The sequence below is a fragment of the Pleurodeles waltl genome, chromosome 9 (assembly GCF_031143425.1).
Source record: "Pleurodeles waltl isolate 20211129_DDA chromosome 9, aPleWal1.hap1.20221129, whole genome shotgun sequence".
NCBI lineage: Eukaryota > Metazoa > Chordata > Amphibia > Caudata > Salamandridae > Pleurodeles > Pleurodeles waltl.
In genome coordinates, this window is record NC_090448.1 from 226648706 (window position 1) to 226786386 (window position 137681).

General features: G+C 42.9%; 1 protein-coding gene across 1 annotated transcript; it reads left to right on the forward strand.

The window, feature by feature from the left end:
* Nucleotides 1-58251: 58251 nt before the first annotated feature.
* On the forward strand, nt 58252-104589 carry ARL6IP5 (ARF like GTPase 6 interacting protein 5). Its single transcript, XM_069206587.1, has 3 exons — nt 58252-58656; nt 90493-90710; nt 101381-104589. Exons 1-3 carry the CDS (start codon nt 58481-58483, stop codon nt 101551-101553), a joined length of 567 nt encoding a protein of 188 aa, XP_069062688.1. The 5' UTR covers nt 58252-58480; the 3' UTR covers nt 101554-104589.
* Nucleotides 104590-137681: the final 33092 nt, after the last annotated feature.

The window sequence follows — 137681 nt, forward strand, 5'->3', positions numbered from 1 at the left end:
AAAGTAAACCTGTATAATACTTTGCCATGGTGTCTGTTAAAGTTATTAAACAATAATTCACCATACCAGAGCGACTTCCCCCTTTATAGATAGGCAGAATTATCGACCACCTCCACAAGTTTGGGATGGTTTTGAACTCTAGAGCAGTATTAAAAACAATCAGCAGCTTTTCTGCCCAAAATCCCAGGTGCAGCTTTTGGTACACCACTGGGAAGCAGGTGCCCTTGCATGCCTGTTTTTCCTAATCTGATTGATAACCTGATCTACTGAAAACAGAGGTTCTATAGCTCCGTTATATCCACCAAGAACAATTTTTCCACCTCACCTGCGCATAAGACTCCCCCTGCAGCTCCTGATATGAAAAGTTCCTCCTTAATTTCTTTAGTATGGTTAAAGTGTTGTGTTAAAAAATCAAACCAGGCCAATTCTGAGATATTAGAGCTTGTTATAGTCATTGGAGCCTTATTCACACCATTCACCATTTTCCAAAACCCCTGTGAATTACTCTTTTTACTTAAATATAATGCCTTAGCCCAGGAGTCATGCCTTCTCAAAGCCTTGTGTTTCCAGATTTGCTTCCGATAGGTATTATTAATGATTTTTTAGTCTTTTGGAGTTTTACAATTCCCTGGTTGTTTTTTAGCTAATGTTAGGGTTCTATTTTGTTTCCTCCTTATTAATCTAGTGGAGGCCGAGATTTTAATTCTATTCATGTCCCTAACCCCTTCAAAGCACTGACAGGTTTTTCAATGACGTTTAGTAAAACACATAGCCAAAAGCTTCATTAAGAAATCGGACCATGTAGTCATTGGATCAACTGATTTATTATTCAAACATTGCTTAAACAAAACGATTGCATTAGCTCCAACAGCATCAATCGACCCTTCGCACCAGCGAAGTTTCTTATAGTTCGTAGTGGCTTTTTCTGGTGGGAGTGTGACTGCATGTTTATATGTTGGATAATAATAATTAATCTACACTCTTTGCTGACTGTGATTGCCCTTGTCTTTCTCTACAATCTGATATTTTGTTATTAAACTACTTAATTGCAACGTTACCACTGTGTAATCAATTGTTGAATGTACCCCTGACACATAGCAAGAGGTCGAAGGCTGGGTGTCTTGCTGTTAATTCCCGTTCAGGAATCTAAGACCCAAGTCCTTCAGGGCTCTTTTTAAGGTCACTGACCGGAAATCCAGTCCATTTCAAGTCCATAGCAGGAGGCCGAAGGCTGGGTGTCTTGCTGATAACTCCCGTTCCGGAACTGAAGACGCAAGGCCTCCAAAGTTTCCATAAAAGAAACTGCTTTGGCATCCGTAGGTCTAGAGCCCAGAGCCCCCACTGATTGTGGTGGAATTTCTCACAAAAGATCCTTTTGCAAAATGTGCTCTTCTCTATCAAGAGGCCACAACAATTTCATATTGAAGTCACCGACCACTAAAAGCTCTGGAGCAACAGGGTCTTGTAAACGTGCTAGTATTCTTTCTACCGATTTGAAAGCCATTAGCTTCTTTGAGCAAGCATCAGGATGCATATATAGATTAATTACCAGTAGTGGCCTCGCAATCTCTTTGTGCCAGTTCAGCAGTTTAACAACCAAGATGTTTACATTGTCCACTTCTACCTGCTTACAGTACATTTTTACCCCAACTGCTATAAAAGTTGCCAAACCCCCTCTTGGGCGCCCAAACCTTTTCACTTTTTGTGCAGTGGAAAACCTATGGGGACGAACCTCATGTGTTACATCCAAATTTGTATCTAAAACTGGTCTACTTTTATCATTAATTGGGGCCAAAGGACAGGGCCCCAGGTCTAACCCCCTAGTGCCAGCTTGGATCCTGCCGATCATTTAATATATTTACGAATTTTGCTTCGTGCGTGAACCTTAAATGAGCATTCTCTCCCTGTACCCTTTGTCCAACAGTATTTCCTTCTTCGGTAGCAGGGCCACCTGGTTTGCTTTCAGTCCTCTCAGGTTTGTTTACACGTTGTTCAAAATAACCTTCAGTACTCGTAGTGTTTGCTGCCCCCCCTTCACGAGTTCGAGTAAAACCTTTTGGCTTCCGCTTTCGGGCCCTCGTTTACTACTCACTCTTTCTCCCTCAGTCCATTGTTGTAATTGGGGGAGCCCCCACAGAGAGGGTTAATTCCTTGTTTGTTTCAGAGTGACCTTGCCCACCCTGGTGAGTACCAAAGAGCGGAAACAGCTTTTTGCTCAGAGAGCTGCCTTTTTAGGGTCTAGCCTGCGTTGCATGCGCTCGTGCACGCGTATCGCAGCAAGATGCTTTAGTTATTCGAAAAGGGCTCGGAGCCCTGTCGACGTCACGTCAGTGTGTTTCATTGGTTCGTGGGCTTGCCTAGTAAAATCTGCTTGCTTTCATTAGTGGAAGGCATGCACACGTCATGCCTTTTCTGGTGGTTAGCCCTCCTCAAGTGCAGCGACCAAATACAGAAAACATGCGAGGCTCGCTGTTTTCTGCCGGATCGTGGACTACTTTTTCTCTATTTTCCTAGCGCGATTTCGCTTGGCAGAAGTCGAGCGCTTTACACAGTTAATTTCACTTTTTCGGGTTGCGTACATAAAAGCACTTTTGCCATAGATGAAAAGTCGGGTTAGGAGTTTACAACGCGATCAGCTCTAACATGAGCAAACGCGAGACCCGTTGCATTGCGAATGCTTGTTTATTTTGGTTTAGCCCAGAGCTCTTCTTGTTCTCATTCCCAAGTCCGGAGGTATTTTTTGTATTTACACAGATGTCAGTAATGTCAGCTGAAACCCCCTTTATTTTGTGTCTGGCTTTAAGTTGTCATCTGACTTTTAACAGTTGGGTCATTCAGTTGTTCAGGTAATTGATGGGGTTGGGCTTGGGTTGGATTTGAAAGCTTCTTTTTGGTTTAAATTCCAATTTTAAAATCATGTACCTCTTCTACTAGCACTGTACAACAGTCATCAACACTTGCTCATCCATTACAGGTGTCACCACTAGTGCAAATAACAACCTTTGACTGTTGATTTAAGGGGCTTGATTTTTGTCACTACTAACAATGGTAAAGTTAGCTTAAAAATTATCCATTAAAGTTGAAAGGGCCTCCAATAGTGTTACAAGTTTGTTAATTATTTCAGCACCTGTACAATCGAAGTTCGTTATTTCTGCAAACTTCTGCACTCGTTTGATCAAAGTATTTAAGTCGGACAACTTTTCGTCAATCCCCAACATGGATTTAGCCATAACATTCAGCGGATCCACCTGCACATCCATTTTTGTCGACTGATAAGATATAGCGTCAAGAGTTAGTTGGGAAGTTTTAAAGGAAATATCCCACACTGCCCAATAGTCTAACTTGCCCAGTGGACTTGGTGCTAAGTGGCTTTTCTTGTTTCTGTCTCCCCGGCTAGGACTCCCAGGGATTTGATCTTGCAATGATCCAATAACCAAGTTTTCTGTTACTCTCCTATGATCGTAGTGGCCACTCGGCATACTCCAACCGTGAAGCATTGCCTTCTTCCGTAAATCTGAATTAGTAGCTTGTACTCCTTGCATTCCATTCTCTGTATCTATTAAGTCAATATTTACGGTCACACCCTGAGCCTTACACGTACCGGGGGACTCATATTGAGAGGACCTCGGTTTGGCAAGCCTTTAATATTGAGGGTAGTTTTGACCCGATAACATTGTTGAGGCTTCAATACTGTTCTTAACAACAACTTGCACATCTTAAGAGCACCATTTTCCAAAATCCTACTCGAGATAGTTTCCAGTGGAATTGAGGGGGCTAATGGAGAAGGAGAGGACGATCTTAAAGTGAGTAACTGTAAATCACTTACTGAACCCCAGGCAGTCATTTTTTTCTCAAAGATTTTCTCCAGACTACCCTCCAACTCACTACCTGGTATATTGGTATATTGTTCTCTGTCCCCCCTTAAACTCCAGACATAGATTTTTTTCCCCTTCTCATATACAAGGCTATTTTCACTCTTAATTGGGGAAATTGGGTGTGGAAAATCTGCTGTACTTTCAGGGATGGTAAAAATAGCCCCAACATGGCCCTTCATAAAGTCAACTTTCTAGGGAACTTTCACTGAGTTCCCAAACATTTGTGAGATAGGTGAGATTAATGTCTGGTGCCCTTGTTTCTTTTTTTACTTCTGGCTCTTTGCTTCCTGCAGAGGTAGTGACTTTTGTTTTCTTCTGGTCAGCGGCTGGTTTACACTTTCCTTACCTGACCGCATTTGTGTTGGCTTCCTTAATCTTACAGTGAAAAACTGTGTCAGCAAATTATTTAACGTGGACCCTTTGAAATACTACAGCTAAAAACACCAACTCCTGAGCGCTCCACTTTTTCTACCTCTCTCAAATGTATGGCACAGATAATTTTCCAAATTATATAATTTTACTTTTTACTTTACTAGCCCTGGCTCCACACTCTTGATATTAGGCTGTAATTGCTCCACCATTCCCCTTTGCCACTCCATGACCTTTCCGATATTCTGTAGACTGGCAGATGAGGATTTTAGTTCCTTTAATTGCTATTACCGGGAGGGTCTTAAAGGAGGGCTGTATTACTATAGCAGACAGGGTTTGTTTAGTTCACCTAACCACACTGCCACACCTCCTTTGTATAGAGGGGCACAGGCATGCAATAGGGAAGACTGTTCTGCTTTCTTCAGCCGGACAGTGGTGTTATATGGTTTTCATCTTTACTATCTTGACTGTCACCTTGTTGTAACTGCTAATACGGACCCTGATTTATTCTAAAACGTGGGGGAGTACGCCAGGTCCGCAAGCCGCATCCGTGTAGACAAGCCCTAAAATCTGAAAACCGAAACTCTGAAATCAATATTAAATTGGAGATAGTAAAATATATTATTAATCATAAATTTAAGTTACACAAAAAATGAAATCCTAGTAAATGTTAAAATCGTTATTATAGTAATTTTACGTACATTAAATTAAAAGAAAATAGGGATCGCTAATCTAAATGGTAACCTAATCTTCTACCTGAAGCTGAAACACATGATATAGTAAATTAAACTAATTTTAATGAAATTGAATAACTAATTTTGATCTCATTGGGTAATTCCGACCCTAAATTAATGTAAGTAGCTACCTTTCAACTACTTATTTACTTATCTTAAAAGTTGATGTAAAGGAACCTTCTAGAAACATCAATCAAAAGTAATAGCATGAAAGTTATGACAACTTTAAGTAATGGTGTTGAGTAATGGTAGGCACCCTCATAAGGATCCTTTTCCAGTCATAGTCACTCATAGGCGCACACTTTGCATTACCTGCTCTTCCAAACCTCACAACCACTCAGGAGTTACGTACACTCTACAAACATGGAAAAACAAACAAAAAAGCAGATTTACTTATAGATTGAAATGGTTACAGCATTGCTGTTTAAAAGATTGGTACTTTTTGTGTGACCAGCATCCCTGCAATGTTGCCCTCCTGTTCGAATTTTAAGTTACAACATCAATCACTGGGATCCTATGTGTGTCATCAAAAAAGGCTAAATTTAGGGGTCAAAAATGTAAGGTGCACAGGAAGGGAAGCATGAACTTTCAAAACAAGGGATCATGGAGACCGGTGTTGGATATTGGGCAAATGATCTTACGATAGTAGGAGGAGCACATTGCGGTTTTTGGCTTTTGGGCAATGTGTCTGGTGTGCTCAGGAATGAATGAACCTGGATTCAGATTAAACATGGTGTAATAGATTCTGCTACAAGTTGGCCCATTTTTCAGATATGATTTTAACACGTCTTAATCAAGTCCAGACTTTTTACCTATTAGTACATAGAAGCATTAAGAAATCAGGTGCAACAGGAAACTTGTATGGGACCAGAGTTGAACAACCACAAGCCAGAAGAAGCAGTGAACCCCTTCTTAGGATCAGTGGTATCTCACAATCCTGAAGCAAGGTAACATGAGCCCTGTCCACAGTAGGTGCAGTTGGAACTGAGGCTACATCTCAGGACCAACATCACCAGCATCCACCCTCCACCACACACTGAAACTAGGAAAGCAAGGGGGGGGGTGGCAGCAGGGAAATTAAGAAGGAACAGGTGGCCAGTCGAGGAGACAAGACAGCCGAGATCGAATTATAACTTATTTTCCAATCCCAAATGAGTTTAATAAGCATCTTCAATGTACAACCACTCTTTATCACTTTTCTTAATTTTAGTCCCACTACAGATTGTGTTTTTGGCACCCCTTTTCTTTTTACACCCTTCTTTAAATTGCATTGCATACTATATAATGCTGATACCAGGGTTTTCACCACTTATATTCAACCTAACCTCTGTCTCTGTTAAATTATGTTGTGGTTTATTTCTTTACTACTGTCTGCACTTACTTTACATATGCATCTGGTGGTGGTTTATAAGCAGAAGGTACAACACAGCAATATATTTTCCTGCAGTTTTGTCATGTTAGAGAATAGATGTGCTGATCAGCATCTTAGAGAGCCCGATCCACCATTTTTATGTTGCAGCTTACCAGACAGCACAGCTGTCTGATTTGCTAAAGACATCTTGGGGACTTTCGGAAAGTGGACCCAAGGATGTATTCCTCTCATTGATTACCATTGGTTTTGTGGTTTGCAACTCACACTTTCTTGCTTTCCATTTGCTGGCTTCGTTGCAGGCTCTCCAGGTTCAGTTTGTCCCTTCTGTTGCCTAAATTGTGGTTTCTGTATCCTTCCACAAACTCATTTTCTGTTAACTGGCTTTTAAATAGTGTTCTTATCTCATCACATTTGCTGTGCTTTTAAACACCAAGGTCAAATGTCAGGCTCTGTCTTCCAAGGGCGCTTGTTTACTTTACTTTTCTTTCTCTGACTTCAAAGTGAGAGGATTGATGTGACAACCTTGCTGGATACTAGGGGTAGGGAAGAGTTTTTTTCTAGCACATGACAATGTTTAAATGAACTGTGTAAGTATTTCAGAATATATCAGAATTTTGAACGCACAAATGAAGCACATTTTTTGTTATTTCTGAAGTGTTTTCGAAACAAATACTTTAATATGATCCAAACGAATCATTAAACTAGGTGGTGCAATTTCCACACATTTCGTCTCTGTACTGTATAGTTTTATTAGTAAAACTGTATGTCTCTGCAAATGTAATCGTCATTTCAAACGAAAATGTGTTGTCTGTAATGGCATTGTGCTACCACACAATGAATGCTCCACTCTTTGCCACTCCACTTTACCCTGCACCACTCCACGCCACTGCACTCTACTCTACACCACTCCACGTTATACAACCCCAAGTCACTGCACTCTACATCATTCCACTCAATGCCACTGCACTCTACTCCACTTCACGGTATGCCTCTCTACTCTACCCTGTACCACTCTACTCTGTGCCAGTGTACTCTTCTCCACTCTACTCTACACCACTGCACTCTATGCCACTGCACTCTACACCACTCCAGTCTGGGCCACACCAATCTACTCTGCACAGCTCCACTCTACGAGAATGTACTCCATGCCACTCTGAAACACTGTACTCTGTGCTACCGCACTCTGTGCCAATACACTCTACGCCAATGCACGCTACTCTCTGACACTAAACTCAGTGCCCTTGTGCTCTACGCCAATCGACTGTACATCACTCTGCACTCTATACGCCTGCACTCGACACCACTTCACTCCGCACCATTAATCTCTATGCCACTCTACGCAGCTGCAGTCTACCCTGCACCATTTTACTCTATGCCACTCTACTCCATTCTGTGCCACTCCACTCTATGCCACTGCAATCTACACCCCTCTACTCTTAACCACTGCACTCGACCTCAGTGCACTCTGCACTACTGCACTCTGTCACTGCACTCTATGCCACTGCACTCTACATCACTGTACTGCACGCCACAACTCTCAATGCCACTCTACTCCACTGTAAACCACTGCTCTCTGACACTACTCTGCAACACTGAACCACTCCACTCTGCACTACTCCACACTATGCCACTGCACTCTATGCCACTTCAACCTATGGCAATATACTCTACTCTGTAACACTCTGTGCTACTCTACTCCGCTCTACACCACTGCCCTCTGTGCCACTCAACTGTGCTGTGCACTCTATGCCAGTACACTCTATGCCACTCAACTCTACTCTGTGCCACTTTCCTCTGCATCACTCAACTCTATCCCACTCCACTCTGCACCACTTTACACCACTCTACTTTGCGCCACTGCTCTCTACACCACTCTACTCTACTTTGCACCACTCCACTACGTGCCACTCCACTCTACTATACACCACTCTAATCTACGCCTCTCCACCCTATGGCGCTGCATTGCACGCTGCTGAATTCAATGCCCATGCACTCAATGCCACTGCATTCTATGCCTCTACACTCTGTAACACTCTATGCCAGTGCACGCTACACTAATCCACTCTACTCTATGCAAATTCAGTGTATGCCACTCTTTGTGACTCCACACTATACCACTCCAATACACAACACTCTCTGCATCTCCACTCTACAACACTCTACTCCGCACTTCGCCATTCCCCTCAACGACACTCCACGTCACTCTCCTCTAAGCCACTAACTTTTAGCCATGCTGAACAGCAGCAGCTCTGTTGAACAACATGGCTAAAACACATTGGTTTTGCCAATAGCTCTTCCATAGGCAAGACCTATTGGCTTTGCCAATGCTTGTTGGCCTTGGAGGTTATTTTCGGTTTGGCGGATGTGGAACGTTGTCCACAAACCGGTGGGGGTCCAATCTTCTCTATTTAGAGTGTATACCTGGGTATATAATTTTGGCGCTGACCTCTAAATATTCGTCTTTGCCTTTAAGGTCACTTTTTGTCTGTAAAAGGGTTAAATGTCCCGGTTTATAATCATGTTAGACATGTTCTGGGGACTCTGAGGTTTTGTTTACAGTGTTACAGTGTTATTGACACTTATTAAAGATATCAATGCACAAAGTCACAGGTGCCCAGAGGAGCACCTATTCTCCTGAACCCATGCAGGGTACAATAAGGACAGCACGTTGACGCCTCACTCGAAATCGTCACGATCCCAGCATACAGCTTCTTTTCTGTCTTGGGACTAACTTCTGATGCCAAGTTTGAGGCACTTTGGTAATTTATTATGCCCTAGCAGTACACGTGCATGGATTTACCAATGAAACTGGCTAGTATAAGTCTCTCTAAACTCTTGAATTGCATTACTGCAGCATGGTTGCAACCTTCTTTGCCATATAAGTACGACACAAGTATACTGGCTTGCTCTTACATACAAAAATAAACATGTGTTCTGCCAGGGAAATAATTCAGTGAACGCTATTCATATGATTATGGGATTCACAAAAAATGTTTTTGGGGAAACAACATTGCAGTATTGTCAAGCATTGCAAATAGACACACAACTTTCGATGCTTCAACATAATATATATTTTTTTAAACATAGAAGAGTAGTACATTGTATATTGATATATTTCTATCCATAGACTGATCTGTCAAAACACAACAGTGCTCCAAATAACGGCGCAGTGAATAGTGAAAAATGTGCCAAAACAAATTAAATGTAATAAAAGTGAGAAAATAAAAATATATACAATATGTACAAAAGGAAAACAAAAATATATACAATATGTAAAAAAGGAGGGTCAAGCTCATGAGTGGAACTTCATGAAAATCATCACAGAAATTTCCAAACAATGTTAATGTTCAGTTTTGAATAATCAGTGATTGACCAGATATTAGTCAACGTTTTGACCCCTGTTGGAATTAATTTCCCAGGGTCTTCATCAGGAGAAAGGAATGACAGACAGTCACCTACGAGCGAAAATGTGAACAATAGTCAGTCTCAAAAGGGCATTTATAGCTGACTTTAGTGCAAGAACAACAATAAATGTCTTACCAGTTCAGAAGGAATCTGGATCACCAAAGTACAGATCCTCAAGGTCTTGATACATGTATGTTGTATCTATTAGACAAGAAGTATTTGAAGCCCATACCAATAATCAACATGGGGGTATATCCTTCTAGGAAAAAAAGAAAGATAATGGGAAGAAATAGCAGAGAGTACCTCTAATGAGATTCCCTGATGGAGAACCTGACAATAGATGACAAGCTCATGTGGAGGAAAAGATAGGCAACACCGGGTAAACAGCTCAAAACACCACAAAGTTAAATATCAAGCTTATGACATACCTACCAAGAGTACCTGTGAGCCTATGGTGCAAAACATGCACATATACTGAACAGCACAAAATGTGGTAGTGCATACAAGAGAGTGGCCCCCATGGCACTAGAATACATCAAGAGAGAATTTCTCTCTGTAGGTTTTCTATAAAAGGAGGTAGAGAGTAACCCATTCTCGGTTTGTACAATCAGGTTAAGAAAGGATATGTGAGATGTGTTCTCCTGAAATTCACTTCACCACAGCACATACCTCGTTATATAGAAAACGAACGAAGAGGAATTCTCTCCTGATGTATTATGGTCACCACCCTAGGGGCCTCCAGGATAATTTTCCATATGGGCAATTTATTAGGGTGCGAAGAAAACTGTTATAAAAAAAGAAAATTATTTCAGGGAATCAGATTTACTCATTTGTCGGTTGGAAGAGAGGGGCTATCCTACCAGGCTACTCAGAAGATCTAGAAAAGGGCTTGTTATGCTTACAGAGAACACTTCTTAACCCTCAGAGTTCAGAACACCACTGGTGGTCGCACCTTTCCAGTCCTTGCATTGACAACTAAAATATCTCTGGGAAAGAGCACCCTCTTGGGGCCAGTTAGGCATTGCAGCGCCATCCCAACGTGAAGCAAGTCCGATAGTGAAGCATGACACCCTCGGTGGGTGGGTTAGGGCATTTGTTCCTAAGAGCACACGCTCCCAGTGACTCTACATGAACTCCAGTGTGAGCCTCATATAGGGCCAGATGTAGCAAGGAGTTTTGCCCATTCTGTGTCTATGGGAAAATGTGTTCGTACATATGGCCCATAGTCATTTACAGAACAGTATACTTATGTTCTAACTACTATATTTAAGGAGAGTGTATACTGTTGATGTCGTTACAACCACTTTGCATATATTATCATATGTGTCACTCTACCTGCCACATTGCTGTTTCAGCCTACACTTGCACCAGTCTTCATCACAAATATTTTTTTGAGAGCAAGAATTTATTGGCCGTGTCACTTACGCTGCATTCCGATACATAGCTCTCTAAAGGGTGCACAAGTTTATGCACTGAAATTGAATACACCTGGGCCACAGTTTGCTCTCAGACCACTCTATTATTGACTTGCCTCTCTGCCAAGATTACATAGAGCTAAACAAGCAGAGGAATGCAACAAACCAGAAAAGGTTTGGTCATACCTGGACACTCTAGCAGTATTTGTTGGAAAAACAGCACATTCACTTCCCTGGAGACACGTTGGTTGTGTCAGCAAGTTAACACTTAAATTGCAGGTTTCTGAAGTTAGTTATCTTGCCTTTGCACATTGCTTGCACGCAATTGATCAATGGATGAGTCCATCAATGGATGACTGGCATCATTTTAAACTTAACTTTCAAACAATGTGGTGCTCCTCTTAAGCTCCAATGCCCGTCTCCTTGTCTTTCAGTTTTTTGGCTTGCGGACAAGAGCTATAATGTGCCATTCCAGACTCCCTAGCAAAATAACTTTGGATCTTCCTGTATTAGACCTATTGTTTTTCACGCAGATTACTTTGGTCGTTTAGTCATATTGATTGGATCTGAAGCCCCTTAAAAAAGATATTCAAATGTATGTCTGGATCCCTCTTGTTTTAAGCATGCTGGTCTAGCCGTTGCAGTCTCTCTGCTGGATCACGCCAGTGCCACTTATTCTGGGAATTTTAATGAGCCACTGTGTCTTCATCAAGAAATCCATGGACTCATCCTTCTGTTGTGACTTAAAACAAAAACCCATAAATGCATCCCTTCTCAAGTGTTGCACCCTTTGCATTAGCCTCTTGTTCATGATCCCTAGACTCAAGACACAATGTACTGGGGGCCGTTCCCTATCCTTTTGCACCCTCCTTTAAAAATCTTGCTTCTGGATCGCAAGCAAATTTTAGGCCAATTCTTCTTTAGGAAAAGGTTGAAGACGCACTTTCCCCTGGACGCTATTGAGTCGGGTATTTCCTTATTAGCCCTTATATGAATCCTCAGTGCTAAAATACCCTTTGTGGAGAATGATGTAGTTTATGAAATTAATTTAACTAATCAACACAACACTTCCAAATTTACATCCTGTCCTGTCCATTGCTAGTCAAGCAGTTACCTCAGAAACTGTCATTTTGGGGCAAATTTGTCTGTAGTTACTTTACCAAAAACGTAATAAAGACATGATTCTCTTTGTGGGTGAACGTAATAGGCTTGATGCAAAATGACCTTCAAAAGTGTAATTAGCCATTCCTAAACATTTTAATCAGTAATCTATCCAGGAATTATGTCAATTTTTTTTTTTTTTTCTTATATAACATTTTGCGTTTATGAGAGGAAAGGTGTTTTAAGTTTTTAAACATCTGTGATTAGATTACGCTGGTGTCGGGTGATCATCCATCACACAGGTGCTGCAGCAGTTTTACACTGTAATTCAAGCAACATACCGGAGCAAAAGCATCAAGTGACTAGTCCGTAAAGGACATTCTGCACCAGATGGTATGAGCAAACGCTGGTTGAACATTTCCCAACACTGGGGCTGTCTCTGTAGTCCACCCCATGGTTAAGCATCCTAAATTCACTAGTCAGCGTACTTACAGTCTTTTTTTAGAGAACTGCTTTCAGTAGACTGGCACCTCTCATATGTTAAAGCAGCTGCAACCATTTCCAAATCACAAGTTCAGTTATATTTGCTCCAATAGCTAATTAGTCTGACAGGATATAATGCCTGTTTGAGTATACACTCACAGTAAGGATTTAAGCCTCCGCAAAGTAGATCACGAGACGAAGCCCGTTTCTTCTGCAGGCGTAAAAGAATATGAACATATCTAATATCCCTATGTTAGTGTTTTTTTCAATGAACTGTTGATTTATCCATGTGTGGATCTATGGGCCTACCCTTTTTAGGGTTGAGCCTGCGTTTCGCTTGCGAGACGCTTTAGTAGATAGGGCTCGGAGCCCCTTCCATGTCACATCAGTGTCTTTCGTTGGTTCGTGGACTTGCCTTTCAAAATCTGCTTGCTTTCATTAGTGGAAGGCACGCATATGTCATGCCTTTTCCAGTGGTTAGGCCTTCTCGAGCACAGCGACCAAGTACTGAAAGCATGCGAGGCTCGCTTTTTTCCATCCGGTTTGTGGACTACTTTTTATCTTTTTTCGCAGCGCGATCTCGCGTGGCAGAAGTCAAGCGCTTTGCATGACATCGACCCTGTTACATAGTTCATTGCACTTTTGCCGATAGGTTTCACTAGGAGTGAACTGTAGCAGCGCGATCGCGCAGTTTTTTCCATTTAATATGACAATAAAAATCCGGTTGGGAGTTTACAACTGCTAATAGCTGTAACTCGGAGAAATGCGAGACCCTATTGAATTGCTAATGCTTGTTTGTTGTTGTTGTTAAGGGATTGTAAATGTTTGTGGGTCTAGAAAACGAAGTCTTCAAATAAGGCTACAAAGTATCCTAAATTAGAATGTTAAACAAGTGAGTCTTCTTGAAAGAAATTACCTGTGCCCAATGTGTCGAGTCATTTCATTTGAAAACTTCAGACTATAACGTCGGCCATTTTTGGAGGTAGATGTTGAGGCTATTTAGCTGAAATAACAAGTGAGAAAGATTTTGATCGCAAATGTAATTTTTAGCTGCAGTAAACCTATGAATTGCAATATTATTTCTTTTTGCTGAGGTAAACCTACGATTTGCTGTAAGCATTTAGTTAGTATCCTTTGTAACAGTGGTGCTTTTTTATGTAATTAAACATTTTTTTCCTTTTATGTGTAAAGTGTTAACTGCTAGGATGTGGTTTTTAATGTATTAACATTGAACATTTAGTAATGCTAAATGATACGCTTTTTGGCTGCAAGCCCTTGTTCGACATCACTACGTAATCATCCTAAAGTCAATCTGCCACTCTCAGATTAGATATCCATCCATTCCGACAGTCTCCCAATTGTGCCCCAGCCCACACACCATGTAAGAACTAGTGTTTCAAGCTAACACTTGCCTCCTATACTATGGGGTACAACACACTGCAGCCCCTTGCACATTTACCTATAATACACAGAGAACTCTAGTACACAGATACCCATTAAAAATCCGTTCTTCTATATCTCACTGCCACATCACATATTGCATGCTGTCCTCCTGTTTCTGGCCTCTTTCTCATTCAGGCATTTCTGATCTGATTAACTCACCATGCTCCTGTTTCTCTGCCTCTCACTTCTGTGACTGGCCTCTAAAGACAATCATAGTTGTTTCATCCCATTGTGCACATACCCTAATATCCCCATCAGGGCCGCTCACCATTTTCCATATGTGTTTCCATGGACCCTGCCAATTTCTTCCACTGTCTCTCCACCAGCAGCCTCACTCTGTCATTTCTTCATCATTTAAGTAATTCGTCTTCAATAAGCTCTCCTTTATACTGTTAACTCTTTCAACCTCCTCAGCCTCTTTACAAATGCTCAGTCCTAGATCACTCCTGTCTATTTTGCTCTGAGGTTCAAGATGAAAACTCACTGCCGCAACTGCCAAGGTACCCTTATCCCAAACATCTAGCAATATGTTTTTTCTCTTTCACCACCCACACTTTGATTCTGGACCAGGAAAATTCTTCCTTGATGTTTTTCAGACTGATCCCCACCGTCTGTCCAATCTCAATCTTCATATCCCTGGCTGCCCTTCTGTTGCTTCCCTCCAGTTCAGCTTATCTCCAATTCATCACCCCGCTGTCTCTCCACCAGCATGTACTCTCTCTCCCACCTATGGCATCCTAACTATTATCCCATCTTCTACTCTCCTATTCTTTCCTGCACCACACTTTACCCCGTTTCTCCCAAGTCAATAAATTATTCTTCACGCCCTACATCATGCCACCCTTCAGGGCTCTCCAAAAATTAGCTACCCATCAGCAACAACGCCACTTGCTTAAAAACATATGTTACCAGCCCACCACTCTTCCTACTCCTCTACTGCTATAAATCCCTCTCTCCAGGTAACATCTACCACCCTTATCAGTAAGGGGTTTGCATGCTACACTTGACCGAGACTGCACTTGCCCATAACTGTAATCCAGTCACATCACATCAGCCCACCACACTTACCTTATCTTCATGAGTCATCATAGACACAGGAATCTCCTGGTTAGTGCTCTTTCTGCTCGACTGCTTCCACTCCATGGCCAGTTGCTATTTCTTCTACAAACCTATGCCGCACAAGGGAATGCCATCTAAGGTGTGTCTTGGTCACTTCCACCTCCTAGTATTCCAACTGGCTTGGATGTTTTTTTGGTTTCCCATACGATTTTGTTACAAATGAAACCTGTGCTTTCCTTTACTCCTCACCTCTGTGCCAAAGCAGCTCACTGCCTCACTCTTCTTCATTACAGATTGGCTATATGCTGCCTAATGCTTAACTTTTCCAAAACTGAAATGAACTATCTTCCATCATCGACTGTTCTGATGATGGTCTCATTTTACATCTCTTTCACTAATGACATCTGTAACGAGGTGAACTTCTATAAATAAGTCAAAGAGCAAAAGATGTTAACAGGAGGATACGTTTATTATACACAAAGTCCCATCCACTCATCAACCGTCTCTCAGCCTTTTTCCATCTCCTCTCTACATTCTCCTCTCCCTGTTACATTCTAGATCAGAACACATTGGCTACAGTCTACCTATACTTGACAATACCATTACTGCTTACATAAACTTAGGATACCACACACCCCCTTTATATAAAAACATTGATTGTTAAAAGAATTACAACTAACATATTATACATCAATGTATTATACATCAAACATTACAAATGTTATACATCAGACTTTTTTTTTTTTTTTTACCAAACATAAATGACTTTCACAATGCCACAATACTTATGTAACATATTCGTGCAAATATTTCAGAGTTATAATTCTCCTTTCAGATTTCCTGACCCCAATTATTGAATCCTTTTTGACAGTTCTTTCCCAATAACGTCCTCCTTGATTACAATTACTCTATTAAGATTCCAAATCCGAGAGTCCTCTGTCTTAACAGCATTGGTGAATAACTTTACTACTCTCACAGGTTTAGGCCTACCTGCATATCCTCTTTTCCGTGCATGTTTTCTAATTAATACCCAATCTCCCACTCAAACCTTTGTTTCTTGTGCTGATTTTCTTGCATCAAAAGTGTCTTTGCGAGCCTTTATTTTCCTTTCTCTCACTCTCCAACTAGTGTCTGACACCACCTTCCCTGTTCTAAGTTCCATATCATTCACCCAATTAGGTGCTACCAGGGTGTTGGGTGTCTCCCTTTAAACAGCTCAAAAGGAGGTTTTCCAGTCACAGAATGAGGGGAAACTCTGTACGCCTCAATTCTTTTTACCACCTCCTCCTTCCAATTTAGTCCACTTTCTTTGGCCATAGCTATGGTTTCTTTAAGCACCCTATTAAAGCGTTCCACCATACCATTGGTTTCCGGATGATATAGTGAACACTTCTTGTGTTGAATAGCAAGATTTTCCCAAAACATTTCCATCTCTTTGGAGACTAATTGCATCCCATTGTCAGTGAGAATTGTTTTGGGAACACCCTCTCTCTCAAATATCTGTTTTAGAAAATATATCACATGTTTTGTTTCAACTCCCTTGGTAAACGCTACCTCTGGCCACCTTGAATATAGATCAACCAGGACTATGAGCTAAGTATCACATCCATCCCCATGAACTGGGTCTAAAATATCAAGTGCAATCTCTTCCCAAAGATGAGTAGGACAATCCCTAATCTTCATGGGTTGAACTTTGGGTTTGAAAGATTTCTCACTGAATATACATTGCATACATTCCCTCAGAGCTCTTTCCACTTGACAATCCATACCTGGCCACCAGTATGTCAACCGTAGCCTTTCTTTGTTTTTTTAAATGCCCTGATGACCACAATGTGCAAGTGTAATTAGATTGTCTCTAAGTCCAAAAGGCAGAGCCATCCTGGTCCCACGGAACAACAATCCTTTTCTCTCAGACAATTCATCTTCAACATGCCAGTATTTTTGAGATTCCAAACTCCCCTCATTTCTATTCTTCCAACCTCCTTTATTAATGATAATACCTCTGACATTACTTTGTCAGATTCACATTCATCTCGCCACTTTACTTCAGTTATGGTACCATAATCAACCTCACAATCCATCACATCATCTTGACTTTCACTATCATACTCCCCTTCCTAGTTTTCATCACTTATCTGCACCAACCTTGATAGTGTTTCAGCAACCGTGCTCTGTGCTCCAGGTATGTACTTCACTTCAAAGTCATAATCCTGCAGGGCTATAACCCAGTTCGTGATTCTGCTAAAAATGGCATCAATGCCCTTTGTTGAAAAAATTCACAGAGGGGTTTATGATCAGTCCTCACTTCAAATTTACTTCCCCACAGTAATTTCCTCAATTTCTTAATGGCCCACTGAACAGCAAGGGCCTCCCTATCAGTCGCTGAATAATTTACTTCTGCACTTTTTAAAGCCTGTGACAAAAACAGTACTACCCTTTTAGAATTGCCTTCCTCTTGCTGTAAAACAGCATCTAAACCCTTCATACTGACATCAGTAATTAACACAGATTTGCAGTTAGGATCAAAGTTTTTCAACTTAGGGGCCTTCCCCTCTTAGGCTTGAAAAGGCCCGGCTCTTCTCTAATCTTTTGAGCAGCATTTGTGAAGTATGGGTACGCAACTAACCAGAAGGGATTTTATTTGATAAATGCAACAGCTGGAACAGGCATGGCCCTTTATAGTCATGCATAGAAATCCAGATATTTTTCAGTTATTCATTTGATCTATACAATGAATTTTAAGCCTCTGGCTCTGCTCACAGATGGTTGGGCAGTTAGGCTCCATCTCACTCTCTGTCTGCCCAAGTCAACATTGATCAGCCTTTGCTGAATCTAGCACCTTGCTGAGATTGAAAGGGGTGCATGTATGGCTTTCAAAGCTTGGGCTCATTGAATGTTCCTCCATCTTCCCCTGTTCATGGATGATTGCAGAAGTGGGGTATTCACCTGATGTCTGATGTGATAGTCCTTTACATATCTTATGTTTAGGAAACTATACTTGGCTGTGTTGCGTAGAATGTAAAGCCTTTTTCAACATCTATCTCTGTGGCGAATGCATCATAGCATTTCTGTGTTTTCTTACATTAAGAAATGTTTGTATGTGTTTGTGTGTTTGTTTACATATATATATGTGTGTGTGTGTGTGTGAATGTATATATATATCTTATCTACTGATGGTCCCCAGTAGGTAGTTATAGTTAGGACCTAGTTTCCATAGGAAAAGCTTTTTTTGCCTTGGCTGTATCTTTGGCGATGTTTGACGAACCTTCAGTGAATTTTCATAAAGTGTCAAGTCGGGTCTTGTGCATGGAAATTTTCGGGGGGATCCATCAAGGGGAGCCCGAGAAAAAGTGGGGGTCAAAAAAGTGGGACTAATATACATGATTGCACCCCATTGAAATGCATTGTAGTAAATAGCAGGTTTTGAGGGTCACAAAAAAGAGAATATATAAAGGGTGATAACAGATTTTAGTTAAAATATAAATCATTTGTTGATTGTACTATACTAATTTTAGGAATTGTGGTGTGTTCTAAGGTGATTTGCCCTGTGAAAAATCCTTCTGATGGGATTTCATGAATCATGTTTGAGAGAAAACTGTTTTCACATGATTTTCCCACAGAGGTTATGGAAGGTGCTCCAGAAGCTAACATTAAGGCATATTTTCTGTAAATTCACAATTCCGTTCTCAGCTATATGAGACTGAAGTCTTACCTTCTCAGTAAAACATGTACTTCCAACAGGAGCAACCTGTCAATTGATTCCCATGTGTTCTACTGCAGTCTCCCATAATGTTCTAAAGAACAACTAGAGTGCTCACGATCTTACTTATGACAAACATGTGGCACATCTGAAGCCATCTTGATTGACTCAAACTGATAAAACTTAAAACATTTAATTTAGAAAGGGCAACATTAGGGAGTTAATTTTGTCACAGAAATTATGGTTAGTGTTGTAGAAAGCAAAATTAGGGCATTTTTTAATTGAGTTCTCAAATATCTTTCTCTTCTATTTCATGAGCACATTCTGACATGTGGACTGAAACATGCCCTAGCAGCAGACTGCCAGTTAATTTCCTGGTGATCAGCAGCTTTCAGTGTTCTAACGAGAAACTAGAGTACTAACATTCTGAATTTATGCCAAAAATGTGGCACATCTAAATGCCATCTTGATGGAATTGAAGTGGAAAACTGAAAACATTTTCTACTGAGGATACTGCAGTAAATAAGGAGATTAGGGAGCTTCATAAGAAAGAGATTAGGGAGCCAATATGGCCACCAGAGAAAAAGAGCCCAGAGAAAAAGAGCCCAAACATAGCGCACATATCACTCAAATATAGCCCAGGTATAACCCAGTGACAGAAGTGTGCGAAACACTTAGGCCATCATTATGACCCTGGCGGTCAGGATTGATATGGCGTTAGTACTGCCAACAGGCTGGTGGTACAAACTGCCATATTATGAGATTGGCGGGTTGGCCACGGCCAACCCGCCACTCATACCACTATGGCGGTATGAGCCGCCGGGCCAGAGATGTCTATCTCCAGTCCGGCGGCTGACATAATACCACCTATGGCATTTAGAGCCGGCCTACTACCATGGTTTTCGTGGTGTTAACAATGCCACGAAAACCATGGCGGTAGGCCCTACCAGTGACAGGGGATTCCTACCCTGTCACTGGTAGGTGACTCCCTCAACCCCCCAACACTCACCTGACGCCCCCCATCTCCCTTCATCCAAACTCACCACCCACTCCCCCATGCACACACTAACCCACCACCCCTGATACACAAACACACAACCCCACCGCCTCCGATCAACTCACTCACCCCCGCCCCCTCTAATCCACTAACACACCCATCCACATCGCCAATACACAAAACACACACCCCCATACACGCACACACCCGCAGACGCACACACCACACAACTGACCTCACCCCCCACAGCCACACATGCACACATCACCCCCTCCCCCCACCCGTCACAGCGCCCCTCACCACCTCCCGGTATACATGCAAACAGACACCCACATGCACCACACATACACCCATTCACTAACACTGCCATACACGCATTCATACAAACACTGCATACACGCATTCATACAAACACTACATACACAAAATCATACACACATACTTACAGACCTACTCACACTCATTCTTACTCAATCACAATGGCACGCAGTCGCACACTCACTTCACCATTCTTACATGGATTTACTCACACGCATACAACCATGCAAACAACACAACACACTCAGACAAACACACACAACAACCCCCGCCTCCCCTGTCGAACACCTGACTTACCTTGTCCGGAGAGGAGGTCGTCTGGCAGAGAACGGGCAAAGGCGCTGCTACCACCAGCAGCACCCCACCAGCAGAACACTGCCAGACCGTATTTCTGGTCAAAATACAGCTGGCAGTGTTCTACTGGCAGGGCAGTGCAGGTGGTAGCAGCGTCAGCATACCACCATCCGCCAGCATGAGCACTGCCGGATTTCTGCCCTTATTGTAGCAAAAGTCATGCAGTGTTCGTAATCTGGCGAACGGATGGTATCCTCCGTGGCGGTATGTTGGCGGCCGTCACGGTGGCGGTAGGCGGTATTTACAGCCAATTTCATAATAACCCACTATCATTTTGCAGTTTTATATAGCGCCAACTTGACTCAATGGTATTACACAAGGACACATTCATTTTGGTTTCAGGCATGGGAAGATTAAGTGAATTGCCCAGAATCACAGGATGTTTGGTTGAACCCAAAACTCAAATCTGGGACCCTAGTTGCAAAGTCTCCTGCACTGGCCATAACACTATATCCTCTACCCTATGTGTAACAAATAGTTAAGTGATCAACTGGATAAAAACCCATAAAGATAGCAAATAATTTAAAAGTGCTTTGTCGCTATTTGAGAACTCAGAAAATGTGTCCTTATTTTAGTATTTTAGAGCACTTACCATAATTTCTATGGGAATAAGACCCTCTCATATTTTTAATTTCTAAAGAATATGCTGTAGGTATTACAGTTTTGATTACATCAAGATGACGTCAGGTGTGCCACACTTTTGTAATAAATTTAGAATGTTAGCAATCTAGGTGTTCATTAGAATAGTGTGGGGAGGCAACTTTCAGGGGCATGGACTCAGATAATTGAGGGCAGGTAGGAGGGTGCAGAGGCAACAAGTTGACCACGCTGGGCAGGCGAGGGGTGGCGGTGGCAGTACAATGAATGGGGTGCAGGGGAGAGGGAGGCAACAAACCAACCATGCAGGACAGGCAAGAGAGGCTGTGACAATATAACAGAGCATTGAGGGGAAAAGGACAAGGCAGTGGCAGTACAACCATACATGCCAGCAGGCCCGATTCAGGCAGGAGACTCCCAATGTTTTTAAGCCCAAAAGGGCTTTATTTTATCTGCCTCCTGCCTAAAATCTGCTCTTTTTCAGTGTAAGTCAATGGGGAAAATCAGTTATCCAGGTTTTGTGCAAAATCTCCCTCTTACCAAGTTCAAAATGTTGGCAGATATGGTACATTAGATCACTGAGGGCAGGAGGAATGGGGTAGGGTCATGGACTCGGGCAACAGAGGGCAGGAGGGAGATGGACAGGGACACCAAACTGACCTTACAGGGCAAGCGTTAGGGGTTGCAGCCGCACAATACACCATGCAGGGCAAGCGGGACGGCAGTGCAGCACATGGGACCATAGAAAGGTATAAGGAGAAGACAGGGCCATGCGCATGGACAACAGAGCGCAGAGGGGAAGAGGCAAGGGCAGCAAGCTGACCATACCGGACACACAGGAGGGACAGTTGCAGCTTAGCAGACCATGCAGGGTAGTAGGGAGGGGCAGTGGCAGCACATCGGACCATCCAGGGAAGGAGGGAGGGGGCTGGTGCATGGACTCGGATGACAGGTGGTAGGGAGGAGGTGGATGGGGCAGCAAGCCATCTGTTCAGGCAGGTGGGAGGGGCTGTGGCAGAACAACGGCCATACAGGGCTGTAATGAGAGAGCAGTAGACTGGACTTGGACAATGGATAGCAAGGAGGAGGGGGGCAGAAGCAGCAAGCTTGAGTGGGGGTGGCACAGTCCAAGTACAGACCCTGCGTCCAACCTCCTCTCCAGGACAGTGCATTGCCATGGGCATCTTACTTAATGTTAAAAAGCCCTAAAAATTCAGTGAAAAAACAAAGGTTACAGGGACTTTATTGTTAGGAAATAGAATTAAAAAAACTTGAAAATTCACACAAAAAAAGGTTACAGGGATGTCAAAGTTAGGTTCAGAGTTTACACACTCAATACCATAGAAATTCAGCCGGTATAGTTAGAGTTATTTCAAGTAACTATAACTTGTGCCTTAATGAACTATAACTTGCGCACTGAATTGTGTATTGAGTCCGAAATTAACATTCTCACATTGGTGATAACTAATAATAGATTTGGGTTGTTCAACATGGAATTGTATGATTTGTGCTTATCATGAGAGGGTGGTGAACATTTTAATATGGGTGATTTTGGAGCCTTGTGGACCATTGAGAAACAAATATTATTTGATTGTCATGTCTTAAATTGGAATATTTATTTTGTTGTGAAAAAAATAGAGAAACGGGGCAGGCACTATCCAAGCATCGCATTTTCTGGTATTTCACACCTCCCCTCATGATCGTGCAATAAGTCCAATGACTGCTGGTTGCCAAAATAATGAAGACCTTACGTATAATACCATTGGCCGGTTGTGGATCCTCAAAATTAAAGCTCAACACACGCATGCGACTGGGCAATATACTGAATGGAGTAAGTGACAATCACTGCGTGCATGCTCCTCTTTCTCCGTCCCCCATAATTTGAGAAAAAATGGGGGAGTGTAATTCATTTAGCTAAAAAAGGTCACTTTCCATGACAGCACTTGGTACAGTTCACCTCTGTACACCACTCTTGTTTTTTTGTAATGCTAATAGTTTTGGCCCTATTTGACGAAGTTCCATGAAACTTTCCAAAAGGTGCTGTATTTTGACTAGTTTGTTCCTGGAAACTTTCGGGGTGATCCGTGGAGCAGGGGCCTAGAAAATAGGGGGGTCCCAAAATGCAAAATCCCCATGCATTTTCCATAGACGTCTTTAAAAAGGGCTACAACAGAAACTGCTGAACCTAATTACACCAAATTTGGCAGGAAGCTAGTGCTTAGTTTGCAGATAGTACTTTTTGTGATTTAATGTCAATTCATTCAGTAGTTCTTTAGAAATTAAGGATCACACCTATTTGTATATCTGGAAGGCTTGGTCCGCAAGAGGCTTGGGAGACTCTTGCAGGAGCACCAATTCAAAAATAGATCGTCCTGATTGGCCCAGGGAGCTAGGGGGGACCCAGAGGGAATCCCCTGGTGCAAAAAATGAAAAAACCTTCAGTTTTATGTGTGTTCCCGCAGGACTTCCATGGGATCCGGGAAAAAAACAAAATGGCAGCCCGGGACGCATTGTTTAATTATGGGAAGGATCCCCTTGAACCATTATAGGCCCCCAGAGAGCCCACTCCCGGGAGACATAATACATAAGGGGAGGGTGCACTCGCCCCCCCTCCCTGAGCCAATATAGACCCCAGCTAGCCGAAATATGCATAAAAGGGGAGCCGGGCCATGCGTCCCCCCTCTCTGAGCCATGGGGAGCCCATTTCCCCAGGGCTGCAATAAATAGGAGGATGGAGGCTAGGTCTGATGATATCATTGATGCTGTAATTCGTGATGTCATCAGTAACGACATAAACGATCTCATAGAACATGTTATAAGTAATGTAACTTGTGAGGTCAGCAGTGTATGGTGGCGGTGGAAGTTATAGTTAGCTCTGCTAACTGTAACTTGTAATTTTCTGTGTTTTTTTTAGTTTAAAACGTTAATTTGGACACTGACATATTCACCTAACTATAACGTTACTTTAACCTTTGTTTTTTTTCAGTATCACTGAAAAAACCAAAGGTTACTAGGACGCTATCATTAGGGTCATGTTTTACACACACAAAACCATAGAAATTCAGTAGTTATAGTTATAATTATGTTAAGAAACTATAACTCATGGCCTTAAGTTACTTAACGGCACAAGATACAGGCCCTCATTACAACCCTGGTGGATGGCAGTATTTTGGAGAAAGGTACTGCCAACAGGCTGGTGGTACCTTTCCCCAAAATATGACATTGGCCTTTTGGCTCAAGCCAAACCGCCAATGTACCACTCCGTCCACCAGGGTGGTAACAGCCAGACGGCTGTCACTGTCCCACCCGCGGGATTTTGATCCCGGCTACCGCCATGGTTTTCGTTGTTTCCTGACCGCCACGAAAACCATGGCGGTAGGCACTATCAGTGCCAGGAAATTCCTTCCCTGACACTGATAGGGATCTTCCCCTCCCAAGAGTCTTTCCCTACTCTCCCCTCACCCTCCCAACCCCCCACGACATACATGAACATTCACACACCAACATACACACGCATACACACACTCATACCCACATTCACCCACGCATGCATACATACATTCACACACACATCCACACACACTGACATACATACAAGCACACACGCATTCACACACACAACATACACGCACACTCGCACCCATTCATGCACACACGCATTCCACACGCCACACACCCACATGCACGCACACAGACACATACACCCACACCCCACACACACAACACCCCCCACCCCTCTCCCCTGTCAGAGCACCCGACTTACCTGCTTACAGGGGGTCCTCTGGCAGGAGACGGGACGTGGCGCTGCTGCCAGCATCAGCGTCCGCCAGCAGAACACAGCCAGGCAGTATCATGGATTATGAATCGGTCTGCGGCGGTCTACTGGCGTGGCGCTGCTGCTGGCAGCAGCGCCACCTTACCGTCATACGCCGCCATGGCCCTAACCGGAATTCCGCCAGCCTTCTGGCAGAATTCCAGCTAAGGTCATAATATGGTGGATGGTAGGTAGCCGCGACGACGGTGTTTTGGCGGCCATCGCCACGGTGGTAGGCGGTCATTACCGCCATTTACATTATGAGGGCCATAGTTTTTTCAGATAAGTATAACTATAACAGCTGAATTTTGTTTGGTTTTGTGTGTGTAAAACATGGCCCTAACTATAACATCCCTGTAACCTTTGTTTTTTCAGTGAATTTCTATGTTTTTTTAATGTAAAGTAATGTATACGTCAATACAACCACCGCAGCGCAGCCTTTGGCTGTACACTGTAGAGTTTGCTATGTGAGAGGGTGTATGTTTTCTTTCAATTGGCTTACAGATCTATGGATCCTTTCCAATTTTACACGCGGGGTCGGGCTGAGCCAGCAGTAGATCTGCAGATTGGCCCAATACAATTATTTGGGCAATTTTTTGCCCACAAGGGGACCCTCAGAGACCCCTGCATGACTCCTATGGGGTCAGGATACCTCTAGCCTGACCTCTAATGTGATTTATTTATTTATTTATTATTTCTCCCCGGAGCCCAGCTGAGAAACAAAATGGCGGCTGCAACTTTCCTTTCAGGTTTCAGCCAGTCAATCAGGGCCTTGCTTTTGGGTATGGATCCTTGGGTATCTGCAGATTCATGAATGATCCCCGTCCATATATATCTCTTGTTGTTTTTCTTTAATAATTCCGAAATTACTGAACAGATATACACCAGATTACAAAAAAAGCTCTTTCTGGACCAAGATGTAGGTTTCTGCCACATTTATTGTCATTACGTCCAGTGGTTCGGGTTGTAGCCATGTCTAAAAATTGCAAATCCCCATAGACATTGCATGGGGGAAAAGTGTTTTTGGAAGACCCCTTTGTCTTGGCCCCCACTTGACGAATCACCCAAAACTTTCCACACAACACCTAAAGTAAGTGGCAAACCAGTTTGGGAAATTTGTGAATATTCGTCAAAAGGCACCAAAGTTATTAGCAAATCAAAAAACACTTGTTGTGGGGAAAAGTTGATCCTATCTAGTTGCCTAATAGCTACCTATATGTTATTCTGCCATCCACAGGTATTGCAAATCCTTGCATGTCTGGCATTTACACACAATTAATCCAAAAGTAACAGAAAGGTAAAGTGTTCCTAATCTGTTAGTACTACAAATGCGAAGTTAAAATGTTTAGACTGTTGTGCAGATCATGGTTAAATTCGATTGCCAAAGCTGTTCAAGCAGATTTAATTTACTGTTTAATACTCTCCTGTATTTTACACTGTGGTAACTGTCTTGTCAAACGTTTTTTCATCAAGCTGTACATTACACTGTTGAGTATACAGTTTTTTTAAATTGCTGTTTTTGGGAAGTTGTTTATTGACTTCCAGAATTCTGTTTCATTATAAGAAACTGCTAATATACAATTAATGTGTCTCTCACATTCAAGTAGTGACGTCATCATTAGGAGTTGTTGTTAATCTGATGTGCACATTTTGCACACAGTCAACACTGATATTGTTGGTTGTGTTTTTTACTGACCATGCAATTTGTGCCCCAATGCAAATTTCTGACCCCAAAATGTGGAATAACATTTTATTAAAACATTGAAATGTTGAGAGCTCCATTGAAAACAGTAAGCATTCCATGTCAAATAATGGCTAGTATGGACCTTCTACACCAAATCCGTACGTTTGTCTTTCTGTTTCTCCCTTTTAATTTCAAGTGTTTTACCCTCAGTGGGTGGAATGTTCTAATAGCATTATAGCCCTTCTAAATTGATCTTTTCCTTTTGTTAAAGGTCCTCTACTTCTTTAAGGGCTCTTGCCTGCAGTTGGGACTGAGGGATTCATGGCTGTTAGCAACAGGTGTAGCCCTCCGCAATGGGCTGTAATACTATAATAGTGTTTCTTACCCACATTCAGAGATGCATCAACTCTAAATTTGCTCAGTTTGCTTGGACAATTTGCACCAGGTTTTGCCTATCGCAAATCGTATAGGAAAATGTATGTGGGGCGCTTAATCAATTATTGTCGAAGTTATTACCAAGATTTTGCCCCAAATAGCAGTTTGCCTGAATGGGGGTTTGTGCTGACTCTAGACTAGGGGCCCTTAGTGTGTTAAGAGTTTTACACTCCTATGTGTGTGGAATACTAAAACTCTGAGTAGAAAAGTGCATGAACAGATATATATATATCTGTTCATGCACTTTTATATATATATTTATATATATATCCCAACATGAAAGCACCTATTCAATTATTGAAATTATGACATATGTAATATCCTGGAGTAAAAGCACAAAAGAGGGTTCTAATATACTTTCTTATGAAAGTAAGAGGCTTTGGGTAACTTAGAATGAAAAGCAACACAGTGATAGCTCTGTAGGGGTATTATCAACAGCTTTTCTATAGATTCATAATACCTGAGAAAATGTATTATAGCAATGAAAATCAACAATTGCAATCTGTCACCATGAATGCATTTAGCCTGACTCTAACAAAGATAATACTGACAAGCATACATCTCAGCAATGGCTCTGTAAAATTATTGTAATTACTTTTCCTGTAGATCGCTAATGCCGACAAATGTATTACAACAATGTAAATCAACAACTGGAGTCTGTCACAATGAAGGACAAACCCACTGGGTCTTCAGCCTGTCCCTGTGAACAAGGTAATACTGACTATCTGAAGCTAGGGAAAACAAAGCTTCAGGTGAAACCTACCAGTTAGGTGGGGATGGAATTCCCGCCTATTGAAATATTGGATCCCACACATGATGATACAAGTCTTCACCACAAGTAATATTTAGGTTGGTTGCCGTCCTTGCCAGCTAGGAAAATAGGAAAATCTTTATTGATGAATTAGTAGGGCACACTATCAGTGGAAAATAGTATAGATTATTCTCATGAGCTTATTGATGGCTCACTGACTTCTTGGCTAATTTGTGGTGCATTTAAGGTGTATATTAATGATTTCTGTGAGAAACATAAAATTACTGATTCCTCACCCTTAACTCAGGACATGAGGTGCATTTAAGTGATCTTGTAGCGCTTCTAGCCATGATCTTGCTGACCTCTTCTCTGCTTCTGACATCTGAATAGGGGGAGAAGACAAGAATAGGTGCCTGTGGAGCTGAGTTTAGCTCTGAACTGGCGTGGGCTGCAGCAAAGTTGTGGAGGTATGGTCCATGAGGCCAGGCAAAGGCTGAGCAGGATCTGTCAGCAGTGGCGGAGGACCCGCTGACAGCTATCTGGATCGATGGGGCCTCAAGCCCTACCAGTGGGACTTGGAACTGTCCAAACAGCTGTGGGCTTGGTACTTTATTGGCTTCGATCCGCTGCAGAGTCGACAATTCCCTAAGGAATTTGGGGTGCATGAGCTCTAACCTCTGAATAGGTTTAGAGTTGATACTAACAAAGTGGGAGCTCTGTGTGACTACTTCCTGAATGGAAGCGGCGGGAAGAAGTTGAATCCTGATTGGACATCTTGTGCTTACGCCACAAATTGTCTTTCAACTTCATCTGGGACTTACCTGAGGGAAGTGACTGGGACCAGTACCATGAACAACCACTGGACTTTGACTGTCCCTCTTTCATGGGAACAGTGACGTACAAGCTCCAATGAATGAATAACTGGATTTCTAGAGTGCGCGGCTACTCCACGGATTGTCCAGGCTCTACACCAGAGAGTAAGAAAGCAGAGGCTGATGGAACCGGAGGGTGAAAAGCCACCTCTTAAGTTATTTTCTGAAAGGCCTCTCACTTTCAATTTGGTGTAATCCAATCGGAAGTCTATTCCAGGCAGGAGAAAGAAGGATCTGCCCCGCGTTTTTGTCAGTCTGACTCTAGGAACTCTGGACATGAGGCCATGAGTAGAATGAAGAGTTCTGAAAGGAGAGTAGAAATGGACCCTGGAGGACAAGTACTTGGGCCAGAGTGGTTCAAGGCTCTATATATAAGAACCAGTGACGGCTCCGCTGCAGTGGTGGAGGAGAATCGCCTCACTTGCTCAGAGCCAGCAGCTGAAAAATAAAACAGTTTATTATCGTTTTATTTTTCAGCTGCTGACTGTGCCAGCTTCTGCAGGGGGGGGCCAGACCAGGCCATTTGTCGGGGGAGGAGTGGAGTAGTAGTGTGCACTTAAGTGTGCAAGTCGGTTTGGTTGGCCTTTCTAGGCCAGCCAAACAGATATGTGCTGCTAGGGTTCCCCAACCGTGCTGTATTGCACAGCTGGGTTGGAGAAACAGTACAGACTCCTTGTGCCTGAGTGAGTGGTAAACCAGCCCACTCAGGCCAATCCCTGCGCTGCTCTCATACTTGGTAATAACACAAGAGTAGTGCAGGAATTGCACAGGAAGTCTCTGATGCTGTAACAGGGACTGGTGTGACCTGGAAGCAGAGGAACACGAGGGGGCCGGCAGCACCAGGTAAATGTTTTATTTTATTTTTATTATTAAACTCCCCGCGCTCTCCCTTTGCCCCCTCCACCTACCCCACCACTTCTAATTTGTGTCTGCCTCCACTGAAAAAACATGAGTATTAAACAGGATCCTTTTTCCACAGGGAGTCAGTGCAGGATCTGCAGCAGTGCCGAGACCAAATGGGCCACCGCATTCTGGACCGTTTGCAGTTTCCTCCACAAATATTGTGGAAAACCCGCATACAGGGCAGTAGTGTAATCCAGCCTGGATACAATCAATGGCAGGATCACTGTTGTTTTCACTGGCAAGGGTAGAATCTGTGGAAATTGTTTGACAGTGCACAAAAGGCCAAAACAGGTAGCAACTACTGAATTAATTTGGTTTTGTAGTGTGAGCTATTTGTCATACTTGACACCCAGGTTTTCACTACATCAGCTTCTGGGTTAAGTGTGAGAGCCCGATCTGCGAATGAGTTTGCAGGTTAAGAGTAAAATTGAAGCCAAAACTGAGAACCCCTTTCTTGTCAATATTGCATTTGTGTTGGTTAGTACTCGTTCAGTGAAATACAGCTGATATACAGGGAGTGCAGAATTATTAGGCAAATGAGTATTTTGACCACATCATCCTCTTTATGCATGTTGTCTTACTCCAAGCTGTATAGGCTCGAAAGCCTACTACCAATTAAGCATATTAGGTGATGTGCATCTCTGTAATGAGAAGGGGTGTGGTCTAATGACATCAACACCCTATATCAGGTGTGCATAATTATTAGGCAACTTCCTTTCCTTTGGCAAAATGGGTCAAAAGAAGGACTTGACAGGCTCAGAAAAGTCAAAAATAGTGAGATATCTTGCAGAGGGATGCAGCACTCTTACAATTGCAAAGCTTCTGAAGCGTGATCATCGAACAATCAAGAGTTTCATTCAAAATAGTCAACAGGGTCGCAAGAAGCGTGTGGAAAAACCAAGGCGCAAAATAACTGCCCATGAACTGAGAAAAGTCAAGCGTGCAGCTGCCACGATGCCACTTGCCACCAGTTTGGCCATATTTCAGAGCTGCAACATCACTGGAGTGCCCAAAAGCACAAGGTGTGCAATACTCAGAGACATGGCCAAGGTAAGAAAGGCTGAAAGACGACCACCACTGAACAAGACACACAAGCTGAAACGTCAAGACTGGGCCAAGAAATATCTCAAGACTGATTTTTCTAAGGTTTTATGGACTGATGAAATGAGAGTGAGTCTTGATGGGCCAGATGGATGGGCCCGTGGCTGGATTGGTAAAGGGCAGAGAGCTCCAGTCCGACTCAGACGCCAGCAAGGTGGAGGTGGAGTACTGGTTTGGGCTGGTATCATCAAAGATGAGCTTGTGGGGCCTTTTCGGGTTGAGGATGGAGTCAAGCTCAACTCCCAGTCCTACTGCCAGTTCCTGGAAGACACCTTCTTCAAGCAGTGGTACAGGAAGAAGTCTGCATCCTTCAAGAAAAACATGATTTTCATGCAGGACAATGCTCCATCACACGCGTCCAAGTACTCCACAGCGTGGCTGGCAAGAAAGGGTATAAAAGAAGGAAATCTAATGACATGGCCTCCTTGTTCACCTGATCTGAACCCCATTGAGAACCTGTGGTCCATCATCAAATGTGAGATTTACAAGGAGGGAAAACAGTACACCTCTCTGAACAGTGTCTGGGAGGCTGTGGTTTCTGCTGCACGCAATGTTGATGGTGAACAGATCAAAACACTGACAGAATCCATGGATGGCAGGCTTTTGAGTGTCCTTGCAAAGAAAGGTGGCTATATTGGTCACTGATTTGTTTTTGTTTTGTTTTTGAATGTCAGAAATGTATATTTGTGAATGTTGAGATGTTATATTGGTTTCACTGGTAATAATAAATAATTGAAATGGGTATATATTTTTTTTTGTTAAGTTGCCTAATAATTATGCACAGTAATAGTCACCTGCACACACAGATATCCCCCTAACATAGCTAAAACTAAAAACAAACTAAAAACTACTTCCAAAATATTCAGCTTTGATATTAATGAGTTGTTTGGGTTCATTGAGAACATGGTTGTTGTTCAATAATAAAATTAATCCTCAAAAATACAACTTGCCTAATAATTCTGCACTCCCTGTAAAGGCGTTTATTGGAGTCATGAGTAATATGCTCACCCTTCTTAAAGGAAAAGAGCATCTGGGTATCATGGTAGTTTGAAATTATCTTGGCCCCAAAAGACTCAACCAATCCAGAGGGGTCATATAAGTGTTACAAAAAGTTTGGGCTAAGGGCCGAGCCCTGGGGGACTCCAACCAAGACACTGCTCTTGCAAGACGAGAAAGGTGGCATCCAAACCTCTTGGCACCTGTCTTTGAGGAAGGATTTCAGCCACGTAAGTGCTGTGCCCTGTTGCACCTGCCCCTTTTTTCAGGATCATCCCTAATCTTTTTGCTTCCTTCCTCCTAATCTTTCTGACCAGTTTTTGTTGGTGTTAAGACTCGGGGCACTTTACCACTGCTAATCAGTGCTAAAGCACATATGCTCTGTGTAAATTGTATTGTTGATAGGTTTATTCCTGATTGGCATATTTGATTTACTAGTAAGTCCCTAGTAAAGTGCACTATAGGTGCCTAGGGCCTGTAAATCAAATGCTACTAGTGGGGCGACAGCACTAGTTGTGCCACCCACATAAGTAGCCCTGTAAACATGGCTCAGACCTGCCACTGCAGTGTCTGTGTGCGCAGTTTTAAACTGCCAGTTCGACAGGCCCAAACCTTACCTTTTGGTACATGTAAGGCACCTCTAAGGTAGGCCCTAGGTAGCCTCATGGGCAGGGTGCATTGTATTTAAAAGGTAGGACATCTGTGTTTTACATGTCCTAACAGTGAAATACTGCCAAATGTGTTTTTCCCTGTTGCAAATCCTGTCTTCCTCAGAGGTTAACATGGGGGCTGCCTTTAAATAACTTTAAAGCGCAGATTCCCTTTGAGGACAGATAGACATATGGAGTTAAGGGTCTCTGAACTCACAATTTAAAAATACATCTTTTAGTGAAGTTGGTTTTTGGATTGTGAGTTTGAAAATGCCACTTTTAGAAAGTAGGCATTTTCTTCCTTAGACCATTCTGTGACTCTGCCTGTTTGTGGATTACCCCTCTGGGTCAGTTTGACAGTTGGGCTGTTCACACCTCTCCTCTAGACAGTGACACAGAACAGAGCTGGGGTGTAGCCTTCATATGCTGATGAGCCATCTCAGCTAGAGTGGAGGGAGGAGTGGTCGCTTGCATCTGAAGGGACTGTGCCTGCCCTCAGACAGTGCAGTCTCGAACCCCCTGGTGTGTGTCTGAGACCTGGCCTGGACAAGGAAGAATCTTGCTAACACTTGAGGCTTTGCTTTGAAGTTTGCCAACTTTAAAGGCAGAATGGGGTATATGAAGAAGAACCAGAACCCCAGACTTTTAGAATCTTTCTGGAATCAAGAGGAAACTCTGCCAAGGAGAAGAGCAGAAGACCTGGGGGAGGAGTACTGTCCCTTTTCTGTGTTGCTTTGCTGGACTGGCCTGCAGTTGCTGCTTCTGTCTGAAGAGTGAAAAAGGTGAACTTTGCTGTGTGTCCTGCTTGAGCAAGTTCTCCAAGGGCTTGGAGAAGAATTTGCCGGTTTCCTCGACCTGCAGCACTGGGAACTGTGTGTTTTGTGCTGTTCAAGAGGAGAAACCACTGCAGTGCTGCCAACAAAATCGCTGGCCTGCACCATGACCTGCTGATGCCACACGGAGTCGCATTGCCCCTCTTCGCACCGCGACCCTGGTCTCACCGACGCCATCATCGGACAACTTCACTGAGCCTCTGCTTGCACAGTGACCTGTAGGCCCCGCACTCCTGCATTGCCTGCTCACACCACAGCTTGGGCATCCCTGATGCCGCCGCTACTGTTAACACCAGCGCCGCTGCCTGCACCGTGGCATGTGGACACTGCTCGTGAGGTACACAAAGCACCGTCCCGTCCTGCAACGCAGCCCTGGTCCACCGACGCAGGCCCCATCGACTCCAGTGTCGTAACCAGGCATCCCGGCCTGTGGACACCGCTCGTGAAGGTCACGAAGCACCGTCCCCTCCCTCACCACTGGAGTAGGCCTATCGATAATAGCGCTTCAGCAACAACGCTGCCGCTGCCTGCACTGTGACCTGGTGACACCGCACGTCGCACCGCCCAGCTTCACACCGCAGCCCTGGTCTCACAGACGCCGCTGGATGCCTTCACCGAGCCTTTGCCTGCACCGTGATCTGTGAGCATTGCATGTCGCATCGTCCCGTGTCGCACACCAGCCCGAAGCCATCCACGTCAGCGCTCCTGGCTTCATCAGCCTGGAGTTTGATCCGGAAAGCTTATGACTTCAAGGGCCTGAAGACTCCCGCACCGACTCCGGAACTGACACCGCGATGCCGCTCTCCAGAGCTCACCGCGAGGATCACGATGTCCCGGCAATTCCAAAGGTACTGTTTGCAGGTCTTCCCAACACTGTAGCTGGCCCCCGATGCTGCGCCTAGCCCGAACTCTTGGTTTTGTTGATCACAACGCCAATGATAGCCCCAGGTGGAGCTATCGACTTCAAGGAACTGTAATTTTGAGTAAATCTTGCAGAATTCATATATTTATTACTGTATGGTGATTTTTTATCATACTTGGTCTAGTTTTATATTGATAATTATTGGCCATTTTTCAAAAACTGGTGTGGTGTCCTTTTGTAGTGTCTTCAGTAATTACTGTGTGTCATGTACAAATGCTTTACACATTGCTTCTGAGATAAGCCTGACTGCTCCTGCCAAGCTACCAAGGGGGGGGAGCAGGGGTTATCTGAGTCGGTATCTCCCTTATCCTGACTAGAGTGAGGGTCCCTACTTGGACAGGGTGCAAACCGACTGCCAACTAGAGACCCCATTTCTAACATGCCCCGAATGCCTATTTCAAATAAAAAAGCAAGTAGCCTGGAGTGCGGGACCGTGTCAAATGCAGCAGACAGGTCAAGCATTACCAAGACTGCCTATACTGCTGCATCTAATGTGCATTTTAACATTTCGGACACTTACAGAAGAGCTGTCTCTGTACTGAATTTAGGCCTAAACCCTGATTAGCTGGGGTGGAGAAGCGAGTTGGATTCAATATAGTTCGAAATCTGCGAGTCACAAACCTCTCCACCAATTTCGATAGGGCAGGCAGCAAGGAAATAGGCATATAGTTACTTAGAATGTTGGGCTCTGCATTAGGGTTTTTTCAAAGGAGGCAGGATTTTGGCCTGTTTCCAGTCAGAAGAAACAATGCCGGATGACAGAGACTTGTTTAGAAGGGAGTTTAGGAATGGATTAATGATGACTACTCCCTGTGCTAAGACAAACAGGGCACAGAGGGGCTGACGGTTAAAATCACAGCACTTAAATCAGCCATCAAGATTGGGTCAAAGGAGGAGAGTACCCAAGTAACGGTGACTGCTGGTGGAGAACTGTTAGTTCCCTCCAATTTGAGGACTTGACAGCTTCCACATGATTCCATCTTCCTTTTACTGTATGATCCTTGGTTGGCACCCACCCTTTCTTATTCGCATCTGTTGTCATAGCCCTTGGTTGAGGTGGATGCATCGGGACTCCACAGATCAGATTCCTTATTTTAGAAATGGGGCCTCTAGTTGGCAGTGGTATACACCCTTGTCCAAGTGGGGGCCACAATCCTATTCAGGGTAAGTCACACACAATCCAAATTATCCTTTGCCCACCCTCTGGTAGATTGGCACTGAGCAGTCAGGCTTAACTTAGAAGACAATGTGTAAAGTATTTGTGGATTAAATCATGCAATAACAGAGCGAAAACACCACAAAAATACACCATGCAGGTTTAGAAAAATATAAGATATTTATCTGAGTAAATTAGGGTCAAAACGATCAAGATTTGATAAGTACAAGTTGAAATATCACTTTTGTAATGATAACAAGAGTCCTAAGTCTTTAAAAAGCAACAAGTGTCTCTTGCAAGAACAATGTACCTCGTATGCGTCTTACATGCACGGAGACCGCAGAGGAGGACATGTGGGGAAAATGAAGGGTGTGCGTCAGATTTCCGGGTGCACACAGACGATGTGTCGAATTCCAGCACGTAGGCTTGAATCCTCGATGCGGGGTCTTTTGACACCCAGGGATGATGTGTGGAAATCCTGGGCGGGCAGGATGAAGTCACAGGGACTGCAACGATCCGGTGGGCGATGCGTCAGAGTTTCTGTTGCATGGCAGGTGGTGCGTCAATTCCTCCTGCAGGAAGTGGGGCCGCAGCATTCCGGCTCGGCGGTGCATCGATCCAGGGGGCTATACGTTGAAGTTTCAGTCGCAATGCTGGCGCTGCTTCGACCTCCACTCAGGGAGCCGGGCTGCATCATTCGGGTTCGGCAATACGGTGATTCTTTCACTGCTAGGCAGGCTGTGTGTCGATTCCGGCAGGCTGTACATTTATTTTCGCGCACAAGGAGTTTCCTTGCAGAAAGAAGTCTTTTTGGCCCTGAGACTTCAGGAACAGGAGGCAAGCTCAATCCAAGCCCTTGGAGAGCACTTCTCAACAGAGCCTGAGGCCAGCAAGGCAGCAGGGCAACAGCAAGACAGCAGTCCTTTATAGCAAAGCAGTCCAGGTGACTCCTTTGGGCAGCCAGGCAGCTCCTTTTGGCTGGTTGCAGGGTCTGGTTCAGAGTATCTGTCCCAGGAAGTGTCTGAGTTTTTAGGGTAAGGGACCCAGTTTATATTCTCAAAAGTGCCTTTGGAGTGGGGGAGACTTCAAAGAGTGGTTTTGAAGTGCACAAGGTCCCCTTTCAGTACATCCCTGTCTGCCAGGGTCCCAGTAGGGGGTTTGGTAGTCCATTGTGTGAGGACAGGCCACTGTCCTTTGAAATGTAAGTGTCAGGCCCTGCACCCTTCCAGCTCAGGAAGACCCTTTCAGTATGCAGATGTGTGACGGTGTGACTGAGCATCCTGTGTTTGTGGTTGTCTGGGTGAAATGCACAAGGGAGCTGTCAACCAGACCTGCCCAGACGTGGATTGGAGACAGGCTGGAAGGCACAGAAGGATTTTAAGTGCAGAGAAATGCTCACTTTCTAAAAGTGGCATTTTCTAAAAGAGTAAAATAAAATCCAACCTCACAGGTCAGCAGGATTCTACATTATCATTCTGGTCATACTAAATATGACCTGTCTACCCCTTTCTGAACCTACCACTCAAACAGTATAGGAGGGTAGCCCTAATGTTAGCCTTTGAAAGGAGCAGGTCTAACAGCGGTGGAAAACGAATTTAGGAGTTTTCCACTACCAGGACATGTAAAACACACAGGTTTATGTCCTGCCTTTTACCTACATAGCACCCTGCCCTGTTGGGTATCCGGGGCCTACCTTAGAGGTGACTTATACGTAGGAAAAGGGGAGTTTAAGGCTTGGCAAGTACGTTTAAATGCCAAGTCGAAGTGGCAGTGAAACTGCACACAGGCCTTGCAATGGCAGGCCTGAGACACGGTTATGGGGCTACTTATGTGGGTGGCAAAATCAGTGCTACAGGCCCACTAATTGCATTTAATTTACAGGCCCTGGGCACATGTAGTGCACCTTACTAGGGCCTTAAAAGTAAATTAAATATGCCAATTGGGTTTCAGCCAATGTTACCATGTTTTTAAGGGAGAGAGCATATGCACTTTAACACTGGTTAGCAGTGGTAAAGTGCGTAGAGTCTTAAACCAGCACAAACAGTGTCAAAAAGTGGAGGGAGGCAGGCAAAAAGTTGGGGGTGACCACCCTAAGTCTGTCAGGTCTAACACCTTAGTTGCAACCACCATTGCAGTCTCTCCTTGATTTCTGAAGTAAGAGGAATAATAGTTTTCACATCCTGACACTTTTGCAGCCAGTACCTATTCAGGTGCCATAACAGAGGCAGAGATGCATTCTTGCCCATGGGACCGTGAATACACAGGAAGCTAAATGTCCTTAAATCTGCATCCAATTCCTCATCTGAATTTCCTTCTGATGAAAAGGAGCATTCAACAAGTGATGGAGTTGCAGCATTCTTTCCTGTGGAAGGAATACTTTTCCTAAGTCTGTTCCGAACCATGCCCCTATAAATCTCAGATCTTTTTCTGGAGACAAATGATATTTTGGAAGATTAAAGGAAAATCCATAGTGAATTAGCTTAAGACTGGTCTCTTGCAATGCTTGTAACACCAAAACGTGTGCCTGGGAATCAATCAGTCAGTTGTTTAAGTACGGGTAGACTGAAATGTCTTTGCTGTGCAGACATGCCACCAACGACACCACTACCTTTGTAACACTCTTGAGGCTGAGCAAAGATCAAAGGGCAGTACTCAGTACTGCTAGTGGCTGCTCTGGAAGAGAAACCAGAGTTATTTCGTTTGAACGACTGCCAGAGGCACATGAAGACAGGGATCCGTCAAATCGATAGTGTTCATATGAGGATCTTTTTGAATCAAGGGGATGCTTCTCTGTAATGCTTCATCATGGACGGAATTCTCCTTATAAATGTGTTCAAGAGCTTCAAATGTATCACTAAGCAGAACCCTCTGGAAACCTTGGGGATCTGAAAAACAATTGTGTTACACCCCTTCCCTTTCTGGAATGGTGGTACTGGAAGAAGTGCCCCCTCTTTTCATGCAGTGCTGTATCCCTTCCAATAAGGCAAGCTTCTCTGGTGATCGGGGCAGGGGTAGGAACTGTCCTTGTTTCTTTGAGCGGAGAGAGGAATTTGATTTGCTACCTGTGCCAACCCAGGCAACTGTTGTAGTCAATACCCATGGATCCAGGAAATGGTGGATCCTTCCCCCGACTCGCCAGTCCTGCCCAACCATCTCCTGGGCCCTGGCATAGTCAGGAATGCTGATCCTTGATACTCCCACTCTGAGCCTGCTTCTTTGGACTCTTCTGGAATGGTTTTGATTGCTTCCTCTTGAAATTCTGCCTTCTTGGTGGTTGCCAAAAGGAATTTCTGCCCTTGAAGAAAGATGAAGCAGAAGAACCAGCTACTTTAGAGTGTTTCCTAAATTAATAAGACTGCTTCCTTTCTTTAAAAATCGTGTGCAGTTTCTCCTCTAAGGAAGAACCAAACAACATTTTCCCTCTAAAGGCATCCTCAGTGCTGTGGCTTTTCGTGCTGCATCTGTATTCCAGTCCTTTAAAATGAAATTATTATGCACCGGCACTGAGGCTCGACAGACCAAAGCAGAAGCCCTGGCAGTATGAAATAAAATATCCGACAACAGGTTTCTTTGCTTCTCAGCTACCTCTTATAAATCTGACATATCCTGGTTCTCCTGGATTGCCTTGAAAATTGCCTTAAGGTCAGTTAGGAAGAGGCATTATAGACACCAGCTGTTAAGGCCAAATGAGCTCCCAAATATGCTTTCTTGAGAGCCCCATCAACTTTCTTCTCTGCTTGTTCCTTTATGATATTATCTTCCACCATTTAGAATCTCCCTACCAAAATTGCTACAACTGAGGTCACATGAATGAAATCTGGATGAACCTCCTCCATTTTCCCGAAGGGGTAAAGCTTTGCCATAAACCTGGGTAAAGATTTTGTTGTTGGGATCTTTCTACTCATTCAAAATTACATTCATCATGTAATCATGAATTGGCATTCCTACACAGATTGGTTTCCTGAATTGCCTATAAACAGTATCTTTATAGGAACTAGGAGGCTCTTCCAGTGCATATCCCATATTTTATTTAATATGATTTAAAAATACAGGAAGTACTTTTCTAGAAATGTACTTCTCTTTTAAATCAGGTGCTGGAGCAGAAGAGTCATCTGAGTTCTCAGTGTAAGAAACATCAGAATACATGCCAGCCTCAATAGTGTCCTTTACTTCACCTTTCTTCACTTTCAAAGAAGCCAACGTTTCCAAAATACTCCTTTTAATTCTGTTCTCCTTCATATCCCTTTTACTAGATCTCTTTGGGGATGGAGAACAAGATCCGGAGATCCGGAACTTCCAGATGAAAGAGATGAAGAGGACAGAGAGGGAATGTTCCTGCTTTTTTCAGAATGTTTCCCCTTTTCTTAATGTTAATGTGGGCACAGTAGCAGGCTCCCCAGTTGCCTGCCAAAACAAACAACCCTTTAAAATGCTGCTTTTGAGAGAAAAAGATACCCCTGTCCCACATGCCGTGAAAAAATCAAACAACTAGAGCTCTGTTCACACTGTATAAATGTGAGTCGTAGGCTTCCCCCACTAGCGTTGAGTTGCGTGAGGAAACAGATGAGTGTCCTGCTTCCAGGTGCCTCACCTGAAATGCCTGCATCAACAAAAGAAATGCTGCTTTACCAGAGAATGTGGACCCCTCATGCAGCTCTGCCAAGCACACAGGCAAATCTTTTTTGCAGCCTAGGGAATCCATCCCCCCTTCTCTTCTCAATTTGCAATGAGCCAGGCATCCCAAAGCCCCACAAGGGAACGCCTTGGCTCCAACAACTGAGGTACCAACCACAATGAAACATCAGCCTTCCTCGACCTTGTCCCAGTCCTGACCGGGAACCAAACACAGGAAGTAATGAGGGCATGCTAGCCCTTAAATAGCTTCCAGCTGGGGTGGGTGTGGTTATGGGCTAACTTTTCCCGTTTTGTTTCCTGTCCTGAGGTGGAACAAACATCATTAAGTGATGACTGGGAAGAAGACGAGGGACGTGGAGGTAATGTGTCATAATATAAATAGTAGAGGTGGGCAAGCCACTGAAGGCTCAAACCAGACTTGAGACTGGAGCATGCCCCTCACTCAGCTCGGGGTCCTGTTGGAACCTCAAGCCTATAACGAGCCCAGCTATCATGCACCTTCTACATGCTTGCCTCCCTTGCCTCTACCCGGGAGGTGGCATTACTGTCAGAGCTGCTAACTGAGGAACTGGGGAAGCAGGTTTGAGTTTTGTTGTCCGCTCAACTTTCCGGGATTCTGAGCACATCACTGAATTTCCCAGCACCTATAAACAATGCATGTGACCTTGTATAATGTAACTGGTGCTCATGTAATGTGCTCAGCCTTCGAGTCCAGTTTGTTCTGTATTTGAAAACCACAGCAAATGAACTAAGAGGAAACAAGGCCTTAATATAAGGAACGACAAATAGAGACCCATTTCTTGGCTGTTTTTTAGGTTGCTGCTCTGTCTGGTTTGCAAAAGACATCTTGGGGTGTTTCAGAAAGTTGACCTGGGAATGCATTCTGGCAGTTGCTTGTCATTGGCTTTGTGGTTTGTAACTCATGTTTTCTAAGATTCCATTTGCTGGCTTTATTTGCATAACTCTCCCAGCCTGAGTTCTTACCTGCTCATGCTAAAGCCATGTTTACATTATACTTCAACAAACTCCTTTTCTGTAATAAACAGGCCTGTAAATCTTACCTCATCACATTTGCTTAGCATTCAAAGAATGAGGTCAAATGTCAAGCTGTGTCTTCCAGAGAGCCTGGTGTGTATTATGCATTTGGCTGCCTTTAAGGTGAGAGTGTTTACAGGAAAAAGGAATGCAGTGTACTTTCTCCATTGTACCTTTTTTTGTTTTAGATATAGCAATCTCAAAAGGTATCTTCCTCTTCAGCTGCACAAAACATTTGCCTTTTATTAGTGGGGCATGAGGTTCACTATTTGCATTGTGAAGGTGGGTGGAAGCATAAACGTTTCTAAGATCATGTTTGAAAACTTTTAGGCAGTTTACGCTTTTACTGCCATTTTACTGTCAAGCACAGGATAAGATATTTTTACAAGAAAGAGCTAGCCACATTTTGACACAGTTTAAAAATGCATGTTTTTCACTTTGATGTGTAAAGCATATGCTTTATTTATGACATCTGTGGCAACTGGTTTTAGAGAGTTGGATAAGTTTAAAGGCAATTTTTATGAAAGCATTTGTGTTTATTTTTAGCTACACAATAATGATGTATTCCATCTACAACTGTGCCTATATTTTACTACTAAACAAGCAGTCACAAATGCAGTTGCCTTACAAGCACTAAGGCCATGATTTGAATGGTGCAGCAGATGCAGGGGCAGAGGGGCCAGAAGCTCTAGGAAACCCACTGAACACTCATTATTGCTATATTTTACTAGTAAGCAAGCAGCCACATATGTAGTTACCTTGCAGGCAGTATGGCCATGATTTGAATGTTGCAGCAGTGGCACAGCGGCCAAAAGTGCTAGGAAACCCACTGTACACCGAATATTGCTATATTTACTAGTAAACAAGCAGTCACAAGTGCATTTACCTTGCAGGCACTAGGGCCATGATTTGAATAGTGCAGCAGATGCAGTGCACAGGGGCCAGAAACTCTTGGAAACCACCTGAACACTGATTACGACTATATTTTTCTACTAAATAAGCAGTTACCTTGCAGGCTCTAGGGCCTTTATTCTAATAGTGCTGCAGTAGCACAGGGGGCAAAAGCTTTAGAAAACCCACTGACCACCGAATATTACTATATTTTATTAGTAGACAAGCAGTCACAAATGCAGTTACCTTGGATACACTAGGGCCATGATTTGAATAGAGCAGCAGGTGCAGTGGCACAGGGGCCAAAAGCTCTAGGAAACCTAAGGAACACTGATTATTGCTATATTTTACTAGTAAACAAGCATTCACAACTGCAGTTACCTTACAGGCAATAGGACCATGATTTAAATGGTGCAGCAGGTATAGTGGCACATGGGCCAAAAGCTGTAGTAAACCCACTGAACACTGATTATTGTTATATTGTATTGCTAAAAAACCTGTCACAAGTGCAGTTACCTTGCAGGCACTAGGACATTGATTTGAATGGTGCAGCAGGTCCAGTGGCACAAGGCCCAAAAGCTCTAGGAAACCCACTGAACACCGAATATTGTTATATTTTATTAGTAAACAAGCAGTGACGGATGCATTTACCTTGCAGGCACTAGGGACATTATTTGAAAGGTGAAGCAGGTGCAGTGGCCAAAAGCTCTAGGAAACCCACTGAACACTGATTACTGCTATATTTTACTAGTAAGCAAGCAGTCACAAGTGCAGTTCCCTTGTAGGTACTAGAGCCATGATTTGAATGGTGCAGCAGGTGCAGCGGCACAGGGACCAAAAGCTGTAGGAAACCCACTGAACACCGATTATTGCTATATTTTACTAGTAAACAAGCAGTCACAAGTGCAGTTACCGTGCAGGCACTAGGGCCATGATTTGAATGGTGCAGCAGGTGCAGTGGCACACGGCCAAAAGCTCTAGGAAACCCACTGACAGCCGATTATTGCTATATTTTACTACTAAACAAGCAGTCACAAGTGCAGTTACCTTGCAGGCACTAGGGCCATAATTTGAATGCTGCAGAAGGTGCAGTGGCACAGGGGCCAAAAGGTCTAGGTAATCCACTGAACACTGATTCTTGCTATATTTTACCACTACCCAAAACTTGGAACTAGCAATGGCCGATAGCTCCCTGCTCCCTTGTGACCGTATGCCGTACCAGTGCTCCGTGTGGCGCAGTGCGAGTGCCACCTCCTCCACTGCTGCGCTTCCTCGCCATTCCTCTGCGCCCTCACATGCTTCCTTTCCCGCAGGCTTTCTCTTGTCACCTAGGACACAGGCACACCTGAAAAGTGTAAGGATCCCCTTTTTTCACAGTATGAGCAGCTTTTATAAAAAGTATAGTTCTATAAAGTATTTCAGCGCTTTGTAAGAGCACCAGTTATACTGCACAAAGACACCTTTTTTATGGCACTGGGGAGATTACATGATTTGGTCAGGGTGACAGGATGTTGAGCCGACGCCAAGACTCAATCCTGATTCCCCAAGTTGGCAGCTCTTTCCATTACTTAGCATCTTTATTACAGTCATATTCAGCATGTACGAAAAATGTTGACAAAGACAATAGATTTCGCATAGGCGAAACCTATAGGCTTTGACAATGCTTGTTGTTTATCATTACATATGATACAATCTTGAAATACATACCTTCGATGAAAACTTTTCCAACATTTGAATTTAGTAAAATGTTCTCTATGTAGAATGGCTAACTATGGGGTGAAATAACTAGGATTAGCAAGGCGCTCAGGATTCAAAAGGACCAAAGATCTCAAAGTAAGAGGGAACCTGCACGAGGGTAATCACCCGACCCTCCAAAAGGTTCCAAAGAGAACCTACAACCTAAACACATCAAAGTGCGGTACCCCTCATGTAACAATTAAATGGATTGTAATCTGAATAAAAATCACTTCCCCACAGAAAAAAACAATTCGGAAAGTTGAGATTTAGCCAAAAAAGTCAAAAAACATTAATTGTTGCTCTTGAAAATTACACTTCGGTATGATTACAATTTCCAAAATCACTTTGGACACACAGTGTAACTTGTCCAACAAATTTTATAATTCAAGTCAATTTATAACAATTCATTCATTGTAATACACAATATTTATAACAATTCATTCATTGTAATACAAATTTTTCATGCAATTCACGCCACAATTCATTTAAGAATTCGAGCCCGCCAACACGTGTTTCGTCTCAGGACAGTGTTGTCTCTTGTCCCAAACGACTTCTTCAGGGCTGAAAAGACGTATTAGATAAATTAAACCTGTGCACTTAAACAGATTTATTAAAAAGCTACAAACACTCGTATGAACCAAAATGCTCCAATTTGAAAAATAAAAAGATCCTCAAACTCCCCTAAGGAAATATGAACATGAAATGGCTCTGGTAGACGTGCGAAAACGTGATAAAGGGTGAAGGAAAACAGCGATGGGGAACCCCCATCCCCAAATAACCTAAGTATACCTTGTGCTGACATCATGCAATACTCAAGCAACGTGAAATAAACCAACCAGTGTAAACCTTTAGGTACTACGCAAGAAACCTTCCCGTGTCATTCGCTGCACCAATGTATATGTGCCCTAAAAAAACTTTTTTTACATTTATTTTTATATATACTGCACTAAAGTAATCCAAATTCCTATAAGAATATTGGTGGCATAGATTAAGGTCCAAGAAATACTATAACTGAACTTATCTTTTTTTACGAATACTCACCACTTGACTCTGATAATTCATTCCCACTAATCGAAACAACAAAAACAAATCTCAATATGCTGACTGCATGTAATTCATCAAAACATGTTATTATCCAATGGAAGTAATTAATCATATGATACCTTATTTACAAGTCCTACTACTTCCAATTTTCCATCACAACTTTGTATGTGACCTAATCCAATGCGAATCTAAATGCAAAATAATACATCATGAAAATTATTCCTCAAGTTATACATAAATTAATATGCTAAAAATCATTGCCCTCGCTAAATTGCTCACCTGGCTCAAACAGGCGATTGTTTGTCAGTAATCGGCACTGAAACAAGCAATGTAGTGAATATATACAATGCGTGAGTTCAATAACTCCAGGGCATATCTAGGTGAACAATTGTCGTAACGTTAGTGCTCATGTCAAGCGACAAAAAAAACATAAATAATGGTGCTGCCCTGTCTTCATAGATATTGTACCTGAGTGCCTCCGACGGGAATCAAAAGCCGACGTTCAGAACAGTAAGACCGCCGTGTTGCGAGTACGCACAGCGTGTCAAACTAACCTGGAAGTTAAAAACGTTTCCGAGGTGAGTTACGAGTCTACAAACATGGAAAAAGAAAGCGGACTAACGGAACAATCGTTACGCTTAAACCACCCATATTCCATGCCACCATAGTTACGAGTCTACAAATATGCAAACAAACAACGAACTACCGGACATATTCGTTACCATATTTAATCCAACGAAAGTCAATACGACCGTAATCCACACAAACCTCCAATCTGGCAAATTCATTCTACTACAATCATGTGTGAACACAATCAATGTAGCAAATACACGGATACTACTCCTCACTATTGTGTCATCTATAACTGCAACTGAATTCTATCATATCAGACCTAAAAAAGAGCCAAAACATGCCTGCCATATAACAGTATCATGTCTTATTCCATCTATTATTAGAGATCCCATAGTTATATCAATCTATATCCATATTTGTCAACTAATAAATGTGTCCCCATAAACTGAACTCATGATTAGTCAGTTCAAAAGCGAAATGAACTCGCCAACCTTGTGAACTACAGAAATAATTTTATGTTCATGTTCCACTACTAAAAATAGTTAAAAACTGTTGGAGAATTTTGGTTGCTATGAAGTTCACGATAAATAATATACCATCACAATACAAAAAAAATATCATTTCAGTCCTTTCTTCATTTTCCAAGGAAAATTATAATTCTAGTTTGTCTAAAAATTGTTGGAGAAATTTTTAGTTGTTACAGACAGTATAATATGCAGTGTACCAATATAATACAACAAGGTCATTTCAGTCTCCTCTTCATTTTCTCAAGAAAAATTCTAATTGTTACAGACATCACAATATACAGTGTACCAATGTGATACAAACGGGTCATTTCAGTCCTCTCTTCATTTTCCCAAGAAAAACTCTAGTTCCCTATCCGTGTTAAGACCACACTCAACAGTCCTAAGTCTCATAATCCATAATGCCTCTTTTTGCCGAAGGGCCAATTCTCTATTACCACCTCTTGGGTCTCTATGAACGTGTTCAAGTCCAAAAAACTCAAAGCTTTTATGGGTCATCTGTGACTCACATTCCATAATATGTGAAACAATTGGGTATCTAATATCCAAATTCTTCAGAGCCCGAGCATGTTCGCCTATTCTCACTTTGAGTGCACGTATTGTACTTCCCACATACATTTTAGAACATTTACATCGTATTATGTATATCACAAAGGTAGTGTTACAATTTATCAATGATTTTATTATGTAGTGTTTGCCACCGTGTGCCAGATCTTTAATATTATGGCATGCCCAACGACACACCCCACAGTTACCGCACTTATAAAAACCTACTATTCCAGTGGATAACCATGATTTGTCCACTGCATTGGTGGTAAAACTAGGACTCAAAAGATTCTTCAAGCTTCTGCCTTTCCTATATGTCGTTAGGATTCTTTCAGATATGAAGTCTTTCAGTGAAGGTTCCTGTGATAAAATACCCCAATGTTTGGACATAGATTTCACCATTAACAAAGAAGCGTCATTATAATCTGTAATAAATCGTACTTTGGAATCATGATCCATCCTTTTAATGGGGCCCTTGTTTTTCAAAGTATCCCCTCTGTCAAGGTTTTTAGCTCTGATCTGAGCTTTCCTTACCACCTTCTTAGAGTACCCTCGTGTTAAAAATCTCGTACTCATATCTTCCACCTGATTTAAGAATTCCTCTTTCACACTACAATTACGTCGGGCCCTTACCAATTCGGCATAAGGGATTGATGCTATTTGGTGTCTGGGGTGAGCACTCTCAGCATGTAATAAAGAGTTACAGGAGGTCGCTTTGCGGAAAAGTCTACTCTGGATTTTACCCTCAGCAATGTAAACTTCTACGTCCAGAAATTCAATACTATCTGCGCTAAAGCGGTACGTGAATTGTACATTCATAGTATTTGAGTTTAAAAAGGTACAAAATTCAATTAACTTCTGTTCACCGCCAGTCCATATTAAAAAAACAATCATCAATATATCGTCCCCAAAATAATATATATGTTTGCCATTGAGTGGACAAAGGGCCCCAAATCCATTTCTGCTCGAACCACCCCATGAATAAGTTCGCATATGAGGGGGAAAATTTGGAACCCATTGCCACACCCTGTTTTTGTCTATACCAATCCTTGTTGAACACAAAAACATTGTTAGTTAGGATCACATTAATCATGTCCACTACCATCATAGTGTGTTCCCACAAACTTGCAGATCTCTTGTTCAAGAAGAACTGAACAGCTTCTTGTCCCAATTCATGATTAATACAAGTATACAGGGCCACTACGTCCAGAGTGACCAGTAACATGTTACTGTCCCACTCCAAATCGTTTAAAATGCTCAAAATATGAGTGGTGTCCTTGATAAAAGACGGAAGGTTGCACACCAATGGTTTTAAAAAACAGTCCACAAATTCAGAGAGCTTCTCAGTAGGTCCTGATAAACCTGACACTATAGGTCTACCCGGGGGAAAGGGTAGACCCTTGTGTATTTTAGGTAAGGTATAAATACATGGATATCTAGGATGATCCACTTTCAAGTAAAGAAATTCATCTTTACTAAGTAACCCTTGATCTCTCCATCCAGATAACTTCCCATTGATAGTACGCACTAAACTCGGAATTGGATTGCCAGTAATCTTCTCATAGCACATAGTATCATTTAGTTGAGACAAAATCTCATTGTCGTAATCAGTCTTGTCCATGAGAACCACGTTGCCTCCCTTATCAGCCTGTCTAATGATGATGTCCTTCTTTTGTTTCAGTAAATTAAGTGCTGCTGTTTCTTCCAAGCTCAAGTTATGTTTGATAGATTGTCTGTATTTGTTCTTCAACAAATGTTTTTCAAAATCATGGCAGACCAAATCGAAAAATGTATCAAAGGGGTTAAAGCCCACAGACCTCGGAGTCCAGCAAGATTTGTTTTTTAAACCACTTGATACACTCCTATTTGGATCAATTCCCAATTCCTGTAGGATTTTTGGAAACATACCTGGGTCATGGTCTCTTTCCGCAATAGATAAAATAAGTGCGGTGTCACGTATTTCCTGGAATAGTAGGTTTTTATAAGTGCGGTAACTGTGGGGTGTGTCGTTGGGCATGCCATAATATTAAAGATCTGGCACACGGTGGCAAACACTACATAATAAAATCATTGATAAATTGTAACACTACCTTTGTGATATACATAATACGATGTAAATGATCTAAAATGTATGTGGGAAGTGCAATACGTGCACTCAAAGTGAGAATAGGCGAACATGCTCGGGCTCTGAAGAATTTGGATATTAGATACCCAATTGTTTCACATATTATGGATTGTGAGTCACAGATGACCCATAAAAGCTTTGAGTTTTTTGGACTTGAACACGTTCATAGAGACCCAAGAGGTGGTAATAGAGAATTGGCCCTTCGGCAAAAAGAGGCATTATGGATTATGAGACTTAGGACTGTTGAGTGTGGTCTTAACACGGATAGGGAACTAGAGTTTTTCTTGGGAAAATGAAGAGAGGACTGAAATGACCTGTTTGTATCACATTGGTACACTGTATATTGTGATGTCTGTAACAATTAGAATTTTTCTTGAGAAAATGAAGAGGAGACTGAAATGACCTTGTTGTATTATATTGGTACACTGCATATTATACTGTCTGTAACAACTAAAAATTTCTCCAACAATTTTTAGACAAACTAGAATTATAATTTTCCTTGGAAAATGAAGAAAGGACTGAAATGATATTTTTTTTGTATTGTGATGGTATATTATTTATCGTGAACTTCATAGCAACCAAAATTCTCCAACAGTTTGTAACTATTTTTAGTAGTGGAACATGAACATAAAATTATTTCTGTAGTTCACAAGGTTGGCGAGTTCATTTCGCTTTTGAACTGACTAATCATGAGTTCAGTTTATGGGGACACATTTATTAGTTGACAAATTTGGATATAGATTGATATAACTATGGGATCTCTAATAATAGATGGAATAAGACATGATACTGGTATATGGCAGGCATGTTTTGGCTCTTTTTTAGGTCTGATAAGATAGAATTCAGTTGCAGTTATAGATGACACAATAGTGAGGAGTAGTATCCGTGTATTTGCTACATTGATTGTGTTCACACATGATTGTAGTAGAATGAATTTGCCAGATTGGAGGTTTGTGTGGATTACGGTCGTATTGACTTTCGTTGGATTAAATATGGTAACGAATATGTCCGGTAGTTCGTTGTTTGTTTGCATATTTGTAGACTCGTAACTATGGTGGCATGGAATATGGGTGGTTTAAGCGTAACGATTGTTCCGTTAGTCCGCTTTCTTTTTCCATGTTTGTAGACTCGTAACTCACCTCGGAAGCGTTTTTAACTTCCGGGTTAGTTTGACACGCTGTGCGTACTCGCAACACGGCGGTCTTACTGTTCTGAACGTCGGCTTTTGATTCCCGTCGGAGGCACTCAGGTACAATATCTATGAAGACAGGGCAGCACCATTATTTATGTTTTGTCGCTTGACATGAGCACTAACGTTACGACAATTGTTCACCTAGATATGCCCTGGAGTTATGGAACTCACGCATTGTATATATTCACTACATTGCGTGTTTCAGTGCCGATTACTGACAAACAATCGCCTGTTTGAGCCAGGTGAGCAATTTAGCGAGGGCAATGATTTTTAGCATATTAATTTATGTATAACTTGAGGAATAATTTTCATGATGTATTATTTTGCATTTAGATTCGCATTGGATTAGGTCACATACAAAGTTGTGATGGAAAATTGGAAGTAGTAGGACTTGTAAATAAGGTATCATATGATTAATTACTTCCATTGGATAATAACATGTTTTGATGAATTACATGCAGTCAGCATATTGAGATTTGCTTTTGTTGTTTCGATTAGTGGGAACGAATTATCAGAGTCAAGTGGTGAGTATTCGTAAAAAAAGATAAGTTCAGTTATAGTATTTCTTGGACCTTAATCTATGCCACCAATATTCTTATAGGAATTTGGATTACTTTAGTGCAGTATATATAAAAATAAATTTAAAAAAAGTTTTTTTAGGGCACATATACATTGGTGCAGCGAATGACACGGGAAGGTTTCTTGCGTAGTACTTAAAGGTTTACACTGGTTGGTTTATTTCACGTTGCTTGAGTATTGCATGATGTCAGCACAAGGTATACTTAGGTTATTTGGGGATGGGGGTTCCCCATCGCTGTTTTCCTTCACCCTTTATCACATTTTCGCACGTCTACCAGAGCCATTTCATGTTCATATTTCCTTAGGGGAGTTTGAGGATCTTTTGATTTTTCAAATTGGAGCATTTTGGTTCATACGAGTGTTTGTAGCTTTTTAATAAATCTGTTTAAGTGCACAGGTTTAATTTATCTAATACGTCTTTTCAGCCCTGAAGAAGTCGTTTGGGACAAGAGACAACACTGTCCTGAGACGAAACACGTGTTGGCGGGCTCGAATTCTTAAATGAATTGTGGCGTGAATTGCATGAAAAATTTGTATTACAATGAATTAATTGTTATAAATATTGTGTATTACAATGAATGAATTGTTATAAATTGACTTGAATTATAAAATTTGTTGGACAAGTTACACTGTGTGTCCAAAGTGATTTTGGAAATTGTAATCATACCGAAGTGTAATTTTCAAGAGCAACAATTAATGTTTTTTGACTTTTTTGGCTAAATCTCAACTTTCCGAATTGTTTTTTTCTGTGGGGAAGTGATTTTTATTCAGATTACAATCCATTTAATTGTTACATGAGGGGTACCGCACTTTGATGTGTTTAGGTTGTAGGTTCTCTTTGGAACCTTTTGGAGGGTCGGGTGATTACCCTCGTGCAGGTTCCCTCTTACTTTGAGATCTTTGGTCCTTTTGAATCCTGAGCGCCTTGGTAATCCTAGTTATTTCACCCCATAGTTAGTATTTTTGAGTATAGGGAGGCTGCTCGGATTGTGACCATAACTTATAGTTACTGCAGCATGGATAGAACTAAAGTAGCTGAAGAACTGTTTGATAGCCTCGCTAGAGGAGTTTTTTCCCCTGGAACCTCTCGTAATAATTCACTTGTACGTAATGAAGGCTTGAAAAGTAAATTTATGAGATTAGAAAAATTTAAGAAAAGTGTACTATCCAAATGGTGGGATGGGACCACACTCAAACAATATAAAAAACTTAATCGTATTCCCCGTGGGTTAAGGTCACAGATTTTTCCAACATATGATGACTTAGATTCTGACCTACTAGCTCTATGGTATGAAGAACTCACGACTGGTTCAATGAAACTTATGGACATTTTAATTACGAATGCAGAAAGGAAAGTGAGTAAGCTACAAGCTGAGATTAAGGATCTAGAAAAGGAGATTGAAGATTTGAATTTAAAGGAAGCGACTGATAAGAACTACAAGATTTTAGAAGAGGTTTTACTCAGATTCCAAGAAGATATCACACAAAGGAAAGCTCGATAACTTAAAAGGGATGAAAGGGATTACATGACAGGAAGAATTTTTACTTTTGCTAGCAAATATGACCATCTGATACACAGTAATCTGGTGTCCAGTAAGTCTAGTATCTCTAATATTTCTGACGTGACATCAAACAGCACTTCTATAACCAGTGACAGTGAAACAGAAGGGGCAGCAAGTACAACAACCCAGGGTCAAGATATTAGGGATGGGAATACTTTTTTACAAGAACTTATGAGGATGAAACGGGGCAAATTTATGCAAAACAGAGAAATAAGAAAACAAGGAGAGGTAGCAGAGGAACAGGGAGTAAGGACAAAAGAAATGGACGGAGTCCAAACGAGATCAAGGTACAAGAAAACTTAGATTGTGAAACATCCTCATCTATAGGTGTCATCAATCTTTCTAAAATGGAGTTAAACACAGGAACCATTACTCTTTTAACTAAGGGACTTAATTTTTGTCCCAGGAATTTTGGTGATCCATGTAGATCAAAGATAGACCTATTTAAATTTGTTTGAAAGTTAAAATTAAAAAGGTATTTTCAATTACATCCGATGGAGAATCCTTTACTTGACATACCCACTGTTTCATTAAGCACCCTTTCAATTGAGGAAATACGTGACACCGCACTTATTTTATCTATTGCGGAAAGAGACCATGACCCAGGTATGTTTCCAAAAATCCTACAGGAATTGGAAATTGATCCAAATAGGAGTGTCTCAAGTGGTTTAAAAAACAAATCTTGCTGGACTCCGAGGTCTGTGGGCTTTAACCCCTTTGATAAATGTTTCGATTTGGTCTGCCATGATTTTGAAAAACATTTGTTGAAGAACAAATACAGACAATCTATCAAACATAACTTGAGCTTGGAAGAAACAGCAGCACTTAATTTACTGAAACAAAAGAAGGACATCATCATTAGACAGGCTGATAAGGGAGGCAACGTGGTTCTCATGGACAAGACTGATTACGACAATGAGATTTTGTCTCAACTAAATGATACTATGTGCTATGAGAAGATTACTGGCAATCCAATTCCGAGTTTAGTGCGTACTATCAATGGGAAGTTATCTGGATGGAGAGATCAAGGGTTACTTAGTAAAGATGAATTTCTTTACTTGAAGGTGGATCATCCTAGATATCCATGTATTTATACCTTACCTAAAATACACAAGGGTCTACCCTTTCCCCCGGGTAGACCTATAGTGTCAGGTTTATCAGGACCTACTGAGAAGCTCTCTGAATTTGTGGACTGTTTTTTAAAACCATTGGTGTGCAACCTTCCGTCTTTTATCAAGGACACCACTCATATTTTGAGCATTTTAAACGATTTGGAGTGGGACAGTAACATGTTACTGGTCACTCTGGACGTAGTAGCCCTGTATACTTGTATTAATCATGAATTGGGACAAGAAGCTGTTCAGTTCTTCTTGAACAAGAGATCTGCAAGTTTGTGGGAACACACTATGATGGTAGTGGACATGATTAATGTGATCCTAACTAACAATGTTTTTGTGTTCAACAAGGATTGGTATAGACAAAAACAGGGTGTGGCAATGGGTTCCAAATTTTCCCCCTCATATGCGAACTTATTCATGGGGTGGTTCGAGCAGAAATGGATTTGGGGCCCATTGTCCACTCAATGGCAAACATATATATTATTTTGGGGACGATATATTGATGATTGTTTTTTTAATATGGACTGGCGGTGAACAGAAGTTAATTGAATTTTGTACCTTTTTAAACTCAAATACTATGAATGTACAATTCACGTACCGCTTTAGCGCAGATAGTATTGAATTTCTGGACGTAGAAGTTTACATTGCTGAGGGTAAAATCCAGAGTAGACTTTTCCGCAAAGCGACCTCCTGTAACTCTTTATTACATGCTGAGAGTGCTCACCCCAGACACCAAATAGCATCAATCCCTTATGCCGAATTGGTAAGGGCCCGACGTAATTGTAGTGTGAAAGAGGAATTCTTAAATCAGGTGGAAGATATGAGTACGAGATTTTTAACACGAGGGTACTCTAAGAAGGTGGTAAGGAAAGCTCAGATCAGAGCTAAAAACCTTGACAGAGGGGATACTTTGAAAAACAAGGGCCCCATTAAAAGGATGGATCATGATTCCAAAGTACGATTTATTACAGATTATAATGACGCTTCTTTGTTAATGGTGAAATCTATGTCCAAACATTGGGGTATTTTATCACAGGAACCTTCACTGAAAGACTTCATATCTGAAAGAATCCTAACGACATATAGGAAAGGCAGAAGCTTGAAGAATCTTTTGAGTCCTAGTTTTACCACCAATGCAGTGGACAAATCATGGTTATCCACTGGAATAGTAGGTTTTTATAAGTGCGGTAACTGTGGGGTGTGTCGTTGGGCATGCCATAATATTAAAGATCTGGCACACGGTGGCAAACACTACATAATAAAATCATTGATAAATTGTAACACTACCTTCGTGATATACATAATACGATGTAAATGTTCTAAAATGTATGTGGGAAGTACAATACGTGCACTCAAAGTGAGAATAGACGAACATGCTCGGGCTCTGAAGAATTTGGATATTAGATACCCAATTGTTTCACATATTATGGAATGTGAGTCACAGATGACCCATAAAAGCTTTGAGTTTTTTGGACTTGAACACATTCATAGAGACCCAAGAGGTGGTAATAGAGAATTGGCCCTTCGGCAAAAAGAGGCATTATGGATTATGAGACTTAGGACTGTTGAGTGTGGTCTTAACACGGATAGGGAACTAGAGTTTTTCTTGGGAAAATGAAGAGAGGACTGAAATGACCCGTTTGTATCACATTGGTACACTGTATATTGTGATGTCTGTAACAATTAGAATTTTTCTTGAGAAAATGAAGAGGAGACTGAAATGACCTTGTTGTATTATATTGGTACACTGCATATTATACTGTCTGTAACAACTAAAAATTTCTCCAACAATTTTTAGACAAACTAGAATTATAATTTTCCTTGGAAAATGAAGAAAGGACTGAAATGATATTTTTTTTGTATTGTGATGGTATATTATTTATCGTGAACTTCATAGCAACCAAAATTCTCCAACAGTTTTTAACTATTTTTAGTAGTGGAACATGAACATAAAATTATTTCTGTAGTTCACAAGGTTGGCGAGTTCATTTCGCTTTTGAACTGACTAATCATGAGTTCAGTTTATGGGGACACATTTATTAGTTGACAAATTTGGATATAGATTGATATAACTATGGGATCTCTAATAATAGATGGAATAAGACATGATACTGGTATATGGCAGGCATGTTTTGGCTCTTTTTTAGGTCTGATATGATAGAATTCAGTTGCAGTTATAGATGACACAATAGTGAGGAGTAGTATCCGTGTATTTGCTACATTGATTGTGTTCACACATGATTGTAGTAGAATGAATTTGCCAGATTGGAGGTTTGTGTGGATTACGGTCGTATTGACTTTCGTTGGATTAAATATGGTAACGAATATGTCCGGTAGTTCGTTGTTTGTTTGCATATTTGTAGACTCGTAACTATGGTGGCATGGAATATGGGTGGTTTAAGCGTAATGATTGTTCCGTTAGTCCGCTTTCTTTTTCCATGTTTGTAGACTCGTAACTCACCTCGGAAGCGTTTTTAACTTCCAGGTTAGTTTGACACGCTGTGCGTACTCGCAACACGGCGGTCTTACTGTTCTGAACGTCGGCTTTTGATTCCCGTCGGAGGCACTCAGGTACAATATCTATGAAGACAGGGCAGCACCATTATTTATGGGTTTTTTTGTCGCTTGACATGAGCACTAACGTTACGACAATTGTTCACCTAGATATGCCCTGGAGTTATTGAACTCACGCATTGTATATATTCACTACATTGCGTGTTTCAGTGCCGATTACTGACAAACAATCGCCTGTTTGAGCCAGGTGAGCAATTTAGCGAGGGCAATGATTTTTAGCATATTAATTTATGTATAACTTGAGGAATAATTTTCATGATGTATTATTTTGCATTTAGATTCGCATTGGATTAGGTCACATACAAAGTTGTGATGGAAAATTGGAAGTAGTAGGACTTGTAAATAAGGTATCATATGATTAATTACTTCCATTGGATAATAACATGTTTTGATGAATTACATGCAGTCAGTATATTGAGATTTGTTTTTGTTGTTTCGATTAGTGGGAACGAATTATCAGAGTCAAGTGGTGAGTATTCGTAAAAAAAGATAAGTTCAGTTATAGTATTTCTTGGACCTTAATCTATGCCACCAATATTCTTATAGGAATTTGGATTACTTTAGTGCAGTATATATAAAAATAAATGTAAAAAAAGTTTTTTTAGGGCACATATACATTGGTGCAGCGAATGACACGGGAAGGTTTCTTGCGTAGTACCTAAAGGTTTACACTGGTTGGTTTATTTCATGTTGCTTGAGTATTGCATGATGTCAGCACAAGGTATACTTAGGTTATTTGGGGATGGGGGTTCCCCATCGCTGTTTTCCTTCACCCTTTATCACGTTTTCGCACGTCTACCAGAGCCATTTCATGTTCATATTTCCTTAGGGGAGTTTGAGGATCTTTTGATTTTTCAAATTGGAGCATTTTGGTTCATACGAGTGTTTGTAGCTTTTTAATAAATCTGTTTAAGTGCACAGGTTTAATTTATCCAATACGTCTTTTCAGCCCTGAAGAAGTCGTTTGGGACAAGAGACAACACTGTCCTGAGACGAAACACGTGTTGGCGGGCTCGAATTCTTAAATGAATTGTGGCGTGAATTGCATGAAAAATTTGTATTACAATGAATGAATTGTTATAAATATTGTGTATTACAATGAATGAATTGTTATAAATTGACTTGAATTATAAAATTTGTTGGACAAGTTACACTGTGTGTCCAAAGTGATTTTGGAAATTGTAATCATACCGAAGTGTAATTTTCAAGAGCAACAATTAATGTTTTTTGACTTTTTTGGCTAAATCTCAACTTTCCGAATTGTTTTTTTCTGTGGGGAAGTGATTTTTATTCAGATTACAATCCATTTAATTGTTACATGAGGGGTACCGCACTTTGATGTGTCTATGTAGAATGGCAACCTAGGTCATCCTAAGGGTTCCCATAACTGACTTGCCTCTTAGTTAACTAATGGCATTGTCAGGGTGGGTGGAAGCATGAACGTTTCAAAATTGATTTTTGAAAACTATTTCTTAAAAAATAATACCAGCACTGATTTAGTCTGATCTACTGCTACTACCAAGATAAAACAGTTTTTCATGCGAATAAAATACTTTTTTGGCATTTTTCAAGAAACATTTTCATATTTTTCACGTTTGTTGCAGAATGTCTTTAAAAATTAAGTTGGCACAAAAATTAACTGGGCAGGACACCCTAGTTGCTTGCTTTCTTTCACATTGATTAACTTGTAAATAAACGAATACCCATTTTGAACAGGAGGCCGCATGCAAAGTTCACGAGTATGCTTGCGGCCCCTAGACTATAGATCTATAATACAGATTATACAGCAGCGCTGGCTTCAGTGCAGCATAGCTGCACGTAAAACAAACAAAACATTATAACGCAGCCAACGCTGGCTGTGTCATAAAGCTTTTTATATTTACTCTCAACCATTTGCAACATGGCTAAAAACATTGGCAATAGGTCCTGCATAGGCAAGACCTATTGCCTTTGCCAATGCTTGTTACAAAGTGAAACCAAAAAACCTGGATAAATTGTGACTTCTCAGCTTAAATTGTGTGATCTTTATCATATACTTTATTCCAGCAAAACTCATTTTTTCTTCATTATCGCGTATGAAACACGTTCAAATATGTGAGTTCAGTCTACTAGTTGTACAAAACTATCACACTTAACAAGTACTTCTCAGTAGAGTTTTATAATGTGCTTTATTAATGTTAAAGCAACCTCCTGTTAATGAAATACACTCTTTTGAAATTTGAAGAGACTTTACCATATTTTATGTGATGTTTATTGTATGTATACATAAGCAAATATGCTCAAAGCTTGGCTCTTGCATGGGCTCTAAATCCGAGCCAGACCCTTGGCTCGGCTCTGGCCCGGATCTTCCTGTTAATTTGTTGGCTCCCCCACCTCGAATAAAAAGAAGGCACACTTCACAGGACGCTTTTCATCTAAGCATAGAAAACATTCTGTCAGAGGCAGAGACCCCACACTAAGTAACTTCTGGAACAAGGAAGACTAGATGAGGGGCTAATGTACATTTTTTAAACTGTATGAGGAGTGTTGTTTATAGCGTATTCAAGTTGTTAAATGAATGACACCGAGTGCTTGTTTTCTTTTACATGGAATTGTATTCATGTGCTGTTTTCACACAGTGATTGATTAGCTAGTGGCTACGTGATGAGGAATGCGCATTTTTTCCACCCTGCCCACATAAGGTCAACAGGGAGGCTCCTGCCGCATTCTCTCCATATGAGTGTTAGGCATCCTAGACCCTTTCACTTAGAAAGCCGGTAATAAAAGAATCGTTTAATCGCGTTTTAGATTTTGTGACAGAATCCTGGCTAGAGAAGATATCTTAATGCAATATATAGTTAGCCATGTGCTAACATCCAGATGATAAAGAGCCCATGTGCAGTTCGTGAAAGGCGACCTCCCGCTTTTGCTTTTAGTTGCACCACTGACGCGAACCGCAGAAGCAATCTTAGTGGGCAGCCCCAGCTGAGCTGAGTCTCAGTCTGTCAGCACTGGCCCGGGGGAAACATGGACGTGCAGGTGGCTCCGCTCCGCGCTTGGGATGACTTCTTCCCTGGATCAGACCGCTTCGCCCAGCCCGATTTCAGGGATATCTCGAAATGGAACAACCGAGTGGTCAGCAACTTGCTTTACTACCAGACCAACTACTTGGCGGTGGCTGCCGGGGTTTTCGTGGTGGTGGGGTGAGTATGTTTTTCGGGCCCGCACGCAGCATCTTGCAGCGCTCCGAAACATGGCGGCAGCAGTACTTGCTGGGCTAGCACTATCCGGTGGGAGAGCCCGTCCTTAAAAAGTTAGTCGGAAGGATATGCATTTATATGGCACTTCAAACTGTAGACGTCTTTATAAATGCATTTACAAGCGGTATACGTGCTGTATTTAACTCTTTATGAAAACAGGACTTTATTACGAATACACGACACGTTTCAAAACACCGTAGACGTGGTGTGCAGACAAGTAGATAATTCTCCATCAAGAAAGTTTAGGACTCATTAATTTGGATAGGGTGACCAGGCGTCCCGAATTTGCCAGGACAGTCCCGGTTTTTCACCAGCTGTCCCGGCAGATTTCGGGAAATTTAGCTCATGTCCCGGTTTTTAAAGAGAATCGCCTGAAAACTGGAAGAAGTGATTTTTTTGTTTTCTAAAGCAGAAATACAAAGCACGTGTTATTAGAAAGCTATTCAATCTACAGGCATTATACTGGCTTTAAAAATGGCATTTGATTTGTGTTGTTAGTGCCTCTTCTGTAATTCTGTGGTGATGAGCGCTGTCATCCTCGGCGCTCGGTTGAAAAAAACTTGATGTCCTTCTTCTATTTTTGTGAAATGTCCCGGTTTTTGGCTTTAAAATTCTGGTCATCCTAAATTTGGAAGAGATCTGTCGAACAAGCTATTTATTTTGATCCCAAACATTCGGAGATTCGGTCCAGTTACACCCAACACTCAGAAAGTTTACCAACACTACATTTTCCTCCTCTAATTAAACCCATGCCAGACAACCCTGAAACTGACACACTAAAATGTTAAAATTTTGGTCAAGTGACGATACAAAAAGGAAGCTTCACTGCTATTTTCTCCCTGGTTTTGTGTAAATTTGAATGCTCAGACGAATCTTAAGTACAATAGTTAGGTTTTCATTGGAGAAAAATATTCCTGGCATAGAAGGGGCGCAGACAAAGCACAGGCCCAGGATAGGTGGTCTTGCTGGGTACAGGGGTTCTGTGGATTCACTCATATATTTACACAGCAATGACCACAGCCATTGAGCTAGCGGAATGTCACAGAATATATGACACTCGCGAGAGGGATCAGAACAGCCTCAGTGCACCCACACCTGGCCCTAGTGATCTCTTATCTTGCTAAACATACGTTCAGCAATAGGTATTCTAATATGCCCTTCCCCAGATTACAGAATGGTTGGTCATGCCACTATCTCTGCGATAAAACTGTGTTTTAATACCTTTGAGGATGCAAAGTACGAGGTTATCAATTTTATTAGATATACCTACCACAGTTTGCTGATGATGCAGTGTGCTTCACCTACTTAACTGTCACACATTTGTCTGGTGGACATTTGTACATTTGTACATAGGACCTCTCTTTCTCTCTAGACATGCTCGGAGCTGCAAGGAGGATCTTGCTATGTGGAAAACCAAGCAGACATGCCTGCGGTTGCACCGTTCAGCCCTGCGGTCACCTAAGAGCCCGGTCTTGTCTCCCTGGAATGCTCGTCCCAGGCTTAGTCATCAGAGGGAATCAAAACTTTCTCCCATACTTTCTCTGGGCATAGCATAAACCTAAGCCACATGGTGATGGCTTCCCGCTATCACACGTTCGTTTCTTCCCTGTGAATGAATTTATTGAGAACATATGCGTATCACGCTCAGCCCAGTGACTCGCTTACAAGCATTCTACCAGAAAGGCTCCCATAGTTATTGTCAGACACACCGGACTCCGCTTGTTCACACTACTAACACCCATATTACTTGAAGAGGCAACGCTGCCCTTCTCTCCTTCTGGGGGCACTGTGTCACCTTCTGAATGATTTAAAGCAGCACTACATTACAGCAGATGTGCACAAAAAACACAACCAGGGCTCGATAATCACTCCCATACTCTGTTGTAGAGATGGCGTTACATACACTCATTGAACCATGACATGTCATTAGAACAGAACCCAGAATCAGTACTCGCACAGACACCTGTTACGACTTACGCAAGCCTCAACAGATCCCTTCTTTCCATAAACATGTATTCATTTCTGTTTTGTGCCCTGGCAATTAGCGTCCTGCAACTAAAAACTAACAGACCATTACATAGCTGTTCATAGAAATGAGCACACCTTCGGCATCTCCTCTTACCATACTGCTGTCTTTCTTCATGCATGCCCTTAAGCTTGATATCATGGAAACGTTTTGGCCGAAATGCACGTTTATGGGATCTGCCATGTCAACCACATGTCTGTAATCTTATTGGTCCCTCCTAGCAACTAGAGCGCTGCTTACACAGGACCTAAGAAACGATCCCTCTAACTTCGCAAACGAACCCCCCTTAACTTCTTGATGGGTGATGTGAAGTTGGCTCCCAATTTAATTGCACTCGTGACCATAACATTCACTCAACTTGATTTTGTCTGAAGTCAGGCATGACAATGCATAATTGTATTGTGTGCCTAGAAGTTAACACATTCAGTGTTGTGTGTGTGATGGCTAGAGAGGGGCTTCTGTGTTTTAACCCCGTCAGTGAAGCATAAGAGTGTAATACTGATAGAGAAGCACAGGAGATATACTTTCATCCTCTAGTGCACTTTGAATTGTAGACTGGTTATGACAGATTTAGGACCTCATGGCTGCTGTTCTGGCTCTAGTCGATAGTGTGAACAATGTGTTCATGATTAGGCTTCTCACTGAACCTTTAGAAAGAATACAGGATTTATTCAAGAGGAGAAAACTGTCATGTCTCTAAAGCAAATCCAGATGATTTTGGAGAGTTCTTCCTAATAGAGCTTTGCTGGCTGTTCTGAAAGGAGGCTGCTATGAGGCAGGAGTTTCTGAATTTGCAATGATTAGGAGAGGTGCAGCTCTTGGCCTGAGTTACTTTCTTGGAAGATAGGTGGGAAGTTTGTTATAGAAACAATACAACCGTCTACGGTCATCCATTGAAGGTGAAGAGGAATGAGAGCGGAGCTATGGATACAATACAGTATGCATTGGAGGAAGGCTGAGGCCCCAAGATACATTCCAGTGGCATATTTGTTTTGGGGAAGGACAGGGCACCCATCACATTGACCCATCCCTAACCCCAACAAATAATACCTTTTACTTTGACACTACTGCTTCTTAGCCAAATATCTGCTGTCAACGTAACAGGGCCACTGGGGATCAGCAGGGGTTGCTGGATGCAATTCAAAAGGATATGTTATAACTCAAGTTGGACTCCAAGGCATTATTCAAGTAGTTGTGCGACTGGCCTTAGATTTGAACCTAGCATTGTAAGTAGATTTCCCAGGGTAATATTCACGTATGAACACCTAATTGTGCATCACATTTTAAGGTGATGAGGGCCTACTAGGAACAGGGGAATCCGTTAGACCTATTAGGTCCCACTAGTAAAAGGGGAACTAGGATGTATCCTAGTCCAAGTCCTTAAAACTAAATTGGCTTTTATATTGGATGTGAAGATAGATAGCTACCAGAACTGCTGAAAAATATTTCACAAGATTTGTTAAGATGAAGGAATTGATACTGAAACTTGAAATTGTGCTAACGTTTGTAGTAACTGATTTATTGTCTAACAGGTGCGGAAAGTTGATCGAAATTATAGTATAAAGAGACATGGGAGGTCTATCTGGCTGGTGTGAGTGTGTGTGCGTGCTGAAGGACTTTTCTGTCTTTTGCTTAATTGTGGGGATTTATTATCCAACGCTGTACTAAAGTGTGATATTGTATATATAGACATGTCATACAAGGCGATATTTGTGTTTAGACTTCAATCTGAAGTCTCTTGCTATGATGTCCTTCTTTGTAACTGGCGTGGCAGATCCAGCCTGTCCAGTAATAATCCTCCCCGCCATGAACTAGACCATTTTGCTCCTTTGTAACATACATAGTAAAAGCAGAAAGTGACCTAAAAATCATATGATTGCCAGTTCTTTTATGAAGTCCAAATGGAACATCATATTAACTTCATTTTTCATACGTTTCATTAATGGTTATATTGCTAAAATCAGATACATCTTTTTTTATACTCAAGTGAAACGTAGCCAAGCTTTGAAAATATTTCCTTGGAGATCGTTCAAGGATTTTTATCTAGGTCGGTGCACTTTTGCACTTTTTTCACTGTACGACCCCCTTGTTTAGTTTTGCTTAAGAGCATCCTATCGAAGCTTGATTTATTGTTACAGTATTGGAACGTGAATGTGTACGTACACTTTCAAAACAAACATTGAACCATGTGTTTATCGTTAATGAAAATTGGTGTGTGTGTCAGGGAACCCGTATTTATATACAATGATGGTCTTGTTGTCACACGTTAAAGAAATCTCAGCTGTCTTTTCTGTGCTCTTTACGCTTCCAGCCACCTCAACCACTTAACCAGTGCCAAAACCCGATTCACTCCTCCCTTTTTTTTTTTTGTCCTGAGATTTTGCATGTACACTTGTTGCCGTGACTGGGGAATGTCCCATATTCCTAGTATCTAGCCATTTGTATGATTCCTGTCATCACCTTTTACTTTACTTCTAGACCAGGCAAATGCCAAATGCTTTCTTCGTTCTCTTCAGACTGGTTCCCGCCATCTGCGACTCTTCAACCTGCAACTTTCCCATCCCTCAGCCACCCTTAGTCTCCTTCTCACCGATTACCTGTGCACTATTTCCCCCAGCTTCCACTTTCCATATCCTTCCTGCGCTATTCCCTACCCCTTTTCACCCCAGTCATTAAATTCCTCTTCACGCCTTCATCAGGACACCTTTCTCAGCTCTCCAACAAGAAGCTACACATCAGCAACAAAACCACACGCTTAAAAGCAAATGATCTGATAGACATTTCGAGCCGCAGATTCCTTACCTGCGGCTTGTACCAAAGGTACGTACCATTTGGTTTCTGCTATGATTTTTCTACAAATGACACCCTTGCTTTCCTTTACCACTCACCTCTATGCCAGAGTAGATGACTGCCTCCCTGCTCTTCATCACAAAGTGGCTATGCACTGCCTAATGCTTAACTTTTTTTGAAACAGAAATAAATCATGTCCCATCATCCACATCTCTGATGATGGTCTCATTTCTCATATCTTTCACTACCGACATCATGAGCACCTCAGCGTCGGCCTGGAATTTTGGGTATCCATTCCACAGCTGCATGCATCTGTGCAACATCAGTTCAAGTGCTTTGTCCACTGGCCTGGTTAGTACACTAGTAGTTCTGAGTCAATTGTAGTATTACAGTAGTACCACCACGAGAAGGCTCTACAACTTGTCACAAATGCTGTGTGCATTCTCCCTTGTTCCACAGTCACCTCTGTTGTTTCCTAGGTTTTATGCACATTAGTGGACCCTGTACTCTCCCACCTCCAAGTTGCTCGGCCAAACTACATTTTCAGCCATATCTTCCAATTAACACCACAACACCACCCTAAAAATCTGAACCACCCTCTGCCGTCTGAAGATTAAAATCTCTTACGCTCCTAGCTATGTTTTTCTGAAAACATATGCTTGCTGCAAGATCGATTGACTCCCTGATAGCTTCCAGAAAGTCTGACATATCTCTCTGGGAGTAGGTATGACCATTCATTTGTTGGTTGATTAATCCAACATAGTTTATTTTGGTCCTCAAGGGGTTCCCATCCAATGAGGGTAGTAGACCCAGAACACTGTGTCTTGTTGCTGGCCTAAAAAATAGAGATCATATCTCAAAGCTAGAAGGAATCTCTATTTTCATAGAGTTGTTTGTTAGATTCCAAAATTATATTTCATTAAAAGGAAATAATAATATTCAATTTTTGGTGTCTTTCACATTCAGTCAATTAGGACCTCATTAAGAGTTGCTTGTAATTTGAAGTGCAAATTGTGCAAGCAGTGAACCCCCTATGTTGCTGGTTGTGGTATGTACTGGGTGCTCAATTTTTTCACAAATCGAGATTTCACCCTGTTAATGCAGGATAACGTTTTTTTGGAATGTTGAGAGCTCAGTTGTAGGCAGCAAACTTCTCATGGCAAATAATGGCTGGTATGGATCTCCTACTCCAGCATTCCAATATTTGTCTTTCTGTTTCTCAATTTTTTAAATTAAAACGTTGTACCCTTAGTGGGTGGAAATTTCAAATCACATTATAGCCCTTTTACCGCAGTCTATAACTGTTGTTAAAGTCACTCTCCCTCATTGTAGGCCCTTGCCTGCAGCTCAGGTGTATAAATTGGGTTGAGGGTCTTTAACACCTTAGCTGCCCTGAGCTTCCCCCCCTCTCCCCAGGCAGAGCCCTTTTTTTGGCTATTTGGGGTAGTTTGTGCTTAGGCCTTCATAACTTTTTGTTGTCCACATAACCTATCCACGCCAAATTTGCATCCTTTTTTTCCCAACATTCTAGGGATTCTAAAGGTACCCAGAGTTTGTGGGTTCTACTGGAGCTGGAGGAGACCAAGAAATTATCCAAAATACAACTAAAATGTTGTTTTGTTTTTTCAGAAAAATTGGAAAAAAGGGCTGCAGAAGAAAGCATGTGTTTTTTCCCTGAACATGGCATCAACAAACAGTTTTGCGGTGCTAAAATCACCATCTTCCTAACTTTCAGGAACAGGCAGACTGGAAAACCACATTTTTCAACACAATTTTGGAATTTTACTGGGACATACCTGATTTTTACTATGTTTTTGTGCTTTTAGCCTCCTTCCAGTTAGTGACAGAAATGGGTGTGAAACCAATGCTGGATCCCGGAAAGCTAAACATTTCTGAAAAGTAGACAAAATTCTGAACTCAAGGGGTAATTTGTGTAGATCCTACAAGGTTTTCCTACAGAAAATAACAGCTGAAATAAAGAAATATTGCAATTGAGGTGAAAAAAAACAAAAAAAATTCACTACGTTTTACTCTGTAACTTTTTCCTGCAATGTCATATTTCAAAAGTAATATACTGTTATGTCTGCTGGACTCTTCTGGTTGCGGGGATATATAGTGCTTGTAGGTTCATCAAGATCAAGAACCCTAGGGACCCAGAGCCAGCAAATGAGCTGCACCTTGCAATGGTGTTTCATTGTATACTGGGTGTACAGCAATTCATTTGGTGAAATAGAAAGAGTGAAAAATGGGTATCAAGGAAACCTTTGTATTTCCAAAATGGGCACAAGATAAGGTGTTGAGAAGCAGTGGTTATTGGCACATCTCTGAATTCCGGGGTTCCCATACTAGCATGTGAATTACAGGGCATTTCTCAAATAGAAGTCTTTTTCACACAGTCTTACATTTGGAAGGAAAAAACGTAGAGAAAGACAAGGGGCAATAACCCTTTGTTCTGCTATTCTGTGTTCCCCCAAGTCTCCTGATAAAAATGGTACCTCACTTGCGTGGGTAGGCCTGATGCCCACGACAGGATACGCAACATGGACACATCACATTTTTACATTGAAATCTGATGTGTTTTTTGCAAAGTGCCTAGCTGTAGATTTTGGCCTCTAGCTCAGCCAGCACTGAGGGACACCTACCAAACCTTTGCCTGTTTCAAAACTAGACTTCAGGGGGAATCCAGGATGGGGTGACTTGTGGGGCTCTCACCAGGTTCTGCTACCCAGAATCCTTTGCAAACCTCAAAATTGGTAAAAAAAAAAAAAAAACTTTTCCCTCACATTTTGGTGCTGCAAAGTTCTGGAATCTGAGAGGAGCCACAAACGTCCTTCCACCCAGCATTCCCCCAAGTCTCCAGATAAAATGGTACCTCACTTGTGTGGGTAGGCCTAGTGCCCGCAACAGAAAATGCCCTAAAACACAACATGGACACATCACATTTTCCCAAAGAAAACTAACCTGTTTTTGCAAAGTGCCTAGCTGTGGTCTTTGGCCTCTAGCTCAGCCGGCACCTAAGGAAACCTAGCAAACCTATACATTTTTGAAAACTAGACATCTAGGGGAATTCAGAATGGGGTGACTTGTGGGGCTCTTACCAGGTTCTTTTACCCAGAATCCTTCGCAAACCTCAATATTTGGCAAAAAAACTAACTTTTCTCACATTTCGGTGATAGAAAGATCTGGAATCTGAGAGGAGAAACACATTTCCTTCCACCCAGCACTCCCCCAAGTCTCACGATAAAAATGGTACCTCACTTGTGTTGGTAGGCCTAGTGCCTGCGAGAGGAAACTGCCCAAAATGCAACATGGACACATCAAAATTTTACATTGAAAACTGCTGTGTTTTTTGGAAAGTGCCCAGCTGTGGATTTTGGTCTCCAGCTCAGCTGGTACCTAGGAAAACTTACCAAACCTGTGCATTTTGGAAAAGTAGACACCTAGGGGAATCCAGGATGGGGTAACTTGTGGCTCTCTTACCAGGTTCTGTTACCCAGAATCCTTTGCATACCTCAATATTTGGCAAAAAAACCAAACACTTTATCCTCACATTTCGGTGATAGAAAGTTCTGGAATCTGAGAGGGCCACACATTTCCTTCCAACCAGCATTCCCCCAAGTCTCCCGATAAAAATGGCACCTCACTTGTGTGGGTAGGCCTAGTGCCTGTGTCAGTAATAGATCACACAACGGTCAATGTTGGTCCCTACATGAGGGCAACTGTTGTCCCTGGGGTCATCCATTCCTGACGCAGGCACTAGGTACAGGGAATCAAGTGGGGTAGCGTTTTTATCAGGACAGGTGGGGAAACACTGGGTGGTAGGAATTTTGTGGATACCAGCATAATCCTGTCGTTTGTGTGACAGAAATGCAAAAAAAAATTGAGTTTTTAATTCAACATTTTACCTTTGCAGGGTATTTGGGTAAGAAAAGTTTGGGGAATCCACACAAGTCACACCTCTGTGGACTCCCCCTTGATGTCTAGTTTCCAGAAATGTCTGGATTTGGTAGGTTTCCCTTTATGGCCGCCGAGCCCAGGACCAAACATGCAGGTGCCTGCCTTACACAACCAGGTTGTTTTGTGATAGATCATTTTGATGTCTCCACAATACGATTTTGGCAGTGGAATTTGGGGCTAAAATAAATTGGGGAGCTCCCAAGAGAGCACTCTCTGTGCTTGCCGCTGCATGCACCTGCTCTCTGGGTTGGGCTAACCCGCTGTTGTCTCGCTGCACAGACTGTACTTGTGAAGTGACAGCAGGACTGTCCTCATCACCTCCCTCATAATCACTGGAAGAAGAGTTATTGAATGGGACTCCTCCGACTGAAAAATCACTCCCAGAGTCTGCGCCATTGTCCTATGCCTCAGATGCTGTCTCAGTCTCTGATCCTACATCATCGGTGACCTCTATAACCAGAGTGAGGACTTGAGCAGCAGTCATCCAATGAGATGCCATCACTGCTACTGGCTAAACTGTTGCTCTAAAACATTAGCCTACGTAGACAGTCACAAAATTTCTGGTGTGTGGGTGTGTGATACGTGCAACAGTAGAGGTCAAGTTACCTTCGCCCCTTCCCTCAATCAGCACGTTCTCTCAAGACACTCAGAAAAAGATACACTATTACTTCACCTTGTCACATACTAATCATCACAGTCTTTACCGCCTCTAGCGCCCATTCCAACAATCATTATTGGTGCTCCCACTCCCATTACCTCCTCCTCGGATTCCCTCACTACCACCCAGCAAAAGTTCTCTTAATCTCTCCATTACCCCCCGCACATACATTTCATTTGTATTATAGCGCAGGTAATGGCTGGATTTACTAATCTACTGAGCTATTTAAATATAATACAGATTTGATCTTTGCAGTAGGCATATAAACCTTCTGCGTTACTTTATGGCATCAAAACTGCCACTAGACAAAAGTCAGATCCCTTTGTAGCAGAAACATAATCACAAGACTTGCTTGACTTTTTTATTGCTGGCTAAAAGCTACAGTTGAAAAGCGTCCGTTGACGCATTTGCATTGCTTTGAAGACCTAAGCTGCAACTGCAAGAGAACTGGTGGCTTATATATATATATATATATATATATATATATATATATAATCATTTTTATATGTAGGTGTGGTTTTCCTGGGGGCCATTTGCAGCCCCCAGGGAAACCACACGTGTTGACAAAAGTGATCGCTCTCTCTCTCTCTCTCTCTCTCTCTCTCTCTCTCTCTCTCTCTCTCATATATATTTATCTCTCTCTTATATATATATATTTAGCCCTGTGTGTGTATATAAATATATATACACATATCTATATATAGATATATCTACATATAGATCTATATATTTTTAAATAGCTTTATGGTTTCCTTTGGGGCCATAGTGGCGTCCGGGGAAACCATAGAACTATTTAAAAAAATGATTTCCCCCACAGGGGTCCCCCGGCGCCACGGGTGACCCCCTGTCAATTTCACTTTTTTAATGTTATTTAAAAAAATAATTAAATCCCTGGGGGGCGCGATCGCGCCCTCCATGGGTAAACCTACTATCAACATTTATGATTAACAACATCCTTTCATCCGGTAGAGTATAGTAACAATAACAAAGTTAAATAATAGTGAAAGAAATTATCGAACTAAAAGTGAAGCAGATGATGTGGTGACTATTACTTTGGTTCTCTTTACATTGCATTGCATGGTGGTAACTGTGATCACCCACTTCTTAAATAAATGTTTCATGGAAAAGATAACCTTGATTAGAGCATTGTGGGACAAGTGAAAATAATGAAACACGCATTCGCAATGCATTGGGTCACGCATTTGCTTGAGTTAGAGCTATTGGCATTGTAAATGCATAACTGGACTTTTCTTGCCAAAAAGTAGAAATAAACTAGAAGAGTCATCCAAACATATCAAGAGTGTTCAAAGAGTCATAGTGTAATAAGGGTGTTAAGTTGGCCTGAATTATGGTCATAATTGTACGAAGGAAATATTATTAAAACATGTACAATTATCATTTACACTTTTATCAAAAATACACGTTTGGCATTAGACTGTAATTCTCAAGAGCCCCTAGAGGGCACCATAACAAAATCTCATTTGTAAGAAACTTGGTCATGTAACCATATTGTGAGCCCCTAGAGGGCATAACTCCATGAAAAAAAACAGGAGAGAGTGATGCAGTGTAACCATATACCTGCCCCCTAGAGGGCGTTTTTAGGGCTAGCAGGCCTACTGCAACGGGCCTTGAAAAATCTTTAAAATTTTACTAGACCTGCAGGTGGAGTAGCTTGAACAATCTTCTTGACCTAACTGTAATGTACTTGCTCCGGAAACGGGTCACAAATTGTGTGATCCTATGCAAATATTGTATTTTACAGTCGCCTTTTTCTTCATTCTCACATATAAGTGCACGTTCAAATATGCGAGTTCAGCATTTCTGCTGTAAAAACGTCCTCTTTTGTTTGATTAAATACACTAAATGTTTGCTTCATGTATAATAAAGCTAGCCCACATATAGGGTACACATGATCCATGCATGACTTGCCCCTTAATATACTAATAGCTTTGCCATCAGTGCAGAAGTGTTTCTCAGTTGATGTTTAAACGCTCACTTTTAATAAGTATATTACTGAAGCATGATGTGGTAGCACACTGTTATTTGCAGACAGTACATTTCCAAGAAATGCCCCAAAACTTTCCTACTAACTTGCAGCTTTGCTGATAGAACTATACAGTGTATTAACAATAATCTGTGAAAATTAGGTTTCAGAAAAAATATTTATCATTTGCACATCACCAAGTAAAGTGTTGTCTTTTTTTTCATTCTATTAAAATATTTTTTAACACACAAGTACAAAAAATGATTTTTTCACATCTATTGAAATATAGTTATATAAATGCAGGGATGTGGAATTCCTATCGCCCGGGACATCTTGTTTGGGGTCAAGGGCAAAAACAAGTTTTTATGTTTACTTTGTCCTTGGGACAAGTAAGCCCAACCCCCTGCAGCACAAACCATTTGGCTGCCTGATTACAGAGAGTGGAACTCTCTGCAGTTGAGGTAATGTGTTTCCTAAAGATAATGCTGTTCGAACTTGTATTTATGGTTCATTATTTGAAAGCCTTCATTATTAGGGTGAGTGCTGTAAATAAATGTTTTAAGGACACACTTCACTACTGACGTTGGTTCCAGTACCAAAAAAAAAAACATGTATACACATGTTTGAAAAGTTTAGGCTATAAGGCTAAGTATAATGCTCCCAGAATGCTCTCTGAATATATGCAAATGAAGTGTCATTTAGTAAAATGTGTTGATGCATGCTAGTATTTCCCAAAAATATTTCTAATGGAAAATCAGTGTAACCATTTTCAACACGATTATGGGAAGCATGAAAATAAACAAACACTGACAAAGCCAACTGATCTGACATATTTTTATAAGTATTTTAGTTTCATCAATGCGTGTCTTGTTTTGACATGGCTTTTGTAACACTTTATTGTTGTGGGAGCTACCAGGCCCTCAACATTGTAACAAACACTGGCAAACCCCCCCCAAAAAAGTTTTTTTGAACTCTCTAAAAGCACACCAGCGGCATAACAAAGGCCCCGCAGCCGCCCTCCAGGGGGGCCCTTCAGCACAGCACCTGCCCTGAGTGAGTCTGGAGAGGGGGCTCCTCCATGTTCTTTACAAAGGGGCACCCTCCAGTTTAGTTACATCACTGATTGCCACTTTAGTTCCTGACACTGAACAAAACTACTTTGTGTGGCAATATGCTCCTTGTGGAAGAGCAGAATGTGATCACTCACAGTAAAGCCGGCTGAAAGAGAGAGAAATAGAAGTTTAATAAAAACAAAATGTCTTTGTTAACACCAGACCTAATTAGGGACCAAGACCCACATGTAGGTAGCTTTTTGCATGTCGCAAACGGCGACTTTCGCTGTTTGCGACATGCAAAAAGCACACTGCGATGCACAAACCCAGTTTTGCGATTCGGTAACCTGGTTACCGAATCGCAAAACGGGTTTGCGACTCGCAGTTAGTAAGGGGTGTTCCCTTCCTAAATGCGACTCGCAGTGCAATGTAGGATTGTTTTGTGACTGCGAACGCGGGCGCAAACCAATCGAAGTTTGCACCCATTTCAAATGGGTGCTAACACTTTCGCAAAAGGGAAGGGATCCCCATGGGACCCCTTCCTCATTGTGAATGTCACTGTAAAAAAAATTCGGAGCAGGCAGTGCTCCTGTGGACCACTGCCTGCTCTGAAAAAAATGAAACGAAAATGTTTCATTTTTCATTTTTGTTATGCATCTCGTTTTCCTTTAAGGAAACGGGCTGCATTACAAAAAAAAAACTGCTTTATTGAAAAGCAGTCACAGACATGGTGGTCGGTCTGAAGTCTCCAGCAGGCCACCATCCCTGTGAGGGCCGCCATTCGCGAGGGGGTCGCAAATTGCGACCCACCTCATGATTATTCATGAGGTGGGCATTTGCGAAGCCCTTGCGAATCACAGATGGTGTCAGGGACACCATCCTACAAATCTGAACCTACCTACATGTGGCCCCAAATTCCTAAAGAAAGTCACAAAAGTGCACCCATGGTATATGTCTTACCCTATAAAATATTTGTGAACTGTATTTTAGCATGGGTAAATACGATGTGTAGATTTGCTCATGTAAAAATCTATTGAGCATTTGCAAGTTCATTTTCCCTCCAGCCACTTTCTTCCCAACCCTGGAAGAAGTTCTAATTCTGCCATTGTCAGGAGTAAATGTCCAATCTTTCTTATTATGGGAAAATATTAGAGAGAAGCTGGTAAAAATCTTTAAAACATGCAGGTTAGTAGGTTTGCAGACTCAAAGGCATTCCAGCCCTAGAACTATTGCTTACTGCTTCCTCCAGCCCCAGTATGCAGATCTGCAGAAAGGTGGCAAAATAAGGAAATTGCTACAGTAGGGATTGAAACTGCAAGTATTCAAGCCCTACTATGGTAGTAGCCCTGGCATAATCAGAGAGGCTATTATCAGAGCACTTACATAATGAGATTGCTGCCATAATTTGTCGCCACACTACATGGCACCAAAGGGACAAGTAGATCTTTTTACAGGACAAGTAGATTTGAGAATCAACCTGTCCACTGGACAAGTAGATATTTTAATAAATTCCACACCCCTGAAATGTGTGTTAGGAAAGACCTGATACCCACAGCCTTTCATTTCACACAGGCCAGACAGTTCACCTTACAAATCCTGGAACTCTGCAGCCACAAGGAAAAGTATTTGCATTGCAAGAACACCAAATGACTTTTGACCTCTGTCTCTGAACACTGAGCAGATGTGACATGAATAAGATTTAAAGGCCCCTTAATTGCTAATTCAGTTTCTGTCTAGACAGAACACCTGTTCTTTGTCCACTGCCAGAAGGGTTGAGTAATTTCTACAAATAGCTCCTCATAAACAATTACTTGCCATAACAAGTGGTCAAGTAGATTTTTCTAGCCCTGTGCAATGATATTACAAACAAGGATTTTAAGATAAAACTTCTATTAACTGTAAAACAAAAGTTCCAACCATGAGAAATCGTAAGACATTGAATGGTGGGAGGCATTAGTATTTTGGAGTCCCTACTAACATAGTGTAGCTATGTAGACAGAAAGAGCACACAGTGGTCAATGTTTTGAAGGTGGTCCCATTATCCTAGAGCCACCACAGGCTGAGTTCTGAGCAAAAATGTTTTGTAAAAGTAATGCCCTGCAAAGCATTATGGGGCAAGTTTACGTGCCACGATTATTTTAATATGTTGATATGACTGTAATGCTCAGACCAGCCCCTAGAGGACACCACAATGAAAATATTTGTAAGAAACATGGTCACATAACTATATAGTTAGCCCCTAGAATGCGTTACCACACAAAAAGAAAATGACAATAAGTAATACAATAAATAATGCAGAGTAACCATATATGCAGCCCCTAGAGAGCATAGTGCATTACATATTTTCAGGGGTAACAGGCCTATAGCAATGATGTTACAAATAGGGCCCTTATAACACAAGCTATTCCCAGCTAAAAATCAAAAGTTCAAGCCATGAGAATGCTTAAAAGGCACTGAATGGTGGGAGGAGTTATTATTTTGGGGTCCCCACTAAACTAGTGTGAGAACCCAGAAATGACCTAGACAGAGTGCGTTGTGCTGAACGTTTTGGTGGTGGTCCCATTGTCCTAGGACCACCACAGGCTGAGTTATGGGCAAAAATGTTGTGAAAAACAATGCTTGCAAAGCATTAGTGGTTGAGTTTTCTCGAGTGCAGTGAATATTGTAGTATCGGCTCCCCCGCTGTCCAGGAGAGCTGCTTTGCGGATTTCTGTTTTAAGTAAAGCGTTTACCAATTTCAAGTATTTTTGAGGTAAATGACTCTGATTAGGTAACTGTGAACAATATGGCCAGTGCTTAAGTACCGCTGATCGAGTTCACGCTGTTGTGCCCGTTCACGCTTTGAGCGGCATAGCTGCCATGCAGCACAAAGGAGAGGGACAAAATAAATAGTTCACCATGCTGAAGTATATTGACAATCGTGCAATAATCCATTTAACAGGGTCAGTCTGCAAGTCGTGACTAAAACAGCCCCAATGTGGTACAAACATAAAGCACTTACCAGTGACATTGTGATTTTTGAAAGGTAAGCCCACGAACAAGTGAAAGTGATAGGCGTGATATGAACGTGGTTAAAAGGCCACAATACTTGCAGTAGGTGATAGTGCTTGGGCGCTCAACCTGAAAAGGATATTTCTATACTTGAAGTATTAGAGGTGATCAGAAGTTTGTTCACAGATAAGGGTCATGGCCGGTGTTTCAGATCAATGTCATATAATGTTTACGAATGAAGAAGCTCATGTATTCTCTCATGTTTGCAATGCCAAAATTCATGATTGCTGCCCCATTTAATACTGGCGTCAGCATCCTTCCTGTCGCCAATCTGTAACCATTTTTGAAAATGGGTAGGGATCTTGGCAGGGTTGGAAGGGAAAATCTAGTATACAAAAGGTTTTGACAGCTGTGATGTGAGACTTTAAACAAGTGGATAGCTAGAGGCAACAACACCTCTTCAAAGTGGAGTACACATACATACCAAGTATTGACAAAGCCAATAGGTTTAGCCTGTACAAGAATTATTGGCTTGGCAATGTGTTATTGCCATGTTGTACACCAGTGTGGCTGCTGTTCAGGATGGCTAACATGGTGGAATAGGGTGGGGTGGGTTGGAGTAGATTGAGGTAGTGGGTTGATTGGAGTAGAGTGGGTTGGATTGAATTGCAGTAGAGTGGGGAGGAATGACTGGACTGGACTGGAGTGTATTGAAATGAGTGAGGTGGATTGGATTGTGGCAGGTTGGAATGGGGTAGATTAGATTGATTGGGTTGAATTGGAGTGATAGGATTGGGGTGTTCCGGATTGAATTGGGGTGAGGCAGATTGTTTTGAATTGCCGCAGGGCAGATTGGAGTGGGCCAGATTGTTCTGGATTGGAGTGGGGCAGAGTGTTTTGGATTGGCATGGGGCAGATTGGAGTGGGGTAGATTGTTTTAGATTGGAGTGGGGAAGATTGTTTTGGATTTGTGTGGGCAGATTGTTTTGGATTGAGTGGGTCATATTGAAGTGGGGCTGATTGTTTCGGTTTGGAGTGTGGCAGATTGTTTTGGATTGGAGTGGGGCAGATTGTTTTGGATTGGAGTGGGGCAGATTGTTTTGGATTGGAGTGGGGCAAATTGTTTTGGAGTGGAATGGGGAAGATTGGAGTGGGGTTAATTGGGTGGATTTGAGTGGGGAATATGGGCGAGACTTGAGTGGGGAGAGTTGGAGTGTGGTGGATTGGAGTGAGTGCTTTGGATTGGATTGGAGTGGAGTGAGTTGGATTGCTCTAGGGTTGATTGGATTGGTTGGGGTGGATTGGTTTGAGTGGGGTGGATTGATGTGGATGAGGTGGATTGGAGTGGGGCGGATTGGAGTGACGTGGATTGGAGTGGGGTGGATTGGGGTGTACTGCACAAATATATGTTAAAGCATAATTATGGAAATTACACATAAAGAAGCAATAACGCTTTACAGTATTTAGAACAACATAGTCGTCATTTTTTGATAACAGTGCCCACGAACAAAAACAAAACATGAGTGCAAAGTGAGAAAAGAATACTTGGCAAAATAAGAGAAACAATATAGAAAGTAAAACTTTGCAATTTGGTTTGTCTTGCTGGGTGAGTTTTTGCCAGTCACACACCTCCTATTTGCAGGGCCCTAGATGTTAAAAAGAAGTACCTCAATCATGTTGGGAGCAGCGGATGGGTACTGATTAAGTTGAAATAATCAGTTTTTGGTCCCTGCTCCACAGACTGGAACTGAAATTATGCTAGACCTGCAGTGACCAATTAAGAGGCTGTGAAAATGAATGTCACGCAAGCCAGCAAATGGTAAGCAACGGTCTTGAAGAATCAGTGCATGCGCTGTCTAGTAGAGACCTTAAATGGATTAAGACTCAGTTATTTGTAGTTTCATACAAGTTCACAGATGTGGGGATGGAATTCCTGACCATGGAATGTTGCACTGCGCACTTTTGATGATAAAAGTTTTCATCACAAGTAAAAGTGAGGTCTGTTGTTCTTGTCAGTTAGAGAATTATTCATTTATCATTGAGTTGGGCAGACTATCATTGGGAAATAATATAAAGTATTTTGTGAGCCTTGAGCTTCCTGATAGCTCAGTCACTTCTTGGACGGTCTGGGGTGCCTTTAAGGTGTATATTAGCAAGATCTAATAGATGCATCCAACTGCAGATTGCTCACCTTTTTCCAGGACACAGGCTGCATTTAGCTGATCTTCTGTTACTACATTGGCTGACAGCTAGCTAAACTCTGTGCTTGATCTGACACAAGACTTGGGGTGGAGTTCAAAATGAATGCTTCTGGAGCTAGTGTCTGCCCGAGTCGGCGTGACATGCAGCAAAGGTGTGAAGGCATGGCTTGCTGTTAGCAAGGGGCTTGTCATAGAACAAGTGGGATCAGTCAACTGTGGCAGCAGACCTACTGACAAGTGTCTGAATGGAGGCTCCTGTAGATCTTTGGAGTCTGAGAGCATCACAGAGGGACTTGCAATTATCAGAAAGAGCTGCAGCCTTGCCTCCATGAAGCCTCGATTTGCTGTGAAGCTGATGATAACCCAGGGAATATAGACTGCATCAGCTCTAACCTCTTAATAGGTCCGCAGTTGGATGTTGCTGGCAATGTCTACTGTCTAGAGTACCAACTGTGCGACTTCTGCCTGGAATGGAAGTGGCAGGAAAGACCTCAAATCTTACTTGAACTTCTTGTGCTGGTGCAGTAACTTGTCCTTCAACTTCATCTAAGACTTACCTGAACAAGGACCATGAACAACCCTTGAAATTCGACCAGGATGGACCCTGCTTAATGTGTTCAGTGACGTGCAGCTTTGCTTTATACAACGTAATTGTTTTTGGATGTATGAAGGAGTTACATTAGTTTTCTTTAACTGTATTCATTTAGTTTTCAAAAAGTATCAACATACAACAGTAGACATTGCTCGTTTGGATCAGGGGCATTGACATCAGATAAGACATTGCACTCATAGTAGAAAACGAGAATAACTTTGTCAGAGAACAATAAAACATAGTAATGGGTCCTTACAAGTAGCGGTTTGTGTATGGAAAGGTGGGGTAGGTCAGGTGTGGGAGTACCATTATCATGTGATGTACCCACAGATCAATGTTCCAGTGTAGAGTGGTGGGAGGGGGCAGAAGTAGGGCATAAGGAAGGGGGGGGATAAAAGGGAGGAGGCACCTTCAATCCAATGCATCCTCTTCTAAGTTGTGTAAGTAGTCTCGTAGTGGGAGCGAAATATCTTAGACTTCCAGGATTTTTAGTAATGTTTGCAACCTATCAAAGAGAATTCTGTTGTGGATCCGTCACCAACATCTGCTTTCTGCATGTACACCCCGGTTTAAAACCTTTCATCTTTGAGTGGAACCTATTTCTGGCACATTGCCAAAGTTCACTTTTGGAAGTCAGTAAACACTGAGAAAAGTAGGTGCATTTCTCAGAATCCGCATTGATGAGTGCAGAAAAAGTTCAACTGATGTCTTGGTGCAGGGCTGGTTCCTAGATGTGTCTCTGTACTGCCATTCCCCGATGCAGGATGGAGCCACCGCTGAGCCCAGTAACACCACACATGGGAGTTGTTGCCTAAAGGAATCTCAGTTTCAGTCTGGTGCATGAGGGATTCCAATGATGAGGAATTAGTGGTTTCATGGCATATCCTGCAGAGCATTACCAAAGGTAAGTTACTTGTTCATTGCTCTGTCCTTTATTTCATATTACAGGCATCATTATTTAAATAACCTTTACTTCATTCTGGGTGAATTCCAAGCAGCTCAAAGTTGGGTCTGCTTCACTCAAGTCCCAGTATAAGTGGAATTGTGAAGATTAGCAAAAAGGTTAGATAACTGTTATCTAGATAAGGACATTTTGAGTTCCAGGGCCTACTGACAGGAAGTTCATGAAGAGTCTGTGTAAGACCAGTGAATTCTAATTCTTTTATGATAAAAAGATAGAAACCAGAACCCTTAATATGTATAATCATATTCAAGATACTTAGACAGGTTTCCCTTGTGTATATCTCCTAGAAAATGATCATGTCTTGTTAAAATGTGCTCATGACACATCATCCAAAGAAGATTTACAATCAGATATCAGTAAAATGAAGAATCTTTTTGACAGTAATCGCCCTTCAGGTTGCAAGGGTGGCTGCTTCCCCCTTGAATTAGGATATTGTAGACATTGATCATGGATCTTTCAAAGAGCAAACCCCTACTAGAAAACGTTTAGGCGTCAATGTGTATGAGGACTTCTAAAAAGTATTAACCCTGAAACTAGTTAGACTGAAAAAGTCAGGATCGGCTGGAGGAAAATAAATGGGATAGATTTTGTTTCCTGGCTCATTCACTTCCGCTTGCTGTGCAGTAGTTAGTATTTTCAAGTGATTTTTTTTGTATATTTGAGCCCATCTAGGCTTAGTTAAACAACCTCAGATTTAGGTGGGTAGTTATCAGTGCTGTAAACAAATTCCTGATTCTTGGAGGCATATATTTGGAAATTGCAAGGACTTCAGGAGTGTTTTTATTTTTTTTATTTTTTTTAAAGAGATAGCCTTTTACTTGAAAGGCTCTAAGAATATCCTGTACACCAGATGTCAACGTAGCTTTTCTGGGTGCTTGTAGAGTGACATATGACTCTATTTTTCAAATAATGGCCCCAATCCAAGTCATTGGTAATTGGTGGTACTTCTGCCATTTGTAATTGCTATAAATATGAAGTGTTCATATTACCCAATTTTAAGGTAAAAAAGTTGCAAAACTTGGAATATTCAGAGGATGTCTGCTGTGCTGTCCCATCATTGAGCCGTCTTGCTTTAAATGTATTCAACATCATTGACTTTGGGTAGATCCACCACCCAAAAACCTCCCTGTAATCCCTCGAGCTCTAATATAGGAACCGGGGACTCGTTATAGGTCACATAACATTTTGCTAGTAATTTATCAGCCAGTATTTTATTCCCACTGTTGCCTAAAATCTAGGAATACCTGCCTCCTCCAAAAGTCCATGTATTTGTACCCTATACAATTTCTCATGTCACCTATAGAGATCTTTACAAAAAAGTGTCAGTCACCTTCTTAACACCTACTTGAAAAATCATTGAGGTTATCTAATTCATCTGCTATACTGGTTATGGTCAGCAATTGTTTTTCCAGTTACCAACAATGTCAGCATGTCCTTATGTAGTCCTAATCACACATACCTTATCATATGCTGTTGCAATCGTGTGTGTCTTATCAGTCTTTATCCACTAGCAGATCATTGACTGCAGATCATCTGCCTAACATCCTAATCCTCCAGTTGATTAAGATCCCTGACTAGTGTTTTCACATCTCCTAAATATCCAATAATCATACCTTGCTAATGTTACCTAAAAAGCCTCACCTACCTTTGCTTGTAGCATCTATTTAATTTTCAACTTTAAAAAGTACTTAATTTACCTGTATTCTTACCTTGCTTGTCATCAAAATCTATGCACAATTTGATACCAAGTCATGAAAGCTATTTTTGAGTGTGTGAAGAAGTGCTGGAGTAGTACTACTTCACATACTTTTAAATGCCTTTTTGCCAGTGTGGCTTTGTTTTCAATAATGGTGTTGCATCCACTGATGTATGTGCTCCAGAGTTTCCCCCTGCTTATCCCCCAAACTTGGTTTTAGGATTTGTTTGTTAAGGTTCGGTCCTATCTATTGCTAAATAAATCCTTCTGTTTTAGTCTTTGGCAGATGTGTGCCTATACTACAGGGAAGTTCAGATACTCGTGGTAAATGACCACTCAGTAGCCCTTGAAGACTTTGAAGGATGGTGATCTTATTTATCGACAGTATGTGATCTTTGGAAGGGCGCATAATTGAAATTCTTTCAGGATCTCCAAACTGAATTTGATTACATAAATCTCTATTTTAGCGATATCCGCAACTATGAAATGCACTTATGTCCCACCGAGAATCTCGCAAACTCAAATATACCCCCATGAAGCAAAGATTCTTATTGGGCCCCTGATGAAAAGGGGGAGGTTATACAAGACCATGGTGATCAGCTCCCCGGACCTCCTCTGGAAACTGAGGGCTTAAGTGGAAGAATGGCTGTGAACACTAGGTGGCAACTGCTGGAGAGATGCTTGTATGTTACTATGGGTGCTGGTTATTTCTTTGCTGTTCCAACTCATTTAGTTCATATACCTACCCATTTCCTATTTCACAGGAGATTCTTGTAAGCAAACACAATACCAGAACCCGTATGTTCCTGCTGCTCAGAGACTCAGGATAATTTAGTTCCCACATGGTATGGTGAATTTTGCTGCCCTTTTGAGGTCTTTGGGTGGGTATTGGAACCCTCCTCCGTGTCGCATTATTGGGTATTCTAGAGGATCTTGGGGGAAACTGGGGGCAGTACACTCTTGTTGGGATCAGAACCATGCTCACCACAAGAGACATTGTCAGATACTGGATTTCAAGGTTCCCCACCCACTCCTGTCCATTGCTGAACGGCGGGTGTCAATGGACTGGTGCATGAAAGAAGAAGAAACGATATATTTATCTATTGGTTGCCCTCAGAAATACGAAAAAGTTTGTAGGAAGTGGTTAATAATGGTTTGGAATAATGTATAATTGGACTTATGTGTGTTGCTCATTGTAGACACTTATGATGGCAGTGGGTATACTGTTTTCTTTGACTTAAAAACACTAAAATCTGGTTATTAAAAAAAAAAATGCCTTTGTGAACAAACCCCCTCAAAGTCTCCACATGTGTTTGTGTTCTGCACTTTCAGTGTGGCCACTGTTGACAGCCAGGCATGTTTGCAAAGTGATCTGTCCTCACTAAAAAGCAAGGTAGGAGCACTTCTCTAGGTAACACTTCATAACACCCAAGATAGCAGATATTGTAAACATGCTCAAACATCATCATTCAGTATGGTGAAATTAGCCACATTAGGAGTATAGCTGTGCAACAATAACAATCCCCGTTCTGTGCCCAAACGTTTTAAGCCCACTTAAGCACAACTTCACAGGTAAACCACAGAACTATTAGACTGCTTATGCTACATTACATTTCTTTGTAAAAAGACCTAATGAATTTGCATCTTTGCTCAAAATACTGCTAAGGCAGTGAGCGCAGTATTGCAAACAAGTTTCCTGTAAAACTAGTCAGGGTCTTTCATGACTGAACTATGCTCTGTTTGTTTGGTTTCTGTTGCCAAAGCGACCAGCACTCCGACCCGCAAGCGGACCTGGCCTTCCAGTGTTTCTCTTGCCTATAATTATGTATTGTCATAACCCGTATAAGTAGCATGACTGTGCACGACAGAAGGCACTACTGTTTTTTTAATGGTCTACGATTTTAAATTTGTAACAGCTGCACGTATGTCCACCCTTTACAATACATAATAATACTTAATGCATTTTCGAATAATTTAAAATTACACATTACCACTAAACCTTCCCTAGAAGAGGATGGAAGCCCTGCCCTGCTACCGCCAGCTCTACAGCAGCCCACCTGCAAAATCTAGAGCTCCTTGCTTCTCTGCTGCATAATTTTTCACAGAAAGTGCTCCTGCTTCTATACAGCTTTCAGATTCAAGAATACTGTCCCTTTTAGTCACTCCGATAAAAGCATTTTTCTCTGCTGACGGAGCCCTAAGTTGGAGTTAGCAAAGGGAGGAGCATTGATTTTGCACTAAATATGCAGTAAGCTTGGAAGAACCCCCCTTCTTCCAGGCAGTTGTCTTGTTGTATTAATGGATAGTCTGCCCCAGCCTATTTAAAGAAGTCCTACGTATTTCCCTATAATTAGGGAGGCTTCACAGTACCGGATTTGTGTATTGATGTGTGTGTGAATATATATATATATATATATATATATAATGAAGATTACAGAGACGTTAAAGTTAGGAAATAGATTTTTTTTTAAAAACTTAGAAATTCACTAAGAAAATTCAAAGGTTACAGGGACGTTTTAGTTAGGTCCTGAATTTTCTTCCACAAAACCAGAGAAGTTCAGAAGTTATAGTTACCTGAGCTAACTATAACTTGCGCCCCTGTAATGCACTGCTTATTACTCACTCAGTTAAACAACCATTTACCCACCAATACAAAGACTTACACACCCAATCAATCACTGATCAACAACTCCTACTCCAGTCAGCAATACGTACTCTCATTCACCCACATACTCACCCATACAGCCATTCATACTCCCAGTTTTTTTTTTACAAATACATTTACTTACACATCGACTCACTCTCACATCGACTCACTCTCACATCGACTCACTGATACAGCACTCATTTATGGGAACAGCAATTCAAAGACAAAATGAGTCACTGATACACTCAATAAATCACTACCTAACTGACTAATAAAGAAGCTATTATGGCTGCTCAGTCGCCATTTAAACCTCTCACACACATACATAATTACCCATACAGCTATTGACAGATCTTCTTTCTTACATGTATACCTTCTCACAGATACACTAACTGTTCCACACAAGAAGTAACAGAAACACATGTAGATACAGCCACTTATAAAGGCAATAACTCAATAACGGTGAGAGTTACCCACTAACACAGTTGCTGAAACATACAGACAGTACTCTATAGAAACACTCACTCACCCATTTTTTCAGCTGTACAGCTACTCAGACATCCACTCACTGTATCAATACAGACTATCACACAGCCACGTCCTTGTATATACACCTAGTAACACATCTATTTACGGATTCATACAGAAACTAACTCAACCACAAACTCACCAGTACAAGCACTCACACCTTGAGTCATACATAATTAGAACCACTTACAGATACTGAATGATGTCATCAGTGATGTAATTTGAGATGTTATCAGTGATGTCACTATGTCATGAGTGATGTAATATGTGATGTCATAAGCAGTGCATTACAGGGGTGCTCAGGTAACTATAACTGCTGAATTTCTCTAGTTTTGTGGAAGTAAATTTAGGACCCAAGTAGAACATCCCTGCAACCTTTGAATTTTTTTCAGTGAATTTTTAAGATTTTGTAATTCTATTTCCTAACTTCAGGAAATTAATATATATAATGTGTGAGTGTGTGTGTGTAAAGATTTTATTTTAATCATGGTATTCTACAACTATTGGGCCTTTTCCTTATGTGACGTTGAGATTGGTCTGATTATTTTCCAGTGCATCCTATCACATGGGACCTGAGCTTCCTATTGGACAATTTCTGAAGGAGTGCTTGTGGCCCCTCCTGAGATTTTTCTCTTAGAAAAATAAATATATGCAGGATAATCTCAAACCCACGATGTGAAACCCTCACTCTGCTCTATAGAGTGATGCAGATCAATGGGCCACGCAGCGAATGATGTCACAATAGATCTCAAAGTACTCACTGTTATTATCAAACAAAGCAGCCTTCTAGAATGCCTGTTGTTGGCTATGCCAGTGTTGCAGGTTAGAGTAAGAGAACTAGTTTTTCTTGAATTTTATAAAAATGTGTATATAAATAACTGTAAGAATCGAGATCTTAACAAAAATTAAAGAACCTTATTTATTGTGAACTGCCCCAATTTACCACATCAACTGTTTATTAAAATTGTCTTGAATGATTATCATAACCAGCCAATAACTTTTTTTACACTACTTTTTTTAGTAGTAACCTACACTTTACAGTTGGGCTCTGCTCCTTTTTCCAGGTGGGGGAGAGATGTGTAAATCTACACTTTTTAGTAACTTTATGCTCTGATTTTGTGAAAAGCCAAAAGTAGTAGTTACTCGAAAGTGTAGGAGTAACGTTGCATGTGTAAATGACTCACAAGTGTAACTTACCTTTGTGAATAGCCCCACACGTACATTTCTCCAGCCCACATAATAGGATTAATGTGAGGGGCGAGATGAATTTGATACCCTTTTATAAAACTAATATTAATTTATTTTGTGAACATATCATTTAAGAGAAAAGGACTCCAAAGTGACAGGCTTGGAACTACCATAAACTACCATAAAAAAACAAGCATTTTTTGTTACTACCCAGCTGTATATCAGGCTGCAGGTTTTCCTCCCAGTGTCAAAGCTACACTACATCAGCGTGCAGTTACAATCCTCTAACCTTCATTTTTTCTTTTACTAGGAGAGTTAGATTTATATTTGCCAGAGAAGCCATAGGTTTATTAGTGCTGTTGTACAAAAAGCGCTTTAAACTTACTTCCATAACAAATTACTACATAACGTTCTCTCCCGTACGTACTGTTTCTGATCACTCTCCTTCAAACAGTTATAGGAGGCAGAGTCCTGGACTTTTTTGTCCGTTGGATTTTTTAAAGTTTGGCTTCTTTTTAAGGGAGTCAGACTCCTTACGCGTTTGTTATTGCACAGTTTATATGGTTACTGGGGTGAACACGTTGTAAGGCAGGCTAGGTGGTATTGTTCACTTTTTCCGAACTGGAAACCTAGTAAGACGGCCTAAAAATAGTCTGTGCTGAGGGGATTAAGCACTAACATATGTTGCAGGCTGAGAGATCCAAGTTTCCAATGTGTTGTGCTGAAGTTTCGAATTTGAGGAGCAGGAGCAGGTGACTGGGCCTGAAAGAATCCTAAAATAAAAAGGCCATTGCTATTATAGCAGAATGTGAACTCTGTCATGTGGACACAGACGGGCACAGAGTAATATGCTTCCTTGATGTGCCCAAGGCCTGTTTACTGCTGCATTCATAAATATGTTTGTGATTTTTATTCGGTACATTCTGTAGTTTCCTGGGATGGCCAAGTTAAAAAAAAGTCTGTTCGAATCGTTTAGTTAAACGTTATAACAATCTCCCTGTTCTCTTTAGAAGTAAATGTACAATATGTGTCATAGAATATGTACAGGTGATACGGGGTTTCCATATGACTGGACAACACTACTACACACACAAAGAGCAAGTGCTTCTTCAGGACCAAATGCTAGCATTCGTAATCTCATTAGCAGATAGTGGTGAAGCATCTCTCTCATGTGCTTTGGAATTTGCAGTCCATTAAAGTTTGGCAGAAGTTGCCTGCAGGGTTGGGCCTTTAAGTATTGCAGAGCTGCCAAAGTAGACTTTTTTTTTTTTTTTTTTTTTTTTTTTTTTTAGAATTCGCCAGTACCGACTGGTAGATGCACAACAATCTTTACAATGCTCTGTGGTTCATTCATGAAAGATCAGTTGAGAGTCAGGATAGGTAGACACCATCTTTTTCCAGACCATTGGGCTGCTCCTGGGGATGCCTTCCTTCAGACTGCGAGGCTGATATCATGGGAGACTTCCCTCAAACAGCAAGTTAGGTAGACATCTGTGCTAATCATGGGAGGCCCCTCTGAAGCAAATACATGAAATCAGCAGTCCTGTCTGTCTGTATTTGCAAAGATAATTCTCTCATAACTCCCTGCCACCTAGTTCCACGTCTATCTGTAGGGTCATTTCCTCTACCAAGTTATTCCGGAACTTAGGCTAAGATGTGTAACTGCCAAGACTCTTCTAGTGTCTAACAATGTGTGTAAGACCAGCCCCAACAAATCTTCTCAGTCCGTCCTTGGTGCTGTACTGCATACTCTTCAGTTTTCATCAAAGATAGGAGTCTGAAGAAATTCCAGTGGTAGTGAAAATAAAAGTGAGTACTGGTAAATCACAGAGCCACTGTTATTGTAATAACATGCCCCCCGTTTTCCTCCTCTTTTTAGAGTATTTGGTGTTGGCCTCGCCAGGAAATGCTATCGAAAATAATAATATTCGGGGATGTATAGGACAGTGACGGAAAGTTTTGAAACTTTCCATCCTCATGTGGAACCCAAGAGTAAAATACAGGGGCAGCACTTACTAAAGTTGAGATGCTAAATACATGTTCTGACATCCACCACATGACTCCGTAGTAGGTTAAAACCATGGGGGTCAAAAGAAGTCAATCAAGGTAGACAAACTAACTAGTGGTGGCTGAAGGCAATGCCCCTATTATTGAGCACTGGTGTAACAGTAGCCCCAACAGCCCCCACAGTGAGGGGTGGAGTTCCAGGGAGCCCCTCAGCACAGTTAACTGTGCACGTGCTGCAGGTCTCCTGCCTGAGAGGCCTGACTGGGGTCAGGGGCCCTCAATGTACTTTGCGCGGGGGAGGGAGGCTCAAGTTTCGTTATGCCACTGTTACTGAGGCAAAAAAAGTAAAAAGTTTATTTCATAAGACTACAGCAATGGGTCAGATGGAATCCAGCTCCATAGCTGCAAAAGCTTATGTGGAACTTTCTTGTTATTTTTAGGTCAGACTTGACAGCGCTGCTGTTGCTTACCTTATGTAGCCGACAGAAGAAAAAGCTTTCAGGAATACTACAGAGAGGGACTGTGGCCCCACCCATATGTTGGTTGCACGGAGTATAGATTTTGATTGGAGAGAAGTTGAAATAAATATTCTGCTTGTTTTGCAGTTTTTTGTCTTGTGGGAAAGCTTATGCTCAACAGAGCAAGACCGAGTTGTTATAGTGACAAGACTTTGATTAAAGATTTAAGTTGGCTACATTTAATATGAAAAGCAATGATAAAGGCAGAAGTCATGACTAATTGATGCTGAAAAGCACATGTGGGTTGCTTGTCATCATACTGTGTTAAAGCTTGTAGATCGGTATTTTGGTATTGGGAATCTTACAGGTTACCATAGTACGTAAAGGTTTTGGTGTTGACTTCCCTTTGTGGTAATACCTAGGATTAGAAGATTTGTTTTTGAGAATCCTTGATGTGTCAGCTTAGGAAGGGTTGTATATTATTTTGCCAGTTGTAATTAGTACATATTTGTAATTTTATGACTACTGAGAGAGGAACTCCCACTGTCTACAGATTTTGATTGGTCAGAAGTTGTGTGCTTCTTCGGAAAGAGAGTGCTTGTTTTGCACTTTTCTGTTGTTGGAAAGCTTATGCTTTTCACATCAGGACTGAGTTGGTTATGCGGGCAAGACCCTGTTCAAGGATATAGTTAAGATCTGTTTATTATGAAAAGTTATCGCTAAACGACTATGGAACTGACTTATTTACTGTTAAAAGAATATGTAAAAGACCATAGTCCTTTAAGGGTGAATTGCCATTGCACCGTGTTGAATCTGGTAAATAGGTGTTTTGTAACACTCACAGTTTACCATAGTAAGTTGGGCGTTTGGTGTGGGTTACTTACTGTGTCCCCTTGGGGTAGATGATGATCATTATTCAGAGAATGTATCACAAACTGTGTAGGCTTGAGATTTGTATTGTGAACATCATATATGTTAGCCGGTATGCCTGCAAGTGTGCATTGTTGTTCTACTGTAGGTCAGTAGTGCATTACGTGAATTCTCACAGACCAATGTAGCTGGCAAGCTCTCATTTTTCAAAGGTGAGACCTATTGGGTTGCCAGTGCTGGATTTTAAATTTGTTGAATGGAGTGAGGACAAAATACTTAAGTAGACTATCTGCATACAACTATCTCTGTCATGGTGAATGTCTGGATGTTGTGGTAGTGACGACTTTTATTAATAAGCTAGAGGCAAAGAGGCTGTTGCAGTTGACGGGTGACAATACTAGCAAAGGCGGTTTGCTCCAATAAGGTGAACAGGAATTAAGTAAAATGTGTTTTACTTCCCACTACCTCTGCATGGTGATGTTGACCCATAACTCATAATATAATCAAAGATTCCTCTTCTTAAGGATAGACCCGATTAGGATAATTTGTTGTACGTGGAATTTCAAGTCCTTATTCCGAGGCCCTCATTACAAAGTGTTTACTTAATTCTGATGGGGTTTGTAACCACAGTTAAGGGCTCCATCTGAATAATGAGATCCAATGGACACTGCGGATTTATTTACTTTACTGCAGCTTAAATCTCCAGTGGAAGTACTATGGAAAATAACAAATTAATAGGGGAATTGGACCCAGAATTTATGATCCACTGGTAACGCAGCATTTTTTAGAGGATCCTCGGAGTCCAACTTTATTATGGGACAGGATTTCCACTGGCCACCGAGTTATCTGTACTTACAATATCTTTTAACTCCAGAGTTAGGGCGGTATCAACCATTTCCCTGGCCACACATGATAAGGGTCAAAGGCCCTCATTAGGACTCAGCTGCCCGCCAAGATCTGACTGCCGGGCGGCTGCCAATGTGGCCGCACTCCCGCCACGGTCATCATGAGATCCCCGCTGGGCCGGCGGGGATCTCGGCCACAACCCAGGAGCCGGCGGTGTTGCGGCCGTGCGACGGGTGCAGTTGCACCCGTCGCGCTTTTCACTATCTGCCACGCAGACAGTGAAAAGCTGCATGGGGCCCTGTCAGGGGGCCCCGCGACTCCCCGTACCGCCAGCTTTTCAAACCGCCAGGAAAAGGCTGGCAGTCGGGGACTTGTAATCCCCTGGGCAGCGCTGCAAGCAGCGCTGCCCAGGCGGATTATCACCGCCGGGGCAAATGTGGCGGATTCATGTGTGTGAATCTGTTCCAGGTAACATTGTCCTTTCTAGTCACATGGTGTCTCCTTATTGGAACTACCACAGTCTAAAGATTTATGCTTAAAATCAGTGTTAAAGCTACAATAGGAGTGTTTAATTCCCTTAACAGAAAGGTACATCTTTAGTGTGGGGAAGGTTGATTGAGGATGTGTTACAGTTTGCACGGTGATTTAAACAGCGAAGGATGTATTCTCGCCTCTTTAAATTTTACTCTCACTCTTCCTACTTCGTGATGTAGGCAGTGAAATGATATTTCTTGATTTCCCTATAATTTGAAGATATTTCCACTTGCATATAATGTTATGTTTCCCCAAATCTGCCTTCAATCAAATGGTAAAATTAGTTATGCTAGTATCTGGGATTTAGGCAAGTGACTACACATGAACTCGCAAGGTTGCTTATGTTTCAGAAACCGATTGCTAACTTTGATATCAAAATTATACTGTTTTATGAAGCTGAAATAAAATGTTGTTTTTACTATTTGAAATAAATGTCTCTTTTCACAATAATAATCTCATAACATAGATCTTTTTTAGCTGAATCCTAGTGACAGAAACATACCAAATACAAGAAGAAAAAGAAAACTAAAATGTTGTCACACTGACTTCATAGGAACAGGATAACACAAACAATCTTATACACCAGTAGAAAATAAAAATATCTACTCAAGTTATAGGCGGTTGACAACCTGTGACATTCCTTCAAGGGCCTCTCAAAGTTCAGGTCTTTAAAGATAGTTCTCACTGACTTCAATGGGGACCACGGTCCACCATGGCAAGCTGAGTATTGGTCCGAATCTCAAATAACAGTTTAGGTGGGAAATCACTCTCTGTATAGACATTTGAGTAAGTCTGCCTAGTCATATAATGGTATAGACAGCCCAGAAAAAGTTTTTGTTTTTTTTCAGCCTTTCTTGGCCACGTGTTTCACAGTCCGGGGAAAGCAGGATTAATAACAAACACCTACAAGTGAAGCCTGATTATCACTGGACTTTTAAAAGACAATGGGAAATAAGGCAGAGGGATGGTGCAATTGGCCAGACCGTGCCTCATCCCTGTGAATATGGCATCAGGGAAAATAGTTTAAAAAGCTAATATTTCTATGATTTATGATCTTTTTTTCCTTTGAATTTAGAATTATTTTTTGTGATATTCTAAGCTAAGTTGTAGACCTATTGTATAAAGAAGTTTGACAGTAACATGACCATCAAGCGTAAAATGCTTTATAAATGAAATGACTTTGCAACCCCATAGATCAAAGCAGCCTTCTAAAAGACCAACCCAAGTGATCAACTTCTTGTGTCCATCTACTTCAGAATGCAGCTATAGGATTTGTCATTGGGTTGGGACTTGGCAATAAATAATCCCAAACCCTTAAGAACACCATAAACTGTGTTTCCTCTGCACATCAATTTCAGAACACCTGCTTTTCACACAGAGCCAATCCTAAGCTGCCCCATTTTACCTCCATTCGAAAGTCAAGCTCAAACTATTAAGAGGAAGTAGTGCTCTTATTATATACTATAACATTTTGAGCCCAGATCGACGCTTCACATCAGGTTGCAGGGCCACTTTGGTGGAGCAGTGGAACTCCAAGCTTCCATTCCTCGCCTCATTTAAGAATGCTTAACTCAAAGAATGCTGAATGTTCACAGGAAGTGTAACATATTAGAGACCATATTCATTTGAAACATGGATTGCTAATATAATGGCCAGTGCATTACACAAGAACCACTGTAAGTCATATAAATACTTACAATATAAGTGATTGTTTGCAGTTGCACAGTTAAATCGGACATGTCTTCTATACAAGTGTTAATTTAACCAAGATGAATCTTTGTTTCTTGTAGGTTTTTGAACCCTGTGAATATGATCCTTGGTTGCGCAGTGGTTACAGCGCTGTTTATGGGGTTTGTGTGGACGTCAAAAAACAAGGAATTCATCCGTAAACTTAAGAAGCAGTACCCAATGATGTTTGTTTTGGCAATTTTGGTATCCAGTTATTTTGTCATCTCGCTTTTTGGAGGTGTTATGGTGTTCATCTTTGGGATCACGTTTCCTTTGCTGCGTAAGTTTTAAAAATACCTTTAAAGTAAATATATCTACCTGTCCTTACTAAGAACTGTTGTGCTTGGACCCCCTGTTCCTTTCTTAGGGGGCAGGCAGAGGGTGGGGAGAGAGTAAACACCAACCTGGTGCCAGAAATGTGCATATAAATAAAACATGTGCCCCATTCCCCCGAGTTGAGCCTAACACATTCTCTGTGTCTGCTGCCTTCTCTCCCCTTTAGTGTCATGTTTTCAGAAATAGGGATGGAATGAGATGGTTAAAAGGGATCTGAACTTTCAACATTTTTCTCTTAAGCATTTTAACCCAAAAGAACAATGTAATGAAAAATGTCCTAGCATTCGGGAAGGAAAATTTCAATTCTGTTAAGGAAATTGAGGTGAGGATTATACTGTACTTTTTTTCTTTATTCTATCTCCAGCAGATTTCAACATGTAACAAAAAAAAAAAGCAATTCACAGGAAAGAAACTACAAAGAAACAACCAATCAGTAGTCCTCTAGACCCTTATATCGAGCCTCTCCTTGTGACTCTTCCTTCTTCGTTCCTGCGACATGCTGCATCGGCCGTAGTTTTCCTATCCTCCTTTGGAGTTGCCAGAACCTGAAATAATGAGGCAGACACTGAGATGGGTATCCTAAGGACCAGAGAACAATCACTACAATACACCAGAAAAAAACATAATACCATCGTGAACTACGTTATTGGAGGACCAGAACGGTTTTGGAACACAATATAAATTCAGTTGTAGGCCAACAAAAAAGAACCTGTCTACTTCTACCTTACAATGGACACTTTCAGTTAACTGAAAAACCTAGAGTTGAGTACTGCCACACAAGAGTGGGTTGTATCCCCAGAAACCTTAAATGGGAATAATCCTTGCCTCCGTGAATTGCCTCCTAGAATTGAAACTTTCCTCCACAAATGCTAGGAAATGTTTTCATTCAAGGTGAAGCCTGGAGGGGAGGATTGTGCTTGTTCAAAGCTTTTCTACTGCCAAGGACGCCATATCCCAAACTAGCTTAAAATAAAACCCTTTCTACACAGAGTCTGAGGACCAGTCAGCCGCATTAAGAAAATTCGAAGCGGGCACCCAAGACGAATGCCTTTGAGGCCAATGCACCTCTCACCAAGTATGCGCCAAATTGCGACACATCAGTGCCAGTTTCTGTCATGATCCAATGGATCCATCTTGCAGTTGTTGCAGAGGACACTGCTTTGAAAGGTTTTTTAAAGGATATCACCAACTGCCTCTCCCCAGGAGGACGCAACTCTCAGTCAGACTCTCATAAGCTTTCAGACACCTTACCACACACAGTTTTGGGACCCTATCAGATGTCGGGTAGGGAATTGCATTTTGTCCTACGTGAAATATGGAACTTCACTTGCTCTGGGGTGAACACCCTACCTGCCAGGTCTAGATCCTGGACATCTAAGACTCTGCGGCAGGACACCAGACATACTAGCATAGTCAATTTGCCAGATAGCTGTTTCCTAGCTAGAAAGTCATTTTGTAGCTAAGACTTGAGGGACGTCCCATAACGGCAAATACCTGGGTTCCGGAGGTAAGAAGAGGTGGATGCCCCTCATCCATTTACAGACACAGCTACTTTGGTGGAGGGAGCCCATTCTACTGATCTAGGGTGCATGAGGTCATTCGGATCTAACATGTCCAAATGACCCTCTGGCTCATCATGAAAGAGGGTCAGTGTAGGTGGGAGAGATGGGTTCCACGGCCTAGAGGGGCGTGCTTCAACATTAGAGTCCCCATGGGAGCCCTCATCATTTCCCTTAGGTAAAGGGAGGGTGGGGGGTCATCAGGCGCTGGGTCTGAGAGCACCACCGGATCTTCATTGAGGCCAGAAGGCAAGGGTCTAGGCAAAAATTCCTTTCTAGGAGCTGAAATGCGCTCATATCCATTTCCTGGTCAGTTCTAGCTTGGGTGGGCAGGGGGACGCAGTAATGGAGCACTTGGGCTGGGGCTGGTCTACCTCAGTAGTCACAATAAGGGCACCGGCAAGAAGTGATCTGCAGCAAGCGCTGCTCTAGTGGCGTGATTCACTGAGGCTACCGCCTGATGTAGTGAGGCATCTACCTCTTTGCAGAAATTTTCTTCCAGAGATAGGACCGAAAGGGATTCCTCCTCAACATATTTGGCCTCCATCATAAATGTAACTCCAGTTGCTAATATATATGCAAGCACTGCGTAGTGCTGTAATTGTGGTACTGGACGCCACCAGTGAACTTTTAGGGTGCTCTCAATGGGACTTGTTCTGGGCCCAAACACCTTGTAAGGCTCAAAAGGGCTGGTTTCATCGCCTGGTCCGGGCCCTCTAGCGGCAACAATAAACAAACACGATCACACCTTGCTAAGGCAAAGGAAAATATTACCAATACAGACCTGTGTGATAAGGGGAGTCGCGCCACTTCAGAGCTCTGTGGGCCATGCAGGCATCCGGGGTAGGGTAACCAAAGGCACAGCCTCCGCGGTGATGACGGTGTTCAGGTTGAAAGGCACGTCAGCCGCGGAGCATCGAGATACGAGTAGTGCATCTCCCTCATACACATGCCCTCTAGTGGGCGAGCCCCTTTTCTGTACTCGCGCAGTCCCCGGTAGCTGCTGAAACATGTAAAGCGGGCGCGAACAGAGTGCTGATTGCCTTCCTGCGGTGGGAGTGTAATAATAATGCCCAAAAGGATTTAAGCACAACAATAAATAAACCTGTCAATGCGCAAATAATAGAGAAATGAAAACAGCACTTATCTGCCTGCTGGAGCGGCAAAGAAAGAGGAAGAGTCGCAAGGAGAGGCTCAATATAAGGGACTAGAGGACTGGTAATTGGTTGTTTCTTTGTAGTTCCTTTCGTATGGGTTGCTGGGAAATATAGTTCGTTACATGTTGACGTCTGCTGGAGATAGAATAAAGAAGGTAGAGCATAATCCCTGCCTCTAGTCCTGACATAGGATCGCTTGCTTCTCTTTCTCCGTGTTTCTCCGTCTTCCTTCTACTGCAGGGTCATGTCACAATGGACCAGAATTATAGAGTGTGAGTACAATCTCTGCACCTGTCCCATTTTGGAGTACACTAGATTGGTTTGGGTGCCTAATACATCTTTACAGCTTTCAACTCTAAATCGTTCGAGAGATCCTCAATAACAGTTAACTTCAGTTTAGGATTGCTTATGCTAAGAGATACAAGCACCTGTCATAGCGACTGGGTTGGACATGGTCATGGGACGGAGGAAGAGGGGTGCTCCTTACAATCATGGACTATTTCCAGCCAATTTTGGACCATCTCTCACGGCTTACCCCATAAGAGGGATCTCATGTGGCCCATTGAAAGCTGAAGAAGCAGTTAGGAGGTGTTGAACGTGGAGAAGATGGTCGCTGTGCGAGTTGCTTGATGACTTGGCACCTAGTGTATTATTCACTTTTGAAGAATAGAGAATGTTCTGCTACACTCCACATTTCTGTCTTCTATTTGACGTGTATTACACCCGAAGGGGGTTTATTATTGATGCTTGCAAGCAGCTCCAGAATGGAAGAGAAGAATGGATACAACCTTTTCCCCTTCTGTCGCACCATAGATAAAATCTGTATTTAAGTCCTGGCAGAACTTTTTATATCTGAAACCCAGCTAGTGAAAACCACAGACAGTAGGAGTAAAAGTATTGCCGGTCCCAAAGCAAATGCTGCTGTAGGAGTGTTGGGAAAAATGCTGTGCTATTTGAGGATCAGCTAATTCCAACAGGAAACGTTGCCTTAAGTACCTAAAGAGCAAAAAGTTCAGTCTTGTTGCAAATGTTAAAAGCTACAGCAGTGGCTCTGCCATGTTAAGTGTACTGCACCCCCTTGACACATAATCTGCTAAATAAACTGGTGAGCATTTCAAGTTGAAGACAATCTCTTTAGTTGTCATAACCAATGCCGCATCCCTGTACCTGATTCCTGCATTTGAGTGGTTACTTAACCGTACCACTTATTTACAGTAGTTGTGAGGTTGCTTGCCTTTTCCTAGGTGTTTGATGCACTTTAGGACTTCTAGTGTTATTATTTGCTGTCATGGAGATTGTAGGCCATTTTCTGAAGATCACAACATTTTTAGTCTGCACAGCGAGAGTAATGGGATGGGGTGACAACTTATTAAACAGACCGGAGAGAAATCAAGCCTAACAGATGGGTAGCAACAAATTAATTTAATACCCAGAATTCAGTCATTCAATAAATGCTTTACGTACTAAAAGGACATGACAACAGTATTGAGGTGCCCATGTCCTGCAAAAATAAGACCAACGCAGTAAATGGAATATATATTTTTGTATATGAAACACACTTTTGATTGTGTTTCTTAGTTGTTTATGCCTTTTGTTAAAGCCAGAATGTCAGAGGCTGGTTTCTCGACTCCAGAAGAGAACAATGTGACATGAGTAACTTTGCGTACAATCAAGCCTGCTGATTCTGCTTCTGTCTTGGGTTTCAACTGTAACAGCAGATTGAGAAATTGGTCCTTTTAAATTCTTCGAGCTTTATTAGATGCTACTGGGAGCAGTGCACAATACACAGTGTACTACGAAAGTTCTTGTTTTCAACAGAGGTTGCATGACCTAAACGAGCTTTACATTTTGGATGGCCAGTTCCCGTTTTTTCACTTATTACTTTGTAAATAATAATTTTTTAAAAGTGCTGAGGCCAAAAAGATTTTGTGCTGAGGCAGAGCTGTGTAATATTCCAATTATAGGAATACCAGGTGGTTGGGGCTCCTTTTCAGAATTCAGATGCACGAGTTGAGCCCTGGTGACTCATGGCACAGCCACGTTCTTATTCTGATTCATTCACTTCTCAGTCACCTTTTGCCAGTAAACAGAAATGCGTGTAATGCAAGGCTAACAAGCTGCTATCACAGGCTGAACAGTGTCAGAAGAAACATCCTGTCCAATAAACGTTCTGAAGACCATGCTCTAAAAATACAATTTACAGTGCATGTCAGACCCCGAGAGCCAGCTTATATGCACCAAAAAACACTTCATTTAAGAGTGTCACACTAAATATAAAACAATGTCAAAGCTACAGCTTGGTGCAGGGAATAGGTACTAGTACCAAAGCGGACAGCTTCATTTGTATTGAGCACGTCATATAGCTGTTGATTAACAAAGGTTAGGAAACGGTAGTAAACATCAATAGGTGTATTTTAAACCGACGCATGGCTGTGTTTTATGATAACGTTAGGTACTCACAAACTTCACTTAGGAGAGTGGGGGAGGGTTGACGGGCACCTGTTGCTCCGAGATAATCACTGACATTGCCACCTATGGGTCGTGTGACTCTCCACACCCACCCACCGCAGCCCGCACAGACCTCAAGCGGTGTCTGTTGGCAATGGTTAATTCCGGATGGACATCCTAGATTGGCAGCTTGCCATGCAGTATTATCCCTTGTTGAGCTGAAGGCGGGTCAAGAGCAGAAGCTGCAGCTGTTGTGGACCTGACCCTGCTGACTGACACAGAGTTCTTCATAAGCTGACCTGTCATCATCTAGACCTCGCCTCTGGCAACTTGTAAGTTCTAGTGACTGCTTGGAAACCCTCGACTGAAAGCCGATATAAGAATAAATTATAATGGTCTTTCATTGCCAATGGCAAAGAACATCACCCTGCATTCATTCTCTGTGGCCAGTGTGACTTTTATTTGGCATCCATTAGCTGAGTTGGGGGAGTGGGGGTGCATGTACCTTATAGACATTGAACCTACCAGATTAGGGAGTCTTTATTCACAGCCATTGTGGTAGGCAGGGGCATATAGAACATTTACTAGACTCGTTGCCTCTGGCAAGACACCCCCCAGCCCCTTGTGACTTGCATCTGGTACTGGCCAGGCTGATGCACCATCCTTTTAAACCAATGGCGTTCTGTAACACGGAATTGCACTAGTGGCTGTCTGCCTTTTTGTTGGCCATAGCAACATAGTCCAGGCATAATCAACAAACTACAAGCTCTCTGTGCCTCATAACTCTTCAAAAACTTTGGTGGAAACAGGATCGTTTTTCAAAATCAAGCCTTTTTCAGCTCAGCAAGATTGTCCCCCCAGTGCCTTTTCCATCTATCCACAGGAGATGTTTCATACATTGAATGTCAAAACACCTCTTGTGCTTCTACCTGGACCAAACCAGGTACCTTCGTTCTTTGGATCAACATTTTTGTGCCCTTTAGAGCAATGCTGCTGGCTGAGTAGCTGCTAAGGTCACCACTGGCATATGAATAATTTCATGAATTTGCTAGAGTCTGCATGGAGCCCAGTCTCTTCCTGTAGTTAAAGCACAATTCACAAGGGCTAAGGCGTTCTCCAGGCATGTGCATTGAGGCACCTAAATGGCCACCTACATGGGCTGCCCCCACGCACAGCCATCACAGCACTTTCTAGGCTTCTTCCCAGAACAGTGCAGAGTTTGGCCACAAAGTTCTCTGCAGATTGTTTGCCTACAGATGCCATTCACCACCCACTTTCTAAATTTCAGAGGAATTGTGAGAATAAGATCAAACCAGGATCAAAGAGTAGTATAAAGTTTATTTTATGGTAAGTCTTCCAGGGTGTTTCCCATTTATACATGCCCTCTCGCAGCGCTCAGAAAGCACACACCGACTTGTTCTTTTCCGTAGAGGGCACAGATGTGGGCACTGAAGTGTATAGGAATGGGGCATCTACGTATGAGGCAGAGGAGTCCACAGCTCTGAATTTGACATCTCGAACAATTTATTTTCCCATACGTTGATAATCTGAGAGAGACTTGGGGCGAAGGCTAATGGAGGCACAATAAAATTACCTTTATGCTTCTAAAACATGTAGCCCATCAATCCCCTTTTACATGACTTGATTGTTATCTCGATATTTCAAGTTGATAAACACATTTTAAAAGTTAAAGATTATGCCCCTCATTCCAACCCTGGCGGTCATTGACCGCCAGGGTGGCTGTCCACGGAAGGAACCGCCAACAGGCTGGCGGTGCTTCGCCCAGCCGGGTCCGGCGGTTTCCCGCCGGATTTTCCCCAGCTGGGAGAATCCTCCATGGCGGGGATTCCGACCCCCTTCCCGCCAGCCTGTTTCTGGCGGTTTTCACCGCCAGACACAGGATGGCGGGAACGGGTGTCGTGGGGCCCTTGGGGGCTCATGCACTGCCCATGCCACTGGCATGGGCAGTGCAGGGGCCCCCTAACTGGGCCCCAGCATGATTTTCACTGTCTTTATAGCAGACAGTGAAAATTGCGACGGGTGCAACTGCACCCGTTGCACCCCTGCAACACCGCCGGCTCCATTCGGAGCCGGCTTCTGTGTTGCAGGGCCTTTCCCGCTGGGCCGGCGGGCGCTCCCTGGCCCAGCGGGAAAGTCGGAATGGCCTCCGCGGTCTTCTGACCGCGGAGCGGCCAAATGGCGGGGTAAGTTTGCCAAACTTGGAATGAGTGCCTAAATATCTTAAAGTATCTCATAAAAAGGTGAGAGCAATACATCTTTCAAAAGACCAAATCTGAAGAATAACAGCGAATGCACATTTTCTTGTATGTTTTGAGTCTTTAACTGAAATGGTAAAATGCAGTGTCTGTAAAGGCCTGATCTAGTATTGGAGTGACCGTCCTCTGTCCATCAGAGTGGCAGAGAACAAAAGCTCTACCGTCCACGCAAACTGCTGGCCCAGCAGTTATTGCTGTCGTGGCCACTGTTTGATTTGATGGCCATTCACAAAAATATATATATTTTTTTTTTTTCAGAAAAGTGGGAGTTTATAAAAAGAAAACTAATAACCCCTCATTTCTTCCTTGGAGTGGGGATCCTGTTTTTTTCTGGCTCTCCCTGCCAGGTATTTCCTGGCAGTGACAGTCAAGAAAAACAAGCATTTGCCATGCAAAGGTCTCACGTTTGCTTGAGTTAGCGCTATTAGCATTGTAAATTCCTAACTGGACTTTTCTTGGCACTTAAATTTAAAATTAAAACAGTTGACATAAGCAAGCCAATTCAAAGTGCCGTGCGCGAAGCAGAGACACAAAAGGAAAAAGAAGTTCACTCATAATAAAACATATTGGCAAACGTGCAATTATCCATGTAACTGGCTCGATGGCCAAGGCAGTAACAAAACTGCCCCAAGGAGGGACAAACATAAAGCATTTACCAAAGATAACAAAGGATTTTTGAAAGTCAAGCCCATGAACAGGCTATAGTGATGGGCATATGGTGGGCGTGGTCAAAAGCCCACTCATAGATTACAACAGGCCAGAGTGTTTGCACGCTTGACCCAAAAAGCCATTACTCCAACCACTGTACATAGGGCTGGCTGTGTACTTTCCTTCCACCAACTGCACCTACTCTTTCAGAGAAAGCTTTTCTTAGACGCAGTCAACAGTCTCCATCTATGGAAATCTTAAGTTCCGCCCCTCTGTGAATGGGCGCTTCAGAAGGCCTCTCCATTGGGACTGGTGTAGTTACTCACTACACCCGTCAGCAGAGTTAATTCTGCCCTGCATTTCAAATGCAGGACAGGTTGCTGCCTGCAGACTGAAAGGCCGGCTAGCCAGTTAAAGCAGCCTGTCAACCTTGCACTAAGGCACTGCCCAAGGACAGACACAAGTTTGCAGATGCACTGGGCACAGTGCATTTACTTTAATTACATGCCCAGCGCATCCAGTTAAAAGTGCACCGTGGCGCACACACACAGGAACAGTGCACTCTATATGGAATGTGGGCACAGGTTGGCAACAATGAACACCCACACTGGGTGAACCCAATGCAGACCATCAACGACTGGCATTTTAGTAAAAGAAAGGTGTCTTCAGCGCAAATTAAGGAATACATATCCTATACCAGCTGCTACAAAGAAGGTATCGGGGAGTCGGAATGGCAGGTCAGACTTCACCTACTCTCATGGGCCCTTTGTGACCCTCGCAAACCAGCAGAGCACAGGAGGCTGTCCCTACAGTAGCAGTGACAGCTAGTTGCTGTCACTGTCTTCTGAAGATGCACATTCGCCTCCCCTTGGAGGGGGGCGCCATTTTTGCTGCATTCGATTGTAGAGTAGTCTCTGATCCTCTGTATTCTTTCCTAAAGGATGCCCTTGAGGGTTCATCAGTTACGCAGCACGACCTACGGGCGTAGTTATCTTGTCCACCAAGATGCTTTTTCCCCTTGTTTCTGTATCAATAGCATGGCACAGGTGCACCGACAAAGACTTGTGCCCACTCTGGTTTGCAGGGTACATTTTGTACATTTGCCTATTAAGTATTACCGAAGACGGGCACCTCGGAATCTTCGACCTTTTCTCTAGTATGGAAATGACCTGGGGGGAGTTTTACAATGGGTGCAGATCCCCACTGTGTAGCAAGGGCACTCCAGGGAAACGGCTCTAGGCATGTACGAAGCTGGTACTGCGTGTCCATAGGTTCTGGTTCAGGCACAGTCGTGCACATACCTCAGGCTGTTCCACAGGTGACTGTCACTCAAACTTAAGTATAATTATATGTGCAATTCACGCTGAGTGGCTGGTCTTTCAGTTGTTTCAGAATATTTTATTGATTTTTTTTATTACACAATATTCCCGTGTAATTTCTTCCGCATGAAGCATATTTGTCTCTTCTGACAATAGATCCATTTTGGCAGATTCATTTAGCCATTAGTGAGTGCCCAGCCAGATCTACGGGTCTCAAAATGCCAGTACGGAAGAAGTACTTCCAGCAAAAACTTTCAGCTCCCATGTGATAGTTAGAAACAAGCCCCGAAAGTAGTAATTTTTTTTCTGAGAAAATAAAAAGGAATGGGCCTGACTTTCAGTGTTTTTTTTACCTTCCTCCCTATGATGCCCGTTATTGAATTTCCCTGCCAGTTCTGCCATGCCTCGCATAGCAAACCAGGGCAGAGAAAATCTTCTAACGGAGGTCTGCCCTTAGTAGGAGGAACATTAATGATGGTGGTCCTCTGACGGATTGGCCACTGCCTATGACTGACCACTAATGAGGACAGCAGAGGCTCCTCCTGCGGTTAAAAAGTGGTCCCCCCCCCCAATATAAATGGAGCAAACGGGTGTTTGTTGTAGAGGGAGCTCTGCCGATTTATGACAGATACTGTGCAGTTAAAGCATGAATGAGTTTTCACTCCTTTTACATGTAACTTATTAGCCACAAGACAGCAACTCTTCATTGGCCTTTCCCTGTGCAGTCATGTTTATTGATTTTGGAGAGGTGAAGGGACGAATCATAGTCCTCATATTAAGAGTTCCCTTTAATGTGTATATTTTCAAACCACAGCCAAGGTGGTTATCTCTTGCTTTGGCAACCACAACACCTCTCTTCCTCTCTGACATTAATCTTTTCTGCCAATTAAAGTGTATGCCAGTGATCCTGCTATCTTTTTTAAACATATTTATTTACATTTTGGTTATACAAGTACGACAAAAACATTAACCAAAACAGGAGATGCATTTCGCGGATGTCCCAAGACCAAAATGCAGTTTTACTACAGAAATAATTATTCGATACGTGCCCTGGCATGAACATTTCCAGTGGATTCCAGAGATCTGTAATTGACATTGGGAACTTGCTGTCTTGAACATTGTCTGTGCTGCTATACGTAATATACCCCGTTGGAGCTTCAGGGGTTCACTTCTGTTGTATTGTTCACTTTTGTCATTTCTGTTTCAGTGACATTCATCCATGCTTCCTTGAGGCTTCGAAACATGAAAAACAAGGTGGAGAATAAAATGGAACTTGCTGGATTAAAGAAGAGTCCTATGGGCATCGTTCTTGATGCTCTTGAGCAGCAGGAAGAAAACTTCAGCAAAGTGGCGGATTTCCTTGCCAAAGTAAAGGAATAAGTGACACCAGGGCCTCATCAGTGCATCGTTTTTGTAATGCTCTTTGCCTGGCCCATTTAAGTGTTTGTACTTGAAAAAATAGTTACAAATATTAGCAAAATTATTTAGGGCAAAGATCCGGGGAATTGATGCTGCTGAGTTGGTTCTTTCGCGCCCCCATAAATGAAAGGACATTTGTTTAAATCAGTTTGCACAAAAGGCTGTCTGAAGATGCCTTTCGTACTTAAACATTTGGTATTTGTGTTTCCAGGAGATTTGCACTATTCCTCAAGCACAGATTTTACATTTGGGTAAGAAATAGCAACGTTTCTAGTATCTATTATCAATGTCTACCAAAGAAATCTCTATCCTTTTGGAATTAGTGTGTGTAATTATAACCTGCCGCACTGCACCTTTCAAGGTCTGAGCCTCAGGTTGTTTTATTTTTGGGGGTTATTCATGCAGTTTCAGTTGTAATTCAGTATTGGTGGTATGTGAATACATAAATGCAGGTTATGATTTTCATAGAACATTATTCTTTCAGAAATTCTTGTGTACTCGAATCCTTGTTATTAAATGTGTTAATCTGCCTTCGCCACTCGTGAAATTAACTAGGCTTTAGAAGTAAACATAATACTACAGAATTGATCTCCACATCCAGGAAAAGATGAAGCTGCAGAACATTACCTCTGGGATTTGCTCAAATAAAACCATCTACAGTCCTCTTGGTTGCCTCTTATGGAAATGGGGAATGGTGGTGCAGTTTTGATTTAATTTTAGGATGCATTTTTGATTATGTTATTTCCCTTCAGTTGAATATTAAAGAAGACAACCCGAAGTCGTTCTCTATGTTGCTTCAAAGAAGTTAGAATGGTATGTTTGCTGAAACAGTATTCAATTTAGAAATAGTAGAGGGGCCTCAGCATAAACTGTGGTTTGCCATGGCCCTGCTAGCCTGGATTGTTTTCCTATCTGTTATATATCAGCTGTCATATTGATTAGCAATAGTAGCTTGATGTTTTGTATTAAATACTGATTACTACTAAATGATATTTTGTGTACAGTAAACTGACTATAGGGTTGAACCATGCTATTTATTTTAACTTTTTGCTTTCATTATTAACATTGTAGATTCACAGTTTGTCACTTGTAGACGTGTAAAACAAAATGCAATTCTAAATGGGAAGCATAGTTTCTCTTAGTTGTATTTTTATTTCAGAGCTGTGATAGTAAAGGTATATTTAATGGTATAGAAGGAACATTTTTAGTTTTAAAAAGAGAACCTGCTATTAGCCTGCATTTGCTTTTGGAGTCTGCAGGTGACCCGTTCGAGGAGGGGCAAGCGTTGTTGCCTTTAATGCTGGTCTAATATTAATCTCCTTGTACAGTGTTCACTTATGATGTGTCCTATATTGTCTATGCAGCAAGCATGATTCCTTTCATGTGTATTGATGCCTCAATTAGGAAAATAATATATTTTCTTCCAGCATGAGATCTTCATAACCAAAATGGATGCACATCTTCAGTACCTATGATAACACCTGATATGTTTTACAAAATTAATTACGGCTTCCGTGCAGTCAGGCAGTTTTGGATAGGTTGCTTGCTAGCTGCTAGTGAGGCCACACTTGCCTTCTGTTGAATTAGGGGTATAACTGACTGTTTTAGTGCGTATAAATACAACAATAACACCAGATGTGGTGCATGGTCAGTATTTATTTGGCTTACAATTAAAACAAAATATTAAAAAATGTTGAAGAATTGTCAGCCATGCTGGGAAGCCTTCGCTAAGCAAAAGTTAAAAAAGATGTTTCTTCTTAATGGATCTGCTTTGTCCCAATTTTCGGAGTTTGAATATTTAATGATTCGTTTCGCTACAACTAACGAGTAGGTGTAATAGGTGAAAAAATCCATGGACATTCAAAGTGCAACAGAATCTGGCTTGCAGCCTCTTAACCATAATTTCAGCTGCCTTGGCTGTTTCTATTGCTGGGTGCGTCAGCAGCTCACTAAATAGAGCAGAACTTTAGGGACAGTGTGATTTAAATTGGTTGACTTTTGTTGAAACATTTTTTTAAAAACACTATTTTTTTAAAAACTTCCTCAAGCTACCGCTATGCTGCTCTTCCTTGAAGAGTTGAGTATTTAAAAATTTCTTACTGTAATAAGCACAGACCCTTACTTTTCTGGGTACAGCTATAGATTAACCCTGATGTGGAAGTTCTTAGCTGTACAATGAGAGATTTACTTTCTATGGAGGTCTTTGTGTTTCTTCCTTGGCTCAGACATAAAATACTTGTGCGTCATCCTCCATCTACCCGATATCTAACTTTCAGCTGACAAATTACAGGCCCGGGAATGTCTCATTGTTACGTTTAGGTTCCATGAATGGCTTGAGAACTTTAACCCGGAGCGAATATCACTGACTCCTAGATGCAATACCTATCTAGCTAATAGAAGTGTCAGGGGCTACACTTCTTTTCTCAAGATCATGTACTCTCTCTACACTCTGATCATTTTATGGCAAATTTAGATTTAGTGTCCTCCCTATTGGTAAGGGAACAAGGAAATGGTATAATGCTACATTTTTATCAGCAGTCTGCCTATGCAAGTAAGACATGATTACAAGTATACATATTTTACTATTTTGTAACTTTTACGAACATGCCAAGAAATACGATTTCTACCACTGTTGAGGCAATTAGTGTAAGACTGAGACTGTTGAGGTATTAATGTAAGATCCACGTGGGAGGCTCACACACTGTTACTCAACTGATGTCACATGGTTTATTTTGCAATCTGTAAGTTTTTAACTCCTGTGTGGAAGACTGGAATGAAATTAAAATTGTGGTAGTGATAATGCAAATACTAATAAGCACATTTTATGCATGTTGCTTTAAATATTTGTTTATATTTATTCTTGAGATTTAAATTGTTTTTATCTTTATCTTTTATTGTTCGCCTTTCACCAATGATGATGGGCTATTGTAAGAGTCGTATTCATTTTTAATCTGAAAGAACTAAATAAACCTGAAACGTTCATAATGTGCAATCTGATTGCTGGTTCCAGAATATTGAAGTATCTTTATACTTGCAAGTGTCAGCCATTGAGGGTGCACGCACAGAGATACGACAATATAGTAGTCAAAAGCAGTTTCCTGGTGTCCAGTGTGATGTATTGTGTCATATTTGTGTCTTCCTCAAAGCCCCTTCCCTCTTTTTGATAGTCCACTCATGGATTTCATGACCTTTAATGCGTACCCAACACCACAAACTCAACTCGCAAGTTTTATGACTAGATTGACAAATTCTTTTAATGATTCGAAGCAGTGCGTTATTCTACAAGATGCACTGTCATCATGGCTGTGCTTATGAAGGCAACGCATATATAAAATTGCGCACATCGTGTGCTACAGTTTTTCTTTTGACTGTTTCTTCTTTTTTGTTTTCTGTTAATTTAGATGCAATAAAGTGATCCAGCTGTTAAACCTCAGGTCATCATTAACAGCATGAATATTGAGGGACTATAGTTTTAATTATCCTTCTAAGGCAACCTTCCTTAAATTGTGTGGATTCGTCCATACTGCTGCCAGTGTTGTACAGTGAATCACTGGTTAAAAAATAGTTTCCTATTTTTTTTTTCTTTGTTCCTTTCATATTGCTAGTGGCACAAACACAAACCTGGTTGGAGTGGTGGGCGGACCGCAGGGAGAAGGGATGCCCAGTTTAGGTGATCTGAGTCTGTACGGTGTGTAGGGTAGACTCAACAGCAAGAGAGAAACCGGTTATCTGCAGTCACCTATGTGATCCCTGCTTGGAAGTATCCTGTGGGTGTCTGTTGTTTTTGTGGCATTAGGTCTGTAGGCTTAGATTTCATCACTAAAGTGTGTTTAAAAGTTAGAAGTGTACAGTTAACTGTGAGGGACAGGAACTCTGTTGGTCTTACCCTATAGGGAGGATAGTGGCGTTTCTGAAAACTATGGTGCTTTACAGAATCAACCTGTCAAATGTTTTAACTGATGCTTTCTCAGCTTTTTCCTAAATGGAAGTGTACAACAGGTTTCTAGAACTATTAATAGGGTATAGTGAGTTCTGTGAACTTCCCTTATTCAGTTTCTGTATGAGCAACCGTCATAATTCTAGATATGAGTCTCGCAGGCCCAGTTCCTTTGCTGTTGATAAATGCTTAATTGCAGTATAGTGCTTAATTGGATTAAGGGTGTGAATAGGAGTGTGATGTGGGATGGTTTTGTGTATTTTTAATATGGAGTGAAAAGGGTGAGTGTGTGCAATACAGAAATCCAACCCACAGAGCAGATGCATCCAGAGGTGCTGCAGGGCACCTTGCTGCAATGGCAGAGCCCTGGCTCAATTTTTGTGAGACCACTGAGAAAGCACAATGTCAACACTTTTACATAGCGGAGTTCGCAGGATGTCTCTTTCTAGGAGATGCATTCCTCCTAGGTTGGAGCATGGGAACACTTTATGCCTTCCAGCCACTACCTCCCCTATCGTGGGTTCTGAAGAAGGTCAGGAACGACTAGGCACAAGCCAGTCTATTGGCTCTGTATTGGGCCAAGAGAGTGCAGTCCCTGAAACCTTTGGGCATGAAAGTATATCCTACGATCAGACTGATGCTTCAGGAGGATTTTCTGTCACAAATGCAGGGCAGCGTCTTGTACCCAGGCCTGCTCAATCTACACCTCCATGTGTGGAGAGTGAGCAGCAACAGTTGACTGCTTTCGATCATCCTCCTGAAGTAAAGGATGTCATCCGGGTATTTTCTACAAAGTCTGTTTATGCTGGATACTGAGGCAAGTTTGTAGCTTGGTGTTGCACCCATAATACCGCCCACTTGCAGCTAAACTGTTGTATGTTTTAGTATTTATTTTATCTTTGGCCCAGCAATGACTTTCAGTGAGCACGGTTAAATGTTATCTGTCTCTGTCTCTTTTTACCCTCACCCGACCAATCATCCTTGTTTAAATCACCTGTTGGCAATGCTATTTCTCAAAGGTTTAATCCACTTATTTCCTTCTAGACGCTTTGTGATGCCACTGTGTGGCCTTAATTTGATTCTTACTTTTTTCATGTGCACCCCTTTTGAGCCTCTGCATAGTTGTCCTCTATGTCTTCCGACTGTGAAAATGGACCTTCTCATCACAATAACCACAACTTGTCACGAGAGTGAGCTTCATGCTCTGTGTTTCTGCCCCCATATACCACCTGGCGCTAAGGACTAGAGTGGTATTTCTACTGAAGGCTGCGACATCCTTTCATGTCTGACATTCCATCACACCTCCAGCATTCTTTGCTCTGCCTCAAACCTTGAAAGAGGAGGAGGGGAGACCCCATTGTTTGGATCCCAGAAGAGAGCTGAGCTTTATACCAATCATACCAAAGACCATCTGGAGGACGATCCACTCTTTGTGGAGTTCTAGAGGCAAAGAAAAGCAAGGCAATGCATTAAAGGACGTGATCCTTTGTATCACGATCTGCCAAGAACCAGCCTCCAGGAGGATTGGGGACCCATTCCATCAGGACCAAGGCTGCTGTCACTGCTCTGTCACATGGAGTGCCTGTCTTACCAGGCTGCGACGTGCCCATCAGAGCACGTTCTTAAACATAATTGAACGCTTTAAGAGGTAAAATTTTCTGGTCTCAATAAATACCAAAGTGTAAAGGGATCTGCACCCATGTGAATAGGTGCAACCCTTGCATCACATGGCTATATAAGTAGGATCTTCGCCCACTAGACCACCAGGGGCAGGCTTCATCATTGGATCCTCACCTAGTGTGAGTGGGTGGGCTCAGCGCAGTTTGTAAGTGGAGCTCTTACTAAAACCTAAGAACAAGTTAAAAAAAAAAAGTCTTCAGGGTCCTAAATCTTGTTGATTAATAAGACCCTTTAGCTGGGATAAAAACTGTGTGATTTTCAATGAGGGCAATGACCCATAAAATCTGTAGCTGGGTGGGGTCAACATGTTTCAGCCTGTTAAGAGCACCACTCGGAATCAGCAGGCTTTCTTCAGGCCAACTCAATCCGAGAATTCCTACAGATTGTGGTAAATATCAGCTCAATTCTGGTGCATGTGGCGTCACTGGTCGGTGACGTAACCGATCAGCCGACACCTCCCAGCGATGGGGGAATACCTAAGCGCGTTCGACTTAGGTAATCCCCGGATGTTGGAGGTGGAGTTCACCTCCATAAGTGTGAATTATGGTTTACCCCGAGGCCTCCGGCCCGGGGGTATAAATAAAGATGGGCGTGGTCGGAAAGGCAGAGGGAGCGGCACCGCAGTCAGAAGGCAGGACGCTGGACCGCTGGTGCTCTTAATCAGACCGAAGCTGACCACGCGGATGAATACAGAAAACTGTGTTTGCGTCTTTTGTTCTACCCTGCGCGCCCTTCACAACAGTGTCGGTAAGCGGTCGCGGACCGCCCGACACCACTTTGGCGACGAAGGGGGCGACTCTACGTGTCGAGGATTGCCCCGCAGAGGCCGCAAATCCCGCGGTGCTGGTGCGGCGTGTGCAATCACTCGCACACTCCAGGCACATCAAAGCGGCGGCCCCACATCACGCAGTGCTCGTGCCGTTTTTTTTTTCTTCTCTTTTTCCCAATTTCTTCTCTGATTCTCAATCCTGGTCTCCTGGAACAAGCCTGGCAACCAGGTCTTTGAGGACTCTGTATGCTGATGTGGGATCCTGAATTTTAATCACAGGATCCCACCTACAAGGCCAATCCCCCTAAAAGGCTGCACCTGGAAAAAAAAACTGTGAGTACAGTGAATCCCTCTGCACCCTGTGCCCATAACACGAAGCCTAGCAGCACCACCTCACACAAAAAAAAAAAAAAAGGGAAACAACGCCTGTCTGACGCTGTAGCATCACCCTGGTCCAACCAGCCACCATGTCTGCTATCCCCCCAGTAGAGCCATTCATTGTCGAAGGGGCCCCCTCTGCTCAAGCCCCTAGATGGAAGGAGTGGGTGGAAAGAGTACTCCTTCTTCAAAGCCACCAAGGTAGCAAATGACCAGAAGCATGCCATGCTCATCCATATAGGAGGGAGATACATATACAAAATATCCAAAAACCTTGCGGAAGTCGCCCCTAAAACACACACAACGCTCATAACTGCATTAAACAGGCACTTCGAGCCAATGGTCAACACCGACTATGAAAGATTCATATTCAGGCAGGCCAGAAAACAAGCAGAAGAATCACTGGACGCATTCCATATGAGGCTGAGAGAGTTAGCCAGCACCTGCCGGTTCAACGATGAGACGGAAGAGGTGAGAGGACAACTCATCCAGGGATGCGCCTCCTTAAAGCTCAGGGAACGCATTCTAGAAGAATCCGGAAAGCCTTTGCCAGACATCCTGCAAATGGGGCGCACGAAAGAACTATCATGGGCCCGTGCATCCCACATGGAGGCAGCCTTACAGCGACCCATAAAAGAAGAGACAGCTAATGCGATCACTGTACCCACGAGCAAGTCCAAACAACGGCCGAACAAGACTCAAGCCAGGCAATGTGGGTATTGCGGGGGAGTCCCACACAAACCATCAGAGTGCCCAGCGAGAGGCAGGATATGCTCTAGCTGTGGGAAAACAAATCACTTCGCGAAAGTCTGCAGGTCCAAAAGAATCAGAACTGGAAATGCATCAGTCAACGTTGCGACAGGGAGTCCAGCGTCAAATAAGTCAGAGCCTTGGAGTGACATGGACGATGACGAAACCATGGTACATGTGGTTCACGCCCTTTTCACAGTCAAACACACCCACTCTCGTCAGGCCAAACTGCCAAGGTGTCAGATCCCAATATGCACACATGAGACAATCGCATTGGTGGACACAGGAGCGTCCATCAACCTCCTAGCAGCAGAAGAGCATTGCCGGATGACACTGATCCCAACGCTAACGAAGGCAAGTATAAAGGTCTACGTGTATGGACAGAGCACCCAACTGGCCCTGAAGGGCATGTTCCGAACCACCTTCATCTACGGATCGCGGTCCATCCCAGCAAAGGTCTACGTGACCGAAGAAGGACAAGGAATGCTACTGAGCTGCAAAGCTGCAGAAGAACTAGAGATAGTCACTTTTGCATTCAGCATCCATCAAGAATCCATAACGGACTCGTTGGCAAGGTATATGGGGATATTCGAAGGGATCGGCTGCCTCTGAGACTGTGAGGTCAAACTCCATATTGACGAGACGGTACAGCCAGTAGCCCTCTGGCACCGGCGAGTTGCATTCCACCTCCGACCACAAGTGGGAAGAGAACGGGACCACCTCGAAAAGGCAGGCATCATCAAAAAGGTCTCCGGACCCACACCGTGGGTCTCACCCATCGTGGTAGCACGTAAACCTAAACAACCAGGGGAGGTCTGCATATGTGTGGACATGCGCCTCCCCAATGCTGCTATCAAACGAGAAAGGCATCTGACCCCCACTATTGATGATATCTTGGGAGAGCTCAGCGAATCTCCATGGTTTTCTAAGCTAGACCTCCGGTCCGGGTACCACCAGTTGGTGTTAGCAAAGGACTCACGATACATCACAACCTTTTCCACACATGTCGGGCTAAGGAGGTACAAACAACTGAACTTTGTGATATCTAGTGCCACAGAGGTATTCCAAAACGTCATTCAGGAACTGCTGGCCGACCTGCCCGGAACCATCAACGTCAGCGACGATATCCTCGTCCACGCGCCCACCGTTGCGGAACACCACTCTCGCCTCCAGAGTGTCCTACAGCGCATCTAGGATTCTGGACTCACCCTGCACCGCCGTAAGTGCGAGTTCTTCAAAGACAAGATACAGTTCTTAGGCTACACTTTTACGGCAAAGGGCTTTGCCCCAGATCCGGCCAAGGTGGATGACATCAAGAATGCGTCTCCTCCCACGAGCACCACGGAAGTTCAGAGCTTCCTCAGCATGGTCAATTATTGCGGCCGTTTCATCAAAGACCTGTCTAACCTCTCCCAACCCCTTTGGAGGTTAACAAAAGCCGCTGAACCATGGAAGTGGAAAGCTGAGGAACAAGCAGCCTTTGAGGCTATCAAGGAGGCACTGTCCAGCGAAACCACCCTAAGCTACTTTGACCCAAACAGAAACACAAAGATCGCCGTCGATGCGGGACCAAAACGGTTGGGTACCGTGTTACTATAGGAACAAACAGAGGGAATGTGGTCACCGGTCGCCTATGCCAGCAGGACGCTTACCGAAACTGAGCAGCGATACTCTCAGATAGAGAAGGAGGCCATTGCAGTGCACTGGGGCTGCAAACACTATCATATCTTTGTCTATGGCCGTCCGTTCATTGTGACCACCGACCACAAACCTTTACTTCCTCTCTTCAATGGTACCGCCTCCAAGCCACCGCCGAGAATAGAGAAGTGGATGTTACAACTGCAAGACAATCGCTGCCAACTGGAGTACCGTCCAGGATCTGAGAACCCAGCGGACTGCCTGTCAAGACATCCCGAGCAGCGTTGGATGCCGAGGTTGACGAGGCCCGGGAGACCGAGGAATACGTGAGGTACGTCACAGACCGGTCCCGACCAATGCCCATGTCAATGGACAAAATTGTGCAGGCCACTCGAGATGACGAATGACTGCAAAAAGTCCTTGCAGCCATGAAGAACAACCAGTGGCATGTATTGAAAAGACAATTACCGTTGATGACCTTAGAATCCCAACGCATCATAGGGAGTCTGCACAATGTCAGAAATGAACTCACCACTGATGGGTGCCTACTGAGAGGTATTCGACTAGTCATCCTGTCCGCCCTCACAGCCCGAGACGTTGAGCTGGCACACAACGGCCACCAGGGTATGGTCAAGACCAAAGGGCGCCTGCGGTCAAAAGTGTGGATTCCCCTCCTGGACGAACAAGTTGAGAACCTAGTGAGGTCTTGTGTGTGGTGTCAGGCCACTGGAGAGCCGAGCAGACCTGCCCCCATTGACACTGAATCCTCCCCAGAAGGGCCCTGGACGTCCGCTAGCCTTGATTTCGGGAGCTTACCTGATGGCCGCCACACCATGGTCCTAATAGATGACTTCTCCAAATACCCGGAAGTGGAGATCATTCCGGGTCTCACGGCAGACGTTGTCATATCTGGTCTGGAAAAGGCCATGGCCACTCATGGTTTGATATCCGAAATCAAGACAGACAATGGTCCGCCTTTCCAAAGCCGTGAGCTGGCGGAGTACCTGAACGTAACTGGCACTCGTCATCGACGAATCACTCCCTGGTGGCTTCAGGCCAATGGTGAGCTGGAGAGGTTCATGCAAACTCTAAATAAGGTGATCTGCATTGCCGTTGCTGGCGGTCAGGCCGTTGATTATGCCATCTTCTCTTTTCTACGTAATTATCGACAAACACCGCACTCCACCACAAACAGGGCACCGAGTCGCATTGCATTTGGGAGGGCCTTTGTGGGCACCATTCCCCATCACCCCTCGTGGGATCCACCTGCACTGAGTCGTGGCCACGCTCAAGAAAAGAGGCGTGCAACTAATCAGGGGGCCAGCCAGAGCCGGAAGGCTGCTCCATCTGACCTCGCCGTCGGGGACCAGGTGTTGCTGAAGCACGTCTTACCAGGAAGCAAGTTCTGCACACCTTTCGACACTTCCCCATGGACTATCATTCACCGAAAGGGGTCTGCTGTTGTGGCTCAGCGTGGGAGTGAGACTGTCACCCGCAATATATCTTTCTTCAAGAGGTTCTACCCGATGGGCGAGGGTCCCAGAGGCGAGCCGTGTGGCAATGATGATGATTCACCGTCATTACCGGTTGAGGATGACGGCTCCAAATCTTCACCTGCTGGTCACCGAGATGAGCTACCAGGCCAGACGCTGTGTGACCCGCCGAGTGACGCTTTTGACTCTGGTTCTACCCAGAACCGATCAGAGGCTACCAAGTACAATTTGCATATCAATCCCTGCCCTTCCACAAGTCTGCGTGACCATTTCTGCGAAGGTTGTAGTTTTATCATGCCATTATGTGCTGTTTAGAAATTTTTGGAGGAATGTGGTGTCGCTGGTCGGTGACGTAACCGATCAGCTGACACCTCCCAGCGATGGGGGAATACCTAAGCGCGTTCGACTTGGGTAATCCCCGGATGTTGGAGGTGGAGTTCACCTCCATAAGGGCAAATTATGGTTTACACCGAGGCCTCCGGCCCGGGGGTATAAATAAAGATGGGCGTGGTCGGGAAGGCAGAGGGAGCGGCACCGCGGTCAGAAGGTAGGATGCCGGACCGCTGGTGCGCTTAATCAGGCCACAGCCGACCACGCGGGTGAATACGGAAAACTGTGTCTGCATCTTTTGTTCTACCCTGCGCGCCCTGCATAACAGTGTCGGGAAGCGATGGTGGACCGCCTGACACCACAGTGTACACGCTGCGCAAAACATCAAGTACCTTTTCCATCTAATGGTCTCTGAAATGGAAAACACAAAAGTGTTTTGTTATGGGGTGAATAACACCCCTGTTCATGTAATTCTCATGCGTGTGCACCCTTAAGATATTGTGTGCAAAACGTGGCATTCTGAGTGGAATATGTTTTTATATTACCGCTCGGCCGATCACCAACTAATCTTCTTTTCGTGACCCATGTGACTCTAGTCACATGACTTCCTTCCTTGACATTAAAAACTGCCCGATCCAGCCCTGGGCAGCGTCCGAGGAGCGCGGGGATCAGAAGAGGTACAAGGGAGGACGATGTCCCCTGGTGTAGTAAGCAACAGGATAATTGAGCCCTTTCTCTGAACCGAAGGGTAAACACTGTTTTCCATCCTGTTAGCGTTTGTTGGCCGGGATCGCCCTACCCCCACTACCTCTTGGAGCCAGAATATTTAGGAGTTATGTAGGTGTCAAAGCTACAACAAAAAATATTTGTTTGAAATACACTAGCGTGTACATGCTTAACACTACTTAATTTTATTTTACTTTTACGTGTGTGCTTTCAAATGTGTATGTATGTTCGTCTGTGAGTAAACTCATATGTCTGCATGCCCCAATTTTCACACAACTTAAGTGCACAAGCATGAGACAACTACATGAACAGGAGTGTTATTTACCCCATAACAAAATGTTTTTTTGTTTTCTATTTCAGAGACAATTAGATGGAAAAAGTCCTTGGCAGTATTAAGAGTTCATCAGTTGTGAGGCTTCCCCTCTCTTGTGTACTGATTACAATATTTAAGGGAGTTCAAGGGTTGCCCCTATTTAGCTTCTCACTCTCCCTTGTCTTTCTGCAACTGAGAATTTACAGAAGAAACTGGGTACAGTTCTTTAGCTGCACACACTAACGTATTTATCTGGGGTTCTTAGCACCTGGATCTCCTCCTATACATGCACAAAAGCAGGGTCTTCTTTACCTAGAGCCCTGATTTGCGGATGTAGTACATACTCCCTAAGACATTTAGTTCGGGGAAAGCTGTCCCCAGCCCCCATCTTCTCCAATCATTGAGTGGCTAATAGATGGCCGAATTAACCATCTAATAAGGTGAGGAGGTGTGGCTTACCTTCACTTGAGTACTGCCTCAGTCCATTAAGGTGAGACATCCATTGAGGGAAGAAAGTAGATGTCTGGGCATTCCCATTCCCCAGGTCTGCGACCTCTGAACACCTTAAAGAACTGTTTCTTCTCCCCAACGTGAAAGGTACTTTCTGAAGCCTCATAATACTCCTGAGAACCCCAAATCTGTAAATTATTTCTGATGCAGTCGCATGGTATGGTTCTCAAACGTGTGTGTATGTTCTGTGCACGTGGTTGAATGTATGTGGGATTGTCTAAGCTACTGAGCCTGTGTAGAGGGTAGAAAGGGATACAGTGCATGTTAAAGGGGGAGTGTGAGTGTGCACACTCTGACCAACTGCTTGGGAGCTTGTCAGACATTCATGACTTTTTTTTCCCCAAAGTTTGTTTATTGAAATTTCACATTCATGAGAATTCATGTCATAGTTGAAATATATTAGCCTCAAATATGACAAGCATGATGCGGACACCACAGATCAGTGAAAAACATAGTACATAATGTGGAGCATTTCAGAGAGGTCAACTGAAAGACTCCATAATGTCGGAGATCACCAAGAAAACATTCAGCCAAAACGAGGTGAGTTGGGACAGCTCCAGGACATATGGAGAAAGTTTGCATTAGTAAGGTCACGTCTAATACATTCGATTTCAATGCTCCCACTAAATTGAGTTATTCTTTTGTATAGTAGCATTGGTGCAGATAATTTAAATTGTATGAGTTTATGTTTGTGGAAGAGCAAAGCGTTTACTGCTTGTGCACGGCAATATTCCTATGTTATCAGACAGTTGATGCCCCAAAGAGGTCTTCCATTTAAGTCTAGCTTTCGATACCTTATCCAGCACATCTGCTAGGGCTGCCGAGTAGAGTTGCGAGAGTGAGTTTCCCACTTTAGCCGTAACTATGTATGTCGTCTGGAGCTCATGTCAGGGAGTGGTGCGGATACATGTAGAGGGTAGCCCGATCAGACGATTGGAGTCTGAGCTAGCTATTGGATGTCAATGGAGTTGCATCGGAGCGGGCACAGAAACTACTATGTGCAATAAATGCATTATTTTCAAACAGGTTGCTAATGGTGTGTATGTCTACCTGCCGCAGTAGCCCTTTGGCACCCTTTTCTAGTAGGAGACAATAGGAGATTATTCGCCGTTGGCAGCATTGCAGAGTTGGGAATATCATGAGGCAGTTTTCAGGCTAGCTCCTAACATTCTTTGCTCATACTGTCAAGAACATATACATCTTGCTGTAACACTCTAAGTGGTGCACTTATACGACCTAGCAGTGAGTGTATTCGAGCTAGCGCTCATTCAGTCCTGACCTGCATGGGTGAGTAGTTAGGGCCCAGTAGTTCAGGTAATGAGCCTGCGCTATCGGATAATATATATAAAGGCCGGGCAACTCTTGCCCGCCTTGCTGCATAAGGTGCATCTTCGCATTCCAACTCATGTGGGGTTGACCCCCGTGCCATATCAATCGAGAGAGAGTCCTACAGAATCACCTGAAAAAGTAGCGCGGAAGGTATACAGGGATGTTTGTGAACAGATATAAGAGCTTAGGCAGTATTACCTTATATATTAATGAGATCCTATCCTTCTAAGGAGGGTCAAAGGAAGTTAAATCCACCTCTTGATGCTTGCCTCAATTTTGTGGAAGGCCGTTCTGTAACTACACCGAATCAAGTCAACAAAATCCCTGGTGACCCAGATCTTCAGGTATGTCCCCTCTTCAGGGCTCCATCTCAAAGGGTGTTGCAACATGGGTTCCGTACAAGTGTCAATGATAGGGAATACCTCTGATTTTGAACAATAATTTGTAACTTGGAGTATTCCCCCCAAAGCGAATTCTGTCTCGGACAATAGGTGATAGATTGACCAGCGGCTGCTGTACATACAGGATGACATTGCCAGCGGGCAAGGAGGTTATCAGCGACATACTTCCTAGGGATAGTCTGTGATGTGAATGCAACTCTCGTATGAAGCAAGCCAATGGCTCTATAGCCAGTACAAAGATAAAAAGGGAGAGGAGACTAATTGCAAATGAATTAGAGTGTGAGTTGTTAGCACACTCACTCTCAGTTGGGGTTGTGTATAATAAGTTGATAATCAATAAGAAATAGTGCCCGAGACCCAGTCTACTAAGTGCCTCCCCCATAAAGGACCAGGCAACTGAATTGAATGCTTTCTCAGCATCTAAAAGTACAGCAGCTGAGGGAAGCTGGCAAGCCACTCTATGTAATATAGCCATGAGGGTACAAAGATTGAAGGAAATAGATCATCGTGGGGTGAAGTCTGACTGGTCGGGTGAGACTAAAAATTGCATTAATGGTTGTCTCTGAGAGAGGATTTTAGCAAAGATCTTGTCTGCATTAAGCAGGGAGAAGGGGAGATAGGAGGGACATTCAGTGGGGTCTTTGTTAAGTTTAAGCAATACTGTTATGGTCACCTCCACTGTTGAGTGTGGGAGGCGCCCTTAGTCGATGGCCCCAGTATACATGTCAAGGAGTTTCCGGGCTGGTATATCACTATATACGTACATCTCCACTGGGGAGACTTCTGATAGCCTTCTTAGTAATTCCGAGGGTAACTGGAGAGTTCAATAGTTCCCTAGCCTCACCATCCAGCCAGGCAAGTTCAACCTGGCCAGAATACCTGGACGTATCTGCTGGATCTGCTTGAGATGTACAAGCATATATGCATTCCTAGATGTGCAGGAACTCAGTCAGCATACCAGTAGGATTGATAGTCATGCCCTCCAGCGCAATTAACGCTGGAGATTCCTACGTCTCCCCAGTCGTACTTGGTGATCCAAGCCAGTGTTCTGCCTTGTCTATCACCCTTACCATATGTCTGTACTTTGGCACCTTGAAGTTGTGCTAAGGGCCTCAGCCTTATCAAAGGTGTTACTGTTTTCAAGGCTCCTGAGTTGTGTTTCCAGGAGTGACAGGTGTCTCTGTATCGATTTTAGGACTCCAGAGCATTTTGAGAAGCATGTACCTCAGATGTATGCTTTGAAGGTCTCCCAGACCATAGTTATACTGGACACAGAGTTTCCTTTGAGTTGGAAATACTCCAAGATAGCATTCCTGCTTTCGTCGCAAAAGACTTGATTTTGCAATTCAGTGCCTTTTAGCTGCCAACAGTAGAACGTGCAGAGGGGTTTGGCTGGCTGAGAGTGAGCTTCACTGTAGAGTAATCAGATAGTATACGAGGGAGTATGCCCACATCCCATGTCTGCTGCGTTAGTATGTCTGAAATTAGCCACATATACAGCCTAGAAAAGGAACTGTGTAACAGGGAGTGGAAAGTGTATTCATCTGTTGCCGGGTGTGGCAGCCGCCAAGTATCTACTAGACCATATGTCTGTGTAATGTGTGGAAGGGCGAAGCTCGCACACATGTTTAGCTGTAGAGCCACCATTGATCTATCAAGTGATGAGGGTAAAGTGTGGTTCAAATCTCCACTCTATATGGTTAGCCATTCCCTTCATTTTAAACAAAGCTACAATATGCCACTGAAGAAATCCGTGTCATCAATATTTGGGCCACAAATGTTAATGATCAGGTGCCGGCACCCTTCCAACACACCAGTCACTGCCATCAGAATCCTTTATGCTCTCCACCAGATAGAAATTGGGGGTCTTCTGTGTGAGTAGAACCACCTCAGAGAGTATGTGGAGTAGGGAAAGAAATAGCAGTGTGCACTCCATAACGAGGCAAAAGCTGGGCAAGTCATCAGGGTGCAGTGTGTTTCCTGGAGGAGTGCGATATCAATATTATGCCGGGTCAGGTATACCAATGCCTGTCTGGCTTTGCTATTGTTGTTCAGTCCCCCAACGTTCCATGTTAAGAGGTTAACCGTTGGTGTATGTATTCAGAGTAGTGGGGTTGCTTAGGGAGCAGCACCACATCCCCATGAATCCTCAATGCATCAATATAAAATGGTGGTGTATCCTTATGTCTGTGTATGCCTGTGTCTGGTGATAACTGGGTAGCTCAGAGTTCATTCATGTGAATCCGTCTTGCACCCCCACCAACCCCAATTATTGGTGAATCTTCCAATCAACATGAAATAGAATACAGACGTGAAACAAGTGAAACATTAGGGCTGAATAGCCCAGGGATAAATGATGTACTTCATATGTGGAGGTGCTTTGAGAGCACAGCAGAGCCCTGAGCTATGCATATCAAATACCACACAAGTCAAATGTAGAAAATCAAGTTACAGATCTATAAATCATACAGAACTACAGAGACACCAATAATCATCTGTAAAAGATCAGTCGTTATTGCTGAAAGCAGTGGTGCCCTGCTGCCAGCACAGACGAAGCAGAAGAAGACTGGCCCTGCTGCAGGATATATTGTTCGATAAATTCCATGGCTTGGCTGGAAATAACATAGAATACTTAATTGACCGTCTGTGTAAGGTCTTCTTGACCTCCATAAAGGAGTGCCAAGCTTCTTGGACTGTTGGTGTGATGTTAGGGTAAAAAGAGAGCCCTGAATCCTTGTAGGACAGATCAGGTGTGTCTCTGTTGATTGCAGTTTGAGATCCCTGTCCCTATAGTTCAACAAACGTGCACTGATGTGGTGTGCATTTTGGCCAGGCTTAGGTTTGGGGGCCAGTGTGCAGTGGTCCCTCTATACAATGAAGGCATTTGAGAACCTGTTATGGTTCAAGAGGGTTTCTAGCTGCTCCACAACTGCGGTCTCCATATTGTTTACAGCAACTGATTCAGAGACCCCTATGATCTGCACATTATTCCTTTGTGACCTGCCCTCTAGATCTTTATTCTTTGCTTTAATGACCTTGAGCTCATGCAGAGCCAATGTCAGGTCTCGCTCCCTTTCACAGTGGGTATCCTCTAGGTCAGAGATAGGGTCCCTGCTTGCGTTACCCTAGAGTCTTGACTGTCACTCGCTATTGAAAATTGTTAAGATGGGCTGATAGCATGTCCATCTTGCTATCAATAGGTTTTAAACTTTCTTTACGTTCCTTGAGCATTTCTGCCTCGTTGGTGCCCTCCATTTCCTGACCATTGGGGGCCAGTTGCTCTGTTGGTATAGTGGCTTTACACTTATCAAAGCGCAGTTTGTTCGACCTCCCCATGATGTTGGATGCCGGCAAGATTAGCCCCAGTGAACCCCGCCATTACGTATCACCCCCAGCTAGTACATTGAAGCAAGAGCATGCTAAGGAGACGGGTGCATGATGCAGCCAAGGGAGATCACAGAGGAGCCACTATCTGCCAGCTGGGGCTTTTGACAGTGAAGAGGAGACTAGAGCAGACAACATTTAGGACTAGGGCTCCACACAAAACAGAAAGGTTTTCCGGGGCTGCCTGTTATCCTATCTCTGGTCCCCAAGTGCAACTCCTCTGAGGCCTTGTTGTCGTTCTGTAGAAGCAGGTTCCTGTCGCACATCAACAGGTATAGTGATGCTGCTGCTGCTGCAAGACCTGGGTCCCCAGGCTGTAGGTAGTAGTGGGGTCACATTAGTGGGTCGTATTATGCTGCAGGAGACCATGCATCAACATACGGAGCGCTGTGGGAGAGAGCCCCCCCCATGATAGCAAGATGGTCTGTTGCTAGTTGTTGAAACGGGCTCAGGGTGTTATAGGCCCAGACCCCGCCAAGCCCCGAAACATTCAGCCAGGAGGCTTAGCCATGTGGGCAGCCGGCCGTGCCAAAGAGGTATAGGCCTCAACAGGCCTTAGCCCCCAATGATGAGTGGCATTTTCACACAGACCGCACCAGCAGGATACCTTCTGGATCTGCCACCCAGCCCCATCCCCCAGCCCTTGCCTGTGCCCGAATGCCGCCTGGTGCACATCTCTGCACAATTGTATGCAACGGAGTTACCATGATAGCGGTAAAAGGCCCCGACAAGCCCTGGCTCCACTATCACAAATCCGCACCCCGGGGCAGGGCACAGCAGAACTGGATGGCAGGGAGGCTAAGTGGTGGCTGGCCTCACAATAGCAGTGAGATGCCCGACAGGCCCCAATCTTACAGCCACTTTCCCTGTGGTGCCTGAGTCAGCCCCCAGGGCAAGCCACAGAAGGACAGGTTGGCAGGGAGGTTGTGCGATAGGGGTAAGCAATCCCGATAGGCCCTGGCTTCACAGCCATGCTCTCCGCTGCACCAAGAGCGGCTTCCCTCCGCCTGGGCCAGCAGCCTAACTGCCATCTCTTCGAGCATGAGGGCATCACCATCAGTGCTAAGCTTCCACCGCCGGATCGCCAATAATTCTGCTCTCCGACCCCAGCAGTGCAATCTCGGCCAACCTAAGGGACAGGCCGTGCCTTTGCCATTTACGCAGCCCCGGTAGGTGTGGCTTAATCTGCCAGTCGAGCCGGCCACACCCGGGCAAAAGGCGTCTCGCCATTGTTTCACCACCCAGGCCCCACACCGAGCAGCATTTGAGTTGAGCTGCTGTATGAGGCGTCAATACAGTATTTTTCTCTCAGGCCACCTGAGCTGTCGTACCAAGCGACCATCTTGGTCGACAACTCTGGCATCCCCATCCATGACTGATTTTTATTTTGGTTCACTCGATACTTCGAAATGTTTGTGTCAAGTTCCATGCATCATATTCTATTTGAACCTGCTTTGTTGTGTTTTCAAAACAATCAAAATAAATGTACAAAAGAACTGCTTGGGTGCTTTTCAGCTGTTTTCTTTCCTTTATTTATTCTTTATAATCAAAGCCCAAAAGCCGAACAAAGGAAGAAGAATGTGCCTTTTCATCAGTAATTAGTGGCCTGACCAGTGATTGCGAATTAGTGCCTGCCGGAAAAAAATTAATTTCTTCATGGTTCATTCTTTTAAAATATAGAACGAAAAAAAAACGTAAATTTTTTGCAGAGCTACAGTCCCTCCTACCGCTTCAATGGATTTGAAATATCCATATTACCTCATTGGGAACTTGGTCAATTCCAATCTGTTTAAGGCGGCGTTTTACTTTTTTTGCTCACAAGGAGAAAGAATTCTTACTTTAACCCCTTCGCTGCCTGGCCTTTTCCACCTCAGGGTCCAGGCCTTTTTTGGGGCTATTTGGGGCAGTTTGTGCTTACCCAAGTCAAAAAGGAAGTTCTTCCTGGAGTCATTCTAAAGTCATCAACAATGAAAGGGATAGGGAGGTTGTTGGTGCAGTGTATGGTCTCCCAAAATGACTAATCACACACTAAATAGGTACAGTGTTCCATATATCTAGGGGGAACATTAATGTTCAGGAGCAAGGGCCCTCACACATCCAAATGAATGTCATGCTTCATCATCGGGTTGCTCCTCGTCAGACTGGCCCTGCAATATCTGATGGGCTCCCCGTTCGGGGTCTCTTTGCCGGAGATCTTTTTATAAGAGGCTGCTGTTGTGATCATAGAGGTCAGGCACTCATTCTGACAGGAGAGTGAAAAGTTAAAATTGGTTCTGAGCCCCACAGGAATCTGCCCTGTTTAATGTGTCAACAAGAAAAGGCTAAGACCAAGATTAAAAATAAACATTACGGGAGAGCACGCCAAGGGTAGGTGATTTGGACCGCCACTAAACAATAGTGACCGTTTGTGGCATGCTATTTCCCAAGGTGCCTCCCCCCCCCAATGATGAGGGATGGGCGACCTTTTTGTTCTTGTTTTGACAGACAGTTTACTAAAATGTAAGTGACTGTAATTCCCCATACAAACACTAAGTAGTTTTGTATTTCACTTATTTATTTTTCCTTAACTTATTATGAGTCAGGAGAAGTTTAATTGATTGTTGGTCCTGAAGAAGCGTTATAGGATCTGTATAGATCACCATAAGTGAAACATGTTGACCATGCCCTAGGGGATAGGTGATAATTTCCCAGATCTCCAGGTTCAGTTATAAAGTGGCTGAGCATGAATCCTCAATGTCCACTTTCCTTGTATTTTTAATCTTGGTCTTAGCCTTTTCTTGTTGACACATTAAACAGAGCAGATTCCTGTGGGGCTGAGAACCAATTTTAACTTTTCACTCTCCTGCCAGAATGAGTGCTGGACCTCTACGATCACTACGGCAGGCACTTATAAAAAGATCTCCGGCAAAGAGCCCCCGATCGGGGAGCCCGTCATATATTGCAGTGCCAGTCTAACGAGGAGCAACCCGATGATGAAGCATGACATCCATTTGGATGTGTGAGGGCTCTTGCTCCTGAACATTAATGTTCCCCCTAGATTTATGGAACAGTGTACCTATTTAGTGTGTGATTAGTCATTCTAAAGTCATCTGATGACTTCAGCTGAGCTATTCCTGTAATTATCAGGGGAAGTCATCCCAAGCCATCCTGAAGTGTGTGTATAGGGCGAAATATTTAAATGAGGTGACTCTTAAGTCATCACTAAAACTATCCCAGGATGTGTTTCTGATGACTTAATTTTAGAGTGTGTGATGATCTCCTACTACTCCAAGAATACTAAGTGACAACTTCAGGATGAGTGTGAATTACTCCTGGATGATTCCAGGACAACTTCAGGATGAGTCTTAATTACATCAGGATGACTTCTGGACAGCTTCAGGATGAGTCTTAATTACATCAGGATGATTCATGGACAACTTCAGGATGAGTCTTAATTACACCAGGATGAATTCAGGATAGCTTCAGGATGGCTATATATTACTTGAGGATTATATTATGATAATTTAAGAATGAGTGTGAACCACTCTATGATGATTTTATGAGAACTTACTTTAAAGTGCACATTGGATATCTCCATTATTATTTTCTTTCATCCTGCAAAATATTATGGAATACTTTTGAATGCTTTAATGACAACTATGTTATTATTCCCATTGATGGTTTAGGTTACTGCAGATTTTTCTCAAATGATTAAATATTAATTTAGGGTTGGATCACTATAAGGGTTCTGTGACTGGCATATATTCTCTGATTACACTTTGCCCATCTAGGGTCCATCAGGAAGAACTTAGAAAAACGAATTTGTAAGTAATAACTTGGAGAAGCACCACCTCCTTTAAAAAAAGGCAATTGCGTTTTGGTGTAAAAAACGCTCCTCCTTTGTACAATACAGCCAACAGAGACTCTTCATGCTGTCCATTATGAATTCCAGGCAAGCCTCTGAACAGATAGATAGCACAAGGAGTTGAAAAACAGGATGAAAGTTCCTTACATACAGGTATATGTTGACATATATTTGTATATAATGCTAATACTTATCTGTGGGTATAGTGTTTTGTTATATGTGGCTTCTTAAAGTTCTCAAAGTTTGAGTGCATGTTTATCAGTTAGATAAATGCGGAAATCTACCATTTTACAACTCCATAAATTCTCAAAAAACGAAATACATCTGGATAAATATCAAATGGATGGCCCAAAAATAAATGTGGACAAATACAGACAGAACTGTTAAAAAATATATATATTATAAAACTGGAGCCCTACGAATAATTTCACGCATCTTCACAGTAAAAGCTGGACAGTGATATGAAACTGTGCGTAAAGTAGATGCCAGCAAAAAGCTCTTATAGTTTGTATTTAAAAGCAGCATTGCATCTTGTGATGTTCACCCATACTAGTAGGGTCTTGCCTTTGAGGTACAGTTTATTATACAATGTTTTTTAACATAGTGACTTGCCTATTGAAACAAAATGGACTCTAATGCCATATTACCATTTAATCTTATTAAGCTAAAACACATGCTTCATCCTATAGGAATTCAGGATACTATGCAAGACAATATTAAAGATATGCAAAATTTAAAATAGTCAGTGGAAACGAGCAGCATTACTCTAAGTTTTCAGATTCAGAATTTCTTTAGTTCTCTTCTGCCAGCATTTTTATTGCAAACTTTTTCTTCATAGATATATTGTTTGGAGATCGCAAGCTGTTGGACCTTGTACACAGGTTTCGTAAACTCTAAAAAAAAGAAAACAAAAATAATAGATTAATACCTTGCTTCTATTAGGCTGGCCTGCCTTCAAAAAGCAGCAAATGTCTTTACAGCAAGCATGATAAGATGTTATGGACATGATAGTTCCAAAGTTAACAGTACATGCACATTGCTTAGGGATTGCTTGTGTCATAGGTGCAAAAAGGAGCACATGCACAATTAAATCATTTATAGGATTATAGGTAACAAAAGAAAATATCACTCTGATCTTGACGAGTGATCGAGCAAAATGTGGATGTTGCTAGAAAGGCTCATCTGGGAACAAGTTCTTTCATTTTTGTTTTGTTTTTCAAGTGAGGAGGATCTTAGCTCTGCCCCAGGGTATGCCATATGTTTTACAAAAACAATGGATTAAACCCAGATCTGTGACTAGGGGTGAATGTTTGATTTGTTCAGCATTCCATCTAGCATCTGTTCTTTTTGCTTTTGTCACCCTAAATGGGAAGGGTATGCCCAGACGGGGGTCCCGTGCTCCTGTGCCACTTGATTCGAGCTAACCTGGCTTATGAGGGGTGATACCCGGAAACTGACCCCAGGATGCTTGTTTCTGGTCCAGGAAGGACCTGGCCTGGCAGTTTGGCTTGGACTGTTCCCATGGAGAGCAGGGTCAAGACTGATTTACATATGACTGGGTCCATTCTGGGTAGTGTAGTGAGCAAAAAACAACAACAATGGATTAAACCCAGATCTGTGGCTGGGGTGAAGGTTTGATTTGTTCAGCATTCCATCCATCATCTGTTCTTTTTGTTATAGTTTTACATGGCAACATTTTTAGACACTGTCTCTCTGGATTTTGAAATGTAGAGATCATAGCAGTAAAGAAGAGACAATGACTAAAGTAGGAATGTAGAAATGTGAAACCCAAAAGAATGTTTTCCCACTACCAGTAATTGCGGTCAATAGATGTCACCTATGCAAACAGAGGATAAACAGTCATTGCCTCAAGATATGGCTTCTTCAAGATGGGCACTGAGGGAGATTTGATATCAAACTCTGCTTGCATCACCCCTAAAAAAAGTTAAGAAACTTCTCGGGTGACCAGTATCGTACAGCAAATAGAAGCCTTCATACCACACTATTGCACGTTCTGCTAAGCAAAGTCTGAAATAAAGCTGGGAACAGTGTGCCATCAGTATAGTTTGCACTAAGATTCTATGGTTTTTAGTCTTTTTCATGAGATCAGGAAAGACTTGCTCGTTTGGAAACGAGAGGTTGGAAGAATGGAGAGAGAAAGAATACAAAACAGCAATGATGGAATGCTTTTCTAATGTGATTCGCTAGGAGGACAATATATGTCAAAAGGTTTTAAGACTCACAACAAAGATATCATTACCATTTTTGCGCAAACAATAAATACCTTTGACTTGAATAGTTGTTAATAGTTGATCCTTGTGCAATGCTCTTTTCAGGAGTAGGGCATTTGGTACTCAGGAGGACCCCTTAGATTTCTTCAGCCAGTGCTGCAGATCAGCCTGCATATAACAGTATTATCATACATGTCATTAAATATACATACTATAAAAAAATAAAAGCAGAGTTTGTGGATGGTGTTTTGAAATCTATACGGAATGTGTGTAACAATGAATAAAATCAGATGGTTAGCACCAAAAATACATACTAGCCATAATCTATCCATTAACCAGATTTCTTTTGCAGGAAATCTTTGTTTCTCAAACACAAACTATTAGTACTACAGGAATACTATCTGAATCTAAGGGAACAAATATGGTAAGAGAGTGGAAAATAAAGCAAGTCACCTTATGTACTATAAACAAACCACTGCATATTTTAGAGAATGCTGCATTTCTTAGTGTCCTTGAATATGTAAAAAACAGTGCTCCCTACAAATGTTGAACGGGCAAATAATTTTCATGTGCGTCTTATAACTGCTACCATGCAGTAAGGTTTCTAAAGCCATTACATTTGGTAAATACAGACATACTTTTAAGCTATACAAGTGAGAGGTGGAAAAGAAAGTGTCAGAGAATTAGGCACAGAGGGTTATGTGATCTGGTTTTAAATTATCAGTTTCACTTACCTTTTAAGTAGTCATTTCCAACCTGTAAAGGTCTTACTTTTTCTTGTATTACTACATGGTTCTTGTGCTCTCAGGACCAATCCAGTTTACTGCAGATCTGGCCTCAGACTCCAATCTTCTTCTTCCCTGCCTTGCTGCTTCTCTGGTGCTGCATAGTATGTGGATTACTGGTGTCTGCTGTGTCTTAGATCGCAGTATTCCTGTACAGCCAACCCCCATGTGCTATCCCACTCATGCTGCCAAAAGCCCCACCAGGCCTCTGTCTGTGCTGACGCTCCTTACCAGCTCCAGGTCAGAGTAGTGCATCCAGTCTAAGATTCTGCTTTCCATTCTACATGTGTAGCCCTGTTCATCGTACTATGAGTAGTTAAATGCAAAAACAAAAAAAAAACTACAAAGGATGCTATACTCTCACATAGATTTGGGAATCTTGAACTCTGACCCCCTGAATTATTACTGAGAAGAAGCTGCTGAGGGCTTTGTGCAGGTAGAAGCTTGAGAGAAACCGGCTCTGCTGTTAGGAGCCATACAGATAATATTTGCTACCGATAGCGATATTGAGGTGGCCAAACCAATACAAGAGGAGACTTCAAAGAATCCTCAGCCGGAAAGCACTTGCATGCAAAAACAAGATTCAGACAGTGCTCTCCAAGTTAAAGAAGCACTGCAAGGTGTTAACAAGCTCCATGGGCGCCTTGTATGAAGAGAAAAGGGAAGGAGTGGGTGCTTCCAGTGGGAGATAAAATAGAGCTCTTGTTCCTTAACATTGGAAAAAGGATGTGGGAGAATCACAACCACTGCACAGGGTCTCACAAAAGGACAGTATGGGTCACAAGGGACACTTATGAAAAGGGGAGGGTCTGTAGAAAGGGAGTTCAGTTAGAGTAATCAGGTTGCAGGTGACCCATGAAAATTGGCTGTATGGCAATGTTACTGGATGGAAGAGAATGGTCCCATGTTTTCACTTTGAGATGTTAGAACAGAGGTTTGTGTGTGCTGAATGCAACACTATATCAACTTTACAGGCAAAGGGCAAGGAGCGGAAACCAGTTTAAACTCCTCCCCAGTATGTCTACAGTGACTCTACCTAGGCGTCGCTCCCCTATTCATCATGTAATTTAGTGGTGGCTTCTTTAACTCCATGTAGCACATGTACACATCTTTAAAGCACTAGGCACATTGAAACAGAGAGTAGAGTCTATGAGGCAGCAGTCAGCAGTTCAATGGGCAGCCTAGATAGGCCTGCCTGATCTCATCTGACTGAATTCGACCATATCTGTTCATAACTTTTTGTCCACATAAGCTACCCACGCCAAATTTGCGTCATTTTATTCCAAAATCCTAGGGATTCTAGAGGTACCCAGAGTTTGTGAGTTCCCCTGAAGGAGACCAAGAAATTAGCCAATATACAGCAAAAATGTTGGGTTAAAAAAACAAATGGGAAAAAAGGGCTGCAGAAGAAGGCTTGTGGGTTTTCCCCTGAAAATGCCATCAACAAAAGGTTTACGGTGCTAAAATCACCATCTTCCCAGCTTTCAGGAACAGGCAGACTTGAATTAGAAAACCACATTTTTCAACACAATTGTGGCATTTTACTGGGACATACCACATTTTTACTATTTTTTGTGCTTTTAGCCTCCTTCCACTTAGTAACAGAAATGGGTGTGAAACCAATGCTGGATCCCAGACAGCTAAACATTTCTGAAAAGTAGACAAGATTCTGAATTCACCAAGGGGTCATTTGTGTAGATCCTACAAGGTTTTCCCATGGAAAATAACAGTTGAAATGAAAATAATATTGAAATTGAGGTGAAAAAAACAGCCATTTTTCTCCACGTTTTACTCTGTAACTTTTTCCTGTGATGTCATATTTTTGAAAGCAATATACCGTTAAGTCTGCTGGACTCTTCTGGTTGCGGGGATATATAGGGCTTGTAGGTTCATCAAGAACCCTAGGTACCCAGAGCCAGTAAATGAGCTGCACCTTGCAATGGGTTTTCATTGTATACCGGGTATGCAGCAATTCATTTGGTGAATTATAAAGACTGAAAAATAGGTATCAAGGAAATCTTTGTATTTCCAAAATGGGCACAGGATTAGGGGCCAGATGTAGCAAAGGTTTTTACCCATTCTGTGTCTATGGGAAAAAGTGTTCGTACATATGGCCCTAGGTGTTGAAAAGCAGTGGTTATTTGCAAACCTCTGAATTCCGGGGTTCCCACACTAGAATGTGAATTACAGGGCATTTCTCAAATAGATGTCTTTTTTACACACTGTCTTACATTTGGAAGGAAAAAATGCAGAGAAAGACAAGGGGCAATAACACTTGTTCTGCTATTCTGTGTTCCCCCAAGTATATGGTAACGCACTTGTGTGGGTAGGCCTAATGCCTGTGAAACGCAACATGGACACATCTCATTTTTACATTGAAAATGTGTTTTTTGGAAAGTGCCTAGCTGTGGATTTTGTTCTCTACCTCATCCGGCACCTAGGAAAACCTACCAAACCTGTGCATTTGTGAAACTACACAAAAAGGGGAATCCAAGATGGGGTGACTTGTGGGGCTCTCACCAGGTTCTGGTACCCAGAATCCTTTGCAAACCTCAAAATTTGGCTAAAAAAAGCACTTTTTCCTCACATTTCGGTGACAGAAAGTTCTGGAATCTGAGAAGAGCTGCAAAGTTCCTTCCACTCAGCGTTCCCCCAAGTCTCCCGATACAAATGGTACCTCACTTGTGTGGGTAGGCATAGTTCCCACAACAGGAAATGCCCCAAAACACAACATGGACACATCACATTTTCCCAAAGAAAACAGCTGTTTTGTGCAAAGTGCCTAGCTGTGGATTTTGTCCTCTAGCTCAGCCGGCACCTAGGGAAACCTACCAAACCTGTGCATTTTCTAAAACTAGACACCTCGGGGGGATCCATGATGGGGTGACTTGTGGGGCTCTCGCCAGGTTCTGTTACCCGGAATCCTTTGCAAACCTCAAAATTTGGCAAAAAAAACACTTTTTCCTCACATTTTGGTGACAGAAAGTTCTGGAATCTGAGAGGAGCCACAAATTTCCTTCCACCAGGCCTTTCCCCAAGTTTCCCGATAGAAATGGTATCTCACTTGTGTGGGTAGGCCTAGTGCCCGCGACAGGAAATGCACCAAAACACAATGTGGACACATCACATCTTCTGAAAGAAAACAGAGCTGTTTTTTGCAAAGTGAGTAGCTGTGGATTTTGTCCTCTAGCTCAGCCGGCAAGTAGGGTAACCTACCAAACCTGTGCGTTTTTCAACACTAGACACCTAGGGGAATCCCAAGATGGGGTGACCTATGGGGCTCTCACCATGTTCTGTTACCCAGAATCCTTTGCAAACCGCAAAATTTGGCCAAAAAACACTTTTTCCTCACATTTCGGTAACAGAAAGTTCTGGAATCTGAGAGGAGCCACAAATGTCCTTCCACCCAGCATTCCCCCAAGTCTCCCGATAAAAATGGTACCTCACTTGTGTGGGTAGGCCTAGTGCCCGCAACAGGAAAGGCCCCAAAACACAACACGGACATATCAAAATTATCAAATACAAAACTACATGTTTTTGCAGGGGGTGGTGGGCACCTGTGTTTTTGTTCCTGGGCTCAGCAGCCATACAGGGAAACATACCAAACCCAAACATTTCTGAAAGCACCCAAGGAAGTCCACGGAGGTGTGACTTGCTGGATCCCCCAGTGTTTTCTTACCCAGAATCCACAGCAAACCTCAAACTTTGGCCCAAAAAACTCTTTTTCCTCACATTTCGGTGACAGAAAGTTGTGGAACCTAAGAGGAGCCACAAGTCTCCCGATAAAAATGATACCTCACTTGTGTGGGTGGCCCAGGTGCCTGCAACAGAAAAAGGCCAAAAACACATAGATGTTGAGGGGATAGCAGAGCGAGTTGATAGGCACATATTTTTTTTTTATACATCTTTAGGCTGACCCAGCTTTGGGGACCCACACAAGTGAGGTATTATTTTACTTGGGAGACTGAGGGGAACACTTAGTGGTAGGAAATTTGTGCCGGAGCGGTGATCCTACAAAGAAAAGTGAGGAAAATATATGTTTAAAGCAGATTTTGAGGTTTGCAGAGGAGTCTGGGTAAGACAATGTTGGGGGATCCACGCAAGCCACACATCCGTGGACTCCTTGGAGTGTCTAGTTTAAAAAAATGTCTGGGTTTGGTAGGTTTCCCTAGATGAAGGTCACACCTGGGACCAAAAACATAGGTGAACCCTCCCTCCCGCCAAACACAGGTAGTTTTGTAATAGATCATTTTGAAGTGTCCATGTACTTCTGTGATGTTCCAAACACCAGAATTGTGAAAACAAATGCACTTAGGTGATGTTAAAAAGACCCCTCACCCACCAACCAAGTTGGTGGCATGCTTCATCATCGGGGTCCCGCCCAAAACACCTAGGGCCATATTTATACTTTTTGACGCAAAACTGCGCTAACGCAGTTTTGCGCCAAAAAAATTAGCGCCGGCTAACGCCATTCTGAAGCACCATGCGGGCGCCGTATTTATTGAATGGCGTTAGCCGGCGTTAGTCGACCGGCACTGCCTGGTGTGCGTGAAAAAAAGCCACGTACACCAGGCAGCGCCGGCGTAGGGAAAAATGGCGTTTGGGCGTCCAAAAATGGGGCAAGTCAGGCTGAGGCAAAAAAATCGTCTTAACCCGATTTGCGCCATTTTTTTTTGGCGCCCCGACGCCATTAACATGACTCCTGTCTTAGCAAAGACAGGAGTCATGCCCCCTAGCCCAATGGCCATGCCCAGGGGACTTCTGTCCCCTGGGCATGGTCATTGGGCATAGTGGCATGTAGGGGGGCACAAATCAGGCCCCCCTATGCCACAAATTTTTTTTTTTTTTTTTAAACTTACCACAACTTACCTTTTCTTCCCTGGGATGGGTCCCTCCAGCCTTGGGTGTCCTCCTGGGGTGGGCAAGGGTGGCAGGGGGTGTCCCTGGGGGCTTGGGAGGGCACCTCTGGGCTCATTCTGAGCCCACAGGTCCCTTAACGCCTGCCCTGACCCAGGCGCTAAAATCCGGCGCAAATGCAGGTTTTTTAGTCCCGCCCACTCCCGGGCGTCATTTTTGCCCGGGAGTATAAATCCGACGCAATAGCATCGGAGTCATTTTTTAAGACGGGAACGCCTACCTTGCATATCATTAACGCAAGGAAGGTGTTCACGCAAAAAAATTACGCTAACTCCATGAACTTTGGCGCTAGACGCGTCTAACGCCAAAGTATAAATATGGAGTTAGTTTTGCGTCGAATTTGCGTCGAAAAAAACGACGCAAATTCGTCGCAAACGGAGTATAAATATGCCCCCTAGCGTGTCACGGGTGTGCTGCGACGCCTGATTACAGTGCAGCAGGTTTTGTCATTTTTACCACACATACTGGTTGGATTTGGCACGATGGTTCAGTAGATCAAATTTTATTAACAAGAGATTACACAAAAATGAAATGCACTGTTAATAACTGAAAGGCCATAAACTGAACCAGTGACTCACAACTTGTGAGCTGTTAAGCCACGACAAGGCACCAACCACTTTACAGTCCATTCACACATCTTTCATACATGACATGCACAAGACCATTCACGCCGTCAGCCACGGGCCCAGCACATTACAACACTTGCATCAACAGACAGCGCCACTCAGGGACCCATAACTTACACATGCCCACATGCTTGATACAGCAATCACACCAGCTGATGGGACTGTGTGGACTGGCGCTTGGCTGGCAGTGACGTTTGGCTGGCACTGCCAGCCAAGCTCCACTGCTCGCACACTGCCAGCCAAGTGCCACCCCATGCACACCGCCAGCCAAGCACCACTCCACGCTCACCACCAGCCAAGCGCCACCCATGCATACTGCCAGCCAAGCGCCACCACATGCACACCACCAGCCAAGCGCCACCCCATGCGCACCGCCAGCCAAGCCCAACCTCACGTACACCGCCAGCAAAGCGCCACCCCATGCTCACTGCCAGCCAAGCGCCACTCCACACACACTGCCAGCCAAGCGCCACTCCACGCACACCTCCAGCCAAGCGCCAGTCCATGCACACCGCCATCACTTTTTTTTGTTTTTAAATAACAAAGAAACCACTAACTATAAATGAGAACAAAACTACAAACACAAAAGCTCTAACTGAATACATGACAGAAACTGAACATATGAAACTGAACATATGAAAATATAAAACAGGCAGTTTACGCTCACGGTATTTCCGAGAATTTTTTTGGGTGTGGTAACTCCTGAAACAGCCGACCACACACAGCCCAGGCTTTGAAGCGCAATCCGGGCAGTACATTTGGCCCTTGCTCTGGATACCTCTTCGGGCACGGATGCTACATTTCTTAGTGGGCAAGTCTTTTATGGGAGTGGGAGGAATGTGATCAGGAAAGTGTCGATCTTTCAATCTAGCCACATCCTCCACCCCTGCTACTCTCGAAACTCTTGCCTGTTCCACCACAATAAAGCTCTCTATCACTGACTCCTGAAATTAACAAATTTCATCCTTGACTCAAGGGAACAATGCTTGAACACAAAAAAAGCATTAAAAGTTGCCAAATGAAATAAATGGATGGCCAACTTTTTGTACCTGATCTAATCTATCAACACCACCCGTGTGCTTATTCTAGTCCAAAATACACGCAGGTTTGCACACTTCGGAAACCTGACCCCAAACAGTCACTGGGGAAGTACTCTCATCATGGACGGTAGTTAGCATGTAAACATCTCTCCTGTCTGAAAATTTCAAAGCTAGCATCTCATCATTCCGCAAGGCACTGCACTGTCCTCTCTCAAGTTGTTTACAGACAAGCTTCCTTGGATAGCCTTTCCGGTTAGAGTGGATTGTGCCACAAGCAACAGTGTCCGCTCTGAACAACTCCTTGAACAACTGCACTCCAGTGTAGAAATTATCTACACACAAATGGTGACCTTTGTTAAACATTCATCTACCAAGTTCCCACACAATTTTCTCGGTAATTCCTAAAGTGGGCGGACAACCAGGGGGGTCAATACTGGAATCCCTACCAGTGTAGACCCGGAAATTATAGACATATCCTGTACTACTTTCTGGCAGCATATATAATTTAATTCCATAATGTACTTCTTAAAAACCAAACGCCCCTTGAACAGGATCACAGACTCGTCCACTCTTATTTCTTTGCCTGGAACATACACCTCTGAAAACTGATCTACAAAATGATCAAGGACAGACCTAACCTTAAAAAGATTATCACAATCAGGATGATCTTGTGGCAAGGCTAAAGCATTGTCAACAAAATGCAGCATCCGAAGAAGAAGCAAATAGCGATTACGAGTCATGGTTGCAGGAAATATAGCCGTTGCCATCAAGGGACTAGTAGACCAATAAGAAGCCAGGGACGGCTTCCTTATCAGCCCCATCAAAAAAGTCAAACCTAAGAACTTTTTCATCTCTTCCAGATTTGTGGGAACCCACTGGGTAGCTCTAGACTGAGGCCTAAGTCTGGCAGCGTTGTCCCTCAAATACCGCTCCACATACAAATTAGTCTGCTCAACAATCTCTTCCAAAAATACATTGTCCATAAACAAATCAAAAAAATTGACACGCAAAAAGTTTTCTGTATTTACTCAACACCCTGGGAGACAAGTAAAGGCAGGCAACTGTGGCTGCTACATGTTTGCGGTGACCCAGGTGTCAGGTCTTCCAAAGGGAAACCTTTCAGCCCCAGGCTGCTACACTATTGGCACTTCAGTGTCCTCCTCTAAAACAGTTCCTTCATCTGCACTCAGAGTGGCCTCTTCATCAGAAGATTCCCCCCGGACAGAAAACTCACTGCCAGAATCTCACACTTCCTCCTCTGCCTCAGATGCAGTCAGTCTCATAATCATGGTCAGTAGACAACTCAAAAAGCATGCCAACAACCTGCTGAGCGGTCACTCTGCTGCTAGCCATGATCCTTTCTAACAACAAATGGATTGCCAACAACCACCAGCACTGTCTAAAATAAGTAGTAAACAAAGTGTGGCTTTATCACAAAGAGTTATGTACTAAAAACTATACCACTCACTTGCCTAAAAAAGCTAGGCTCACCAGCAACTACTCTGCACAGACACTGCAATCACCAATGATATCCCACTAAAAAGAAAAGCAAATTAGGCATAAGACAACCCAAATATCACTGTGCACAAATCTAAGGACAATTTCACACACAATCCTGCATTTAATACACCACCTACAAACATGTCATTCATGCATGTCAACAATACTCCTTTGGAGTAAATTGCTTTTACTTACCTAAAACATGCAACTACGCAAACCGCAGGTCAACAACTGCCTAAACCGCAAGGATCCGCAGCAAAGGAAGAAAAAGCTTTGAACTAGAAAAGAAGAAATAAAATGTTATAATCACAAATACAAATACTTAGCCAGTAGACAACCACCCCGCCACCAAGAATTTACACATTTTCCCTGGTGTCTATGTGGATTCTGCCCCCATCGGGGGCAGACGGGCCTAAAAAGAAAAATAGCCCGATCTGCCCCCAAGGGGGCAGAAATGGCCATCAGTAATGTGCCCCCTTTGGGGGGGTGACCCTTGCCAAAGGGGCCATCCTCCCCACACAAAACACACACACACACACACAAGATCCCTGGTGCCTAAGTGGATTCTTCCCCCTTGGGGCAGATGGGCCTAATGGCCAACAGTTCTGTGTCCCCTTTTAGGGGTGACTCTTGCCAAAGGGGGTGCCCCCCCAGCACAAAAAAAACCAAAGGCGAACAAAAAAAGAAATCCCTGGCGTCTTGGTGGCTTCTGCCCCCCTGGGCCTAAAAAAAAAATAGGCCAACCTGCCCCCAAAGGGAGCAGAAATGGCCAACAGTTCTGTGCCCCCAGCACAAAAAAAACTAAGGGGAACAAAAAAAATAATCCCTGCTGGCTTGGTGGCTTCTGGCCCCTTGGAGGTAGATGGGCCTAAAAAAAGAAATAGTCCGATTTGCCCCCAAAGGGGGCAGCAATGGCCATCAGTAATGTGTCCCCTTTTGGGTAGCGACCACTGCCAAAGGGGCCACCCCCCACACAAAACACACACACACACACAAGATCCTTGGTGCCTAAGTGAATTCTGCCCCCTTGAGGGCAGATGGGCATAAAAAAATAGGCCGATCTGCCCTCAAGGGGGGCAGAAATGACCAGCAGTTCTGTGCCCCCCCCCCACAAAACACACACACACAAAATCCCTGGCACCTAAGTGGATTCTGCCCCCCTCGGGGGCAGATGGGCCTAAAAAAAATAGGCTGATCTGCCCTAAGGGGGGCAGAAATGGCCAACAGTTCTGTGCCCTCTTTGGGGGCGACACTTGCCAAAGGGGGCACCCCCACCACAAAAAAACAGAGGGGAACAAAAAATAAATTCCCTGGCGTCCTGGTGGCTTCTGCCCTCCTTGGGGGCAGAATGGCCTAAAAAAAAAAATAGGCCCAAGGGAGGCAGAAATGGCAAATCAGTAATGTGCCCCTTTTGGGGGCCGGCCCTTGCCAAAGGGGCCGCCCCCCCACAAAACACACACACACACAAGGTCCCTGGTGTTAAGTGGATTCTCCCCCCTTGGGGACAGATGGGCCTAAAAAAATAGGCCGATCTGAAATGACCAACAGTTCTGTGCATCCTTTGGGGGGGGGCACCCTTGCCAAAGGGGGTGCCCCCCACCACAAAAAAACAAAGGGGAACAAAAACAAATCCCTGGTGTCTTGATGTCTTCTGCCCCCCTTCAGGGCAGATTGGCCTAAAAAAAAATAGGCTGATCTGCCCCCAAGGGGGCAAAAAGTGCCATCAGTAATGTGCCCCCTTTGGGGAGCGACCCTTGCCAAAGATGTCGCCCCCCACACGAAACACACACAGACACAAGATCCCTGGTGCCTAAGTGGATTCTGCCCCCTTGAGGGCAGATAGGCCTAAAAAAATAGGCTGATCTGCCCCCAAGGGGAGCAGAATTGGGCAGAAATGGCCAGCAGTTCTGTGTCCCCTTTGGGAGGCGACCCTTGCTAAAGGGGGCATCCCCAGCACAAAAAAACAAAGGGGAACAAAAAAAATGTCCCTGGCGTCTTGGGGGCAGATGGGCCTAAAGAAATAGGGGGGGCGACCCAGACACACATCACACACAACACAATCCCTGGGGCCTAGTGGGTTTCAACCCCCCGGGGGCGAGATCGGCCAAAACCATGGCCGATCTAGCCCCATGGAAGGGTGAAACATATAAAAAAATATTGCCCCCAGGGCAGCAACCCTTGCCTAAGGGGTCGCTGCCCTAAATCATTATTTGAAACTGAATCCCTGGTGTCTAGTGGGTTTCGACCCCCCTGGGGGCAGATTGGCTGAAAAAACAGCCAATCTGCCCCCGGGGGGTTGAAACACAGATATACTTATGTCCCCAGGGGAGCGACCCTTGCCCAAGGGGTCGCTCCCCAAAATAAACATAAAACAATCCTTGGTGACTAGTAGGTAGATTCCTGCTCCACGATTGCAGGCCTCGCCTGCGATCGTGGAGCTGGAATCCACTCAAAATAGGCACAGGGGGAAATGAAAAACTCCTTCCTTTCCCCTTGTGTCTGTTTTCCACTCCCAACCACCCCCCAGGAGAAGGACTCACCTTTGCTGCATCCTCTCTCCTAACGCACTGGAAGCAAATGGCTTCCAGCACGTCCCCAGCAGCATTTGATGACGTCGGTGTGCTGACGTCAGATTGCCAAGGGGGGGTGGAAGGGGAAGCAATTCCCCTTTTCCCCTTTTCCCCTTCCATCCCCCACTGGGGGGTGTGGGAGGGAGGCCCATGGGGGCCACGGAGGGAGCGCTAGCGCTGCCCCTGTGGGACCGGTGCAGAACGAGCTGGTCTCGTCCCCCGCACTTGGGAACCGTGTGTGAGGACGAGACCAGCTCGCCCCAGGCACAGTACAGGCTAAAGGCAACATATATGCTAGGTGTATTTTTGGGGTGGGGATTGCATGTGCGCTTTTGGAGTGTCGTCTTTAAAGGAGCAGAGCTGTTGCCAACATTCCTTTGTGTTTGGAGAGGGGGCAACTTACATAAAAGTATAAGATCTTTTGGAGCTGTTGGAAGCTACACTTGCTACTAATCCTTTGATTTTTCGCAGCAATTTTACTGCTATAAAAAATGCATTTATGGGACTGTTGTTGCCAATGAATTACAAGAAACCATTTTTACTTTCTAAAGCAAGCGATTACTTCAGTGAAATGAAAGTAATCTCCACCACCTTTCCTGGGCCACACTTTTTGTCCCTTGCTCCTCAAGGCATGCTCCTGGATACACCCCACATGAAGACATCACCCAGGAGAAAGCAATGAGATCAGAAGAATTCTGTTATCCCCGTGGGGTCCTCTATGCTTTTCTGTGATGCTAGCAATGGGAATCAAGGATCTGCCAGTATAAAGACTTACTGAATGGAGAATCTGACCACAGCAGTCCCAGGTTTGTAATGCTTCCTGCCAGTGAACCAAGAACATGCATGACCTATTGATTCGACGACCCATTTCACATCTGCGTTCCATCTGACTCCATCTGAAAAAAAAAAGTATGTGTTGGGGTAATGGTCTGCAATAA

Bases quoted from the DNA above. Each gene is read 5' to 3' on its own strand.
- ARL6IP5 (XM_069206587.1), top strand. From the start codon at position 58,481: ATGGACGTGCAGGTGGCTCCGCTCCGCGCTTGGGATGACTTCTTCCCT. The intron at 58,657-90,492 runs GTGAGTATGTTT...TGTTTCTTGTAG, and splicing joins GGGGTTTTCGTGGTGGTGGG to GTTTTTGAACCCTGTGAATA. The intron at 90,711-101,380 runs GTAAGTTTTAAA...TTTCTGTTTCAG, and splicing joins GATCACGTTTCCTTTGCTGC to TGACATTCATCCATGCTTCC.